The sequence below is a fragment of the Nicotiana tomentosiformis genome, chromosome 1, assembly GCF_000390325.3.
Source record: "Nicotiana tomentosiformis chromosome 1, ASM39032v3, whole genome shotgun sequence".
In the NCBI taxonomy this organism is placed as follows: domain Eukaryota; kingdom Viridiplantae; phylum Streptophyta; class Magnoliopsida; order Solanales; family Solanaceae; genus Nicotiana; species Nicotiana tomentosiformis.
In genome coordinates this window covers 74288027-74432205 of record NC_090812.1, presented here as the reverse complement: position 1 = coordinate 74432205, position 144179 = coordinate 74288027, and the positions used below count along the sequence as shown (strand labels likewise).

Here is a 144179-nt window from a genome sequence, read left to right as displayed (position 1 = left end):
GAAGAAGAACACTGTAGATTGAAGGTTTCGTAAAACTAAAAGCACATGAGGTATTTATAAGAAAAAGCAATCGTCATGTAAAGTAAGTCATGATAGAAACGTCATAATGAAACAGTCACTTCGTGACTGACGCGGCCGCAAGAAAGCCCTAAAAATCGCTGAAGAGTCACAGACCCAATCGGCGAAGGCCACGTGGCACATACATTAAATGGAAGTGACATGCGATGCGTTGGTTCTGAAGAAGACGCAATGATACATGGGAAACGGCGGCAAAACATTCCCGCCATAAATACGTACCACTTCTCAAATATTCAATTGCAGAATTTGGCAAGTGGGGGGACTATCTCTATTGGTAAAAAATAAATAATATACGTAGAATTATATGTGGCTGACAGGGCATGATACGTGGATCACTAAGAAGATGACAACTGGAGTGTAATAATTAAAAGATGCACGAGTTACAAGAGGTACGAACAAATCACTCACGAGATGAAAGGACGCAGTTGCTCGAGCCTAAATTGTTCAATGAAGAGACACGAATGAAATGAATCAAGACAATAAAAAAGGGAAGATTCACGAACATCCAATTAATGAGGAAGAAGAATCGGAACTGTTACAGAATCTTCATGGACAGTTACGATCGCCAATTATAACAGTTCATTTAATATCATTAATGCTCATAATGACTCAGACATAAAAGGAATGAAATGTTATATTTGTAAACTCCTATATAAGGGAAGAGAATTTCACTTGTAAAGGCACGTTCTGAATCTTACTGGAATACAATTACTTTCTTTTGTTTTCAATCAATTATTTTCATATTTCTTGTCACGTTTATTTCCTTTCATATAATTGAGAAAGTACGGAATTTCTTGGTTATCAGTAACCCGAGTTCTTCTAAAAATAGGTTTTGACCGAGAAACTTATTTTTTGGTTAAACAGTCGGAGTAGGTGATTTTGGAATGTATGAGTTGTGTTCGAAACAACGTTGATGATGTATATGTAAAGTTTAATTTAATATACTTGAAGAATCTATGCGTCAATTTACATCAAAAATTAAGTGTTTTGACTCTCATACTCCGAACTCCTTTACATAAATTAGGTCAGACGGAGTACAACTTCTAAAGAGACTATCAAGTATATATTTCAAAAAAATAAAAGCTAGCTCGTCGAAGATAGTTGCAGTAATGCAATTGAATTGTGTTTATTTTAGTATAATACCGTTCCAATAATTGATTCATTTATTCACTTCTTAAAATATCGATATCTATAGCTTATTAAAAATTTTGTGTACTCCATCGGTAATATATAAATGTAAAAGGACACTAAAAGCATGAGTTTTCACTATAGATTTGATCTCATATGTATCCTCTTAGTCACGAAAATATTCATGCATGATGTAGAATTATATCTGGGATATGATTAACACTAATCTGCACTTTACACCACTGGATCAGATCAGTGGTTGATCCACCGTCTTTCAGATAGATAAATTTTACTCTCACTGATAGAAAACATGAAAATATGAATAGAAGAGACTAGCTAGCTTTTGGTTCAAAATTTATACAAAAACTGTCAAACCGAAAATTATTTCAAAAATAATAAACAAATTCCCTGCACCTAAATGCCGACTCCTAATGTCGTTGTTAAATATTTGGGTATTTAGGGTGATAATATCATAAAAATCGAAGGGAATGAATTAAAATACATACCCCTTTCTCACATAACTAGAATAGCAAATTAGGAGATAAAACTAGGAGCAAGATAAAAAGGAAAGGAAGATCATTAATGTCATTCATATACATTTTCTACATAAGGATGAAAATTAAAGTGGATAAAGTCATGTTATGACCATGTATCACATTTTCAAGGAATAATCTTCAAATCTAGAAAATCCTAAAATATTTCAACCATTAATTAGTCCACACCCAAATCTTAGTATAAAAAGTTGAATATAATTTCTTTCCCTTAACCACGTTCAAGCAAAACATATTTACATAGTATATATCTTGCTTCAACAAGATACACAATCAACATACACTACTAGTACTTGCGTTTTCACAAGGTTTCTACCTCTTATATGGTATTCAATAATAGATATATTAATTCTCTTTTTATGTGAAATCTATTGTTTATTTACTTTGATGCCGTAAATATGTACTGTCCTACTATATATGTCATTTTATCATGATCATAGTATTCTCTTCATTTATGCAAGAAAAATTATACTACTAATAATTATTATGCTTCACTTATTTGAAGTGGCCTCATGAACATTGACAGATAAATAGAAATCGTGGGTTCGACAGCAACCATTGTTTCTTGTTCAAAAATAAATAAATAAATATACATATATATAGATATATATATTAAAAATAAATATAAATATAGTTAATTAGATTTAACTATAATATTTTAATCTAACATCTATATTTTGCATTTTTTTACATATGTAGAAGCATGAACTCCTTCATCAATGACGGGTTGAACAAGAAGAAAGTGGTGTTCATAATGGGAGCTACTGGAACTGGAAAATCTCGTCTCTCAGTTGACCTCGCCACTCATTTTCCAGCAGAAATCATCAATTCTGACAAAATGCAAGTGTATAAGGGACTTGACATTGTTACAAACAAAATCACAGACCCTGAGAAACAAGGTGTACCGCACCATTTGCTAGGTAAAAACTTATCTTCACCTCAATATTTATACCAAACGAATAAATAGTAATTTAACTTCAATTTTATAATTTATTAATCGCTAGGTGAATTTGATCCGGAAGCTGACTTCACGGCTGAGGATTTCTGTTATCAAGCTATTTTCAACATAGAATATGTGCTGAAATCTGGCCATATTCCAATAATTGTTGGAGGATCTAATACTTACATTGAGGCACTTGTGGAGAATCCTGTGTTCAAGTTTAAATCAAAGTACAATTGTTGCTTCATTTGGGTTGATGTTGCCTTGCCTGTTTTACACTCTTCTGTTTCCAAAAGGGTTGATCACATGGTCCATGCAGGTCAGTTTATAAATCTCTTTTGTATTAGGTTAACTATTTTTTTTTTAAAAAAAAAAGAATTAGCGACAGACAAATTTTGTAGCTTAATAGAAAAATATGTCGCTAATCCTATTTAATTAGAGACGAATTAGTGACTATTTAGCAACAGATTAGCGACGAAGTTCGTAGCTAATTCCAAATTATTTTTCGTAGTGGTTAATCGTAGTGTATAAATAGTTGTCTTTTAAGAGATTTGACATGACAAAGTGAAAAAATTGTTATTATCAAAACTCTAATAAAATTAGAGACGTTTTAAAAATTTTCCTTTTCGTCATCTGATCTCACCTGTAATTCTCTCATATATGACAAAGAATTGACTACACGTATGCATGGAGCGTGCATAACCACAGTTTAAACATGCTACCGTGTTAATTATGCATTAATTTAGTTTCTTTTAATTTTTCTGTTTTTAATCAAATGATTCTTGAATTAATTATGGCGCGGCTCAGGGTTAGTGGATGAGGTACGAGGAATATTTGTTCCTGAGTCAGATAACACCAAAGGAATCCGACGATCCATTGGTGTTCCAGAAATGGACAGGTATTTAAGAGAGGAAAACAAATCAAATATTAATGAAGCAGCTAAGCAGATACTCCTTGAATCAGCCATTGAAGAAATTAAGCTTAATACGTGCAAATTAGTGTGTTGCCAACTTGAGAAAATTCGACGTCTGAGGAACGAGAAAATGTGGCCAATTCACTAAATTGATGTGACCAACGTGCACAAAAAATCTGGAAATGAAGCTGATGATGTTTGGAATGAAATGGTGTTGAAACCTTGCTTGGAAATTGTGGAAGAATTTCTCAAAGATGATGAGAAGAATGCTGAGGCAGAAACTTATATGAGAACTATGGTTCCATTTAAGAAGCTGCAAGTTGCTATCTAAGATTTTCATTAAATGTGATGTTTATTTACTAGTGGCTAAGTAAAGGAAGGGGAAGGGAAAGGAGAAGTTGAGAGAGATTTTTACTTTTGTATCTCGTGAGACCTATATTGTTGAACCCCTACTCAATATTATTATATCTCTACTTATGAGAATATGTATTTGAAAAATTACCATCTTAAGGATTGGGCTATCAATATATAGATTTTTTACTAATAATTTCATCGTGAGTGCCAAATTTATGCTTGGTTTCAATTTTATGGGGAATTTTTATCCACCCTGAAAATCTTAACTATAACTCTGTGTTTGGTATGACCCTATGGAGGTTATTTTCACGGGAAAAAGTTTTGTTCAAAAAATGTGTTTTCACGAAAATTACTTTCGACAAAAATATGTTTCGATGTTTGATTGGTGAGTGTAACTATAATGAAGCAAGTAATATGAAATTAAAAGCTAATATAATTGTCAAGAAAAATATTTTCTAATAACCAAGCACCAAAATTAAATTAACTCCCAAAGTATTTTTTTTATATAGAAAATGACTTATATATGTGATACTTAAGTACACGAACGTAAACAAATATTGAACGGAATGGTTAGCTCATTGACTGAACAATAGTATTGCGGAAATACAACGACATCTACACAAGGTTGTATACTAAATAAGGCAAGTTTGTTGATGGGGACTTAGTTTACAAGGAAAAACTTGGACAAATATTACTAAACAAGGAACGTTCTACTCACGTTTTAAAGAAATCAAAGAGGCGATCATGAAAGGCAAGGAAGTAGCATTTCTTAATTAATCCAGCCACCAAATGATAAATAAAATAAATTAACAAAAGAAACAACGAAAGAACGCAATTAATTCTTTAGATCAAGTATTGAAAAATGAACCGCCATGAGAAGAAAATTGTCCTTTTCCTCGCCTAAAGAATGAACTCCGCATTAAATAAAGAGTCACGGATTTATTATACAATGACATAATAATTTTTGATATAATATACTTTAACTTATTATAACATAACCCTTGCTTTATCTAAATTCTAAGTAACTAGTTACACTTATTATGAACTTTCAGAGACTAGACGATAGTGTAAATGTCATATATTTTGCACTTAGTGTTCGAAGTTAATTAATTTTAATATTAAAATACACATGTTTATCATAAGGGATTAAATTACCTGCACTGATATAATTGTTCTATATTATCCGTGCAATTTAATTAGATATGGAAGGTCACATTACTTTATTTTGAATGTTAATTATCAGACTCCGATCCCTATTAGGAGCTATCTCCTATTATAGGTAAATTTAATCCGATACTATAAAACCTCTAATGTCAGTACACAAAACTTAAACCAAATCAAATGTCGTGACATAAAACAACAAACAAAACATCAAACTTTATTAACATAAGTCTCGAGTGATCAACACAACCATAACATGAAATCGATCTTAACCCCACTCCAAGTTATTTAAAAAAAATAAAAATAAAAAAGACTAAGACGAAAGACAGCAAGATGACACTAGGAACGTCTAATCTTCCAAGAAAAAAAAAAGAAACAACAAAGCCAATAGATATTGAAAAGAACCAATAACATTAAGTGAAAGGGGGGTGGGGGGGGGGGGGGGGTGAGTACGATCATTAATTAAGCGGCGCAGTTTGGAGAATTAAGATTGCATTTTGAGGGAAGATCCATGGCAAGAGTTGCATTAATCTTGAAAGTAGATATTATTGGACTGTTTTTGAAAGTGCAAAGGCAAGGCAAATCTGCTTTGCCTAAAGCAGTGCAGCATTTTTCAGATGGTGGCATTGGTTTAGGACCAGATACTGCTGGCTTACACGACATTAGATCAGCAATGCTTAAACCACACGATGAATCTCCTGCCGCCGCTATTTCAATTCCAACGGATGCAACCATCACAAGTGCCACAAAAATGACAAGTTTTTGCTTTGCTTCCATTATCTCTCAATTACTCCTAGTGCTATATATATATAATGACTTTTTTATTACTATCTTTGTTTTGTGGATGGATGTTTTTGAGGAATGTGGTTAAGGGCTTATATAGAGGATGAAAACTTGGCTTTAGGGTGCACTAGCTAGCTAGTTGATGACTATTTTCTTTTGGTTAATGACATTTCACATGCAGTTCCAAATGGAAACATGATATGTCCAATGAAAATATAATGATTTTATAAGTACATGAATTTATAAGAGCAAACTTTCGTCGGTTAACACATCCACCGTTACATTCTCGGATTAAGATGGTTGAAGATATAATTAAGCAAATAAAAATAAGTATTTAACAGTTTAAACTTTTAGATAAAATGATTATATATAGGGGTGTATCTATATGGGAGGGGTGGGTCACGTGAACCCATGCTCCTGCCCTAAACTATATATAACACTTATTTTCCCGATTTTGCTCTTAAACAAGCATTTGTGAACTCATTGCTCAAGTGAGCTCTTTGGCTTAACAGTCAATGAGTGCACCTTTGCCCCTAAGGTAAGGAGTTCGATCCCTGCTTACTTCCTTAGACTTTTTAATTAAAAATGCTTCTATTTCTTTATTGTTGCCTTTTCTTTCTTGGTTACTCGGCGTAAGATCACTGATAATAATAGTTTGTAAGTATTTGTTGAGAAAGAGAACTTCAAAATTAAAAGGCTAATCTCTCAAAAAATTTTACATTTGTCAACAAATGAAGTACCAAAAAAAGGTAATAAAATTCATCTGAAACTTTCACTATAACAAAAACTAATAAAATCATATATCTATAGGGAAGTAGAAGTACATAAAAAATCTATGTAATAGGATGGACGAAGACTTTTGGCTTGCTATATATACTACAACAACAACAACACAGACCTTACCCCTACCCTGAGGTAGAGAGGTTGTTTCCGATAGACTCTCGGCTCCCTCCCTCCAAGAACTCCTTCACATTGGATAAAATAATCATTTAATTATTTACCTAATATATTTAGGATCTTATAATCACCTAAAATTTTGTATATTGAATCCTTCCTTATTTAAAATAGTACTATATAAGAAGTCCAAATATTTAGGACTTTTAATGCAATTAAAATTAAAATAATAACTAATACAAATCCTTTCCAAACATGAATTGTGTAACATGTCGACATAAAAATGTAAAGTTTACATGGAAACTTTACGTCATTAATATGGTGGTAAAACTAGAGCATCTTTTATGAGCTATATTTTAAAATTCAAATTTATGTTACATCAATTAGATAATAATATGTATGATTGATTTTTTGTTTTGTTTGAGTATTTAATTAAATGATTGGTTCTTAGGTAAAATATGTCTTTTCATTCATATACTAACATTTATTTTACAAATTGAAACTAGATAAAAAGGGAAAGATCAGATTTATATAATTATAAAACAAATAAAAAGCACGATTAAGTTGAATTTAAAATAACACACCACAAAAATTATATAGTGTTGGATTTACGCTCAAAATACTTTTGAATCGTAATACCTTGAAAGTTACGGATACCAATCTCAAGCTACTTTAAGAAATAAAAAAACTAATGCAAACACATACATCTTATTGGAAATTTATTTAATATTTCAACTAAATCTTGCACATTAGATCCTTTCCTTATTTTAATTATGTGATATAATACCAAAAATGAAAATATTCACAGAGAATAAGTAAAACCATAACTATTACTTGCTGTAGGTTTGAATTATTCGTTGTATAAAATTATAATCAATTAGTTTTATATAATTTAATTATCTAAATAAAAAATGTAAGTGAAATAAACTATTAGTAGGAAGCTATAACTAAATTAGATAGTGTCAATCGGCTTTCCTTCAATTTTTTTATTCTTCATTACAGATATATAATCGGTCATAAAATTAAAACCAATTAGTTTATAAATTTAATTATCTTAGTAAAAATAAAAAATAGAGAAATTGTTTTGTGAAAATTTATGTTTAATTGTCCGGGTATAAAATAGTATGTCATTAGCCTTTAATCAAATATTCAAACTATAAAATTAAGTAACAAAATATAAAACATTATAATAAATTCTATAATTAGATATATTTATAATCATTATACTCTTTAATCAACATCCAATGCTAAAAATACTTTCTAAATGACACTTAACAATTGCAGTTAGGTATACAAAATTTAATAATATTTATATAATTCTTTTTAAAGTTCTAAATTTCTTAATATGTGGTACACGCGCAAAGCGCGTAGGAATGAATTCTTTTAGTCTTTTAGATTGTTTTTGATCTGCCATGTATTTCAAAATTATTCTAAATTTTTTATTGGCATGATGACATAATCCTATTATTCTATGATCTACGCTTTAATTATTGATCTAAATTCCATGTTGCTTAGTATTTTTTATGTTCCTATGTAATTTTATTCATATATTTGATATTTTTTTTATATTGTTCTCATGCCAATTTGATTTTATAAACTTTTTTGAGATAAGAATAAGCAGACGAATCAAAAGAAGGGAACAAAATAAGATTGAAATGGTGAGAATAACCCTAAATATTTTTAGATGACTAGATTCATTTTTCTTATTCGAAAACTATAATTTTCCAAATTCTTTCTAAATATTTTCCCTTTGAAATTACAACAATAGAAAATGTAATACAAAATTAGTTTATATAAAAATTATCACAAATATATCAATGCTAAATTGATAAGAAAAAAAATACAAAATCGGGATGAAGTATTTATAGTCAAACACATTATTCTTGCACATATATTTACCTTACGCGGGGCACACGTGCAATGCACGTACACTAAACTAGTACTATTAAAATACTGGATACGCCTCTGATTATATATGTACTCCAACATGATATCAGAGCAAGTAGAAATCCTAAGTTCGAATCTTACCACCACCCATCTAAGTTATCGTCTAGAAATTATTAGAGCTTTCTTGTGTTGATTTTACGGCAAAGGGCTAAATATACCCATGTACTTTCGAAAATGGTCTAAGAATACCCTTCATTATACTATTGGGATATATATACCCTTCCCGTCATACTTTGGAATAAATATACCCTTATTTTGGATGCAGTGCCACGTGTCAGCACCAGATGAAAACGACCCAGTTCAGTTTTTTACCAGATTCGTTTTAAAAAACCCACCACCCGACCCGTTTTAAAATTCAATTTTTTTAAACCATATATTTTGTAAAAACTAGATTTTTTTTGTAAAAACTGGAAAAAAAAAATGCAAAATATATATTTTCAAGTCTTTTCAGTTTTTTTAAAGTATTTTTTTTGTAAAAACTGAAAAAAAATATTTTTTTTAAAAATGCTTTAAAAACTGAAAAATATATATTCCGTAAAAACTAGAAAAAAAAAAAGAAATTTTCAAAATATATATTTTTAAGTCTTTTCAGTTTTTTTAAAGTATTATTTTTGTAAAAACTGAGAATTTGTTTTAAAAAACTGAAAAAAAAAACTCTCCTAAAGCAGTGGACTAGATATGCATTAGTTTTTAAAAAATAAAAATATTTTGCAAAATCTTTTTTTTTTCAATTTTTACAAAAAAATACTTTAAAAAACTAAAAAAAACTGAAAAATATATATTTTACAAATTCTTTTTTTTCAGTTTTTACAGAATATATATTTTTCAGTTTTTAAAGCATTTTTTAAAAAAAAAATTCAGTTTTTAGAAAAAAAATACTTTAAAAAAACTGAAAAGACTTAAAAATATATATTTTGCAAATTCCTTTTTTTTCAGTTTTTACAAAATATATGCTTTAAAAAACTGAATTTTAAAGCGGGTCAGGTGGTGGGTTTTTTAAAATGGATCGGGTAAAAAAATGAAATGGATCGTTTTCATCTGGTGCTGACACGTATCACTCCATCCAAAATAAGGGTATATTTATTCCAAAGTATGACGGGAATGGTATATATAGCTCAATAGTATAATGAGGGGTATTCTTAGATCATTTTCGAAAGTACAAGGGTATATTTGGCCATTTGCCGTTGATTTTATCCGGTATCCTACCCCATTGAAGAATGTTATGCTGATTAAAGATAATAATTTGATTAAGGAATATTTTTAAAAGAATCTTGACACCGACTAACAACAAATATTAAGGTGTTGATTAGTGGCAACAAATCTCGTTACTCGTGAGGAAAGGTTGGCAAAGTTGGCTTCACATATCACGGACTTCCTTTCCTAATAATTGCAAGTACTAAACTCTTTTTAAGACAAAAGAAAAAACAAATAAATCCAGCTTTTATATTGCTTTTAGCCTGTCTTATCAAAATTTTAATGTCACGAGCAAAGATTTCTGATAAATACGTTGCTTGACCTTCCCCTTGTAGCATTGTAGTATATACTGTGGAACCAGGAAACATCAACTAGCAAAACAAGGGTATTGATTCGCCCATGGTGCTAAATAGTACTCTCTCCATTCCATTTTATTTGACATGATTTGGAGTACGAAGGTCAATATATTTAATTTTCGATATAAACTCATACATAGAATCTCTAATTCTTCTAGGAATATTTTTCTTTTTCATATGTGAAAACTAACTAAAAAGTACTATAAGTCACAATAATTAACAATTTAAAATATTTAAAAAGTATTTGAAAAATTAATGTCAGATAAAACGTATTCGACTTTCTAAAAAAATTGTATCACATAAAATAGAACAGAAGAAGTTATTTATTTTCTCTTTTCATTTGCCATTTGTTGATAAGTTGAGAGTCTTGTGAAATTAAACTGTTTGTGAATGGACTGAAACATGGTAGAGTTCAAAAAAAGAAAAAAGAAAAGAATTAATTCAAATAGTAGATTACCCAACCACTTAAACTACAAATAGCAGGTGGAGGTATAATTTTTATATATATATATATATATATATATATATATATATATATATATATATATATAATTATTTATAATCAATGTATAAACTATTTGTATGACTAGAAAAAGTAAATAATGAATATGACCGACTATTAGTATAAATATCCCAAAGAGTGAAGTAGAGCTATCAAGATGGGCTACCCAGCCCAATCCAGCCCCAGCCTTCATGGACTTAACAATTTAATAGCCCATCTCCACCCATCATTTGAATGACCTTAAAATGCTAACTCAGCCCTGCAGTCAAGTGGCCCATGAGCTAGCCCTTCTTTTATATATACTCTGTATGTTATACACAAAAATTATATAAAATTTATATATTTTTTCGACTACCGAATATAAATTGTTTCTAGCGCGAGCTAAAAGTGATAACGTCTAAACTTTCACATGTACATGATAGCCGGCAGAAGTACTTTTTTTGGGGGGGGGGGGAGGGAAAGGTGGGTATGAACCCACGAACACAAGAAACTAACGCATATCAGAGACTCCTATAAAGTCGTGAAGCAGCCAGGAGCCTAAGCCATCAGGAGGTTCAACAAGGAAGTTGGACATCAGGGCAAAAGGAGTAAGGCGAAGTGAGAAAGAAAATCTGCTGAGAAGTTTATTTCTCGATGAGAAGTACTTTGAATGCGCGTTTAGTCTTCATTACAATTTACAACTTTCCACTGAGTCCGACTTTCTCGACTGTCAAAAGCACAAGGAAGTTACACCCATTTAATTTCATCTATGCTCAACAATTCTATAATGCAATTAAAACCATTCACTCCATATTAATAATTGTTTTGGAACAATTAAGCTGTAAAATTCATTATCACATTGTTCAAATGCACATTTGGAAATTGGACAAAGGATTACTATTAATTCAAGTATTATAGCATGATTCAAATTTTGTATATAATCAAACATCGCCACGTAAAATGGGAATGATAAATTTTTAGACATTCCTCATGTTTGACCCAAAAACGTAAATCTTGGTTCAAATAATTAATTTCAGTTAAACATACTTGTAAATCGAAAAAGGTGGTTGAATGGCGTTTATGAGGACAATAATGATTCTGTGTAATAAATGCCTTTTACTATCAAGAACAACATCAGTGTGTGTGTTATTCAATAAATGATAATATAATGTCACTCATGTAATTAAGAGGAATAATTTAATCATTAAAAGGTGGAACAAAAGAACTTTCCACCTGACAATGATTGAACGATAGATCCTCAGATGATTGAGGATTCCTCGGATCTGACAAGAATCTTAGTGAAAAGTGAAACCTTGTAGTGAATAATGAATCTTTTTCAAAGTGTTGTTCTCACAATTGAGTCTCACGTATCTCTATTCTCACTCTTTTTCCTATTTATATGAGACATATTCCTAGTAAACCCTAATAGTACATGCATAGGGAATATTCACAGAATATTTTCTTTAATACCCTATTTCGAAAACTAGCTGTTACATCTTCATTGACGGTGCTCGACCTCGACCGTGATTGACACATCGACCACGACTCGTGTTGATTCTTCGGCTATGAGCTTTACTACTTCCTGATCCACCTCGACTAACGGCGACTCGAAAACCCTTTCCTTAGTATTACCTTATTTCAAATATTCTAGAGCGGATTTTGACCCATACAGTTAGTCCCTCTGCTTATTGAGGCCGGCCTCGGGCGGGCTTGATGAGCGAATTATGTTCGTTGCGGTTGGAACATTTGCACGAACTAATCGAGTCGCGAGGATTGGGGCGAATTGGCAATGTGGCCCTTCTTGAGCCGCAAATTTTGGGGTTGTGCTGTCCATGAATCCACATGACGTCACGACCTTACGCGTCATCATGGCGCGCATTCCCGATGCGTCGCTTCGTTTTGTGTGGGACTCCTGGTTGGTCCTGCCGCTTTGATTCTGATGCCAGACAATGATGAGGCAATTTTTGTTTCTGATGCCCGAATTTCTATAAATAGGGATGTGAGGATTCAATCCCAAACTTTACAGATTTCCTTCATCGAAACCCCATATCTTCTTCTTCTTCTTCTTCTTCTTCTTCCATTGTTACGCATCTTTCCCCTTCACTCCAGCGATCCTTATCGTTTTTAATCCTCTATTGTTCACTACCCTTCCCTATCTCGTTGGAAATATGTCTAATGTACCATCTGAGTCCAACGAGGGGGGCGACGCGATCCCATTAGCAATGGTGTTTCCCCCTCATGCGGAGGACGTTTCTGCGATCACCAAGGACGGAGGCTTCCCAACGATGGAAGAAATAGTTTATCGTAACCTCGATATCAGGTCTGACTTCTCAAAACTGCCTGAAATCGACCCAGAAAATTTTAAACTAGCGACGATGAAGGTTGATTTGATGAAGCTTAATGCGAAATACGGTCTCCCCAACCATATCGAGCTGATCCATGTCGGGTGGGATGCAGTGCAGGTTTACCGCCCTGGGTACTGCGTCTTTTACGCTTACCCATTCCACGTCGGTTATACTTTTCCTCTTCTTCCGCTAGCGGAGGAGTTTTGTCGCTATTACGGTGTTTGCCCGGCTCAGCTTGCGTCGTACGTTTACAAACTCTTGAGGATGCTCACCAAGTTTGCGGAGCTGGCCGGGGTCGAACTCTCACATCGATATTTGACACACCTATTCGCTCCCAATTTTTACAAGGGGGCGTTGTTGAATCTCCGTCACCGAGGAGGCAAGTATTTGGTGGTGAAGATAGATAATAAGGCTAACCGCCAATTCTGGCTCAACTTCTTCTTTGTCAGAACTGAGAACGTGGTGGCCAATCCGGAGGGTTTTCCTGAGGTTTTGAATTGTACTCGTAAGTACACGACTTCCACGTTTATAAGTGTGAGCACCTAATTTTTGACTATATTTGAAGTTTTATCACCTTGTACTATGTAAATATTTTCATAATTTAATATATATATATATTTTTTAGCTTTGTTACACTTATACATACATATATATATATTTTCAGAATATATATATATATATATATATATAGAAAAAATTATTAATAATTTAAAAGGTCAATTATTACTATTAGTATTATTTTTATTATTATTTTTATATTTATTTTTTAAATAAAATAAATTAAAAACCGAAAATAAATAAAAATTAATTTTATTTTTTTTAAAAAAAAAAAAAAAATTCGGATGGGAATTAAAAATAGGAAAAGTAGAAATATAAAATTAAAAAATAAAAGTAAAAGTAGGTAGAAATTGTTTAATAAAAAAAGTAAAAGAAAGTGGAAAATTAAAAAAATAAAAGTAAAAGAATGTAGAAATATAAAAAATGAAAAGTAAAATAAAGTTGGAATTAAAAAATAAAAGTAAGGGTATCTGATTTTTGTTTTTTAAAAAAAGTAAAAGTAAGTGGAAAATAAAAAAATAAAAGTAAAATAAGTGGGAAATAAAAAAAAAAGTAAAAAATAGGATTTTAAATATATTAAAAGTAAAAAAAGTGAGAAATTAAAAAATAAAAGTAAAGGAAAGTGAGGAATTATTATTTTTTTAAAATAAGAAAAATGGGAAGTGAAAATTCTTTTTAATTAAAAATAAAAAAATAAATAAAAAATAAAAAATAAAAATCTGAAAATTTCGAAATTTTTTTCTATAAATAGAAGTGAAATATGATGAAAAAGAGAGAGAGAGAAAGGAAAAAATAGAGAGGAAGGAATTGAGAAAAAATTATTTTCTTCTTCTAGGATAAGGAAATTTCTACTCGTGTCATTCTTTCTTCGACTTTCTTTCAAAAAATCCAGCAATTCATCAACTAAACTCCAGCCCCGAACCAACTGGAAACCAAGCTAAAAAGCACCACAAAAACGAGCCGAAAACCCAGCGAAACAGTCCCCTTTTGTATAGAAAACAACAGCTCCAAAGTTGAGTCGTCGAGTTCGAGCTCTATTTGTCGATTTTGGTCGAGGCTCCATTTACATCATTGTCCATTGTCCAAGCTTCAAAACAGTCTTGTAAAGGTCCATTTATCTCATCATTATTTTATTAAGATATTATGCTTGAATATATAATTTGATCTTATTTAGATTCATGAAGATTGAAATATATTTTTTTTTTGTATTAATTGTTAGGTTTCATTAGCTTTGTTAAATTTTGCTACTTTCTTGATGATTAACATGAAGATTTATAAAAAATAATTTTTGGGCACGTAGTGAATGTTTGAACTTTGGGGATAAAATCTATGTCTACTAGTTGAAATTGAAAAATGAGGTTTGGACTTTAAAAAAAAAAATAATGATTGGGCCCGGTGGTTGGGCTGTGCTTAATGAAACATGTACTACTGCAATTGACTAATTAATAAGGGAGTAGCTTAATGAACTAGTATTTGGGCATACTCACTAATTGGCTTTAAAGGGCAAATTGTACAACGATCTAATTTAATTTATCTGGTCCAAAATAGTTTCTGTGAGGCCCAATTTAGTAAGAGCAAAAGCTGACCCATTTTCTACAATTGATTTCCATAGCTCTTGACCTTACACAGATCTCAAACCCATAAGGAAAAACAAATCATGAACACGTGCTAGTTGCTTTAGGCACGATTAATAAATCATCGTGACTATGGGTATGGTTCCTGTGGCATGGTCACGATACGTAAACCCCAACTCAAGTGCGCGTTTCACGCGACTTGACTTCAACTTCGAATAATAATAAAAATAAACATGTTGTAAATCGCGGGTGCATTTCACGTGACGCGATTCGTAATATGTACAAAAACAAATGAGTTTGCGATATCGCGACTTATTCAAATAAGTTCCATAAATATTAAAAAGCGGTAAAAGACAAAAATGCACAATAGGTTTAAAACATGTAATAAATCAGATAATTACGCCAAGTATTAATTGTTAAGCGACCGTGCTAAAACCACGGAACTCGGGAGTGCCTCACACCTTCTCCCAGGTTAACAGAATTCCTTACCCGGTCTTCTGTGTTCGCGGACCAAAAATAAGAGTCAAATTTCCTCGATTTGGGATTCTAAAATAAACCGTTGACTTGGGACACCATAAATTATTCCAAGTGACGACTCTGAATTAAATAAATAATCTCATTTCGACTAATGTCACTTTAATGGAAAAAACTCCCCTATCCCCTATCCCCTCGGGAAAAAGGAGGTGTGACAGTAAGTATCTAATTTCCCGTCATGCTTGGTCGTGGTTCTAACCCTCCATCCTTTTTGTGCAGCTACGCATTTGCCTCCTCCCTTGGTCGACGATATTTCTGACTGGGTAGGATGGCTTCTACCTCATATCGTGGGGATATGCGAGTGGCCGGGCTTAGTGAAAAGGTTTGGTTCCTATCCATCCCCGTCTGGTAAGTTATCTTTATTATGAGCTTCTTCGTTATTTTCCTTTTTGGGTTCTCTTTGGCTTATTTTCGCTATTTTCTGTATTTTCCTTAATTTCAGCGATGAGGTCTTCGACGAGATCGAGAGCTCCATCCCCCGCATTCAAAAAGAGTAAGAACGTCAACGACACCGCTTATGCTCTTTCCTCGACAGTGTCATCTTTGGCTCGTGCCCCGGTCCCTCCTTTGATTATTGTTGTCGTTGCTCGTGCCTCGGCTCCTCTATGTCTCGGTCTGATCCTTCTTCAACCTCTTCATTATACTGTCTTATAGACTTAGACAAGGAGGAGTCAGAACCTGGCGAGGAAGATTTGATGCCTCGCAAGAGGAGGCAAGTGGATATTAGTGATAGGGTCGCTTACGTCGTCGACATGGTGGGGGTGATTTTTCGCTGCACGAGATGGAGACTATCGTCATTGAAGACGAGGTTGAACCGGTATCGAAGATTTTGAGGTTGGTGGAGGCCGATGTCGTCCCCCCCCCGCATGATGATGGAGACAGAAAGGCCGGCCACTGGGGTCTCAGACACTTTGCGACAAGATAAGACATCGGCTTCGCAACCGATTGATGATACTTCTTTGTCGACCTCTCAAACGGGCAAAGGTGTTGCTGAGGAAGGCTAAGAGACCGGCTCGGATATTGATGCAGACGATCTACGAATGATGGAGGAAGGTTTCACCCAACTTAAGGTAAGGTTGGTAGGGTCTATGAGGACCATCGCGATCCCTATGGATCGGGACTTGTTAAAGAACACGGAGTACGTGGTCCCCAGCCTCGGCCCCCTTTGTTCTACGGAGGGCAAGACCCTTAAAGAGTTGGTCGACTTTACTCTGTTAAGGAGCATTGTAGGTCTAGCCCTTAGAGTGAGTTTCTGGCGTTCTGCTTTCTCTTCGTTTTACCCTTGCTTTGGTTTTTGACATATTTCTTTTCTTTTCTGGTCGCAGGCGATGATATTGGAGATCGAGAGCGCCCGAAGGGTGGCGAGGCGCAGGGCAATTTTTGTGAGATTGCAAAATAAATACTTTGAGTACCGACGCAAGCACCGGGAACTTCGTCGGCGACTTAATGAGGGGGCGACATGCAGGCCCATCGAGACAAGTTAAAGGAGAAAGATGATGAATTGGTAAAGTCCATCGAGAAGTTCAACGTCCTCGAGGGGACGTTGAGGAGTAATGAAGATGAGCTTGAAATAGGCAAGGGCGTGGAGGCCCAGTGTAGCGATCTTCAAGCGCAAGTGGTTGAGATGCATACGCAATTGGAAGAATGTCGTCTTTAGTCGCAGGGCCTTATGGGTGAAGTTGCTGAAAAGCAAAGCGAGCTTGAGAAGGCGGAATCTTTCCGTGTGGACGCTCAGAGGAGATTAGAGGTGCTTGAGCTAGCGAACAGCACCTTTCAGGATGAGCGGGAGAACGACCAATCTGCGGCAAAAGCTAAGGAGCAGCGACTACAGGGGAGGGTCGTAGAGCTAGAGAAAGATAACGCCTTCCTTCGTGGTAAAGTGGTCGCATTGGAAGCTGAGAAGGCTCAACTCCTTGCACAACCCTCTTCTTCCCGTACTTCGGAATTTCTCACGTTCCTCGAGCATCGTATGAGGAATGGATTCATGTCGAAGCTTAATTGGATGTATACCGAGATTTGTACAGGGCGGGATCCATTTCTGAGGCCGCTCTCTAGGATGTTTGTTTTAAAGCCCGTGAAGCTCGAGTCACTTACAAGTATGATCCCGCTACTCCCGAGGGCGATGAAGACGGAGGTGATGAAGTCGTGGACCGTCTTGAAGAGGATGCTTGATATGATACCGCTTATCCCGATGGTGTGGGCGGTGTAAGCGGTAGTGGCTAAGGTTGCGAGGATGTCGGTAGTCAGGGCGGTGAAGGTGTGGAAGACCCTGATGGTGGTGACCAGTAGATTTTCTTCTTCTTTTTTTTGTTAACTTTTATGTGTAGTTTGTGGCGTCTTCATGATCCTTTGTAAAAAAATGTTTCAAGTATGAAATGCCAACTTCGTTTTTTGCGTTGGCTTCTCTTCCTGTGGTTTGTTTTGTATTTGTATGTTTTTAAATTATGTTGCTTGGTTGTCTTGGTTTTTTATTGGTCTTGATCACTTAATAGCGAGTTGCGGCCGAAGGTTGATAGGAGTTTGTTCGAGCAAGGTCGAACATGATCTTTTGTCAACACTATGGTTGAGGGCCGGTATATGCTAGTTCGAACTAGGTCGGCTAAGCCTGAATTTAGTTATGGCCGAGGGCCGGTAGGTGTTAGTTCGAATAGGGTCAAACATAGCCTGCATTTAATTATGGCCAAGGGTCAGTAGGTGTTAGTTCGAACAAGGTCGAACATAACCTGCATTTAATTATGGTCGAGGGCCAGTAGGTGTGTAACGACCCGATAGGTCATTTTGAGTATAACAACCCTATTCCCCCATTTACTGCTCAATTTATGCCTCACGGTTGATTTATGACTTATCGGGTTAGTTGGTTCGGGTCCGGAAGGATTTCGGAGTGAAATGAGACACTTAGTCTCATAATTGAAAACTTAAGTTGAAAAAGTTGATTGGATATTCACTTATGTGTAAACGACCTCGGAATTTAATTCTGATGATTCCAATAGCTCCGTATGGTGATTTTGGACTTAGGAGCGTGTCCGGAAAATTATTTGGAGGTCCGTAGTGAAATTAGGCTTGAAATGCCGAAAGTTAAATTTTTGAAAAATTTGACCAGAGGGTTGGCTTTTTGATATCGAGCTCGGAATCCGATTATGGAAACTGGAATAGCTTCATTATGTCATTTATGACTTGTGTGCAAAATTTGAGGTCAATCGGACTTGATTCGATAGGTTTCGGCATCGAATGTAAAAGTTGGAAATTTCATAAGACTAAAGTTTCAAGTGAGTTCGCAGAAGATCTAACTTCAAATGAGTATAACTCTCATGATACAAAGTTTTATATGGTGTATTACCAATCAAATGAAATATCTTTGAGTCTAGTTTCTAACGCTTCAAACCGTTCGTCATTTGGACATTCCTACAAGAAGTTATGACCAAATTACCAAAGGCTGAAAAAATACAATTATGCGACCAATTATGCGATCGCAAAACAGTTATGCGATCGCAAAACTGTTTCTGCGATCGCAAAACTGGTTGCAGAATGGACCAGAAGAGCCCAATTTTGGGCGCCGATTTTGTGATCAATTTTGCGGCCTGCATACCCATTCTGCGGTCCATTATGAGACCGCATACCTGCTTTCGGGGGTTAATTTTTCTATTTTCATAACCCGACCCTATTTTGATAAATAGGCTTTGGGGCTTATTTGGGGGCAATTATCTGATGATTTTAGAGAGAAGTGAGAGTGTTCTAGAGAGAGGAAGTAGATGAAGTGTCTTGTTCATCAAATTCTTGTCCAAGCCTTAAAATTCAATAAGAAATCTCTCAAGTTCTTCATCAAAGAGGTAAGGTTCTAACCCCTAATCTTCAATTTTGAGTTTGGGTAATGATGGGTGATTAAGAGTATGATTCTTGGGTGTAATAGTATTATTTATATGTATCAATAAGGTTTATGGAAAGAGTGTTGAGATCAAATGGGTAAAGATTGGGTTGAAAATGGTAGAAATCTTCAAAGACTTCAATTGAAGATTTGAGGGTCGAGTTGATGTCGGAATTTGGTAAAATTTGTATGGTTGGACTCATGGTTGGATGGGCATTAATATTTTGTAACTTTTGTCGGGTTCCAAGACGTGGACCCCACGGGCGATTTTTGAGTGTAATTTTGAATTTTTGGAAAATATTAGTATTTTGATATGGAATTAATTCTTATAATTTTTGTGGGTTGAATCAAATTAATTGTAACTAGATTCGAGCCGTTTGGAAGTTTATACGCGCAGAATGGAATTTCTGGAGCATTGCTTAGCTTGCTCGACATTGGATTTGGCTTGTTCGAGATAAGTAACTCTTCTAATCTTGGAGTTGAGGGTATGAACCCTGAATATATGTATTTCGTGAATTGTTGGGAGGTGACGCACATGCTAGGCGACGGGTGTGTGGGCGAGCACTATAGAAATTGTGACATAATTATTTTTGTGGAATTTTGTAGTTAAATGATCTTGGCATTTTCCATGCGGTTTTATGAGTTAAAGAAATTGAGCTGAAAAGCATATTAAAAATTATGTTGAGGCTATGTGCCAGTATTATTGGGACCCACAGAGGTCATATTGTTGTGAATTATTTATTTTAAATTGAAAATTTATACTCAGTCATATTCATGTCATTACATATCATATCTCAGTCTCTGTTATTATTTATTGATACATCATATCATCATTTTGGGTTGTTCTCATGACATTGTGAGCCCATGAGAGAGACTGGAGAGATTGATGACTGAGGGAGGCCGAGGGCCTGATTGTGAGGATATTTTTGGGATCGGGCTGCACGCCGCAGTAGGCCATGTTGGCATTATATATATTATACTATTGCACGTGAGTTGGTCGTGCAGCACGTGAGGCGGTCGTGCGGATCCAGACATTTATATTATGGCAAGTGAGTTGTCCGTGCTTATAGCGCTTGGGCTGTAGGAGCCACTCATGAGTCTGTACATGCCCCCAGTGAGCGTTGTCGACTATAAACAAGGATCGGGCTGCACGCCGTAGCAGGTATTGTGTAGCGCTGAGTGATTTAGTGTGTTGAGCACAGTGAGAGAGAATGCGAGACAGTGAGATTGAGTACTCTGAGAGTGTAAGTACATGAGTACAATCTCTGAGATACATTGCATTGACATGCACACATGACATATATGCATAGAGATGTATTTTTCTCATGCTGTATTGTATCACATTATTCATGATTTTTTACACATGTTGATAGATGAGCATAGTGATGCATTTGTTTTACAATGGTTATCTGAAAAGAAAATGAGATATTTTATTTATTATTGAAAGGATTTTGGAAAAAATTCTATTTTCAAACTTATTCACATTTTTTGGAACTTTGGCAAAAGATTTAGGTTTTCACTCATGTACTTGAAAGGAAGAACTATTATTGCTAAAATCATGATGTGACTGAGCATTTTATCTCTGAGTTACTTCTGGTATTATTTGCTTTATGTCATTATTAACTCTTGTGGATTAGTGGATTTGGACCCGGCCTTGGTAGAAACTCGTCACTACTTTCAACCTAAGGCTAGGTTTGTTACTTACTCAGTACATGGGGTCGGTTGTACTAATACTACACTTCTACACATTACGTGCAGATGTTGACTGTTGTTGTTGTTGTGCTCGATGGTTGCGGAATTTGAAGATGTGCATGCGTTCCTGTTGTAGCTACCTCTTGTTCTTGGTAGCCTTAAATTTATAAAAGCTCTGTTTATGTACTATTCAAACAGACTATGTATTTATTTCATTTTCGCTTTGTATACTCTATTCTTAGAAGCTCATGATTTGTACTACCAGTTCTTAGGGAATGTATAAGGTTAAGATAATTATTTACTTAAATTTCTTTAATAATTATTATTGGAATTGGATAGTTGAAAGTTGGCTTACCTAGCGGGTTGGGTTAGGTGCCATCACGACTAGTTGGATTTTGGGTCGTGACAAGGTGGTATCAGAGCTCTAGGTTCATAGGTTCTACAAGTCATGAGCAAGTGTCTAGTAGAGTCTTGCGGATCAGTATGATGACGTTCATACTTATCTTTGAGAGGCTACAGGGCATTTAGGATATATACTTCACATCTTTGTTTCTTTATCGTACGGAATTGATTCAGCTTGAAATATAACTCTTTGAATTCCTTCCACGCATTCGTATGCGCACATAATTGCTCTGTATCAGCTGTGCATCACCGGCTTGTGATTCTATAAACGAGGTTCGAAATGTGTATTCTGTGTTTTGGTGATAGGCTAGTCTGGAGGACTTGAGGCCATGGTTAGACCACAGCTTAAGCTCGGTAGCTTCAGTTGTAAATTGTGCTTTTGGATTCATATGTTCGGTAATGTTCCTTATATGGGAGTAGAGAGTTTCTTTTCTGCCAGTAAGGCGTATGTGTGGAGATTTGAAATTGAATCTGGCTGAGAAACTTGACTTGAGTGAAAAGAGAATGATTGCGAGCTAAGAGGATGATCGAGGTATTTTATGGTTGGTGTCACATGAGCTTGAGAAGAATTTCCATTGAACTGACTGCAGCATTATGGCAGTAAGAGAGTATGGTTATTGTGAGTTATCGAATGTTTTGATTTATGGCTTTGAACCAAGTGGGGGAGTCTGCTATCGGCAAATTAATTCATGGCAATGTGTCAAAATTTTGTTTTGATCCGAGGTTTACTTGGGAATCAGTGATGACTTGCAGAGGTGGAGTTCGAGAATGACTCTAGTAAGAAAATTCCTGGATACGGGTTATATTGCACTTATGAGTATATGAAAATCATGGGATGAGTGAGTTGTTATTTGTGAATGATGTAGTTCGCACGGAGTATGAATTTGATAGGTGGTATTAAAGTAGAGTTACTTCTTTGAGAGTTGTTGTGCTAATGGGGCACGTGTCCTTTGGCCCATTTGAGCAGAGTAATGTGGATTTGAACAAAGAGGGTGATTCTCGAGAAAGTTCTAATGGATTCGAGATTTATATGTAACAATTGAAAATATTTGGCGGATTTGTTTGCGGCTAAAATCTGAGATTTAAGTTGGAAGGAGTCGAGACTTGTGGCATTTTTGTATATCATTATGGATTTTATATTTAGGTATCAGGAAGGTGAATGAAACGGCTTTAGACTCACATAAGGTATTTTCAGAGTGAGTGTTACAGTTGTGGTATTTATGGAGGTGCTTAAGAAGAACACGGTTTCTTAAGGGTCGTAGGGGGTTGTGGTTCTATGCTAAGGTTTGTGGGGTGAGTTGTGGTTAAATATCGTGGTGTTTATCAAGGAGAAGTATCAATTTGATGGCAAATTCGGAAGGGACTCGGAGAAATAGGACAACTGGGTAGTAGGCTAGACCGGTGTGGTAATGGTAGGATCGGTCTTTTAGGTAATTACGACATGGTAAGACTTTACAGATGTTTTGGTGGCAATATCCTTGGGTTTTTGTGACCTACGTGGTTTGGTCGAGTTTGGTCAAGTTAGAGGAATTTAATTTTAATAGCTTGGTTATGTGCAGATGGATTTCAAAGTGTTCATGATGGTTTCTACCATGGTTTGAATCGGATACTTTTCTACCGGTGTAGAGACGTGTTGTCTATTGTGATTTCCTTATTGAAAGGAGCAATAGAATGGTTTCAAACTAATAGAGTATGTAAATTGTTGGTGACTAAAAGTTGATAATAGGACTCTTGTGTTTTTCACATGATGGCATAATAGATGTGGTGTGTTGTGCGGGATTAGGATTTACATGTACAGGGTGACAGTTCAGTCTTGAAGAGAAGGTAATGAATATTGGACAGCGTAGTCAGTTTCAGATATTTCGATGGGTGTTATAACTGCTTGGTAATTCCTGAGAAGGGTTCGCATTTCAGAAGGCGCATTGTATTTTGACTTACGGATGTTCATCGGTATTGCAGTACTCACCTGGTTGATAGACTGCTGATATTCAAATTATTTCTATATGGAACGGAAGAATTATGAAAGTATTCCCCATGGGATTATCGTTAATGGAAGATGTGTTAGTCATTTTAGTGTTGGAGCTGGGATCAGTTACGGTGATTCATGTGTTCGATGAATTTGGAGACTGGGAGTTCTCAGAAGTATATTGTTTCGGGGTTGCGACCTATTTAAGGTGACTATTTTATTTAAAGCCCAGTGGAAGCACTAATTGCGTTAATTATTTGTGATAGATACACGCTATGAATGCACATATATGTGAGGTTGAGCCCATGTGTGGGTATCGGGGCAAGTATTCCTACTCGAAAGAATGCTTAGGCTATGATATGCCTAGAGTTGACTGTTAAGCGTACAGTTATAGAGTTTCTTATGTTCGTACCTTTGTTGAAAACTATATGGGCTACATTTGAGGTAACAAAAAGGCTAATTCCCCCGAATAAACGGGGTAGTTACTATTTCTGCATTAAATCGCCGATTTGAAGTGTGATAGAAGACTTTGCACATGCATACACTATGGCGTGTTATTATTTTTTTACCAGTCGAGGAGCATGAGAATCTTATTTCATTATCATATATACAAGTGTACTTGTTTAATTGTTCATGTATGATATGCTGGGATTGGAGGTCTGTGACTATGCCGGATGATTCATATTATTGGCACGTGAGTTGTCCGCGCCGTGTGTGGGAATTTTATTTCTATGATAATTTATCTGATTCATTAATTTCCTTCCTCTACAATTGTACACATGCACCTATGATGATCCTCTTCATGAAATTTGAGAAGTTGGTTGTAACATTGCGGTTGTGGTGGTGCTTGTTGAACTTGCAATACGGTTCTCTTCCTTGAGACATCTCCCATATTTGGGTACACAGATAGCGCAGTTGTGGCGTGAGTTATATTGATGTGGCGGTCTGTGGGATAGTTGTGTTTAATAATATAAGGTCATTGGACCTAGAATGGGTACTATCAGGCTTGATTATGGTATATTCGGGAGGATAATATTGGTGTCACACCCCTTTTTCTACCCGCAAAATAATATTATGTGGATTAAAAGGTTTTTCCAATTAAAGAGACAAAATTGAGTAGGGATTATTTTATTTACAGAGTCGCCACTTGGAATTGATTTTGTTGATGTTCCAAGTCACCTTTTATTTGAATCCCTAATCAAAGGAAGATTTGACTCTAATATTATTGGTCTGCAAAAACAAAGTCCGGGTAAGGAATTCTGTTAACCGGGGAGAAGGTGTAAGGCATTCCCCGAATCTCGTGGTTCTAGCACGGTCGCTTTTATTGACTAAAATTTGGCTTGAATTATTTTTGGATAAAGTGTATATTATTTGCCTTAAGTTACTATTGTCTAGCGCTGCTTAATAATTAATAATTTTGGCCTAGGAGCGTGCAAGCACACAAAGTCCTTACTTGATTATATGTATTAAAACAAAGAACGTGTCGGTACACATGGTTTAAATATAATTAATATTGAAAAGTCAAGGAGCGGGAATGCACACATGACTACTTTATTAAAAAAAAATATATCGACCAAGGACCGTGTATGAACACATGGTCTACATCTCAAACGTGCCTAAAATTGCCTATCGCTTAAATTAATTAAAAAGCGCTTCTTTTTTATTTATTACTTGTTCGACTGAAAATAAAATATTATTATTAAAAATAATTTTCACTAATGCAAGACATTAAACCCGGGTAAGCTTATGTTAAACTTTTATGGTATTGGGCCACTTATTTTATTTAACAAAAGATAATTTATTAGTTTTAAAGAAAATGCCTATCTTACTTTCTATTGTCATTGGGCCTACAAATTTTAGCTTATTTGGCCCATGTTGCTTAAGAGCCTCGATGACCAAGACAACACAAAATAACAAGTATTCTTCTAAGCCCAAATTGCTTCTTACATTGCTGTCCAAACTAAAAATTATTTTTTTTTATAAAAGAAACTTACATGCTAATTATTATCTTTTATCTTCTTAACCAACTATTTCTTAAGGACTAACATAATATTTCTACTCATCTACATCAATCATGGCACTAATCAAACTACACTCATTAACAACATAAAAAACCACGACTAAATATAAAAACTAAAAAAAATGGTAATACTTCAATGCTAAGGAGAAGAACTATATTAAGTATAACATTATGTTGACTATAATTCAAAGCATCAAAACATTTGAAGCTAGAACTCTTTCTTAGATAATTATACGTGAACCATGAAAGTAACTCACGAAAAAAAGCCCAAACTAAACAAACATGGTTAAAAGTGGGGTCTTTATCTTTTCCTTAAACTAAGTAATCTTAACAAAATGCAATTTCAATCACATATATAAAGAAGAAAACGATAATTTAACTAATTTTTAACAGATTTACATGATGATAACACTAATATAACATTCATCTTGAAATAAAATCAGATATAATATGTTCCATCAACCAAACCGGGATCAAATCCTTCTTATTATCATCAAGAATCTGCAATATAAGAATTTGAAAGTTACCTGGTTTGTCGAATAATAAAATAAAGCAGTGCAGCAACAAAAAACTCAGCAGCAAATACAGTAGAAACAATAGCAACTCAAGTGTTAAGACAACCCAGAAAACTCAACAGAGATGCTTGAAACTGGTAGCTATCAACTTCACAAATTGCTTAAGGGATCTTTCTATTTTTCTCGAGGTTTTTGCACTGAAATAATCCTCACAAAACTCTGAAATTTTAGCTTGTTATATGTATTAAGCTGCTGATTTTTCTCAAAGATATATGTCTTTAAGCAACTCTCCAAGATGTGTCTCAGTATAAGATAGAATGTGTAATAGAGTGTCCCCCCTTTTCAGAGAGTAAAGAGCCCTTTAAATAGGCAAATAAATCAGATTTTTTGGACAGATTTTGGTTCACCAAAAGTCTATCCAAAAGACTGACTTTGTGTGCTAAACACTGTTCAAAAGTTGTCAAAAAGTATTATACTTGTCACCACACAATGACTTTTGAGTTTTGTACTCCAAAGTCTTTACACAGTAAAAATAACCAAACTTGTACTATACCTTCTTTAATTTCAGCTTTTATCAACACAAAAATTCAAATACTCAAATCTAATAAAAATAAATTCACTAAGCATTTGAAACTTCTATCATAGACTATCATGATTAAGCAAATAGCTATTTCAAAACTAATGAATAACTAATTATCAGTGATTAATAAATATGAACGACTAAGCTAACATAGATTAAACATAACTAATAATAAAAATATAAATAATAATAATAATAATAAAAATAAATAAATAAATAAATTAGAAATTATGCTAGACATAAACTAAATACAATACAATTAGAAAAAATAGACAAAGGAAATGAGAATAGGGGTATACCAAACTAGGGTGTTCGGGGTGGTCGCCGGAATTTGGCCGGATTTTTAGTTGCCGGATTTTCGGAATGAAATTGACATCAATAGGTAGGTCTTGATTAGCTCTATCCGTTGATGTAGGTATTGTGGGATGGTAGTGGCCGGAACTTCAAGATTTTGGGCAAAAAAGTGGCGGCTAAAGTTTTCTAGATCTAAAATTCAAGGCGTTTGAGGGGATTTTGAAGGATTTGGTTTGGAGATATGGAAAGAGGGGGTTGTAGAGATTACATGGTGTGAATTTGGGGGTGTTTGAAGGTTGGCCACCGCCGGTGGGTGATTTCCGGCGGCGGCGGCGGCAGAGAGAAGAGAGAGAAGAGAGAGAGAGAGAAGAGAGAAAGAGTTATGGGGGAAATAAGGGAATTTTTCAGATATTTGAGGCTTTAAATACCGTTTGAGAGATCAAATATGGACCATTAGATCAAGAGGTGATCAATGGGTGAGATTTGATCTTGGGTCACTTAATAAAACGACGTAGTTTTGAGGCAAAACTACGTCGTTTCGGACCCTTTCAAGGGCAGCCCCTTATCTTGCACTTTTGGCCACTTTCTCTTTCAAATTTGGGCCAATTTCTTTATTAATCCTACTTATTAAACTAAATTTACACAAACAAATAAATTAATTAAGTAACTTATTCAAATGATCAATTAACTATATTAATTCACCAATTGAATAGTTAGTTAATTCCTAAAATACACAAATAAAGAAAGAACTATTTTTTGGTATTTTTATGATAGGAAATATGCAATCAAAGACACAAAAATTGGGAAATATAATTAAAGCAACAAAACACTAATTACTTTAGGAGGTGTTAAAACAGTACAAAAATTAGGTATTCACAGCTGCCCCTCTTTGCTAGAGAACATGAAGAGTTTTCGTGCAAAGAAAAGTGAATGCCATGGCTAATTTTTGCTCACATATCACTCCAATGAAAGCATTATTTTTTAAAAAAAAAAATGGTGACCGAACCCTGCTTCCGAGATAGCCTACATATCCTTGTTTAGAGGAATCAGGTCAGTGTAGTTCTGGGAAAATTTGGTAGCTGGGACTACCAGACAGTAGATTTAAGACTGTTGTTGCTGCTGTTGTTGTTGTTACTGTTACTTGCTGCTTGCATCAAAAGGAAAAGAGAAAGAACTGTTTATGTCTGGAAACTAAAAGTTACAAAATTCCTAATCTATGTGTCTTGTGGAATCAAATCTTGATTCTTGACTTGCTCGCTTATGTTGACCTTAGATTGGATCTTGATGCTCTTTGAGGAAAGGATCATGGCTCATTCTCTATTGCTTGCTTTCCGGATCAGAGTTCGGGAAAATGAAACTCGAGAAGCTGGGCTGCTGACACATTATCCAAGCTAACTCCAACTATCTTGTGACCGAAAAACTTCTTTATTCTGATGAGAAAGCTGAAACTGCAAGCTTTAATCGTCACTTGTGATATGCGGCGGGGCCTGCAAAGCCATCAAAGACGAACAAAACGAACAAAATTTTTCTGCCCCAGTTTGGCACTAGGAAAATTTTGTGAGTTAGAGAAAGCTAAAGTATCTAATTTGTTGAAATGAAGACAACGGGAGTAGTATAAACTAACTATGTGAGGATATGCAACCACGAGGGGAAGTAACTTATGTTACCAGAGGAAATGGAATTAGAGGATGGTACCCTGTATTACGGAAAAGGGAATGTAACTAGGGGTTGGTACCCTGTATTATCGAAAGGAAATGTAACTAGGGGTTGGTACCCTATATTATCGAAATGAGTGTAACCTAGGGTTGGTACCCTGTATTACCGAAAGAAATGTAACCATGGGTTGGCACCCTGTATTACTGAAAGGAGTGTAACCAGGGGTTGGTACCCTGTATTACTGAAAGGAGTGTAACAGAGGCTGGCACCCTGTATTACTGAAAGAAGTGTAACCAGGGGTTGGCACCCTGTATTACTGGGAAAGAATGTAACCAGGGGTTGATACCCTGTATTACTGAAAGAAGTGTAACTAGGGGTTGGCACCTTGTATTACTAAGAAGGAATGTAACCAGGGGTTGGTACCTTGTATTACCGAAAGGAGTGTAGCCAGGGGTTGGTACCCTGTATTACATAAAGGAGTGTAACCAGGGGTTGGCACCTTGTATTACTGAAAGGTGTGTAACCAGGGATTGGTACCCTGTATTACTGAAAGGAGTATAACCAGGGGATGGCACCCTGTATTACTAAAAGGAGCGTAAACATGGGTTGGTACCCTGTATTACATAAAATAGTGTAACCAGGGCTGGCACCCTGTATTACTGAAAGGATGCTGAATCCCCTGGACGAAAAGATTCTACCTAGGTTAAACTACGAAAAGCAAACTTAGGCGATGAGTACTTCTACCCGAAAATATGAGCTGGATTCCCCTAAGCGAAAAGGTTCTACCTGGGTTAAGCTATTGTAAAACATCTGAGCGAAAAGTACTTCTACCCAGAACTATGAGCTGGATCCCCCTAGGTGAAAAGGTTCTACCTGGGTTAAGCTATAAAAAATAGCCTGAGCAAAGAGTACTTCTACCTGGAACTATGTGTTGGATCCCCCTAGGCGAAAAAGTTCTACCTGGGTTAAGCGACGAAAAGTAAGCCTGGGCAAAGAGTACTTCTACCCGGAAATATAAGTTGGATCCCCTTAGACAAAAAGGTTCTACCTAGGTTAAGCTACAAAAAGTAACCTGAGCGAAAAGTACTTCTACCCGGAACTATGAGCTGGATCCCCCTAGGCGAAAAGGTTCTACCTGGGTTAAGCTACGTAAAACATCCTGAGCGAAGAGTACTTCTACCCGGACCTATGAGCTGGATCCCCCTAGGCAAAAAAGTTTTACCTAGGTTAAGCTATGTAAAACAACCTGAGCGAAGAGTACTTCTACTCGGAACTATGAGTTGGATCCCCCTAGGCGAAAATGTACTACCTGGGTTAAGCTACGAAAAACAAGCCTGGGCGAAGAGTACTTCTACCCGGAACTATGAGCTCGATCCCCCTAGGTGAAAAAGTTCTACCTGGGTTAAGCTACGAAAAGCAAACTTAGGCGAAGAGTACTTCTACCCGGAAATATGAGCTGGATCCCCCTAAGCGAAAAGGTTCTATCTGGGTTAAGCTATTGTAAAACATCTGAGCGAAGAGTACTTCTACCCGGAACTATGAGCTGGATCCCCCTAGGTGAAAAGGTTCTACCTGGGTTAAGCTACAAAAAACAGCCTGAGCGAAAAGTACTTCTACCCAGAACTATGTGCTGGATCCCTCTATGCGAAAAAGTTCTACCTGGGTTAAGCGACGAAAAGCAAGCCTGGGCAAAGAGTACTTCTACCCAAAAATATAAGCTGGAACCCCTTAGGCGAAAAGGTTCTACCTAGGTTAAGCTACGAAAAGCAACCTGAGCGAATAGTACTTCTACCCGGAACTATGAGCTGGATTCCCCTAGGCGAAAAGGTTCTACCTGGGTTAAGCTATGAAAAGCAAGCTTAGGCGAAGAGTACTTCTACCCGGAAATATGAGTTGGATCCCCCTAAGCGAAAAGGTTCTACCTGGGTTAAGCTACATAAAACATCCTGAGTGAAAAGTACTTCTACCCGGAACTATGAGCTGGATCTCCCTAGGCGAAAAGGTTCTACCTGGGTTAAGCTACGTAAAACATCCTGAGCAAAAAGTACTTCTACCCGGACCTATGAGCTGGATCCCCCTAGGAGAAAAAGTTCTACCTGGGTTAAGCTACGTAAAACAACCTGAGTGAAGAGTACTTCTACCCGGAACTATGAGTTGGATCCCCCTAGGCGAAAATGTTCTACCTGGGTTAAGCTACAAAAAACAAGCCTGGGCGAAGAGTACTTCTACCCGGAACTATGAGTTGGATCCCCCTAGGCGAAAAAGCTCTACCTGGGTTAAGCTACGAAAAACAACCTGGGCGAAGAGTACTTCTACCCGGAAATATGAGCTGGATCCCCCTAAGCGAAAAGGTTCTACCTGGGTTAAGCTACATAAAACATCCTGAGCAAAAAGTACTTTTACCCGGAACTATGAGCTGGATCCCCCTAGGCGAAAAGGTTCTACATGGGTTAAGCTACGTAAAACAACCTGAGCGAAGAGTACTTCTACCTGAAACCATGAGCTGGATCCCCCTATGCGAAAAAGTTCTACCTGGGTTAAGCTACGTAAAACACCCTGAGCGAAGAGTACTTCTACCCGGAACTATGAGCTGGATCCCCCCAGGCGAAAAGGTTCTACCTGGGTTAAGCTACGTAAAACAACCTGGGCGAAGAGTACTTCTACCCGGAACCATGAGCTGGACCCCTCTAGGCGAAAAGGTTCTACCTGGGTTAAGCTACGAAAAAACAACCTGGGCGAAGAGTACTTCTACCCGGAACTGTGAGCTGGACCCCCTAGGCGAAAAGGTTCTACCTGGATTAAGCTACGTAAAACAACTTGAGCGAAGAGTACTTCTACCCGGAAACTATGAGTTGGATCCCCCTAGGCGAAAAGGTTCTACCTGGGTTAAGCTACATAAAACATCCTGAGCGAAGAGTACTTCTACCTGGAACTGTGAGCTGGATCCCCCTAGGCAAAAAGGTTCTACCTGGGTTAAGCGACGTAAAACAACCTGAGCAAAGAGTACTTCTACCCGGAACCATGAGCTGGATCCCCCTAGGCGAAAAGGTTCTACCTGGGTTAAGTTACAAAAAAACAACCTAGGCGAAGAGTACTTCTACCCAGAATTATGAGCTGGATCCCCCTAGGCAAAAATGTTCTACCTGGGTTATGCTACGAAAAACAAGCCTGGGCGAAGAGTACCTCTACCCGGAACTATGAGCTGGATCCCCCTAGGCAAAAAAGCTCTACCTGGGTTAAGCTACGAAAAACAACCTGAGCGAAGAGTACTTCTACCCGGAACTGTGAGCTGGATCCCCCAAGGCGAAAAGGTTCTACCTGGGTTAAGCTACCAAAATGATCTGTATGAACAATAGTGATGCATGCTGAAAATAAAAGAAAATGGAGATTTTACGAAAACTTACCTTTGGTGACATTCGTCCTTTCGGAATCGACATTCTGCACTGCTTTGTTCCTGCTGCAAACAAAGAAAAAATGTGAGTTTTAAAAAGTGGTGGTCGATTTGTGGCCTTGATGTCTTTGGAAGCTTGGCTTTGTGCCCATATTTTTTATGATGACTTCCTGAATACCACAGTTGGCCGCGTGGGACTTAACCTTCTCAACTTTATTTTTACTTTGTGGCATTTCACTTTCGACTTCTTTCCTCAACACTTTCAATTTCAGAGCATTGGGGGAACCTTTGGCTTTTCAAACTTTGCCTAAACGGTTAGCCACTTGAGACTTAACCTTTTCAAATTCATTTTGCCCTTGTAGGCACTTTCAATTTGATTTCATCCTTACAAGAGTTTTTGATTTCGAAGCATCGGCCGCCTTGGCCAGTCGGGGTCAACTTGATCCCCATGCCGAGTCTGGGTGCTTTTTTGCATATTAGCTTGTATCAAACCGGAGTCCTGTAAATCAGTCTTGCTATCCCTTCTTTGCCTTAGTTTTAAAACAGAGTTAGACCAAAAGGGATTCAAGGAAAAACAAACAGTAGAATGTAGAATGAATTTAGACAAGAGGAATCCCTTTCGGGGAAAGGAAAGAAGGACTTATCTGGAGTACATGCAGATTTAAATGAACATGACATACTTTTTGGACTGGATGCATGATCTGCGTAAACTGTCTGACTCTCAGAAATTCATCAAAACTTTTGCCTCGAAACCGAGAAACAATGCCCAAGACTGTCAATACCAATGGCTGTGAAGATCCTCTTTTCGATCAGTATTTCCCTTTGCGGGTTTTCACCAGCTAATCTGTCTCATTTCTCTTCTCACCATCGCCTTATAGTGCCCTTTGCGGGTTTTCACTAACAAGACTCTCTCATTTTCATTTTCTCTGCTATGCGATGCCCTACGATGCCCGTGAGGATTTTCACCAATAAGACTCTCTTATTTTATTTCTCTCATTTGGTTGTATCAGATCCAAGTAACTGTATCCTCCAATTCTTGAACATTCTCGTTGATTAATCGGAAGGACTTGAAAAGGATTTGGGTAAAAAAAGATTTGGATTGAATTACAACTTTGGAACCTTTAAAGCGAAACCATCTTCGACCATCTGTAACAACTGCCCTAGTTTCATTTTCTTTTCTTTTTTTTTTCTTTTTTTTTGGAAATGTTGATTTTTATTTTGGTGTGACTGAACCCCAGAGAGAGGCTGCCTACGTATCCTTTCGGAATCAAGTCACTTTGTTTTGATTTTCTTTTGTTGTTGTTGTCTTTTTTTCTTTTTTTTTCTTTTTTTTTCTTTTTTCATTTTCTTTTCTCTTTTTTTTTTTCATAAAAACTTCTAGGATCCAAAGAGGGTAATCAAAGAAAAGTAACCGGCTCAAGAGGGTTTGCAAAGGGTTGATAGAGTTTGGGTAGCGAGAATGAAAGCCTTCGTCATCCCAATCAGAAAACATTAAAGATGCGTAAAAAGGGTAAAACATAATACCTTTTGGCAGTGTCTGTATAGACAGTTGTCTCGGAGACATTTCCTTCGATATCTCCCAAATATAACGCTCCCTTTTGGCAGTAATCTTGTTACAATGTATGAACCATTCCAATCTGGAGCCAATTTTTCTTTGGCTTCTTCATGATGCTAGAGGATACGTCTTAGGACTAGTTGCCCCACATCGAACTTTCCGGGCCGCACTTTCTTATTATAGGCACGGGTCATTCTTTGTTGGTACAACTGCCCGTGGAAAACTGCGGCCATACATTTTTCATCAATCATAGTCAATTGTTCCAAGTCGGTTCTTGATCCAATCTTTATCCTTAATCTCGGTTTCAACAATGATCCGAAGAGAGGGAATTTTAACTTCTTCCGATTTCATTTGGACTTGGCTTAGGCCTAGTGTTCCAATTCTTTATTTATTTTCTCACAAGCCTTATCTTTAACACATTTTGCATCTTGATTCATTATTTCGAGGTCTGATGAAGTCCACAAGTATGTCATGTTATTAAAATCTGCATTAACAGAACTTCAAAAAGAGAATAAGAAAGGTGACAAGATTAAGAAAAGAGAACATTCCTAGACAATGAAATATTAATTTCATTTAATTGATTTTTTTTTTGAATTTGATTTTTTTTCATTTAAAAGATAGAAGGGTTTTCATCGAAAAGTAAGACAATAATGTAAAATATCCGGATTACACCCTGAAATAATCTGGACGCAGAAAGGATAACAAGACTGGCTACCGAGTCTCCCGTCTGATGGGGACTTTCAGGTTTGGCAACCATTTTTTGCTTTTCTTCTGTCTCGGCAATGGATGCAATGGCTTTCAATGCCGGATCAAATTCCTCATCTTCACGGATCATTCCAACTACTGGCTCATTGGTGTGAACATGCAAAGGATTGTTCATCATATTAAGGGCATCTTCATCCCTAAGCATTATTGCCTTAACCTCGATGAGGTCTTCCACTGCTCTTTTAAGATTCCAACAGTCTTCTGTATCATGTCACACTGCTCTAGAGTGGTATTCACATCTAACATTAGCCCGGTGCAAGGGGGACTCTAGGCTTGGCCGGTTCGGGGCCACTGGCTGCAACAGACCTAGCCTGACTAGCTTTTGGAACAAGCTCGAGTATGATTCACCAATAGGGGTGAACTGATTCTTTCTGAAAGGCTCTCTTGGGCAAGGATTGTATTGGGGATCATTTGGTTGGGGGATTATATGGAACTTGATAAGAACGGGCATTTCTGAAAAGTGGATCTCGATTTTGTGTATAATGCAGTGACCGTATGTAAGGTTGCGCGTTCATCACTACATAGGGAGGCGGTGCAACGACCTGTGATGTGGCTTTAAAGGCAACATAACTCAAGATTCGACCCATTTTTTTTAAACCATTTTCGATCATCTCCCCAATTTTGATAGCCTCGGCGAACAGATTACCCATAACGGACATCGTGTTCTGGAAGTAGTCCGTCTCTTGGGCCTATTGGAAGACCGTAACCATTTCTGCTTCGTCCATATGAGTCTTTACGATGGCGGCTTGTTCGCTCCATTTGACAGCATATTCACGGAAACTTTTCGCCGTTTTCTTTGTCAAACTGGACACAGAGTTCTCTTTTTTTGGATTTTTACTCTTGTTTTCTTTCTTTTTTTCTTTTCTTTTCTTTTTTTTCTTTTTTTTTTTTGCTTTTTTTTTCTTTGTTATTTATGTCGCTCTTTTTTTTTTTTTTTTCTTCTCTCTTTTTTTCAGTTTATTTGATGCAATAATCGAATCTCATGGGGATTGCCTACGTATCATGACGCCGCATGAATCAGATCTTGCGTAATTCAGGAACATTGGGAATAGACTGGCCCATTTTTTATTTTCTTTTCTTCTTTTTTTTAATAAAGACTTTTAAATATATTTTTTGAATTTTTTTTTCTTTTTATGGAATTTTGAATTTTTTTTTTTAAAAAAAGGAATTCTAAAGAAGGAAGAAAATATTTTGGATTTTGATTTGAAGATTCTTTTTGTTCTTTTTTTTTTTTGGATGAAAGGCTTCGGAAAAGAAGGAAAATATTTTTGGATTTAATTATTTTTTGGATTTTCTAAGGAAAGAATTCTACAGAGGGAATGAAGGAAAGGGAAACTATTTTTGAAATTTTTTTTTTTTTTTTTTAAAGAATTGGGGCCAGAACCGATGAGGTTTGCCTACGTATCTCATATTCGGTGAGAATCAGACCCGCGTAGTTCGGTGGATGAGAAATAAAAAGGTAAACTAACTCTTTTTTTTCATATACAATTAATCTGACAAAATCTCCTAGCAAAGAAAATATTTTTAATTTTTTTTTTGATTTTTTTTTTTTTTGAATTGGTGAAAGAAAAACTTCTAAAGAAGAAAAAAAAAATATATATATATATATAATTTTAATTTTATTTTTTTTAAAATTTCAAAAGAAAGAAAAAATTTTTTTGGATTTTGGGAGAAAGACTTTTTTTTTTTTATAAAAAGAAGAAAATATTTTTGGATTTTTGGTCTCAAAAAAAAAAAAAGAAACTTCTAAAGAAGCAATTAAAGGAAGATATCTTTTTGGATTTTTGAAAATTAGGGGCCGGAACCGATGAGGTTTGCCTACGTATCTCACATCCGGTGAGAATCAGACCCGTGTAGTTCGGTCAAAACCGACTTTTTTTATTATTATTTTTCTTCTTATGAAAATTAATCTTTAAAAACCATATGCACTAGACCACATCATTTTTTTTTTGTTCATTCAAACTGATTTATGCTGAAGTCGGTCGACATGCAAGCCTCCCAAATAATGCAATAAGTAGCACATAACATGATATAATGGTCTTAAAAGGTACCTGTCCTAAAACAGAACTCGGCCCCTGCGTCGAGCGATGCTAAGTCAAATGCACATAATGTAAATAAAGCGTAGCCTACTAGAGATATTCATTGCTTGTGGCTTGTTCTTCTAAGTTTGTAAATCCTAAAGGAGATGGTATCTAGACCTGGCTTACCCGGGCAGACAACCCGAGCCGAGGAGCGTCAAGCATTACCAGTAGTAGAACAGCACTGGCTAGCTAACGGCTCTCCCGCCTAAACATATGTGACTAAATCCTTCACCAGAAGCTGGTAGGCTAACTGGCTTTATCTCAAGACAGAAATTTTGTGATGCTGGTAGGCAAACACAACATAACTAATTATCAGAAGACTCAGAGGGATGCGAGAGAAGATACAATTTATATGTACAGGTCAACAATATCAAAACGGTAAAAACTCGACAAGTAACACATTAGGCCAAAATAAATCACAATATATACAAAAATTAATAAAGCCAAATAAAGTCAATGTACAAGCTCGAATTCTTGAAGTCCCCAGCAGAGTCGCCAGAGCTGTCACACCCCTTTTTCTACCCACAAAATAATATTATGTGGATTAAAGGGTTTTTCCAATTAAAGAGACAAAATTAAGTAGGGATTATTTTATTTACAGAGTCGCCACTTGGAATTGATTTTGTTGGTGTTCCACGTCACCTTTTATTTGAATCCCTAATCAAAGGAAGATTTGACTCTATTATTATTGGTCTGCAAAAACAAAGTCCGGGTAAGGAATTCTGTTAACCGAGGAGAAGGTGTAAGACATTCCCCGAATCTCGTGGTTCTAGCACGGTCGCTTTTATTGACTAAAATTTGGCTTGAATTATTTTTGGATAAAGTGTATATTATTTGCCTTAAGTTACTATTGTCTAGTGCTGCTTAATAATTAATAATTTTGGCCTAGGAGCGTGCAAGCACACAAAGTCCTTACTTGATTATATGTATTAAAACAAAGAACGTGTCGGTACACATGGTTTAAATACAATTAATATTGAAAAGTCAAGGAGCGAGAATGCACACATGACTACTTTATTAAAAAAAATATATCGACCAAGGACCGTGTATGAACACATGATCTACATCTCAAACGTGCCTAAAATTGCCTATCGCTTAAATTAATTAAAAAGCGCTTCTTTTTTATTTATTACTTGTTCGACTGAAAATAAAATATTATTATTAAAAATAATTTTCACTAATGCAAGACATTAAACCCGGGTAAGCTTATGTTAAACTTTTATGGTATTGGGCCACTTATTTTATTTAACAAAAGATAATTTATTAGTTTTAAAGAAAATGCCTATCTTACTTTCTATTGTCATTGGGCATACAAACTTTAGCTTATTTGGCCCATGTTGCTTAAGAGCCTCGATGACCAAGACAACACAAAATAACAAGTATTCTTCTAAGCCCAAATTGCTTCTTACATTGCTGTCCAAACTAAAAATTATTTTTTTCATAAAAGAAACTTACATGCTAATTATTATCTTTTATCATCTTAACCAACTATTTCTTAAGGACTAACATAATATTTCTACTCATCTACATCAATCATGGCACTAATCAAACTACACTCATTAACAACATAAAAAACCATGACTAAATATAAAAACTACAAAAAATGATAATACTTCAATGCTAAAGAGAAGAACTATATTAAGTATAACATTATGTTGACTATAATTCAAAGCATCAAAACATTTGAAGCTAGAAGTCTTTCTTAGATAATTATACGTGAACCATGAAAGTAACTCACGAAAAAGAGCCCAAACTAAACAAACATGGTTAAAAGTGGGGTCTTTATCTTTTCCTTAAACTAAGTAATCTTAACAAAATACAATTTCAATCACATATATAAAGAAGAAAACGATAATTTAACTAATTTTTAACAGATTTACATGATGATAACACTAATATAACATTCATCTTGAAACAAAATCAGATATAATATGTTCCATCAACCAAACCGGGATCAAATCCTTCTTATTATCATCAAGAATCTGCAATATAAGAATTTGAAAGTTACCTGGTTTGTCGAATAATAAATTAAAGCATTGCAGCAACAAAAAACTCAGCAGCAAATACAGTAGAAACATCAGCAACTCAAGTGTTAAAACAACCCAGAAAACTCAACAGAGATGCTTGAAACTGGTAGCTATCAACTTCACAAATTGCTTAAGGGATCTTTCTATTTTTCTCGAGGTTTTTGCACTCAAATAATCCTCACAAAACTCTGAAATTTTAGCTTGTTATATGTATTAAGCTGCTGATTTTTCTCAAAGATATATGTCTTTAAGCAACTCTCCAAGATATGTCTCAGTGTAAAATAGAATGTGTAATAAAGTGTCCCCCCTTTTCAGAGAGTAAAGAGCCCTTTAAATAGGCAAATAAATCAGATTTTTTGGACAGATTTTGGTTCACCAAAAGTCTGTCCAAAAGACTGACTTTGTGTGCTAAACACTGTTCAAAAGTTGTCAAAAAGTATTATACTTGTCACCACACAATGACTTTTGAGTTTTGCACTCCAAAGTCTTTGCACAGTAAAAACAACCAAACTTGTACTATACCTTCTTTAATTTCAGCTTTTATCAACACAAAAATTCAAATACTCAAATCCAATAAAAATAAATTCACTAAGCACTTGAAACTTCTATCATAGACTATCATGATTAAGCAAATAGCTATTTCAAAACTAATGAATAACTAATTATCAGTGATTAATAACTATGAACGACTAAGCTAACATAGATTAATCACAACTAATAATAAAAATATAAATAATAATAATAAAATAAATAAATAAATAAAAAAATTAGAAATTATGCTAGACATAAACTAAATACAATACAATTAGAAAAAATAGACAAAGGAAATGAGAATAGGGGTATACCAAACGAGGGTGTTCGGGGTGATCGCCGGAATTTGGCCGGATTTTTAGTTGCCGGATTTTCGGAATGGAATTGACATCAATAGGTAGGTCTTGATGAGCTCTATCCGTTGATGTATGTATTGTGGGGTGGTAGTGGCCGGAACTTCAAGATTTTGGGCAAAAAAGTGGCGGCTAAAGTTTTCTAGATCTAAAATTCAAGGCGTTTGAGGAGATTTTAAAGGATTTGGTTTGGAGATATGGAAAGAGGAAGTTGTAGAGATTACATGGTGTGAATTTGGGAGTGTTTGGAGGTTGGCCGCCGCCGGTGGGTGATTTCCGGCGGCGGCGGCGGAGAGAAGAGAGAGAAGACAGAGAAAGAAGAGAGAAAGAGTTATGGGGGAAATGAGGGAATTTTTCAGATTTTTGAGGCCTTAAATACCTCTTTAGAGATCAAATATGGACCATTAGATCAAGGGGTGATCAATGGGTGAGATTTGATCTTGGGTCACTTAATGAAACGACGTAGTTTTGAGGCAAAACTACGTCGTTTCGGACCCTATCAAGGGCAGCCCCTTATCTTGCACTTTTGGCCACTTTCTCTTTCAAATTTGGGCCAATTTCTTTATTAATCCTACTTATTAAACTAAATTTACACAAACAAATAAATTAATTAAGTAACTTATTCAAATGATCAATTAACTATATTAATTCACCAATTGAATAGTTAGTTAATTCCTAAAATACACAAATAAAGAAAGAACTATTTTTTGGTATTTTTATGATAGGAAATATGCAATCAAAGACACAAAAATTGGGAAATATAATTAAAGCAACAAAACACTAATGACTTTAGGAGGTGTTAAAACAATACAAAAATTAGGTATTCACAATTGGAAGTCGGCTTAGGAGAGGATTATGGTTCTTTTTGGGACGAGAGAGCTCCATGGCTAGTTTATCTGATGAGTGGTTATGAGTTTTGATTGTTTCTTTCATCATTGGCTAGTACGAAGGTTTCGAAATGAGGTCATGTTGAATGCGGGGTTTTATACTAGTACTTGGTTGGTTTTGAGTAGTTACTGTGATCAAAAATGGTGCTACGAGTATGCGAGTTGTGTAGTATGTTATGTGATTATATCTGGGATTATGATTATGGCTGGATACAACTTGTTCAGGCTTATACAGTGTGTAGATGTGAGATTCGAGTCTTGAAAAGAATTATGGATGTTAGAAATTTGGCTCCATGGTTTTTGGGCTAAGGTTGAATTAATGATTTTCAGTTATATTGTGTGGTCATGCCTATATAAAATTGGGTGACGTGAGATCACCCCCGGGTATGTGCGTGGTAAGGTGGAATAGAGATTTGGAGGTTAAGAACAACTCTTGGCACATTCGAGGACGAACGTATGTTTAAGTGGGGGAGAATGTAACGACCCGACAGATCGTTTTGAGTATCACAACCTCGTTCCCCCATTTACTGCTCAATTTATGCCTCACAATTGATTTATGACTTATCGGGTTAGTTGGTTCGGGTCCGGAAGGATTTCGGAGTGAAATGAGACACTTAGTCTCATAATTGAAAACTTAAATTGGAAAAGTTGATCGGATATTTACTTATGTGTAAAAGACCTCGAAATTTAAATATTATGATTCCAATAGCTCCGTATGGTGATTTTGGACTTAGAAGAGTGTCCGGAAAATTGTTTGGAGGTCCGTAGTAGAATAAGGCTTGAAATGCCGAAAGTTGAAATTTTGGGAAGTTTGACCGGGGAGTTGACTTTTTGATATCGAGGTCGGAATCCGATTATGGAAATCGGAATAGCTTCATTATGTCATTTATGACTTGTGTGCAAAATTTGAGGTCAATCAGACTTGATTCGATAGGTTTCGGCATCGAATGTAAAAGTTGAAAATTTCATAAGACTAAAGTTTCAAGTGAGTTCGCACAAGACTTAACTTCAAATGAGTATAACTATCATGATACGAAGTGTTATATATTGTATTACCTATCAAATGAAATATCTTTGAGTCTAGTTTCTAACGCTTCAAACCGTTCGTCATTTGGACATTCCTACAAGAAGTTATGACCAAATTACCAAAGGCTGGAAAAATACAATTATGCGACCAATTATGCGATCGCAAAATAGTTATGCGATCGCAAAACTGCTTCTGCGACCGCAAAACTGGTCGCAGAATGGACCAGAAGAGCCCAATTTTGGCCGCCGATTTTGCGATCAATTTTTTGGCCCGCATGCCCATTCTGCGGTCCATTATGCGACCGCAGACCTGCTTACGGATGGTTAATTTTTTTATTTTCATAACCCGACCCCATTTTGATAAATAGGCTTTGGGGCTTATTTTGGGGCAATTATCTGATGATTTTAGAGAGAAGTGAGAGTGTTCTAGAGAGAGAAAGTAGATGAAGTGTCTTATTCATCAAATTCTTGTCCAAGCCTTAAAATCCAACAAGAAATCCCTCAAGTTCTTCAGTAAAGAGGTAAGGTTCTAACCCCTAATCTTCAATTTCGAGTTTGGGTAATGATGGGTGATTAAGAGTATGATTCTTGGGTATAATAGTATTATTTATACGTATCAATAAGGTTTATGGAAAGAGTGTTGAGATCAAATGGGTAAAGATTGGGTTGAAAATGGTAGAAATCTTCAAAGACTTCAATTGAAGATTTGAGGGTCGAGTTGATGTCGGAATTTGGTGAAATTTATATGGTTGGACTCATGGTTGGATGGGCGTTGTCGGGTTCCAAGACATGGGCCCCATGGGCGATTTTTGAGTGTAATTTTGGATTTTTGGAAAATATTAGTATTTTGATATGGAATTAATTCCTATAATTTTTGTGGGCTGAATCAAATTATTTGCTACTAGATTCGAGCCGTTTGGAAGTTGATACGCGCAGAATGAAATTTCTGGAGCATTGCTGAACTAGTTCGACATCGGATTTGGCTTGTTCGAGGTAAGTAACTCTTCTAATCTTGGAGTTGAGGGTTTGAACCCTGAATATATGTATTTCTTGAATTGTTGGGAGGTGACGCACATGCTAGGTGACGGGCGTGTGGGCGAGCACTATAAAAATTGTGACATAATTATTTTTGTGGAATTTGTAGTTAAATGATCTTGGCATTTTCCATGCGGTTTTATGAGTTAAAGAAATTGAGCTGAAAAGCATATTAAAAATCATATTGAGGCTATATGCCAGTATTATTGGGACCCACAGAGGTCATATTATTGTGAATTATTTGTTTTAAATTGAAAATTTATACTCAGTCATATTCATGTCATTACATATCATATCTCAATCTCTGTTATTATTTATTGATACATCATATCATCATTTTGGGCTGTTCTCATGACATTGTGAGCCCATGAGAGAGAGACTGGAGAGATTGATGACTGAGGGAGGCCGAGGGCTTGATTGTTAGGATATTTTGGGGATCGGGCTGCACGCCGCAGCTGGCCATGTTGGCTTTATATATATTATACTATTGCATGTGAGTTGGTCGTGTAGCACGTGAGTTGGCCGTGCGGATCCAGACATTTATATTATGGCACGTGACTTGTCTGTGCTTATAGTGCTTGGGCTGTAGGAGCCCCTCATGAGTCTGTACACACCCCCAGTGAGCGCAGTCGACTATTAACAGGGATCGGGCTGCACGCCGCAACAGGTATTGTATAGCACTGAGTGATTGAGTGTGCTGAGCACATTGAGAGAGAATGCGAGACAGTGAGATTGAGTACTCTAAGAGTGTGAGTACATGAGTACAATCTCTGAGATACATTACATTGACATGCACACATGACATATATGCATAGAGATGTATTTTTCTCATGCTGTACGGTATCACATTATTCATGATTTCTCACACATGTTGATAGATGGGCATAGTGATGCATTTATTTTACAATGGTTATCTGAAAAGAAAATGAGATATTTTATTTATTATTGAAAGGATTTTGGAAAAATTATTTTCAAACTTATTCACATTTTTGGTAACTTTGGCAAAAGATTTGGGTTTTCACTCATGTACTTGAAAGTAAGAACTATTATTGCTTAAATCATGATGTGACTGAGCATTTTATCTATGAGTTACTTCTGGTATTATTTGTTTTATGTCGTTATTAACTGTTGTGGATTAGTGGATTTGGACCTGGCCTTGGTAGAAGCTCGTCACTACTTTCAACCTAAGGCTAGGTTTGTTACTTACTCAGTACATGGGCTCGGTTGTACTAATACTACACTTCTACACATTGCGTGCAGATGTTGACTGTTGTTGTTGTTGTTGTGCTCGATGGTTGCGGGATTTGAAGATGTACCTGCGTTCCTATTGTAGCTGCCTCTTGTTCATGGTAGCCTTAAATTTATAAAAGCTCTATTTATGTACTATTCAAATAGACTATGTATTTATTTCATTTCCGCATGTATACTCTATTCTTAGAAGCTCAAGATTTGTACTACTAGTTCTTAGGAAATGTATAAGGTAAAGATAATTATTTACTTAAATTTCTTTCACATTTGTTATTGGAATTGGATAGTTGAAAGTTTGCTTACATAGCGGGTTGGGTTAGGTGCCATCACGACTAATTGGATTTTGGGTCATGACAGGGTGTTAGTTCGAACAAGGTCGAACAAAACGTGAATTTAATGATGGCCGAGGGCTAGAAGGTGTTAGTTCGAATAAGGTCGAACATAACCTGAATTTAGAAAGATGTGCTGATAACCGTAAATTTTATTGCCTCGGTATTGTTGCTTTGGTTACACACTTGGAGAAATTTAGAATTTTTTTGGGCCCTGGCTGGCGTTCCAGTCCCAGTCCCAGTCTATCTAGTCCCTTCATTGGTTGACTTGGAGAGTATTTGAGAGGTCGAGCAATGAATTAGTAGTCACGGCGTCGTCCTCGCCTACATTGACTTAAAGTGCTCCCTTCATCGCCTCGTTAAAAACCTCCTTGAGAAAACCCAACTAGGACAAAACTCAAGTGAGGGAAAAAAGAGTACGACCTGGGGGACGTTTTATCTTTTAAAAGTTGAAGTATTTGAGGTGGCTGATATTCCAGTTGTTTGGTAGTAACTTTCCTTCCATTGTTTAAAGCTCGCTTTGTGTTTTAGCTTTAAGCACGTAGTTTCTGACTTTGAGTGGTCTGACCTTTGCTTTCTTGTATAATAGCATTCTACTTGTTGTTTCTGGGCGATCATTCTTATATAGGCCAAATCTCTTAGTCCTTCGACTTCGTCGAGCTCCTACCTTCTGCTTTCGTCGTTGCCCGTACCTCTCTCATGGGAGTACCTTAGGCTAGGTTCTCCGACCTCGACTGGTATTACTACATTTGTCCCATAGACCAAAGAGTAGGGTGTCTCTCATGTGCTCATTTTCGGAGTTGTTCGATAAGCCCACAGTACTTCCGGTAATACCTCCGGCCACAGTCCCTTGGCGTCTTCAAGTTTTTTCTTCATGATATTCAGTATCGACTTATTGGAGGACTCTGCTTGCTCGTTTCCTGCCGGGTGGTATGGCGTCGAGTGTATCCTTTTGATATGCCATTTCTCAAAGAACTCGGTGGTTTTCTTTCCCGTGAATTGGGGTCCGTTGTTGCAACTGATCTCTTTGGGGAGGCCGAACCGACATATGATATTTCTCAATATAAAGGTGATTACTTTATGTTCTCGTATTTGGGCGAATGCTCCTGCTTCCACCCACTTAGAAAACTAGTCAGTTAAAACCAAAAGGAATCGTACGTTACCTCGTCTTGCCGGGAGAGGGCCCTCGATATCCATTCCTCATTTGATGAACGACCAGGGTGAGGTGACCGAGGGGAGGTGATCGCCTATCTGGTGAATCATTGGGGCGTACTTTTGGCATTGCTCGCATATTTTTACGAAGTATGCGGCCTCCTTTTTTATGGTGGGCCAGTAGTATCCTGCCCGTATGAGGCATCTGACTAGAGCCCGATTTCCGGAGTGAGCTCCATAATGGCCCTCATGGACCTATTCAAGGATGCGTCGAGTTTGATTTAGGCCCAAGCATTTTGCCAGAAGGCCACCGTAAGTTCTCTTATACAAGTCGTTGCGGATGATACTGTATCTGGCCGCTTGCATTCTCAGTTTCTTGGCCTCTTTTTTATCATCTAGGAGTATGTTGTCCTGCAAGTATGTAATAATACGATTGTACCAATCCCAAGTTAAGTTTATAGTTCTTACCTCGACTTGGTCTAGCGACGAGTTGAGGAGGTGGACCACCTTTCTATTTCTGGTTATAATGTTTTTGGTGGTTGCGGCTAGCTTAGCGAGGCCATCAACCTCAGGGTTTTGTGCTCGTGAAATTTGGTCGAGCTGACATTCGTCGAACTCGGGCAGCAACTTGCAACTTTCGGTCTGATATTTTTGCAATCTTTTTTCCTTGATTTGGAAAGTCCCTGTGACTTGGTTGACTACGAGTTGGGAATCACATCGTAGTTTTAACAGTTTAGCCTCATACTTGAGTGCTAGCCTCAAACCTGCAATTACAGCCTCATACTCGGCCTCGTTGTTAGTCATATCCGGGCACCTTATGGACTAGCGAATTACTTCGCCGTTTGGGACTTCGAGTATGTGTCCCAATCCAGACCTTGATGCGTTGGACGCGTCATCGGTGTACAGGACCCAGAGGTCTTGTGTTTGGGTAGAAGTTTGGACGGCTTCTCTTTCAACTTTGGGCATTACTCTTGCGCTGAAGTCGATGACGAAGTCAGCGAGCACTTGTGAATTTATTGTTGTCCGTGGATGGTACGTGATATCGGGCTCGCTCAGCTCGATGGCCCATTTGGCCAGCCTTCCCTATAGCTCGGGTTTATGTAAAATGCTTCTTAGGGGGGAAGTCGTGACGACCGAGATGGGGTGGCATTGGAAATACAGTCTAAGCTTTCGCGAAGCTACGACTAAGGCCAGGGCCAGTTTTTCAAGGTAAGTGTACCTTGTTTCGGCGTCGACTAATGTTTTGCTATATAATAGATGGGGGATTGCATACCTTTATTTTCTCGAACTAGGACTACGCTCACGGCCACTTCGAAAACAGCAAGGTAAATGAGGAGACGTTCCCCTGGCTCTGGGTTTGAAAGCAATGGTGGCGGCGACAAGTATGATTTTAATTCCTTCAGGGACTGGACACACTCAGAAGTTCATTGGAGGTCGTTATCCTTCTTAAGTACACCAAATAATCTGTGACACATATCCGACAATCATGAAATGGACCTTGATAGGGCGGCGATACGGCCATTCAACCTTTGAACCTGCTTTTTGGTGGTCAAGTGTTCCGGTATCCCCTCGATGGCTTTGATTTGGTCAGGATTGACCTCGATCCCTCGCTGTGATACTAGGAAACCTAGAAACTTTCCTGAGGCCACGCCGAACGCACACTTTTCGGGGTTCAGTTTCATTCTGTATCGTCTTAGTATGTCGAATGTTTCTCTAAGATGGTCGATGTGATCTTCTTTCCTTTTGGACTTGACCAATATGTCGTCTATATAGACTTCCATCGTTTTGCTGAGCTGGTCCTTGAACATCCTCGTCACCAACCTTTGGTAAGTTTCCCCTGCGTTCTTTAGCCCGAAGGGCATGATCCTGTAGCAGTATGTCCCCTTATAGGTGATGAATGTGGTTTTTTCCTGATCCTCTTCTTCCGTGAGGATTTGATTATAACATGAATAAACGTCCAAGAAGCTCAGTAGTTCACGCCGGGCCGTTGCATCGATGAGTTGGTCGATATGGGGTAATGAAAACGAATCCTTGGGACATGCTTTGTTCAAATCTGTGAAATCCACGCACATCCGCCATTTCTCATTCTTCTTTTTCACCATGATTATATTGGCGACCTACTCGGGATACTTTAACTCCCTGATGGAGCCATTTTGCAATAGTTTTTCCACCTCTTCACATACCGCATCATTAATTATGGAGTTGAACTTACGTCTGACCTATCTTACTGGGGTGGAATGGGTCGACATTCAGGTTGTGCGTGGAGATTTCCTTTGGGATACCTGGCATATCTGCATGGCTCAAAGCAAACAAATCTGCGTTAGCTGCTAAGAATTGACGGAATTTACCTGGTTCCTGAAGTTTGCAGCCGATGTAAGCCTTTTTGCTATGATCGTTGAGGTCTAATTGAACGGGGTCGAGGTCTTCTATGGTCGATCCTGCAACCTCGACCAAATCTGGGTCTCTGATGTCATCCCCTTTGTCATCATGTGTCGACCTCGACCCTGCTGATTGCTATGCCTTTTTTTCTTTATCCCTCTTTTGTTGGGTGGTCAATCTGTCTAGGGCGATGAAGTAGCATTCTCGGGATGTGTGTTGTTCCCCTCGTATACTGAATATTCCCCACAGAGTTGGGTACTTGATGACCTGGTATAAGCTGGAAAGGACGGCTCTCATGGTGTGTATCCATGGTCACCCTACTATGGCGTTGTACGATGTGTCTTGGTCCTTGATGTGGAATGTGGTTTCCAGAGTGATGCCACCGGCCAGAACGGGGAGTGTGATTTCTCCAAATGTTCGCTCAACTGCATTGTCAAAACCAGTTAGCGTGATGAAACACGACACTATCTAATCTTCGAGTTTTATTTGTGCAAGTACTAGAGGATGGATAATGCATGCGCCGCTCCCGTCATCTACCATAATGCATCCCATATCGGTATCTAAAATTCGTAAAGTAATAACGAGGGCATCATTGTGAGGAACGGTCAAACCGTTGGTGTCTGACTTATCAAAGATAATACTTTCTTCGAGTCTGTCATACCTTTCGCGGGTGATTGATCGCTTGAGATTATGGGTTGTGGTGAATTTCACGATGTTGATGGATGAGTCGTCACTGTTGCTGATGATCATGTGGATGGTATGGGCTGGCGAGGGTGGATTTGGCGGTCCTTGGTGTTGTATCCTCTGGCGAAGTTGGTCCTACCCCGGTCACTTAGCAACTCTTTGATGTGTCCCTGTCGCAACATGTTTATGACCTCCTGCCTTAGGGCAATGCAATCCTCGATTTTGTGCCCTCGTTCTTGATGGAACTCGCAGAGGACGTCGTATTTTCTGGTACTCAGATTTGACCTCATCTTCTGCGGCCTCTTTACCTTCGGTTCGAGTTTCTCCAAAGCATAGACTATCTCTGTAGGTGACACACAAAAATTATGAGCGGATAGTAATGGGGGCATACCTCTTTTATTCCGGTGAATCCCTGTCCTTGGTCTGGACGGGCCCTCTTCATAGCGGGGGGAGGCCGCAACGGCCGTCCTGACATATGGCTAATGTTGTTCCCTGTTAGGTCACGGAGCTGCGAGATCTCTTCTAGCATCGTTCCTTCAATCTTTTCTCGATTCGTCCTTTACCGAGGTCAGTCGATGAGTGGGTCCATTGAGGTCATCCTCATCTGCCCGAACCTCGGCATAATAAGCGTTGTGTGTTTCATCCCAAGTGGTTGGGGATACTTCATCAGCCGACTCAATAATTTCCTAGCTTCTCTCGAACCATCCCTGCTCAACCCGTTCCGAAAGGTTTCAACCGCCATTCCTTCGGATACGTTCGGCAAAGTCATCCTCACTCGATTGAACCGGGTGAGGAAGTCCCTCAGCCCTTCCCCTACGGCCTGTTTAATGGCAAATATGTCGTTCACTCTCGCTGCAGCCTTCTTGGCCCTAGCACGGGCTGCTACGAACTTGTCGGCCATCTCTTCAAAAGTTTCTATGGAGCGTGCTAGTAGCTATGAATACCATGTTAATGCTCCTCCCGTGAGGGTTTCGCCGAATGTTTTCATCAAAATGGAGGACACTTGCTCTTTGGAGAGGCCGTTACCTTTCACGGCGGTGACATAATGGGTCACATGATCTTCCGGGCCAGTCGTGTCATCGTATATCCTGAGGTAGAGTGGCATTTTTGAAGGTTTTTGGTATGGCATAAGGAGTTGCATCATCACCATACGACTTCTCTATGAAACGGTCGGCGTCTCTTTTCGGTAGCAATTTATGGGCGTCTGGTATTTTATCGACCCGCTCTTGATGTTCTTTCATTTGATCTCGCAGCGCCTTATTTTCATTCTCCATTTCTTCCATCCTTTTTAGGATGGTTGTAAGGGCGTTATCACCTGCATTATCAATGACATTGTGAGTTGTACCTGTCATTAGACGGGGTGGCTGATTGCCCTGCTCGTCCGTTCGTTGGATCGTAGTAGCCCCTGCGGTTCCTGTAGTTGAGCCTGGGTGGGTTTCTTGAGGATGCTCGTCAGCGTGTCGGTCAACCACACCTCGAGAAGCTTTTTGACAGCTAGTGGTGCCCCTTCCTCCGCAGACGTAGAGACTCCTTTGCCATGAGGTTTTGTTATGCTGCAGTGCGGGGGTGGTGACCCATCTCGCCTAGGGGACGCACTCGGCGTCGTATCCTCACCATCTGTTTCGCAGCTCTCGTTGAGGACGATTATAAGGTTGGTAGGTAAGTCATTTGTTATCCTCACCCTTTCTTCTCGGTTACCTGCCATGTTAGATTTTGCACTAGGAAAGAGAAAAGATCTTGGGCTTTGTGACGTTAGTGAACAATGTTAGTTATAGATCTAGAGGATACTAAAAGTTTAGCTAAGAAATGCCCACAGACGGCGCCAAATTGTTTGACCCAAAAACGTAAATCTTGGTTCGAATAATTAATTTAAGTTAAACATAGGTCAATCTTAGTTAAGAATAATATCCTCGGATCTTGTAAATCAGAAAAGGTGGTTGAATGTCGTTTATGAGGACAATAATTATTCTATGTAATAAATGTCTTTTACTATCAAGAACAGCAGCAATGTGTGTGATATTCAATAAATGACAATATAATGACACTCATGTAATTAAGAGGAATAATTTAATCAATAAGAGGTGGAACAAAAGAACCTTCCACTGACAATGATTGAACGATAGATCCTCAAACGATTGAGGATTCCTTGGATCTTACAAGAATCGTAGTGAAAAATGATGAGATATATTCTTAGTAAACCCTAATAGTACATGCCCAGAGAATATTCTCTTTAAAACCCTATTTCGAAAACTAGCCGTTACAGCTTCATTATTGGTGCTCGACCTCGACCATAATTGGCACCTCAATCACGACTCATGTTGACTTTTCGGCTATGAGCTTTATTGCTTCCTGATCCACCTCGATTAACGGCGGCTCGAAAACTCTTTTCTTATGTATTACCTTATTTCAAATATTTTAGAGCGAATTTTGACTCATACCCCTCACTCTTCAACGTAACGTCGACAATTTAACCTTAGTCTAGTAATACATGCAATCCAGTTGGATGTCTACTGTTCCCTACTCACTATTTGGAAGATTGATTTAATTAGTTGGAAAAATAACGAGAAAAATGGGCAGCCAAGAACCGTAACGAAGCACGTGAGGGATAAGAAATAATCCAAAAGATTGGTTTTGTGTATTTGACGTAGCGTGGAATCCTTTTGAATCCTCGTAGTGGCGGCAACCACTGAATTGGTGACACGCGTCAATCCAGATGACGTGTCCTCCTGAAAGCCGGTTTAATAACTCCGAAAATAACGCAGGAGTATGTTAAAGCACGCGGAGCTGCTTTGTAAGATAACGTACTTGCTTCTCGTTTATCCACTTTTTTAGCTCCTATTACCCACTCTCCTCCATTCAAATACCCCTCCACTTTACTCCAAATGACGGATATACCATTCTTGACCTTTTATGCAAACAAAATTTCCCATAAGTGTAAATAAATTAAAAGAGGGGTAAATAACTCAATATATAGTCGATATAAGGTATTAATGAAGTAATGATTCTTTAATTGTGTTAAATAATTTTAAAATTTTGTATTATAATTAGTAAGCTTATTGGGGCAAGTCGTTTAATATCTAGATGTTTCATCTGTTTCAGTCCTTTCTTGTTTTACATTGATTATTTTTATTTTTAAAGAACTTATACAATATCATCGTATATAACTTAAATCTTTTTTATAATAGAACTTCTTATCTTGTGACACCAAATTTTCATTTTGCATAATTGAGGCAATTATGATGCAATATATTAAACCCTTTCTACCTAAATTATTAAAGCCCTTGCATTGTAACTTCAGTTCAGAACAGGAAGCATAGGTTGAGATTAGTGTGAGTGTGTGACCGCTAGCTACACATAAAGAAGAGTTACTTTGACACATTCAACACACTTTGTAACAAATGACAACTGTTATCTAAACAGAAAGACCAAAAAGAGAAGAAAGAAGGCAACAACCAATTACTTTCATGGCAAGTCACTGTCTTGGTCCAAATTTGCCTATAAATATTACTGCTACCATCACAATTTACCCAAAGCTATAATCTAACTGAAACTACAGCTAGCAAATTAAAGCTCTCCTACTAAGCTACTTCTCAAGTACGATTGCAAGTTTGTGAACAACACTTTGAAATCACCGGTAAGTTAACTTCTCCATTCTTTGTGAAATGTAGGTTTATAATTTAACTTCTCTATTCTTTAGTAAGTTATGAATTAATGAATGATATCTCCCATTAGCAAAATGCATTAATACAGCATTAGTATTACTATTCAGTTGCTTAGTGGACGAAAGTTAATTATCAAAGTTGAAGAATAGGGAGAACCAACAATTCAAAGGATTTCGTCTCATCTTCTTTCTCACCTTTTGCTCCTTGGTAATATCATACTAATAAAGATGCCGAGACCTAACAAAAGATATTTATCCAAGTTTTACCAACTAGAGAATACTAAGCTGAAAGGATTAACCAAGAAACTAGTTTGAATTAAGCAGCAAGCAATGAAGCATTCAATTAATTAATCACATCAATTTTACTAGTGGAAACGAGGCCTTTCGAAAAAATGATTGTGACAGAAAATGTAGTTTTCTTCGATGACTATAAAAGCTTCTCATTAAGGGTAACGTGGGTAGAATGAAAATTTTAAAGTTAATTTGTCTCTAAATATAGAAATGTATCATTCTTTTTTGAATGGACTAATAAAGAAAGTGTGTCATCTAAATTGAAACGAAATAACTACATTTTTAAATAGAATAATCGAATCATCTATACGTGCTAACACGCCTTTATTGCTTATTCTATGTAACTGGAGTGCTTGTGTTAATTAAATGAGGGATGAGTGATGAGTCATCCCTATCTCAATAAATAGTATTTTGATTAGGCCTTGTCTAATTGAGAAGAGGTACACATAGGGGATACTGCATTTTTAATCTTGCTTCAACTTCTGAGGATCGTTCCATTTTATCTGATTTATATGCTATACTTGTATGTTATAACCAGCTGTATTAATTAGGCACTCATTTGCATCTATTAAGGGGCCGTATGGCCATAAAAAAAATTTATTTTTTTCGATTTTTTTTTATTTTTTTTCGAAATTAGTGTTTGACCATAAAATTTTTAATTTTCACTTGAAGATGAATTTTAGAATTTTTCGTAAATTTGAAAAATTCCAAAAAATTATTTTTTAAAATTTTCACTTCAGGTCCCCATCATAATTCAAAAACAACCCAAAATTGTATTCATGTCAAACACAACTCTAATTTTCAAATACAATTTTCACTTTTTTTAAAAATTAAAGAGCGACTTACCAACTTCTCCCAAGGAAATTTTATAATTTGTTTTCTTCATTTCCATTCTACTATTTTAAAGAACTTTTTACTCTTCCCTCGCACTTGAATAAAGACTTGATGATATTATTAAAAAGCTATGGCCCAAATTATACTTTTCAATCCTCGGCCAAGAAGTCCATCGTGATTGAGTCTATCAATCATTTTCTAACTTAAACCCTGTCCACGTATAAGTTTGTTCTGGTTTTCTACCTTAATTCCATATATAATCTGTCAAAATAAGAGTATTTATTAATAGAAAAAGTAAACGCATAACGGTTAGCTGTCGTTTGGTTGTTTGTATTAACTTAATTAATCCAAGCTAAATCTTGCTTAGGTGTTTGGTTGGTCCATAAAAAAATCACCACATAAGTAATGCATTATTTGATTGGTGATATTAAATACTACTTTCATTATGTTATGCAAAAACTACATCTATTATTTTATGAGAGGCAAAATGTAGAATAATAATTCACGTATTAGCAATACAAGGATTAACATATTTAAAGATAAAAATATATTTTAAAAAATAAGTAATTCATGTATAACAATCTTTTCAATATTACTAATCTCATAAATATTTCTGAATTATAATCCTCAAATAAGTGTAGCTATGTAAACTAAAGGACCCCGCAACAAAATTACTGTACTTCCTATGTCCTGGTACGTTTTCCTTTTTAATCAATGGCGATAAGAATGCCAAATTTTTATTTAAAAATAATTTAACTTAAATTTTTTATTTAATCTTATCTTTAGTAATAATTTTTATAGTCAAATAAATATTAAACGAAGTAATTGTAACTAGGGTGTTTATGGTCATTTCAGAAGAAAAAAAAGACGGCATCTTTGTGCAGGTTTTGGTGATTTCCTTAATCTTTACCGTTATATAGAAAAATATTATCGAAACACAATGGAAAAGACCCATGTTTTCCTCTGCGCTCTGACTTGTATCATTTCTTTTCTTTAAGCTGAAGTTTCACAGTTTCTTTCCTTGCTTTTCGCGTTAAACTGTTTAGCATTTACACCTCCCTTTTATATATCCAGAAAATTTTCTTTATATCTACAGAACAATATTAGCTCTGAATCAGAAGAAGATATATTCCAAAAAACTCATAATTAAGCTCAAACCAGAAGAACATTGCTTCCCGTGTTTTCCATCTGCAAAAAAAATCTCAATTAACTAATGCGTGCAAGGTATTTGTTGTAATGTGTCAATACCAACGCCACCGAAACAATTTTCTTGGTTCTTAACGGTTTCATTTCTCTCTAAGCTTCTTCCTTTATCCTCAGCCTCAATCTTTATCTTAATTTATCATCATCACCTCCCCTACCTTTTTATATACCCACTGCTTACCCCACTTTGATTTTCTCCTAACTCCATTCTTGATCAGAGCGTAACAGTTTTAAAGCTTGTTTATTTAGCTGAAAATTACATTTTATCAGTTGCCTATTTGCAATCTTTGATCCATTTCTTGCTTCAAAGTTGAGGTATTTATGAAGTACGATTTCCTTGGATAAAGCTTGGATCTTCTCTATTTCTGGGTACTGCTTATTTTCAGCTAATTTGTTCGGTTGTTGAAGTTAAACTTATGTTTTTAGCTGAAAATTACTTTTATAAGTTGCCCATTTGCAATATTTGATCAATCTTTTGGTGCATCGTTGGGGAATCTATGAAGTAGGATTCTGTTAGATAAAGCTTGGATTTTCTCTTCTTTTGGGTACTGCATATTTTGAGCTTTTTTGTTTAGTTGTTGCAGTTTCTTGCTGGTTTTGTTTTTATGTTAAATGTATGAAAGTGATATTTTGGTTGGACCTTGTTGTTTGGACATTCATTATTTTGTTCCTATCTCACTAAATTTAAAAGCTTCTTTTTTTCTAAAGCTGAAATTGCAATTTTTTACATGTATCTGTTGTCCATTTGCAACATTGACTAATCTCTTGCTACAAAGATGGGGAATTTATGAAGTACTATTTTGCTGGATTAAAATTGTATTTTTTTCTATTTTTGGGCGCTGCATATGGCTATTTTGTTAAGTTGTTGCAGTTTCTTGTTTGTTTTGCTTGATGTTATGTGTATGAAAGTGATATTTTTGTAGGAACTTTGTTGTTGGGCATTCATTATTTTGTTCCCATCTCATCAAATATCAATTATCCCTTCTAGTTGACTAACCTTAAGAACTGAATCAATCCTCTTTGCATCAGAGGATTATTTGTTTTGGGATTTCTTTGCAAAGCATCATAGTTAAGTTCTGGAAATATTTCTAAAGCTGTATTTTTTATGCTTGTGTAGAGATTTATAAGTGAATTGAGTTTCATATTGAGAACAATATGGGAGGACATTTGAGCAAAAAGCCTGGTGAGACTTCAGCTGCAATCGACAATCTGCAGTACAAAATCGAGCTGAATTCATATGAAGCCGCGTGCAGGGCTGACACGGATTTACAGTCGTTTGATACAACTCTACAAGCTAGAACCAGTCATGTTATCAATACCCTTGCTGATGGGGTTGAAGTTAGAGCACTTTCTTTTGATTCTTTGAAGGAAGTCACTGGTTGCCTTTTGGAGATGAATCAGGAAGTTGTGAAGGTGATATTGGATTGCAAGAAAGACATATGGAAGAATCAAGAATTGTTTGAGCTGGTTGAGGAGTATTTTGACAATAGCCTCAAAACTCTTGATTTCTTGGCTGCTTTAGAGAAATGCCTAAAACGAGCTCGGGATAGCCAATTGCTGATTCTTGTAGCACTTCAACAATTCGAAGAGGAGAGTGGGGTTGAAGGGAATAGATACACTAAAACTTTAGAGGAACTGAAGAATTTCAAAGCTGCAGGGGATCCTTTCACAGAAGAGTTTTTCCAAATATTCCAGTCTGTTTATACACAGCAAATGCTGATGCTCGAAAAGCTGCAGCTGAAAAAGAACAAGCTTGATAAGAGGCTTAAGTACATTCATGCTTGGAGGAAAGTGTCAAACATTATATTTGTGGCTACATTTGCAGCTGTTTTGATTTGCTCAGTAGTGGCTGCTGCTATAGCTGCTCCTCCAGTTGCATCTGCTCTGGCTGCTGCAACATCGATTCCATTGGGCTCAATGGGCAAATGGATAGATTCCCTTCTCAAGAACTATGAAAATGCTGTCAAAGGGCAGAAAGAATTGATCAACACAATGCATGTTGGTACTTTTATAACAATTAAGGATTTGGACAGTATCAGGGTGCTGATTGATCGACTGGAAATCGAGATCGAGTCCCTCTTGAAGAAAGTTGAGTTTGCTATTGATGAAAATGAAGTTAAGATTGGTATAGAAGAGATCAGGAAAAAACTTGATGTTTTTATGAAGAATGTTGAAGATCTTGGAGTGCAGGCTGATGTTTGTAGCAGGGATATTCGTAGGGCGAGGACTGTTATCTTACAAAGGATCATCAAACCCCCAAACCACTAAAGTGCTGAAATTTGCCTTAGCAGCACTGAACATTTATCTGCTTTTCATAGTTTGTGATGTTAAATATGTGAAACTTAATCTGAAACATATATCATGGTTAAAGGACTCTTTAACCTTTACACCATGAAGAATAAATTTATTGGATTCTTTTATAAGGTATATCAATTAAGTACTTCTTTTATTTGTTATTCGTTTATTCTTTTACGTGAATAAAAATATATTAAATTACTTTCCCAATTCTACGTGTAAGTTTATCTTCTGGTACATGCCGAGGCTGATTTTGTCAATGTTTTTCTTTCTTTTCTGAATTTCATTATGGCATCAAGGTTATAATAGGAGAGTAGAAATTTTTACTTTTCAGTTGCTATATGCCTATATTTGCTTCCCTTCAGTAATGTTGGCCAAGTCCAGGGGTGACTAAAGCCACACCTCAGTTGGAACAACAAAATCTGGTCTTTCATGAGAATAAAGAACCTTTAATTGGCTTACCCTGTAAGTATTCAGATTGGTCGGACCAATGAGCTTCTAATACCAAATGATTAAACTAAAGAGTATCTAGTCTCTACTTTCCTTTCTTGCCCTCTTATCTCTCTTCATTTGGCTGAAAATAATAATCTCTTGAATGACTTCTCCAGTTGTACCTTTCAGACCATTTCAGAATCAACCTCCTAGGACCCTTGTTAACGCGTATGAGTCTGGTGTTGGTCCTAAACTCTTGGAAATTTCATGACCCAACACGATTATAAAAGTTGCTAGCAGGAAGAGGTCCAGAAATGAGAGAAAATGTCAAAGTTAACGTCAAAAGACAAGTGGAATAATCAAAGGTTCGGTCACAAAAAGGAAAAAAAGAAAATTCCACGTTAAGCTTTACAATATCAAAATTTTGCTTGAGAAATGAGGGGGGGTCTTTTTTTTTTTTTTTTTTTTTGTGTGTGCGCGCGCGGGGAGATATCTACCATTACCAAATGTGAATAATTCCTTGGCAAATTCTATGAGAACCATTAAACTGAACATTAAGACATAATCACAAAAATAGTAGAGCCAGATGTATGATATAGAAAAGGAATTAAAGGGATCGCTACAGAAAATAAATTTAAAGAACAGGGAAAGTTGTGCCAAATTAAGGCTCGCTTATAACAAATCTTGAAAGGCAACTACATTCATAAAGATACAATGGGCGAAGGCCGAAAATTGAAATATGTAGCTGTTGCCAAGAATGCACAGACAGAGGAAACATATATCTTGAACCAAATTGAAGAAAATAGAGTCAGATAAGTACAAATCGCAGTCAATGTCATCACAAAGATGAAGTTTGCTAAACACTTGGCCATAGACAGCTCTCTTTCTATTCCTTCGCGAGGGAAATGACCTTGTGAATGAAAATCAGACAACAATTTATCCTTGTCACAGAATGTATCCATCAACCATGAAGCAGCCTCATTTTCAGATTCTGGTATCTCGGCAACAGAAATACAGCGGACGTGCATATGAACTTCAGCCGGATCAACCCCAAAGGCATTGTCCAAAAAAGAAGGGCAATGATGCTTGTAGCCAATTGTGATGTCATAAACTGAAAGAGCACGAAATGGACAGTCAAAAGAAGCCTAATTGAAAAATTACGAAACTGTGACATCTTTTAAGCATCTAACTAAACTTAATAAGTCCTGATAATCTTTGCCATTACTCTGTTATTTTCTTTCTAGGATGTTATAACTTGAGGTACACCAAGGTAGCTTCATTGAATGGCCATTCATGGACTAGCAACCAAATGAAAGTATAATTGAGAAAGAACTGTATGAAGAACCTCTATTTAATTTGAATTTTAATGATGATAATAAAATCAATAATGCATGACCATAATGAACAAAGCATATATCGGTGAAGCTCTCACTCTAATGTTTCTGCAACTATAAGAATGGTATATTGGTATAGATAATAAGACAGGCATCTGTGCTTGACAGTACTCTGCTCCCACTCAATTGGACAGCGACTATCCATATCTAAAAGGAAAAGAACTTCTATTTTTATATGTGAGGCAATAATGCCACATACATCAGGAGGAAAAGGAAACAGCAAAGACTAGATCTATCCACATCAGACATCCTTGTCCACTGCGGTCAGCTTTGACATGACAACTAACAGGCCTCTAATACACGAGTCCACCAGCGAGTCCCAAGAATATCCATGTATTAAGATGAGCACATTCTAACTTCACAAGGGGAAAACATGACTCATATTCTACCTCTAAATTTATACCTGTAGCAGATGCAATCTGGCTTGCTAAAAGAATATCAGATGTCTTGGAAACCACAACAATCAAGAACAACCCCCCCCCCCCCCTTCTTTTTTCCTTTTCCTCCTCATAATACTACTGATAACCAAATGCAACAAAACACAGCCATATCTTAAGGCAATTAATTACTGTACTGCCATCAAATTTAGTCCACAACCAGACTCCATCTAAATGCATCTCATTGTTTAGGCAAGACAAATGAGGAAGTAATAGCAAATACTTGCAAGTTGCATCATCTGGGTGAGAACATGGAGGAACGATATTGGATCTTGAAGATATGGAATCCATACTCAGAGTAAATAAAGAACATAGGCCACTAAAGTAATCCAATTTAGCATCAGAAAATATTATTCCTACATTATGGAAGTCAAAAATAGGAAAACTAATTACTAACATCGTCCAAATAATTACACAAGGAAGAAGGTAAAAGAAGTGCTACCTGCATCCAGGGAACCTCTCAGTTCCTCCAAACAAGCACAAAAACCTTTTGTCTTTGGAAGAAGTACGTTCTTCAGAATTGGCAATCTGTTTTCAGAAGCATATTTTTGACTACGGATGCACTTCTGTTCTCTGTATTAAAGCAATGAAGCCACTAATTCAATTAATTAATGCTAGTAATAAAGAGGAAATCACTAATTATCATGCCACAAGGACACACCCACAATACATATACATAGAATTCGAAAGTAAAAACATACGTGAAATCAGTGCCTTCCGGGAAAACAACGAGCCACAGTGGATCTTGAGGATCTTGATAGGTCCCGAGCATCTGACGCAGCTTCAATGCATCAGCATCCCATTTCCTCTCAACAGGTATGAACTCCATGACATGAAAAACCCATCCAAACACTGGCAATCTCATCAAACTGCTCTTAAGTATATACCTTAGCGAACCTACACATCCGTTGCGCAAAGCAAGATCCCACAAGTACATCCAATCAACCTCAGTTCGATGGTTTGCAATAACCAAGACTCGCTTCGCTGATGGAACAGAATCTCCAGAGATCACCACCTTGGTTTTGTTAATTTTTTCAAACCAAAAGGGCCACAAAGCTAACCAACATCCGAAAACAAAGGATATTCCCACTCTGCTATAATGGACACTGATAGTTCGCATGCCAATAGCAGGCCAAAAGCCAAAGAACACTAACAGCACAAATGCAGAGAGTACTAACACAATTAGACAGAAAATACCCCTCACTATCCTCAACAGGGTTAGATTTCGGTGCCTTGGTTGCTTTCCAGAATCATCAGCCATTTGAACATTAATGAGGTTGCAGGCAACAGAGTACAATTACCAATCCAATAATTAATACAGAACTCCAATATTACTAGGCATCAAAATGGCAATCAACCCAAATGGGATTAAAGACCTAATTGCCTCTATTATCCTGTAAAACATGAACAAAAAGTTGTTGTGTTAGCTAAAACCAAAAGGGACAGCTCAACACTTGCAATAAACTCATCAGAAATTAAACCTTGATGTAAAATACTGCTAGAACTTAAACAAAAAGTTCAAGCTTTTTAGATCAATGTGGCTTTAAGAAACAAATACGGTACATTATTCAGTTCAAGCAACACACAGTTACTATGAGAAACAAGCTACTTCTTTTTCCTAATTTAAACACACAATTCAGCAACCTTAAACTTAAGGGTAAAATCTTGAACAAACAGTCCACTTGTATATTAAAAGAAAAGACCCATTGACCTCGAATTCAAGAACACAAACACAAATTCGTGAACTGAACAAGTACTCAGAAATGTAAATCGGGAGGATACCTAAGGAAGTGAAGCAACAAGAGCTAAGAAATTTAGCTGAAAACTTTCATTAGAGTTGAAGGATCCAATGTGGCTCAAGTCTCAATTGTCAGAAACGTACACTTTTATTTAGCTAAGACAGGGAGAGACTTCTAAAATGGTCGTGCAAGCACAGTGTATACGGGGTTCGGGGTTCGGGTTTCGGGCCGGGTCAGCCCGTAAATGGGGAAATTATGTCCCTATTTACTAGCAGCTTTTCATAGGTCTCATAATTGCGCTCTTATTTAGTCCTTGTGTGGTCATCAATGATGTTGATGGGTGGGTACCTTCTCTTTTCAACCGAATTCTCTTGACGAGTCCGGAACCTAAATGTGGTCTTTTTGAACTCAAATGACCAAAATGAGTGAAAAAAATATTGTGACCAAACTATATTTAGCGCCCTTTAACCTTAACGTCCGTTTTGGACATTAAGGTATAGCGCCCTTTAAAATGGCGCTATATGTATAACGCCTTTTATAAAGGCGCTATGATCTGACTTTAACAAGACTGTCAGGTATAGCGCCTTTATAAACGGCGCTATACATATTTTTTAGGCCCACCAATAACTCTTCTACGCTTAACTCACATAACAATAATTCAAATGAGTATAGCGCCCTTTAAAAAGGCGTTATACCTCCTCAAAAAATTCGACCCCCGAGATTGGGCATTGACTTATTTAAAGGCGTTAAGGATTTTGCAAAAATCCATTCAGAAATATTCTCAACTCCTGTTAAATTTTTCTTCTTGTTAAATTCTCAAGCATTTTGTCATAATGTTTGAAGAGCGAAAAGTAAGGGTTTCATTATATTGGGGGGTGAGGTTGTGATGGCGAATAACTCAGTGAGCTATATTTTATCTCCACAGTGTCATGTTAAGTTGCCACTTACAATAGAGTACGATAGACTGGTATCATTGTTGTGTAACAAAATGAGTGTGAGAAAACGTTCGGTGAACCTTAAAGTAACCGGAAGATATCTGTATTTTGTCACTCCGCAGGGGGTTGCTTGTTATACTGAGTTTAACATCGAGGATGATGAAACTTTGAGTTGTTTTTTGAGGACTCCGAATGAATATCGGGAATTTCTTTTGATAAAAAATGTTGGAAATGTACGTGAAGATTGAAGACGTTCGCAATAATGAGGTTGTGCAAAGCAGGGATAACCCTCAGTCATCGGGTGGTTATTCTGGAGCAGTTTTTGCCGAACAAGTTCCGGCTGAAAGAGTTTGGCCTGATTTAAACTTATCTCCATGGGCGAATGAGGAGCGAGGAAATTTCTCTCCTTCTTTACATAATCCACAAGACGAGTGATAAACTTCAATTTTCCTTTGTGTTACGATGTTTATTTTTATTATATCGAATTTGTATTAACACTCATATATTCCACAGGGGGTACCAGCCAGATATGAATTTTACAAGTTATGAACCCACACCCAGTTGAAATATGCGTAGTTCTGATGTGTTGGATCATGGTGGTCCATCCGGGAGTCATCACCGATAGGATAATGTCCATCATGGGATGTCAACACATTACGACTTATAAGTGAAGTGATATAGCTATATATAAAGTATTTATCAATTTGAGTAGCTCATTATTTTGTTGTTTGTGCAGTGAAAACGAGCAAGTTGAACCTCTTGTCCTGACTCAATTTTCCGAAGACGACATATTTAATCGGGATCTGGCAGATGCACAGAGTCAGGAAGAGAACAGTGATTATGACAACAATGTCGAAGAGTCCGGAGATGACACACCCTTCCCTGATGAGGGTGGTGATGAGGAGGAAGAGAATGTTGGACCTTATTTGACGAGGGAGCATGCTCCACCCCCCGTTAAACCAAGAGTGTACGAGTCCCAAGTGTCGTTTCATTCAAGGGAGATTCCCTACCTTGATCATTTGCCAAGTATGCCGGATGTGGATGCCCTCACAAGGGATACTAACGAAATTCGGACATCAATGTGGGATGAGTCTAGACCAACGGTGCTAGCAAAGGGCATGTTTTTTCCTGATAAAACGCGCCTAAGCAGGGCGGCGAAAATATACAGCGTAAAAGAGTATCGTGAGATGACGGTATGAGAGTCAACTCCGGATGTATACAAGGTTGTTTGTCGTAGATGGTTTGTGGGTTATCATTGGATGGTGCATGCGAGCAAGAAGAAAACATGTATGTGGAAAATGGGTAAATACATTGGCGCCCACACTTGTAAAATGGACATATTCAGTGGGAATCACTTCAACTTGGATGTTGACTTGATTTCTCTTGTCCTGATTCCACACATTGAAGCGTCTATAAGGTACAAGATCAAAGAGTGCATTACATCCGTCCACCAGGAATATGGTTGTTCCATTACCAAAAGAAAGGCATTTTTCGGGCGCAAAAGTGCGTTTGAAATTGTTTATGGTAACTGGGATAAGTCATTTTCATCTCTACCCAAGTACATGGTTGTATTGCAATACTTTACCCCCGGGACCATTGTTGAATGGAAACTTGAGCGGAGTCCGGAAATACCAGAATATATATTCAAATACGTGTGATGGGCGTTTAAACCATCAATTGATGGTTTTCTGCATTGCCGGCCGGTAACATCCATAAACGACACTCATATCTATGGAAAGTATGATATTAAGTTGTTGATCGCCGTTGCAGTAGATGCTAATGGAAGTATATTTCCTTTAGCTTTTGCTATTTGTGCCAATGAAATCCAAGAGACGTGGACACTATTTTTGAACCACTTAAAAGAGCACGTTGTCAAACAGCGTTCACGTATTTGTCTAATATCTTATTGGCATGGTGGTATTATAAGTTCTGTAGAGAATTTGCCTGCATGGCAAGAACCGTATGCCTACCACCGTTACTGTGTGAGGAACCTGAAGGCCAATTGCCAGAAGACACATCCCGACAAGGATTTGCATGATTTAATGTGGATGACTACAACAAATCACCAAGAGCATAAATTCCGGAGGCACATGAAATCTATCAGGCAGGAAGACGAGGCAGCCTATCGTTGATTGATACGACATAAGCCTGAAAAATGGACTTTGCATGCAGATGGTGGCAGAAGATGGGGAATTCTAACTACAAATGTGTGTGAGTCTTTCAACGGGTTATTGAAGTCTGCACAGGGATTGCCTGTCACTGCCATGGTCCGAATGTCATTCAAGCAAATGGCAGAGAGGTTTGTTGAAAGGGCTACAACTGCAACGTCATTGATGGAAATGGGTGTTGAATTTATGCCACTACCAATGAAAAGATTTGAGAAATACAGGTAGCGAGCACATTGGCGTTCATTTTTACAGTATGATCACGATCGAAATAATTTTGAAGTTCGCGCCGCTATCCATCAAAATCGGGGGAATAGTGTACATACCATAAATGAATCTAGAAGGTTATGCTCTTATGGGAAATGGTCCATCTACCACATGTCGTGCTCACATGCCATCAAGTACTTTCAATATACAGGTTTAGGGCCAACCAACTACGTTGATAAACAATATAGTGTTATTGTATAATTAAACACCTATAGTGGGCAGTTGCAGCCAGTGGGTGTTGAGCATTATTGGCCGCCGGAACCATTTAAAATGGTGTGTAACAAGGAGTTTTTGCGTCAGTGATAGGTGCAAAAAAGAACGCGTATATGGAACTAAATGAATGTTGGTGATACCGTTTATGCGCGCAAATGTGGTATATGCTCGCAAACAGGACACGACCGTCAAAAATTTCCTTCAGTTGGTTTGGGTGGCGGTGGTAATCCAGCTCCTGGTGGAAGTTCATCTAATGTGCCCAACTATCAAGGATACACGTAGTGTTTTATTTCCGTAATGTGGTTGTAATAAGTGTATGTATTTGTTTATGTTGTAAAATGTATCAAATAAAATTATGTTTTCATTGTTGTTAAATCTTATTGATATTTAACTTTATCAGTGGAGTAAATTAATGAATTTCTCCCTCCCGTTCATGTTATCAAAAATAATATTGGATTAAAAAACCAAACTTATTAAGTTGACTTTCGAATTTCAATCTAAAATTATTAGAAAACTACACTGTCGGAGGAGGAAGATGTTTGATAATTATGTGAATACATATATATAAAACAATTAGTCCTAGTCCCGTATGTAATAAATATTACGTTATGTGTGTTGTCTTGTCGACCTGAAAAGTTGCTCGCCTGCGAAAGGTGTATTGTACCCGAAAGAATCTTTAACGCGCGAAACATAGCGCGGTTAAATACTACGTTATGTGTGTTGTCTTGTCTACCTGAAAAGCTGCCCACCTGCAAAAGCTTTATTGTACCGAAAAAAATATTTAACACGTGAAGCATAGCGCGGTTAAATACATTATATGTGTTGCCTTGTCTATAAATAACTAGCGCAATTTAGTTATTATATGCACTTAACCAAAACAAATAGCAAAACTTTCCATAAAAGCAGGGTTTTGTTTTTGCATTAACAAATGTTTGGACGCAATTATGTACCAATGTGCTATTGTGGCAAACGTTGTATGGTGAAGGATTGTTGGTCCGATGGTCATGTTGGGCGAAGATACTAGATGTGTGTAAACAAGTTTGGAGGCAATGACGGAAATTATTGCATTTTTAGGTATGGCTTGATTAACCCATTAAGCAGGAATGCTACAAACGATCTTTGCAGTATATTTGGGATATGAACTGTGAATACCAACGCCGTGAGTCTGAAATGAAACGAGAAATTGCGGCATTGCAGGAGAAACTAAAAGTGGCGAAAAAAGAAAAAAATAGGCTGGAAGAGAAATTAAAGTGGTTGGAGCAGAGAATACTAGGCGGTAATGACTAAACAATGACATGTATGTATTGAGTATAGTATTTTATCTTTATGTTTTTCGTGTCATGTATTTTCATTAGTTGTACTGAATTTAAATTATGTTAAGTTATTATGTTTGTGTTTGTGTTGTAGTATTAAAATAACGAAGAACCGAAAAAATAAAAATATAATGCGCATATAATGTAAATAATAAAAATTGTTGCTATTATTTACATAAAATACAAAAACAAAACTCAATGCATCCCACAACCTGTGTGCTTTAATGCAACCGCTGGCCTGAGGCGCATCCCATCCCGCCCGGCTACGCTATCAAGATCATCCTCATCACGTTGCCTCTTTATCGCAGGATGCGCTGCAGCATGATCGTCAGTAGTGCTAGCAGGCTCGGTAGAAGGGGCAGTCGGTCCAACAGTAACCTACAGAAGAATAAGTCAGCTCAGTATATGAAAATATATATTAATAATGTACGTGTTAAGTCAAAAAAATTTAAATTGTCTAACCATGGTCTCGTCGAGCTCCTGAATATAATCATCCGTCACCGTCAGGTCAGCATCGCACAGAGTGACCTCCGTGACGGGCGAGGATGAAGCCTTAGTAAGAAAAACATAAAGATATTTATGGCTAATTAATGAGATAAAAATAAATTTAAATTTAATAGTAATAAAAGCATACCTGCGCCTGTGAAAGATCCCCAGCACCCCTCGATGAGGAGCCACAACTCAGTCGGCGCACACTATCCACATCTCGGGTCGGCCGATCATCAGCAGCGGTCGATGGGCCTGGAAAGTACTGATCCCAATCCTCTCATGTAATGCTCGTACCCGTGATCAACAATGGATCTGACGGGGTCACCTGCGAAGTCCCTGGAGTGAGCTTAAGCTGAAGGTTGTATGACGGCATGCTGCTGTGATAGTAGTCTGGCTCAAGGAGGTCACCCGGCTGATCAGGTCCAACATCCTCAATAGGTGCCTCAATGCCCCCTTGCTGGGGACGACCTCCTCGTCGGCCCCCACGACCCCGTGGGACAGCCCTGCCTCATGGGACAACCCTACCTCGATGGTACTGCTCTGGCGCCACATAAGCAGGGTCGTGTCCTAAGCGCTCATCCTCTCGGGCTCGCCGCAGTGTTCGGGCAGCCAACTCTGTAACCTGCCGACCATACTCGTGCAAAGTGGCCGCTCCCTCGCCGGCATGCTGTTGCATCTGAAGTCCCAACTGGTGGAACAAATGTAGGCCAATAGCCTGCACAACATGTAAAATATAAATTACGGAACGCTAGGTTATAGTTATAAGTAAGAATACCAAATAACATACCAGTGCCTCGTGCCTCCCGGTGTATGGAACATACCGACCGCCAGCGCGATGAATGGGATTCCCGACAAAAAGTCGGGTAACGCCGTGGTACCAGCCCATATAATCATGTTTAGTATCCATCCGGCGCGGTGAGGGGGGGAGGAATCAGGTCAAGTCGTCGGTCCCAAGTATCGATCTGCGCCTCTAGCCATGCCACATATGCCTGGTCCACCCTGGAACGATCATCTAGCTAGAAATGTGTGGTCTGCTAGTGAAGTACCCGCTCGGTGGCATGATGCTCCACAATATCAAGGCACATCAACGGGACGGAAGAGCTCCAAATAAGTCGGCCGGCCGAGCAATAATCGGGCAAGCCAGCTATCAGCGCATCGCTGTATGACGTCCAGATGAACTATTAAGTAAACAACAAAAAACGTGAGTATATGCAACACATGTGAAGCCAGGCTAAGTACACTTAGGTATACATTTACCTGTGCGCCCTCCAGCAAATCTAACAAATCCCTGCACAAGGGGAGATTATGTCGAGCCTCGTACTCTCGTCCATATCCCCGCCGGAGAACCCACCTCCTAGCTAGAGGGAGAAACGGAGGTGGTACACCCGGAGCTAATGGTGGTAGAGGTGGCTACAACTGCATGAACCGCTCCCAGGCCCAAACCTAACATACAAAGTGGACGTAAAATTTAAGATATATTTTTACGGGTATGTTATAATGAATAGAGTATTCGAATATGTTTTCACGTGTAGCAGCGGCAAAAATCCAGCAACGTCACGCTGGTGCCCATGGTCGCCCGGCACATCTGCCTATACAAGTAGGCAAGAACAGCAGCACCCCAGCTGTATTGGGGTAAATCATCTAGCCGCTCAAGATGATGAAGAAATCTCAAGCTGACTAGGTTCCCCGAAGTGTTCGGGAACAAGACCCCTCCAAACATACGGAGCAGCAACAACCTCATGTACCGGTGAATATGCAGCTCTGGTGTATCGCCTCTGATGTCAGGGTGCAATACCTCCAAATGGTCTCGGATAGTCGTCAGCTGCAGACAACTGGCCCTAGCCAGTGCAGTCTCCTCCTTTGGCCGGAAACCAGTGAGCTGCTGCAGCATGTCTAGGTACTGCCCACCTATCAGCTCTCTCATGGCCTGCGGCAGAGCAACGAGTGTCCATCAATGGGCAGCTCATATATAACCTCCACGTCCTGCAGTATGATGGTGGCCTCGCCAATGGGCAAGTGGAATATGTGCGTCTTCGGTCGCCACCACTCTATTAGGGCCGTGATCAAAGACCAATCGAGTTGCAGCCGCCCGATCTCCAAAATCCTATAGAAGCATGTATCCTGCAGGTATCTGACTACATGAGGATGGAGAAATTTGCCCTTCAGAAAGTCCCACATGTCATCTACTCTCCTGACGCGGAGAGTCTGGGCCAGTAACTCTCCCTCCCATATGTGGGAGGACCTATGATCGCCCTGTAACGACAGTACCTCATCGCTGGAAGGTCCGGGATGCATAGGCGGAACCTCCATGTCGTCTACTGTAAATTAAACAACATTAATTACATTTTAGTTTTATAATTTTATATGTTTGTTTGTAAGTTAAATAATTAATTTTTATAATTATACAAGATTTAATTATTAAATATTCACATATGGGTTCCACGCTCGATATTTGAGGCCCAGTAGCACCAAGATATCCTGAATTCTTGTATGTATTAGTTTTATTATTTTACATGTTAGTTTTATTATTTTATATATTTGTTTGTAAATAAAATACTTAATTTTTATAATTATACAATATTTAATTATTAAGTATTCACATATGGGTTCCATGCTCGATATTTGAGGCCCAGTAGCACCAAGATATCCTGAATTCTTATATGTGTTAGTTTTATTATTTTACATGTTTGTTTTATTATTTATATGTTTGTTTGCAAATAAAATACTTAATTTTTATAATTATACTATATTTAATATTAAGTATTCACATATGGGTTCCAGGCTCGATATTTGAGGCCCAATAGTATCAAGATATCCTGAATTTTTGTATGTGTTAGTTTTATTAATTTATATATAGTTTTATTATTTTGCATGTTTTATTTTATACGTTTGTTTGTTACTCACTTATTTTTGACTATAATAAAATTAAATAATTAATTTTTATAATTATACAAGATTTAATTATTAAATATTCACAAATAGGTTCCAGGCTCGATATTTGAGGCCCAGTAGCACCAAGATATCTGGAAAATATTGTTATTTTCTCTTGTTATTTTCTTACGATCGTTGACTAGAATTGGACAGAGTTTGTGTTTGATCTATCAGCTATTTTGACGTATTTTTGGGTATAATAGATACTTAAATGATTAATTTCAATAACTACAGGGATACTACGCTAAAATGCACTACATTTTACTACGCTAAAATAACACTATATTACTAGTCTTTAATCAAATAAATAATTTAAACCAGATAAAAATAACAAATACATTTAATCACAAAACATTTACGAAAATACATATACAACAGTAAAAAGTAACTTATTAACATTTTTTTTAACAAATAATAATAATTTCTCAATTTTTATATATTTTTTTAGCACACTAATATCTTAGTCCGGATAAAAATAACATACCAGTTTAATCGCAAAAAAAAATACAAAACAACATAGAACACATTTAAAACAACTAATATGCATTTTTTATACGAGTTTCGACAAAAACTAAATCGGAATACCTCGATTTATGTTTTTTGGAAAGTTGAAGATTTGAATCTGAAACGAGCAACCCACAATGAGAGAAGGCTTAGTTAGGATGTTGGACCAATAATCTTTACTTTTTGTGGGACGGGTGGGGGTCCACTCGAGTGTTTTTCCGTCGTTAATGGGGGGACCGCTGGTTTGATTTAAAAATGTGTGTGGGAGGGGGAGGGGAGGGAGGGGGGTTGTTTTGCTTCTGTAACGGGGGAAAGGGAAGGGACGGATATTTGAAGGGGTATAGCGTCGTTTATTAAGGCGATAGACATATAGCGCCTTAATAAACGACGCTATACCTAGACGTCTAATCAACTTCATATATAACGCCTTTTAAAAGGGCGCTATATATAGTTTGGTCATAATATTTTTTTTCCACTCATTTCGGTCATTTGAGTCTAAAAAGACCACATTTAGGTTCCGGACGGTGACTCCATGTGTCCTGAAGTTCTTTTTTTTCATTAGTTATTGGTATTGGGATCCATACGCGGATTCAGGATTTAAATTTTACGGGTTCAACCTTTAAGATTTTTAGCAATTAATCTAGTATATTTTTAAAGTTGTGAGTTCACATCTACTATTTGTTACAATTGTAATAAATTTTACACATAAATTTATATTCTGCGACTAAAGTACCGAAGGCTAGATGGGATGTCTAGTTAAGAATAAAGAAATCTTATTCATTTCAGCATAACGTTAATAGTCGAAAAGTTACTTTCAGCGTGACCTAGAGCATTGAATACAGGTTGTCGGGAACCCAGTAACTCTTGCGTAGATTCTGCATTTATATTAAGAAATTACTAAACATTTGTAAATATCTAACAGTGAACCCGGTTATTATTGCATATTACATTGAAATTACGGTAGAAACTCATAAGCCTCAGATCCATCCGCCTCAGCTTTCAGCGTGAACCAAATGCTATTGTTTTCAACTTCCACTCAACTTATTTCCCAATGTGTACTAAAGGCTTGTGAAATTCATTATTTGCATATACTACTTCGATTATGAGTATTTACAATTATTGTACTTCAATATTTGAACTTGAAGTTACTTCTGAATATCTCGGATGAAATATTACTTGTTTTCACTCACTCACAAATTGCTAGTCCTTTTGTTTCGAAAACAAGATGATTTTGTTTTTCGAAATTGTGTTTATTTGATAGTTTTTTTTTAAAAAAAAAAAAAAAAAAAAAAAAGATTAACTGCTGCCGCTGATGATGTTAATTTCAGAATTTCCGTAGATCATATTTAACTAGAAAAAGTTAATCAATAATTAGACAAAAAATTAAGGATAAACTCAATATTGGCCTCTCGAAGCTTTCCAGCAAGAACCAACATGTCACATTCTCTTCTGAATGCAAATTGCAAAGCAACTTACATCCTTTTCTGCCACTTCTAGTTTATTTTTATTTTTAATCATTTAATGTAAATGAGCCTACTCCAGAGAGGTGCACACATAAATTAATTAGCGCACAATTGGCAGAGATAGGCAAGGCAATTGATAAAGGCATTACTTCCTATATGGAAATTACCATGTTGCTAAATTCTAACAAATGTATCAGAGGCAATTCCTCTGTGAAATCACGGTTTACAAAATCTAGTCTTATGATTCGGACATTTCAATAACACAAGAATAAGAAGTATTCGATCAAAATGGTGGATGTCTATGACGTTAACGTCTCTTGGAAAACCAAGGTAGTAAAGTTTTGAAACAGGAGAAAAATGGGATGGAACTTCCAGACAGCCATCACCATCTCCTAATCCACGTCACTTCATTCAGCTAGACCTCACCTCGTTACTTTGAAACTCTGCACAACAGAAGACAGCAAAACTGAGATCAGAAAGTTGCCATAACACTAGTTTTGAACACTTGCCCCTTGAATATGGTCAAGACGAGCAACAAAATGAATATGCTAATGATATTGTTCCGACTTCTGAATGTCCAATTTTCAAATAATCCTTTAAGCTTGCTAACAGAATATCTACACTAGACTAAAATGTTTGAGTGGATTTGACTATGTGGAACAGTGTTGATGTGAATTGTACGCTTTATCATTCATTTTTTCATTAGAAATAGTATGTTTTGCACTGGAAGAAATGCAACCCCAATAGTCTAGGAGATACGATATATTCAATTGGAGCCATATGATTAGACAATCAATCATCCCTCTTGGAAAAGGGGTAAAGCCTGACTCCAACTCAGCCCATAATTCAGATTTCTCTTTTCTTGTATCAAGAAGCCTCACTAATTCAGTAAGCAAAGCAATCAAGTGGAAAGGCAAAAGGTGAAAAAGATAGAGATGAAGGTACTTCTTGTTTGAGGATGGAGAAAACTGAGATAAGAGGCAAGAGCACCATAATTTCAGCTCTGGTTTAACTCCATCAACAAACACAAAAAACATTTCTGGCTTAGTACAGGTTAAGGTGGGTTTAAGCATTGAAAGAATGATACAAGGGGATCATTGTAACCCGAACCGCAACTTCAAGATGGTCTAAGTAGAATTACTTTTCTCAAAAATCATGAAAAACTTTGAGAATCTATTCTTCAATCACAATAACTACTTTGACAATCTTCATTTTGATAAATAGAGCAACTTAAACAAACTAACAGTAGTTGACCTTTCTAGAATCAGGAAAATATATTCCCCTTTGTAATTCTTTTGATAAGTAAATGATTGTACCCTGAGCTCAAGTGACAAAGTCTAGCTAATACGATGAGACATTTTATCCAACACATAACATTTGGGCAATTCAAGAATACATACCTTCACCCTTTTCATAAGGTCTTTGGCTTTCTGATCATTCTTAAAATGATCACGCACTGGCTGCATCACATTGAAAACTAAGTCAGGAGGACAACTAAAAAAGGTGGAATCACAAATATATTGAACTATAAAAAAATAAAAACAATTTGTGATGTCCTGATCTTGAGTGACAGTAGTCTATTCGATATTAACTATACAACCTGAAGTGCATCAGATACTAGCCATCAAGTGTGCAATAACTTAATTTACTATTTGTTGATATTAAATTGCATATATGATTGATTACACTGAGTCTTTAAAATAAGAACCTTGAAATGTAAAAGATACTCTAAAGAGATGAGAATACGCTACAAACAAAGAAGTTATTCTATAGGGTGTTGGGGCTAATTAGTTGTATATATCAAAGAACTACAGGTAATAAGACCAACAATCAAAAGACTACTTCTCACATTAAAGCTACTAAAGTAATAGTAGAATATCAAAATGCAGAGTCAATGCAAAACAAAATGGCAAATTTGCAAATGCATCAATGTAATACTAAAAACAAGGACTACATAAGAGATTAGCACAAACACCAATTACCAGCAGCTTAGTAAGATGTTGTCATCTACCTGTAATATCTTATTGATTGCTTTTGACAATGCAGGTTTCAGATCTGCAGGATGCAAGTTCCCACTTTCATAGTCAGCCGCTAATTCTTCAAAATTCTTATAGGTCCTAGTGTGGAAAAAGAACAAACCAAAAGATGAGCTAAAAAATTGTGCTGTGTTAACAAACCAGCTGAATGGATATGAGAAATGCATGAAATGACTCACTTGTCCGCACCATTCTCAGCACTTCGCTCAATTTTGAACTCATTAAACCAAGGGAGGACGATATACTTGATGTACTCCAGACATGGATTCTTTTCTACGACCTTTGGTGGACAAAAAGCCTTCTTTATCTTGAGATTTACATCTGCCTTTGATGTTCAAGCATGGCACAGGAAAAAAAAAATACTGTCACTACACTAGAACCTCATAGGCAAGAAAACCACCTGTTAAGAAATCTACTATGAACACTGACCATCAACCTAAAAACAAATGTAGCACTATGTTACAGGTGATTAATATATATAGCTATATACCTCTTCATCCTCCATGTAGATGGAAGAAGAGGGGTCACTCTTGGACATCTTCTCTTGACCTTCCTGCAAACCAGGGAGCATATCTGCACGCCAAAATCATAAGGGAACAAACATATCAAACAAAAGAGTTAGCTGAGTAACAAGAGAATTTGAATTCTAGAATACAAAAAAGATTATCGTACGATGGGACAATATGATAGGCTTGTTTTTCCTCCTGATGTCATCACAGTACTCTCTTGCAAGTACATTAACCTTTCGCTGGTCCATACCTAGTTGACATATGTCAGCCTAATAACAAGAAAATTCTTATTTAGCTGGTAGAATCATAATTTAAACAAATAATTACCACTCCCGGCACAGACCATGGAAGATTGAAGACAAGCACACATAAAAATACAGGCTACAAATGAAACAAAATGTATGCAGCTCTCATATCTGTCCATATCAAGAAGCATATGCCACTGAAACTAGAAACTCAAGGCAATCCAGCTATATGCCTAGTAGCAACTGAAATGCGTGTTTTACTCATTTGGTAAACTAGACAAGCAAGAACTAGGTTGTCAAGTGACATTGCAATGTTGACCCAGACAAGCAAGAAGTAAATTGTTCAGTGACATTATAGGGGTAACTTGCATGCCTAAAACAAGAATAACTGTGAAGGTACCAACAACAACAAACCCAGTGTAATCCCACAATTGGGGTTCGGGGAGGGTAGTGTGTACGCAGACCTTACCTCTATCTTGTGAAGGTAGAGAGGTTGTTTCCAATAGACCCTCGGCTCAAGGAACAGTGACAAGGAAGCAACCAACCATAACAATAACAAAAAAAGAAGAAAAAAGAAAACAAGGACTCACGTATACTAACAAATATCTAGAGATAAGAAAATATTACTAATACTATCAGTAAGAAAGAAACAACATATAATAAAAAGGTCTAGGAACAGAAAATAAGAATATTATTAATAGTTTAATACTATTGGTAACACTAAGAGACACCCTCGGCTCCCTATCAACCTTCAACCCTAATTCTCGACCTCCACACTTTCCTATCTAGGGTCATGTCCTCGGTGAGCTGAAGCAACGTCATTACCTGCCTAATCACCTCTCCCTAGTACTTCTTACAACGCCATGTGAAGGTGCCTCTATTATTCCTAATAAAGTCTCACAAAAGATGCTTATATTTAAGTTATCCAGCTAACTGAACAACAAATTATTTACAAATAGTTAGTTATAAAACAGCTTACCTTAAGGAAGAATATGTCAGCACATTGCATGCATGGGTAAAAAATCTGGGCCGCTGTCAACTCATCTTGCTCAGACCGACCCATAATTTGGCAGCACCTTATAATGAAGAAAAAAAACATGTAAGCAATAACTGACTGTCCTTTTCAGGAGAAGCAAGAGAGTTTTACTTGCTTTATCCTTTACCTTAAAATCCGGGGAAGCTTGTTCCTTCGAGCTACGTCCATAACAAGTGGCCAGTACTCATGAGCTCTAGAGTTAATCTCTTTTGAAGACCATAGAAATTCCACATGACCCCCTTCAAGATTCATTCCCACAGCCTTCCATATCTCAATCAAATACTGACCAACAACCTCAATTTTCTTCAGATCACCACCCATCTTGTTATTTAGCTGCGCAAACCAATCTGCAATCCAGATCTTCACCTTGCAGCCAGCCGAAGTCAGTTTGTTGACGTTTAGTGCCTTCAAAACTCCCTGTTTAGCAAAGAAATTGTAAAAGAGAACGAACCAGTCATGAGATGCTAAAAAGAACATATAACTGCACAGAAGCCCCCCCACTATATCTGACCTGTACAAATGTAAGATGAAAGAATGGCATAAAATATAAATTTTCCTGACAAGTTATTCAACAATGTTTCACTTAGGTAATTTAATTCAAGTCTATTTCAGCAAATAATAAATAATTTATGAAAGCAATTGGGGGTTATCTAAAACTAGAGGTTCTCCTGATCTCACACATATACCTGCAAGGACATACAAATGGGGAAATTATTCCCCTTCTTTTCACTTTTTCTTAACCAGAAAAAGATCCAACTCCGTTGTTTTCCCTAATGGTCTACATTACAACTGGTCAGCATCCAGATATAATTATTTTGAACATACCTGGAATCTAGTCATGGATATGCCTAAATTTGATTTATTTAAGTCTCAAAGGTGAACATACCCCTTTAACGCATATACTTTTATTTCCAAAGTATTAGCTTATATCAGAAACTTTCATGCAGAATGATGCATCTCTCGACATTATTCCATGGTAAAACAAAGAGAAATGGTTCCCAAACAATTGTCAAATATTTACCAGATTTTCCTCTGTATACCTTTCCATTATTATATTTTCTTCCATATGCAGGCCAAAGTTTATTGCCAAAACAGTTAGTTAATAAATTTGATCGTCCAGTTATCAGAATTTTGGTTATTCTTTTGGTAATGGCATCATAGAATTTCAAGAACAAACCCTCTATATATTGTACCTTCCCTTTCCTCAAGCCCCCATTTTTCCTCATTTGTCAATCACAGATCCCAGACGTGCGAGACTTTGGTGTCCAGAAAAGTTTAAAGCTACTACTGTCCACTTTCCACCGTCTCTTATTGACTAGTGCTTTCAGCTAATAATGGGCTGGAAGCAACCAATTTAAGTCAACCCATGGTTTTTTATTTGGGATGGGGTGGGGTGGGGTGGGGTGGGGGGGTGCTGTTGGCGGTTATTTTTTATTTACAAGTGTACAAAGATGCATCTGAACAAAGTACATTACCAATCACGACAAAATGGAAAAACAATCATGTTCAATTAGAATTCAAAGGCAAATAAGCACATCCATTGTGCAAACCAGACACTTGGCAAGTGGCAAATTTTTATCATGTTCGTTCCTGTAAGTTAGAATGTGGGTGGAATTCAGGTTTATGTACCTGAGCAATGTGCATTCGACCAGAAGGCTCAAAACCATCATAGCAAACCGGTTGTGGCTTCTTTGCCAAAAGATTCATCAACTCATCCTCCTGTATGCATTCCTCGCCAATACTCCTAACAATCTTGAACTTCTCCTCCAAGCTCATCCTAAAATCAGAATATGCAACAAATTTAATCTTACATTCGAACAAAACAAAAAAAAAAAAAAAAAAAAATGCTTTCATAAATGAAAAAAAAAAAAAAATTCAGAGATCTCGCTATATTAATCAACTAATCCCCTATCCCAAACTAATTGAGTAAATTGGGGCAGCTATATGAATCTTCCATGTCTGTTTATTCGGTGTCATTCATTCCAATACTCAATAATTCGTCATGAGTTACCATCTCAAAAAATAAATACATGTTTTAACAGATTTAACATGCTCATCGGAAATTAAATTAGACAAAAGTACTCCAAATAGAAACTACATCATCCCTGAGAGCATGTTGAGAGAGAGACTTACTGCGAAGTTGAAATGGAAGGGTTGGATGAGGAAGCTGCCAATGAGAGTGCATCAATGGCTTCTGAAGTCTCTTGATTATCCATATTCCTGCGCCAACGATATATAATTAGGCTTTTATCTGATCTTTATTTAGCTGGTGATAAGTATAAAGAGAGAGAGAGACTTACTGAGATGTGGAAATAGGAGTGTCAGCTGAAGAAGGCGGTGAGGAGAGTGCATTAATGGCTTCTGAAGCTTCTTTGTTATCCATCTTTCAAAACTGAGATTTTTCTGCGGAGAGGAAGAATTAGGGTTTAGGAGTGGCACAACTGTTCTGAAGAAGAAGAAGATGGATAGAACAAATAGCATTTTGCCACGTTCATGCGCAGCAACGATGGCGGATCGGTCAACAACTAAAATTTGTCTAATTATATTTTTTCATTTTTTTGTCTAAAAGTATTTTATTTTACCAATTTTAACTCTACCTTATGATACAATCTTTTGAGTTGAATATTAATTTTGTCTAATTTATATATATATTTATATATCTTAGAGAAATGTCGTTCGCCTTTTTTTATACTTTAAAAATAGAGTTCACAACGCAGGAAGGGACTTATCGAAATATCATTAATTATCTAATATTTAAGAATAATTATTTAATTATTTTTCTAATATTTAGGACTTTGATTTCAACGAAATTTTTTGTTAATAATTTTTTCCTTATTTGAACTAGATAGAAAATCTTAATATTTAGGAATTCAAAATCAATGTATTTCTACTTATAAATATGGTACTATATTTTGCATCCGATAAAATTTAAATATGCACAAACTAGACATGTACTTTCAAAGTCGTATTTTTTATATTGAAAGTTTTTATTAAACTAAGACAAAAAAATAGGTAATTAATTTGTCAATTTCTAATCCAAACAAGGATATAATAGATAACAAAATTATCCATTTGTTTGATATTAGACGTCTAATTATTTTTATCACTACATAAGACTTTTTCTCGAGAATGAGTAAAAAGTATAGTTATTATTTGTTGTAGGTTTAAATTACTCCTTGTCATAGAATTATTAGCAATTAATTCTATCTTAATAAAAATGAAAAAGAAAAATACTTTTTTGTGAAAAAAAATATGTTTGATTTTTCGGAGTATATAATGGTATGTCCATTACCCTTTAATCTAATACCCCTTTTATAAATCTTGTGTACTAAAATGTTAAATACTCATTTTATTAAATACTCTACTATAATTTGATATAATATTACTAATATACATAATTATGATACTCGATAGCTCAACATCAAATTAAAGAAATACTTTCAAAATGACACATAAGAATTGAATTTCAAATCATACTATTTTATAAGTATGAAGCCCCAATATAGAGATTGAATTACAGAAAAATCCTTCAAAAGTTAATTGACTATTATAACCTCTTATTAGATGTTAAATTTTAGATGCATTGCTACCGTGAGATGATCTCAATGTAAGCATTTTTACCTCTTAGCTAAGGACCTTTGGTTTACTTTGTCATCATGCTGTTTTCATCGGCTAAGAAACCAATCAGCAACTTATATAAATCGACTTTTAAAAGAAGAAATAGCCGAGGAAAGAAGTAAATTTGCAAGTTTAACGTGTAAGTTCATTGTCTCTTCTATGAGTGTTTAGGAAATTGTATATTAGTATTATTTATGTAATTTTTGATTAACCAACATCGTCTACTGATATTTAGTACGAAATAGTATTTATTTTATATTTTTTCCGAAAATCATATAGACTCTTGTGCCATAAATGAAATATTACGCAGTAGAGTTTTTCTCCCTTCAACTTTCATTTCCTATTTAAATTTTCTTTTCATTTTCCTTTTCAGAATTTTTTATTTTCTGTTATGATAATTTGAGAATTAAGTAGGTTAATTTAATATGACAATTTTATAAAAAAATAATTAAAATATTAGTGTGATTTATTGAATTACTTTATTTATAAGGCACATACTGGCATCGAAGAGATAAGAAAACGAAGCAACTACATTGCAGGATATATGTATCCATTGAGGAATACTTTATACACTAGACTTATATATGTGAATTTTCAAAAAATTTATCATAATTCATATATCTATTGTCACGTCCAATGAGAGCGTGAGCATCCCACTATTCTTTCTTCTCGTAGGGGCATATTTTATTCCATTTTGTTGAAAATTTTGTTAGGTATTGTTCAATTAAACAAACGTTCTTTTATTGGAGGACAGTGTGTGGTAGATAAAATACATATAAATGTTAATATTATGATTTCTCGTTCCTTTTAAATATTAATAAATTATTATTGTTATATGTAAAATTATAAAAAATTTAGATACAAGTTATCTTGCTCGAATAGAATGGTATTTTGAAATTATAACAAGATATCTATATATATCTATATTCGTATCTACACATATTACCTTACCAACATTATATATATGCCAAATTCAATTATCTTAACAACGTCACGTCAAATTCAACAAATATGAGTCTAGAGGATATTAATGAACTATTATTCCAACCTTACTATTTAGTAAATATTTTTATGTTTAGTATATTATGCTTGCTAATCACAAAAGAAAGTAGGCAATCAAATAAACGTTTATTTGATTCAAACACATTGTTTGAATCAAAATAAGATACTTTTTTTAAACGTTTATTTTATAATTCAAACACATTGTTTACAAATATATGCGATTTTTTAAAAAAATGTAGACTAAATTATATGGGATACACGCGCAAAGCGCGTGCCCATAAACTAGTATGGGTATACATGCAAAGTACGCACTCTAAAAGGACGCCCTTCGAAAAGTATTGATCGACATTTTTACCCTTCAAAAATAAAGTTCACATCAAACAATCTAGCTAATTGGGAACAATATTCTATCATTTTTAAAAATTATATTTTATAATATAATTTTATTTTATAACTCAAATACATTATTCAAAAATATTGTTGTAAAATTTTAAATTAATATTCATTAATATAAATATACGAGCAAAGCGCATACCCTAAGGTTAGTGTTACTAATACAAGGTAAATTTTCATGTATAACTTGTCTAAAACTTAAGATATAATCATCATCATTATATCATCATACTATATTATAAGTACGAAGCTTTACGGTAAAGGTTGAATTACTAAAATATCCATCAAATGCTGAATGACCATTTTGCCATTCATTTAAACATTACTTCTATAATAATTTTGTCATAACATAAACTGATCGTTCAGTAAATGTTAATATCCATAAAAATAAATTAAAATAATTGCCTTGGAATTTTAGTGCTTTGCTTTGAAACTCTTAATGTACTTATTAAGTTATTATGATGCATTTAAAATAAATTAATCATGGTGCAATGAAGTCTTTACGTTTTTCAAAACAAGCCTTTTAAAATTTATGTAAATGTAACAAACATTTCAAAACTTTTACTAATATTCTTGGCTTCTAAACTATTTCAGGATCATTTTGATAAATATATGGAAATTTTCACAACTTGAAAGTACTTCGGTATAGGTATTTCACTCGTTCTGTTTCATTGTCTTGATTGAACAAACTGGAGAATTTGTGGGAGTTAACAATTTTTTTAGTTCCCCATCCGGTACCCGCATTGGAGCCCAACTATATTCAGATTCGCGCTGCGTAGGGCCCCATTCAGGAGAAAGCGCTCTCTACCAAGTATTTTTCCATATACAGGATATCTCTAATTAAGGGAAAGAACAAACCCATCCACTCCACCACATCTTTTGGTGGTGTGGGAGTTAACATTAGCACAAGCAAAGAATAACATATAAGACAAGTTATTCTCTTTTCTCTAGATTCAATTTTTTTCCTTATTTTAAATTGTTGGTCGTCTGTTTCTTTTTAGTATATTAATACGATTGGAATAGGGGACCGAGGATTGCTTTGGATGCAGAAAGAGAGGAAAAACTGGGTAGAAGTGTGAGAGAGCTGATATGTATTCATATATTTACTGTTGCAAATATGGTCCTCTTTGCTGCATAGTATATGCATCTGGCAGGAGTGGTACAAGGACACTATTAGCGTCCATACAGACTAACCTTTTCCTCTAGTTTTACTAGCAAGACACTAAAATAGTTCAACACATTGAATCGAAAACTAATACTATATAATTGGTCCAAGTTACGCCAAAAAGTTTAGTAGTTCACTTATTAACATAACTACATTCAACTAAAAAAAGATATAGCTACATTGCCATGATAGTTTATACACAAAAAAGTGTATAGTTGAAAGATAACAGAATGTTTTTAGTTCATCACTCGTACAAAAGGATAAACTATCCAGAGCAGCAGTTGTACAAAGTTACTATTTTCCTTCCACTACAAAGGTTTAAGTTTGAATAATATTTGCCTCCTTTCCACTACAGAGTGTAATTGTGCAGTCAAAGCCTCAATAGGAAGCAGGGTATTGCACTGCCCTTTTCCCTTCTCCATCCCAATAAAGGGATACTGCTCACAGCTCACTATTGTGATGTGAAAGTAATTTCTCAAAGAAGATAACGTCACATTTTCAAGCAAAAAAAAAACTGGAAGTATCATAAAAATAAACTTATCTCTTAAGCTAATCCAATAGAATAAATAATAACAAAAATGATGGATGGAATATTTGAGCACATCAGCAAGTTCATAACAAATATGAAGTAAAAAAAGGCAACTGACAAACACATTCAAATGCCAAAAAATATACTTCTCATCAATGTTTTCAAACATCATATTGAAAGTAACTTCACTTGGTTTTGCCTTAGGAACAATTCATTTGATGAAAAAGAGTAAATTCACCTTTTCCACTCTACGAAAGGATATAGTCAAGCCATTGAACGATTAAGTCATTCTGTTTTGCAATGTCTCAAGAATTTCTTAGTGTCTTTTGTATCCAGTCTCAAGATATATATAGACATAACTACTTCAGTGTAAATCAAAAAGGATGAAAATAAAACTTAAATTGTGTTAGCATATATATTTAAAAAATTACATTAGCTCGAAAATTTGAACCCAAGAAGGCTAAGATTTGACGATGTTCACAGTCTAAAGTTAGAGGTCTTGAAGGAAAGTCTTAAAAGTGAACAATAGGCTATAAGCTACCCCGAGAAAAATTATACTCCTATATATTATGAGCTTAATATATAGATTTTCTTTAAAAAGAAGTACCAATACCTTAGATGAACGCTTGAATTACCATTTCCACACTCCTTTGTCTATTTCTACTGGCTATGGATTGAGAAATGTGTTCCAGTTGATACATGCTACATTGCCATGAGAATGGTCTCTACCAAGGAAATATCATTGTTGCGATAAGGAAAAAGATAATTTCTGTTTACAGCATGTTTTGTGTTAAAAGAACAAAACAAAAAAAGTACTAAAAGAAATATCTTCCATTTTCTTTCAAAAGAACTATTTTCTAAATTAATTTTGAGCGTTCAGAAACATTTGCTTACGTTTTGGCAGTGTAATAGAATTCCATAAACATGCTGAAGCACCTGCTAATTCATGATTGTCATGAATCCTCTATACAAATTAGTTGTCATGCATGGGAAATGTAAGCAACCTGAAAGCTCAATCTTTTAAACTTAAAAGGTATACAACAAATGGATAACCTTACTGGAAGAGGAAGAGTAAAAGCCACGAAAAAGGTAAACAAAAATATCGATGCAATGACCCTGAAAAAAACAAATCGATAGGAAATAAAAACAAACCTGGTTGCGGAACTGCTTTTCTTCAATATTTTCTCTAAAACACTCCGAAAGTATTTCACTTCAATCTTGCTAAATGGAAAACTGCAATGAGCACAAGTACTACATAAAAAATATAGAAGAAGAATAATCATGTCAAGAGAGCAAATGGTAAAGTCCAATAACACTGCTCCAAGAACGGAACTTTGGCTCCAGTTCAAAGTACCATCTCACTCAACTAAAATTAGAAACAATTATGTATCTCAAGCATGCACCTACATATCTATTTCCAAACATACATGTGGAAATAGAAATAACAATGGCATGCATGTATAAAATCCAGCAAGAGCCTATCCAAGAGAATAGAAAAAATAACAAATATCCATCAAATTCTCATTACCAAGACACAAATGCAAAAATCAAAGAAAGAATCGAGAATCACTAAACCTATCAGAAATAAAGTACACCCATACCGTGTTCCTGTTAAGATGCAAAAATTATTAATTATTAGATGTTAGTGTGTTAAGTCAGTTAGTTGTCAGCTGGCAGTTAGTTATACTAGCCGGAGGTTAGTTAGTGGTTGTTATTTTCTTGTTAAAACTTCTTGTATATAAGTTCTCATTTTACAGAATGAAATTTGAGATTCTTGCTTCAATATTTCTCTTTTTCCTCTCAATATCATTGCTTCTGAGTTTCGAGAACATTCTATGGAATCTCCATTGAAGCTTAGTTCAAGCTCATTCACAGCAGAACACTCGAAATTGTTATGGTATCAGAGCCGGTGGGAATCTTTTCTCCGGTAAGTGTAATTCTGTATTTGATCGATCAATTCACTGATCCTATTTGTTTTTTTGTCACATGCAAACCTAAATTCGAGTCATTTTGGAATTCATTCGAACGATTCACTATTTTTCTTCGACTACAAATCTCAATTGCAGAATTGATAGTTTTGTTTTTCAATACTTAGCTCAATCGAGTCAGTTATGGCGATTTTAGATGAAAACGAACGATCTAATGATTTAGAGGCTGATTTACCAACTGGGAATGGTCAATCCAGTGTGGATCTGAGTAGTCCTTTGTACATGCACCCCTCAGACAATCCCGGTGCAATGTTAGTATCAGTTCCTTTTAATGGTGTTGGATACAGATCATGGAGGAGAAGTGTGGTGTGTGCACTTTCTGTGAAGAACAAGGTAGGTTTTATCAATGGAGAATGTAAGAAGCCAGATCCAGATTCTCAAAAACTTCGATTGTGGGAGAGATGTGATTATATGGTAACATCGTGGATTCTGAATTCATTATCTAAGGAAAATGCAGATAGCGTGGAATATGTGAATGATGCAACATAATTGTGGAAAGAATTGGAAGATCGATATGATCAGACCAATGGTACAAAGCTGTATCAAATTCAGAAGGATATTAATGATCTTTCCCAAGGATCTCTTGACATCACAGGGTACTATACTAAGATGAAGAAATTATGGGAAGAACCGAGTAACCTAAGTGCTAAGAATCAATGCACTTGTCATTGCACGTGTGGAGCAAAAGAGAGTATGCACAAGGCAGAACAAGATAGGCGATTAATACACTCTCATGGGACTTAATGAGGTCTACATTGTGGTGCGAGGCAGCATCTTGATGATATTCAATGGCACAAGCTTTTTCACTGTTGGTTCAAGAAGACAAACAGAGGGAAATTAGACCTAATAATCAGTTTGCCTTAGAATCAACTTCTCTGAATGCGAACACTTTCAAGCAGAACAATTATAGAACAAATTACTCTCTTAGCAATAACTACAATGGTACAAACAAGTCAAGACCAATGTGTGAGTATTGTAAGAGGTCGGGACACACTAAGGATAAGTACTACAAACTGCATGGATACCCTCAAAGTTATGGACAAAACTTCAAGAGTAACAATAGCTATAGTCAGCACACTTCAAATCAGAATTTCAAACCTAGTAGTGTAGTGGTTTCAATAGAACAAACAGGATAGTTGCTAATGTACATGGACCTCAATTAGATATGCCATCACATGATGAGTTTGATGCACAAAAGGACAATCAAAATGTCAACCTGATTCAAGAACAGTATGGGCAGATCATGAGCCTACTACAACATTTTCAGATAGGAAATGGAGGAGAAAGTACCAGCAATGTGAATTCAGCCTGTGTAACTGCCAACTTTGCAGGTATTGTTGCATGTACATCCTCAATTGATTTTAGTAAACTGTCATGTAATTGTTTCAAAAATAGAGCTGACTCATGGATATTGGATTCTGGAGCCTCAAATCACATGACCTTCAACAAATCCTTATTGACCAAAATTATAACCTTGCCATATCCTCTCCTTGTCATTCTTCCAAATGGATATAAAGTAAGGGTAACACAAATTGGTAGTGTGACACTCATACCTGATATCATCCTGGAAAAAGTGTTGTTTATACCCTCTTTCAAGTACAATTTAATCTCTGTTCATTCTCTAACAAAACATGAACGTCTAGTTGCCTTCTCTAACAATTCATGTCTGCTGCAGGCCCCTTCAATGAAGAGGCCTCTGGTGATTGGTAAAGCCATGGATGGCTTATACTTCCTATGTCAAAGATGTCTGCAGAACAAACAGTATGGTCCTACAGTCAAAGTTCCCTTTTTGTCAGCTTGTTGTTGTGCTTGCAACACACAGTGTCACCTTCACAGCAATGTAAATAAGCCATCACTCACAAATAAGTGTGTTCCTCTTTCACTTGTAAATAACTCATCTGCAAGCAATAAATGACAGTCTTTTTCTCTGAACTCTCTTGAACTTGTTAGAAATGATGTGAATGTCCTGTGGTATAATAGACTTGAGCATGTGCCTTTTGTTAAGATGAAAAACATTGTTTCAATACCTGCAAGCTTCTCATCCAAACAGCCCTTCCTTTGCTCCATTTGTCCCATGGCCAGACAAGAAAGACTTCCCTTTCCTCAAAAGACCAGTATTACCACCAAAGTGTTTGAATTGTTATATATTGACTTGTGGGGACCTTACCATGTTACCACACACGACAACTATAGGTACTTCATTACCATAGTAGATGACTACAGTAGATCAACCTGGACTCAACTTCTGTCATGCAAGAGTAATGCCCTTCAAACTATTAAGGCTTTTGTAATCTTAATAGAAAACCAATTCAACATTAGAATCAAAATCATTAGATCAGACAATGGGCTGGAGTTCACCAATACAAAAGCCAATCTCTTTTTCCAATCCAAGGGCATAGTACACCAAAGGACTTGTCCCTACACACCCCAGCAAAATGGTATAGTAGAAAGAAAGCACAAATACCTACTAGAAACTGCTAGAGCTCTTTTGTTCCAGTCAAAATTACCAACCAGATACTGGGGCGAGTGTATTATTTGTGCAACTTACATTATAAACAGACTACCTTCTAGCAGCCTAAACAATAGATGCCCTTATGAACTTCTATACAAAAGGAAGCCTAAGTACTCACAGATGAGAAGTTTTGGATGTTTGTGCTATCCTACAGTTCCTAAACCTCACAGAGACAAGTTTGAGCCAAGAACTACCCCTCATGTTTTTGTTGGTTACCCCTTTAACACAAAAGGATACAAGGTCTTGAATTTAGCCACCAAAAAGATACATATCTCCAGAGATGTCACTTTCAATGAATATATTTTCCCTTTTGCTATGCATGATAGCACCACTTCCTTCCCATCAGTCCTCAATTTCATTCCCTTTATTGACCATTTAGAAGTTGAGCCAAAACAACACACTAGTCAGCACAGTCTCCTGCCACTACTTCACATGACCAGCTCCCTACACACAGTAGCTCCCCACCAATGGACTCCTATTTTCACACACAAAACAACTCTACTACCAACAATCCTACACCACCAATGGACCTGTATTTTCACACACAGAATGATTCTGTTCCTAACAGTTCTGTACCACTTACATCACATGTTGGCCCTAGAAAATCACTTAGAGAACCTAAGACACCAGTACATTTGAAGGACTACATTCATTATATTCCTAATCTCAAACCTATAGACACTGCACCCATATGCCATGCTAACTCTTTCTCACTCAATGCATTATTCTCAAATCACAATTCTATATCTGCTGAGGCATTAACCCATGACAGTCAAGCTCTTGTGAGAAACATTTGTCATGACAGGTAACCAATTTCATATGAGGAAGTTGTCATCAATCCTGCCTGGCAGGAAGCAATGACTCAAGAATTTGATGCTTTGCACAGCAATCACACATGGGATCTAGTATCTTTGCCTCATGGCAAGAAAGCTATAGGGTGTAAGTGGGTATATAAGATTAAGCACAAGGCAGATGGAAGTGTTGAAAGGTTTAGAGCAAGGCTAGTTGTGAAGGGATACACACAAGAAGCTGGAATTGATTACACCGACATTCTCCCCTGTGGTAAAAATGACCACAGTGAGAGCTTTGATTGCAACTGCAGTAAAGAAGGGATGGTTCATATCCCAGCTTGATGTCAACAACGCATTCCTCCATTGTGATCTTCATGAGGAAGTGCATATGGAGGTCCCACCAGGATTAGAGGTCACTAAGGAAGGACTGGTTTACAAGTTAAACAAGTCCTTATATGGCCTCAAAAAGGCAAGCAGGCAGTGGTATGCCAAGCTGAGTGAGGCATTGTGCTCCAGAGGTTATACACATTCTATGCTTGACTATTCATTATTCCATAAGAAAGAAGGCACTAATGCAGTTTATGTGGCTGTTTATGTAGATGATATAGTTGTGACAGGGACTGATGTAGTAGAATTAGAAAGACTGAAGAGTTTTCTTCATGACAGTTTCAGAATCAAGGACCTTGGCAAATTGCATTATTTCCTGGGAATGGAAGTACTGTATAAGGCAGATGGTGTAGTAATATCACAAAGAAAATTTGCATTAGACTTATTAAAGGAATATGATTGTTTATCTCAGAGTGGCTTCTTTTCTCCCTTAGATCATTCTGTCAAGTTGAAGGCCAAGGAAGGCACTCCATTACAAAATCCTACTTACTATAGAAAGCTGGTGGGAAAGCTCAGTTTCCTAACCAATAACAGATTAGACATTGCCTATGGAGTTCAACACCTAAGTCAGTTTATGCAAGACCCCAGAGAACCTCATCTTAAGGCAGCCTTTCACTTGCTCAGATATCTGAGAACTGATCCAACATTGGGGATTTTCTTTTCCAAAGATGAAGACTATACTGTAAGAGCCTATTGTGACTCTGATTGGGCATCATGTCCAGATTCTAGAAAATATGTCAGTGGCTATATGGTCTTGCTAGGTCACAGTCCTGTTAGCTGGAAATCCAAAAAGCAAGAAGTTGTCTCACTATCATCTGCAGAGGCAGAGTACATGTCATTGAGGAAAGTTGTAGGAGAACTAGTTTGGCTGAGCAGGTTATTTGAAGAGTTAACTGTTCCATTCCCTCATCTTATTGACGTCTACTGTGACAGCCAATCTGCATTTCATATAGCCAGGAATCCAGTTTTTCATGAACGAACTAAACACATCGAAGTTGATTGTCACTTTGTACAGGATAAACTTCAGGAAGGTCTCATTTCCTTGCACCATATCACCACCAGTGCTCAACTAGCAGACATACTGACCAAGGCCTTAACAGGCATCAAACATTCTGCTATATTGCACAAGTTGTCTGTGCTTCACTCACTTCCAACTTGAGGGGGGTGTTAAGATGCAAAAATTATTAGTTATTAGATGTTAGTGTGTTAAGTCAGTTAGTTGCCAGCTGGCAGTTAGTTATACTAGCTGGAGGTTAGTTAGTGGTTGTTATTTTCTTGTTAAAACGTCTTGTATATAAGTCCTCATTTTAAAGAATGAAATTTGAGATTATTGCTTCAATATTTCTCTTCTTCCTCTCAATATCATTGCTTCTGAATTTCGAGAACATTCTATGGAATCTCCATTGAAGCTTGGTTCAAGCTCACTCACAGCAGAACACTCGAAATTGTTACAAATCGCACAAGTCTCTTTTCAATCGAATGCCCTCCACCCCCTTTCCCCTTCCCCCGCCGAAAGGACCCAAATTGCGCATATTTTCATTAAAATTTAAGGAGGAATTTAGGGCTCAAAATAGAGACTCCTGAAATTTCTAAAATCTAGCAACAAACAAAGAAAAGAAAAGAAAATGTAATAATTCTTACCAGAAACCATAGATTCAGTAGAGGCCGTATATAAACAGTAATCACTATAGAGCAATTCAAATAAAAACTAAGAAGTGAGGCATGGAAGAAGTAGGGGTTATTAAGAAAAGAAAAAAAGGTAAAAAACTCACACAAATTGAGAAACAAAGAAATGAAAACTTGGAACCAAATTGAAAAATGTGTAAGAAAACGAATTCAAGGTCTCACAAATAGCGATGATCAGTGATCATAGTAAGTGTTTTTAGATTGTACTATTGGAGAGTGGGAATAGAAAAATAGGCACTGAAAAGTGGAATACACGTGTTCAATGATAAATAGGATAAAGAAACTCAATTACCAATTTTACCCTAAATATAAAATTAATTAATGCTATTGGTCAAGGGTATAATAGACAAATAACCCATGTATTCATTTGATGAAATGGCCCGAGTCAGTGGCGGACCCAGGATTTTGTGCAAGCGGATTCAATCTTATAAGTACATAACTTTAGTCGTAAAATAGTAGTTGTCAAGTGGGTTCAATAAAATATTTATACAAAATTTACGCAGCTTTAATCCTAATTTATACATATACACAGTATTATTTTTTGACGAAACGGGTTCAACCCGCTTGCCATCACGTGCGTCAGCCACTGGCCCAAGTACATGGTACTATTCACATTGAATTTAGTACAATGACATATAGCAGTGTTCGTCCTACCCCAACTCCCATTTCTATATAGTAGACTAGTAAGGGAAACTCGTGCTATGCACGGGCCCAACATGACTAATATATGCAAATAAGTTATTTTAGCAGCATATGCAAAAGGTATCTGAAACTATTTTCTCCAATACATGTGATGGAGATCTTGATGGAGATCTTTGAGGATAAGAAGAGTTCGAATTTTTTCTCCTGTGGTAGAGTAACCTGCAAATATAAGGTTTCGAATGCCAAAGGATATAAAATTTGCTTGTTTGGATAAATGTAAAAGATAAAGTAGCAACACGAAAAGAATTCCCAGTTGAAACATCACTTAGACTGAAAAACTAAGTCAACATATATAACTGAGATTGTTTTCATCATCTTCTCAAACCAACGCAATCTTTATGAATTATGCAGCACTTCCTAGTATTTGTCTATTATCTCCTTGTCCTATTCTTTCTTTCAATATGGCTCCACCTTCTCCGTGCTTTTGTTTTGCAGCAGCACATCTCTTTACTACAACATTCCTATGCAGTCTATTACTATGTTGCTCTTCAAACTTGTAATGCATTGTCTAAAATTTCCAAATACCTGGTGCAACAAAAATATCCTATTAAACTCATGTGTAGCTTTGTCTAACTTCCTCTTTTTTCAAATAACTTTCTAACTACAGCAATAACATGAGGATTGAGATAAGTTGCCATCTCAACTAAAGCAGTCCATATAATATCACTATTGGGGCATTCACACGTCATTTTAGTCATGATTCCGTCAATTCTTCTTCTTTGCCATACTAAGCACTTCCTGAATTGTACTAATTGCATTCATCTTTTCTCTAGATTATAAAGCGACACCTACAGTGTAAGACAATGCTTTAAGACAGTTCAATATATATTTCCCATGCCTTCTCAAAATTACCAAGAACAACAACTTCTAAGATTACAGCCACCCAGTTATGATTTTCCTAGAAATAGTACAATAAGATCATTATGTTTTCTCCTAGGCAATGACAAATAAGACAACATATCGTCAAAATGAGTCTTGCAAGTTCTCTTTCTGATAAAGGCATATCAAATATACAAGAGCATCATGTCCCTCAAAATTAAGCACCTTTTTACTAATTACATTCCCACACTTGTCAAAAAATTATATTAAAATTTTTTCGGGAAGGTTCAGTGACAGGGACTATAGATTCCAGCAGGAGCAGCTTAGATGTAAGTATCGTTATTCTACATGATAACACAAAACTGTTAGTTTGGGTAAACAAAATACCAAGCCATTTTTTTAAGAATTTAAATTTATTAATAGATTCGAGTGTACCAGTCATTCACACCCTTGACACAGACATCAATTTTCAAACACAATATATGCCACATTGCAGGTAAAACTATTGCAGTTCACATTGCAAGTAAACTTTTGCGGTAGAGATGTTTGTTTTTTTTTAAGATTTAAAACTGTGAGAACTATGTTACTTTAAGAAATAGTACATATTTGAAGAGGTTGTCAAGAAGTTGGTGTTATATTCGTAAAAATGCATTCCCCAAGTTCAAAACAGACTTGGAGTTGTTGATCTCTGTAGCACTTCAAAAGGAAATTATCTAGTCATTAATCTTAGTTATTGTATAATCTTAGAATAGTATCTGATTAATATTATGATATGCATATTCTGAAATACAAAAAGAAAGAAATCTGGTAAGATACTTCAAATAAAGTAACGCATTGCTATTTTCGTGCAATTGTGAATGTGAAGTGAGTTCAGACAATGCTCAACATATAGCAAGAGATATATCGCTACCTATACATACGCCCACTTATCATTTATAGATGTAGGTTGCTCAATTTCTGGAGTATGTGCCTGCTTCATCTGCAATCTAGAATAATGAACACTTGACGACACCTCAGTCAACTATTTAATTGCATGTGGATCAATTATAAATTTTAAACTATGCATTTAAATTACCAGCAATCAGGAGACATACTAATTTTTTTTAAAAAGATAAATAAGAATATCATAAGATTATCATCTAAGAGGTCAATGATATAGATTAAAATCTCATTTCAAATTTAACACATAATTGAAAAGGTTCGCAAGCTTGAGCAGTGCACCTAGACTGTTACCTGTACTATGTACAATGATACAAAAAGTTAAATGTGATAGTTTAATACACATCACATCTTTTTTATGCCATCTCATTACAGTCGGTGGCGGATCCAGGATTTTAAAGTCGTGGGTGCTCACTGATAAAAAATATGAAAGAAGAGGATAAAGGAGTTTAGTTATGGGTGCTCACTCAATATTTTTATAAATACCTATACAAATTTACTAAATCTTGTTAAAGATAATGGGTGCTTGAGCACCCAAAAATAACATGTAGATACGCCACTGATTACAGAAGTATTTATCCTATCAAATACCTTATCCTTTTATATATGTTAGAATTATATGTACATGTAAAGTAGAGGGAAAAATAAGCCTCAAGGAGAGAACTTTTTGGGCTTTCTAAATGACATTGAGTTTCCCATTAAAAGAGTATAATCCTTAATAAGATTTCTACACCTATGACACATATATTAACAGTAGTAAAACTAATTAGTGGAATCATGCACTCCTTTCCTAAACAAAACACACCAAATTCTTTACAGGCATCTAGGATAAACAAAAGTAACAATATCAAGGCTCAGACAGTCCTCCGTATGGATGTAGATTAACCTAGTTACCTCTTTACAAGCCCTTTTCAGAATATCCATGTATAATTGACATCAATGAGCCAAGATCCTCGGAAAGCATCTTATCAAACATCAACAGAGCGATCTCCATTATCCTTGTTGTGCAATAACCTGAGTTCATTAAAACTTTAACCTTAAAAGCACAATGATTTAATCTATAATTAGATTCATTAAATAAGCTACAATATTGGCACAAGAAATGAATCCAATAGGTAATAATAAATATATTTTTCTTATTATGTAGAAGAAATTATTTTTTATCCTCGCATAAATCATAATATTATTATACTTCTTGGATCTTTTTCAAAGACCATATGATATTGAGGGGGTTAACACATCGAGCAACAACTTAAGTTGGATACATGTCCCTATGTAATATTTTGACGCTCAATAAAGGTAGAACAACGAAGTAGAAACACACAATGTCATTTATTTGTATAGTCTTAAGCTATCAACTTTCATGACTACCCTATCCGAGGAAAGCTCAAATCTTCTAATGCATTTGCAACTAAGCTAGCACCCTCATCTTTCAATTCAGTCTCAGCAAAGTTTGAAACAATAAAGTTAGAGCAGTAAAAGAAAGGGGAGAAGGAACTGGACTGATAATATCTATGAAATCTTAGACATATGCAAATCAGTGATAAACCAGAACATGCATGTATAAAATGGGTAAGAAAACAGGAAATATATAAAAAATAAAAATCATAAGTACACAAGAAGAAGACACGAACAGAACATGACAAAAGTAGAAATCAAATTGACACTCAATTTCAGCCCCCAAAAAAGTTGAATAAAGCATGTTTATGAGGTTGTCATCTTGGAACCGTTTTCTTATAAATTAAATAGCAATGTGTTTGAAATTCGTAAGTACAATCCATTTTTTCATATATAAGTATGAAATAGCAATTAACGAAAATCATGACAATCGATATGAAAATGAAAATAAACAAAAAAAAGGTTCTTAATAGTTTTCTCAGGAAGAAAGAAGTTCATTTATTACCTCTCAATATGAGCCGCTCAAAGATCACTATAAAAGCAGCTTCTTTGCATCCTTCACCCGTTTATTCCTCTTGCGCTCCAAAAAATCCTATTTGCTATTTAGTTGCTTGGTTACATTGAATTTTTAAAACCCCAACTTCAAATCTTAGGTTAAAATCTAAATTTTTTATTAAGGTAAAAGAAATTACTCACATGCAACACTTCGAAAATCAAAAAGAAAATAACAGCAAAATGAGAAGAGGGAAAACCCAGAGAAGAAGCACATAGCATTTTTTGTAGAAGAAGAAGGAGGAGGAGGAATAACGAAATGGCAGCTAGTGAAGTGGAAAATGGAAAATGAAAGTGGAAGACAAAAATACAAAGAGCAACACGTGTCATGAAAATGAGGAGAATGAAATGGTTGATATTGAAAAGTAAAATACAAAAGTGCCCATGACAAACAATTGTAATTACCGTTTTGCCAGTGTTCGGCCCTTTTTAACTCTCACTTCTATATAATGGTAAACAAGAAAAAGGATATGATCAGAACAAAAGCTGCCTTAATGCTAAATAATAATTAAAAATATACCGGAGAAAAAATGTTAGAAACGTACCAGCAAGCAGGTGATTGAGAAGGACAAACCGGACAGAACAATGAAGAGAGTTTTTGTGATTTCAAACCAAAGAAAAATAAAGAATTTGTGAAGGAGTAGAGAAATAATAATGGAAAGTATGGGTAGGCATAGTTTGGGCAAACCCGAAACCCAAATCGAAGTTCGAATTTTTTGGATTTTTAGTTTGGATTTTCAGACTACGAATTGGATTTTAGATTTAATTTTTAAAATTTTTGAATTTCGGATTGGATATTGGATTTGGTACTTCGGATTTTTAGATATCCGAAAATTCAAAAATTTTGTACTTTATATTTAATCTATTATCCATATGCCAATAGTAATAAGTTCAATACCCTGCCCGTTGGATATTATCTCATATATTCAATATTAATTACTTGGTTACTGTTAGAATACTTTTTATTTGGACATGATTTTACTATTGTTACTTCTTATCGGCCGTATTAATATCTTTATTGCATTTCCTTGATAATAATTTCACTATTTGAATACTTTATTTGGATGATTGAGGTGAGAATGAAGAACTTTTCAGGCAATTTAATATGAGTAAGTCATTTGTATATTTATTTTTATAAAAAGAAGAAACATCTCAAGTTATAAGCTAAAAACTGAAAATCCAACATATCCTAACTGATTAATCTGAAATCGAACTTAAAAAATTCTATCCAAACCGAGTTTATTTGGATTGGATTTGAATTGTCATTTTTTTCAATTCGAAAATTAAAAAGCCAAATCGAAATTTTCAAATCCAATCTGAACCGCTCGAACACCCACCTCTAGTGGAAAACACATGTCGCACAAAAATACAAAAACCTGCCATGTTTGTGAAATTGAAGAGTAAAACTGAAAATACCCACGACAAACAATTTTTACCCATGTTCGTCCCTTACAGTCATTCCTATATAATAGTAACTAGCAAGTAAAGCCAGTGCAACGGGCCCAACATTGTCAACATGATTATCGAGAATTAGGTAAAGTCTTTTGGTATAAGGTTGTGTAGAATGCCTCAGAATGTTATTCACTGTCCTATGGATTATATTAAATAAAAACATTTTCAGTGCCATCACTTTAGTTATTATTATTACATAAAGTTGAGCATGGAATAATACAATTTACTAAAAATAATTCCATACAAATACCAAATTTATATTAAGAAGAAACGTGTATATATATCTTTTGGTTAGCTCAGTTTTCTTGATTCTTTGCGCCTTTTAAACCTCCAATCACATTGGACTTTGAGAAAATACTAAGCATATATTTATTTTACACTCAATAAAATAGACTCTAAGTAAAAGTCTTTTAATGTCTTAAGCTTTTAGGTTCTACGCGAAGTTTTCTTGGCTCTTTTGATTTATACAAGAATTTTTCTTGGCTCTTTTAATTTGATCGTAGCTAGGTGAAGTTCAAACTGTTTGATCACGTACTCATGGCTTCTCTAAGCAGTACTAATTACAGTGACGGGTCCACACATTAAGTTTTATGGGTTTAATTTCTTAGATTTTTGCATTGAATCTATTATATTTTTAAGTCAGGAGTTCATATCTACTATTTTATTATAATTTTAGTACATTTTCATACATAAATTTATGTTCCACGTCGAAAGTATTAGGTTCAGATGAACCCGATACTGCTTAGTTGCATCCGCCCGTGACTAAATATCAAAAAAAAAAATCATGTAAAATTGATTGAACATCTATCAAACTAGATGAACCCGATACTGCTTAGTTGCATCCGCCAGTGACTAAATATCCACCCAAAAAAATAAAATCATTTAAAGTTAATTGAACATCTATCAAACTATTATTAAACTCATTATTTAATATATTTATGTGATGTCTTAAACAATATGGAATATACGCACGAAACGCGTACCCAAAAACTAGTAAAAATAAGTATACCAATTACTTTATATTGTAGTATTTACTAAGCAGATTCGACATAATCGTTCGACACAAAAAAGAAAGAATATCAAAAAATTGTTTCAGCATGGTCTGTAATCCAAAGGGGCACCAAAAAACTCTTAGAATTAAAATTGGAATACTTTTGACATAGTTTTAAAATTGATAAATATGTCTCTAAGATTGAAATTTCTTCGTCGAAAATCACTTCAAAGCTTTCTTGACTGCATTTTTATTATTATTCTTTATCTTTATATATACGTGAGTATTGCTTGTTCTTTGCTTTATACATCTTTTTTCATGATGTCATTAAATTCATGTTGAAATTTTCATTATATTATTTTTATTAATTACTTTATTATTTATTATTTTACTTGCATTTACCTAGATCACATCAATAGTAGTTTCTGAAATAAAAATAAAAATATACAACATTATTACAATTTTTATACTTTATTATAAAAATATACTACTCCAGTATTAAAGTTAAGCATCTCATTCATTAACTTGGAATAAATGCCACGGTCTCCCAATTTCATATGTTTTTCGCTAGTACATACTAGTTACTAGATAAAAAAAGTTAAAACAAGAGCATCTTTACTGCATAATCTCACAATTTATATCTTTTAAAACTTTTTTAAGATATAGTTTGCTTGTTATTATTGCGAGACAATATACTATATTTGATCATTAAAACTTTTTAAACCGATTTTTACAATCTGATACTAAATTTCTATTATTATCTGTTAGGATTTAAGAAAAATAATTTTTGTATCATTAAAAATCTAACTATTTGTAACAGATCAATTACCCTTCTCAATGGTTAATTGTTGAATAATTTATGATTATGAAAGTTTTATCACCCGCAAATATAAAAAGTATGCACATCCTTTAAATATCATGACTTATATGTTCTTTAAATTTTTAGGTGTGTTTGGTATAACGGAAAATATTTTTTTAAAAAACAAAAAGTAATTTTACTCATTTTTCGGTGTTTTGTACGTAAATTAAGGAAAATAATTTCTCTAGAGTATTCATAAATGATTTAGATACAATAAACATGAAACCATAAACTTTCGAACCAACAACCTTCTAAACTCACAAATTCCATAAACTTAGGAACCATTAAACTTTCGAACCCGTAAACTCTATAATTTATAAACTAGCAAACTTCCAAACATATAAACCTCCGAACTCATAACTTTGGAACTCGTAAAATTTTGAATCTGTAAATTGAAAAATAAAAAAATCACTTTTTTTTTTTGCCACAGGAAGGATGTGTGTGCAGAAAAAGGGGGTGGGGCGGGCGAGGCGAGAGGGTGGCAATGGGGATGGGGATGGGGTGAGGTGGTGCAGAAAAATAAAAAAATAAAAAATTAAAAATACAAAAAAAATATATTGGGGATTAGCAGGGTGGGTTGGTGACGGAAGAAAAAAAACTAAAATTTGAAAAAAAATCTTTCTGGAGCGAGGGGCGGGAGAGGTGGGGTATGGGAGAGAAAGGGGAGGGGTTAGGGTTAGATGTGATCCTAGGTTAAGTTTTTGAAAAATATTTTTCTACCTTTTTCTAGAGAAGTTATTTTATTCAATTTTCAGTAAAATATAATATCTAAAAAAATATTTTTCAAAATTATTTTGTGCAACCAAACAACGAAAAATGAAAAAACATTCCACCAAACACACCCTTTATCCTTTAAAAATAAAATTTGATTTCAATTCAACTAACTCAAGTAAAGGAGATGAAAGTAGTTGACTGCTTATAGAGGATAAAGAAAAAGATCTTAAAGAGTAAATAATTAAGGTATCGCAATGGACGCTAGTGGAATTTTCGGCTAATTATTAGTCCGAGTCCAACAAGGTATTGGAAAAAGAGAGATAATAATAATAGTAATAAAATTGAAGTTAAGGAAAAGAAAGTTTTGTAAAATTGTTGAATTGCCAAGAAGGCGGAAAGACACTCAAAAGAACTCAGTAATCAGCAGCAGACTTGGAGAGCAAGAGATTCCGTTCCGATCACACAAAGCGTATAAGAATTGCTTCTTCATAGACTCATCTCCGTCTCACCTTTTTTCTCTATTTAATTCTAGATTCTTCTATTCGGAAACCCTAGTTTCCTCCGTCCAAACCAGTTTTCCTCAGTCTAGATTACAATGGAGATCGACTCTGCCGAGTATCAGTTAAGGTGTCAGCTTACAGGTCACGAAGACGACGTATAATTCTTCACTCTGTTTATATACTTGCATTACTAGCACTCAAACTTTACAATTGTTTTTTTTTTTTTTTTGTGTGGATAAATTGCAATTTTACATGTGAATTTCAGCAAAACGTAATGTTTCTCCTTAAGACAGAGGAACTTATTCAGTTTTTTGTTGCTCAATTGATTGGATTCATGAATGCTAATACTACTGATAATGAAACTTCCATAATTAGTCACTTAAAATCTTCATTGAAGAAATTTGTTGATACTTGATACACATGCGGAGAGAAAATTACCGGTCACGTCTCATTATATACTTGCATTACTAGCACTCAAACTTTACAATTGTTGTTTTTCTTGTTTGTGGATAAATTGCAATTTTACATGTGAATTTCAGCAAAACTTAATGTTTCTCCTTAAGACAGAGTAACGTATCAGCTTTTTGTTGCTCATTTGATTGGATTCATGATTGCTAATGCTACTGATAATGAAAACTTCCGTAATGATTCACTTAAAATATGTTCTTATTGAAGAAATTTGTTGATATATGTTATTGCATATGCGGAGACTTATGTGAAATTTCATCTTGGAATGTGGAAACAATTTTGTGTCTATTACATGAATGATTGCTTTAGTGTCAACTAATTTGTGTTTGAATTCGATAAAAAAGAAGAATCTGTATCAGCTTTTAAGTATTTTTCTTTTTATTTGTACTGATTATACACAACTAGGTTCGGGGGATATGCATATGTGACAATGTTGGTTTTGCGACATCATCTAGAGACAGAACCATTAGGTTTTGGTCTCCAGATGAATCAAACCACCGCAATTATACTACGTCAAAGATATTGCTAGGGCATACAAGTTTCGTTGGGCCACTGGCTTGGGTTTCTCCCGGGGAGGAGTTTCCTGAGGGCGGACTTGTTTCTGGTGGCATGGACACTCTTATCTTGATGTGGAATTTGGCTACTGGAGAGAAAATTCAGACACTTAAGGGTCATAAGTTGCAAGTTACAGGTGTTGCTTTGGATGGCTCAGACGTTGTATCAACATCTGTTGATTGGTATGTGAGATTTATTACTTTTTACCGAACATGATACACATCATTCTTTTTGCAGCAGAATTCCTCATCCTTATTCCTGATTAAAAAAAAAAATTCCTCATGCTTGTCAATCTAATCCGATTGACCTTTGTTACTCTAGTTGTACAATTGAAGAAAGAGAATTTGCTCGTCAATTTTTTGAACTGAATTAGCCATTGTTTTACTCTCAGTATATACTAGGTTTCTAATTTGAGTGACAGTGGGCACTAAGTCAATAGTTGAGTATCATGGCAAGTAAATGGAGATAGATCTTAAAGTGGAGGTAGTGTGAGCTTTAGAATGAATTCGAACTTTTGTTAGTGTAAAAGTTATCCGATGTTGTCTATATTACCTCATTTTGGTAATACAAAAAATGTATCATAGAGTGGTAAAAAGATTCTATTTTAGAAACTACTTACTAAAAAAAGATTCTCTTTTGACAATTGGGAACTATGTGTTTTAACAATGGATCAACTAGAATTTGGAACCAGGATGTTTCTAGAGTAAGAGAGTCTTAAGTAATTTGGGATGAATTCTAGAGTAAGGGAGATAGAGTGAGCTTTAGAATGAATTACAATTTTTATTAGTGTCAACGTTATCCAATATTGCCTATATTACCATGTAATCGTGGATCGAAAACAACCTCTCTACCTCACACAAGGTAGGGGTAAGGTTGCGTACACCCTACCCTCCTCAGACCCCACTTGTGGGATCACGCTGAGTATGTTGTTGTTAAAAAATCTATCATAGAGTGTGGTTAAAAGATTCTCTTTTAGAAACATTAAAAAAAGATTCTCTTTTGACCATTGCGAACTGTGTGTTTTGACAACGAATCAACTAGAATTTGGAACTACGGTGTTTGTAGAGTAAGGGAGTCTCAGTAATTTGGAACTTCTATGTACTAGCATGGTTGACATATCTTTTTGCTCATGCTTGTTGGAGCGTCCTGGGTATTTCCAATTTTGGCATTATGCCAGTTAACTTCTTTACATATGTCAAGGTCTTGTCCTGATAGCATCCTTTCTCGCGATGTGTCAAGGTCGACAGTCGTTAGTTGTTCGCATTTGCATGCCTGTCTAGTATTCCCCTCTTCAAATACCTTACTGGGTGCATGCCTTTCTGATGTTCCCCTTGTTAAATGGTTTGCCTACTGTTCTTTTGCGTCAAGTTCTGGCTGGTTACTGTCCTTTGCATGTTATAGGAGACATGCTTATACTTACATCCACATGTCAGTGAACTTCTTCCACCAACTTACAGGACCATTTTATTATTATCTGATTTTTTTTTTTGTTTACATGTTCCCTGACACAGTACATTAAGAAGATGGAGGAAAGGCGAAGAGGTTGAAGTTTTGGAAGCTCATAAAGCAGCTATCCAAGCAATTATTAAACTGCCCTCAGGCGAGCTTGTTACAGGTATGTATTGAAGTTTTGCATTTTTACCCATTTCTACTTTTTCTGTTCATCTCCGGACACCCTCTCTGAATTTTTAAGATCTTAAAACTTTGTTACAATCGATTCACCCATATTACGAGTTATCTGCGTTTCTACTGCAACTTTTTCAGCTTTTAGCATCGTCAAGATAATGTAGGTTGATACTAAAAAGATCAGTTTTTATATTGATTAGCCTGTGACTGATGCTAATTACGTTGGTATAAGGCTCAAGTGACACAACGCTGAAGCTTTGGAAGGGAGCAGCATGTATACACACTTTTTCTGGGCATACAGGTTTGATGCGTGATTTATTCATGTGAATGTGGCTCTGGGATATTTTTGTGTCTTTTATGTTTTTGTTTGTCTTTGTGATCTCTTTTGAAAGCACGTCTGCTACTTTCTCTCTTCATCTATTTAATTTTGGTTAATGTCTCTCTTCAAGTATGGATGTTAAGCAAGTATGCATTAAAAGGAAACAAATATGGGTGGTGTTTGATGACTTATGGATAAAAACATTGTGATGGGTCTTTGATCATTCTAACTCTTTGAGGTCATTATCGTTCTATCTTCTTAGCCCCTTTTTGATTATATCTTTCTGTGTAAAAGCATGTTTTTTCCCATTGCTACGGTTGTTTGCAATGCACTCTCATGCAACTCCTTATGCTTGTTTGTCAGCCTTATCCTTTTCAAAGGTTTCATGCTGTGCTTATGATATGTGCCTTATGGATCGTTGCATCGTGCAGATACTGTTCGAGGCCTTGCTGCAGTTCCTGGTCTAGGAATTCTTTCTGCATCCCATGATGGGTAAGGTTTTGCTTTCTATTGTCATTCCTTCTCTTTACAGTTGTTTTTGATCTTTACTGTGCTATGCTTAGTGACCTTTGGTGCAACATACAAGAACTTCTGACTTGGGATCTCAGAGGAATTTCATCTGCTTAGTTTAGTAAATAGTCGGGCAAGAGTTGAGAATCAAAGAAATACTCTATCTCTGAACTCGTCAAATGATTTACTTCTGATGTGACCCTATGAGTGCAAATTGTGGAAGAATATCTTGAAGGGGTCAGAAGAGTTCGATGGCAACATTAAGTTCAAATTAGGGAAGAGAAGTAGAATTCATTTCTGGAAGCACAAATGGTGTGGTGACAACTGACAACAGCCTGAGCATTGGCTTTTCCAACCATTTTTAGTGTCTCAAGTCAGTGGAACTTGATAATCTAGTCAAATTCACATATTTGATGACAAAACCTCATGAGGTTTGAGATTCCTGAGGGATTTACAAGATTGAGAGATAGAAAACTACAAAGAACTTTATGGAATTACTCTGTTCAAGAGTATCGTATAGTTAGAATAGGACAATTGGAAATGAAAAGAAAAGGTGAGCAATTTATTCTTGATGGAATCCTTTTGTCACATGCTATTAAAGAGAGAGGATGCAGGGTTCCTGTCCTATCAGTTTGGATTCCTAGGATGGCGAGGAAGGTATAATCTTCACATGGTTGACAACAAGGGGTCCTAACTGCAGAATATTTTGGAAAAAAGGATCTTAAATTTGTCAGCTGGTATTTTATTTGGATAAACTTCCAGATGAAGATGTGGGGCATTTTTTTGAGATGGGCGAAGATGTGGTCCATTTTGTCGGTGCATTGCAGTTGCAAGCAAGTTCCATTGGTCTTCGCTGAATGTTTTGGAGTCCGGTGGTCAATTCCAGCAACTGTAAAGCTTGTTATGTTTAGTTGGGCCTTGAAAAGGAGGATCAGGAGATGAAGGGCATGTGATGTAGGTTTGTTGGCTGTTATGCCGAGAGACCGCTTGAAGAGGTTGAAAGTGAGTTTGTACACCTGAGAACATGCTGTTGTTTTCTATTAGCTTTTGCTGCACTCATGAGCAGTGGCGAAGCCAGGAACTTCATCTAGGGTGTTCAAACTTGAAAGAAGTAAAAAAAAATTCCTGATAAAGGGTGTTCAATATATGTTATATACCTCTAAATTCTAATATTTTACCTATATATACAGTGTAATTTTTTGACGATGTAGCTTCGCCCCTGCTCATGAGATCCCTGTTAGCACAGATGTCTGGGTGTCATCGTGAAGAAACAGATCTTTGTGTAGGTTCTCTACTTTTTGTCAAAAAATGAACCTCTAGGGTTCACTCCACCTGCTTATTAGGTGCATGGTTAAAATTCTAAAGTTACTCTGTTTATCTCACAAAGCCTCTAGTTTAATCTTTTTCCTTTTTGTGCTTTTTCATCTTTAACAATGTGTAATTTCTAATCTGTACATATCTCATTTTACAGTTCCATCAGGCTGTGGGAACTTAGTGGTCAAGTTCTGCTAGAGATGGTTGGTCACACTTCTATTGTCTATTCTGTTGATGCTCATGCCTCCGGGCTTATTGTCAGTGGTAGTGAGGATCGTTTTGCAAAGATCTGGAAAGGTGAGAATCCTTTTTTCCTTTTTGGGATTGCTTGTAATTCATCCATTGTAGTTGTGCACATTGTTTTCTTATGAAGTCTCTATATATGCAGCTCTCGCCATTTAACTAGATAAAGTTTTGTTTCAGAAATGAGGATACTGTTGTTGATGAAATGATTTGAACCACTTTTTATAAATTGTGAAGACGGGAGTAGTGCATGCAACTGTTCTGGTAGTTTCCTATAGAAGTGAAGGCTCTTTGGATTTTAGCCTCTGAATCAATGTGTTTGTACTTCAGTGCTTACTCTCTTGGCGAGTGGTATTTGTTCTTTCTTCTTCTTTGCTCTGCTAAAACTGTCATTGGTCTCCTCGATTAGGCACTGATTATTATATAGTAATATCTCGAAGGTCAATTAAATAACTGATGGATAATTGAAAGTCCCTTCTCATTCCTACAGAAAGGGGAAAAATGTATCACGCCCACCTCATCCTTAATTGTGAAATTCCTGTATAAAGAAGAATACTAAGTTCTGAATGGTGAATGCTTGTTGGTGGATATTGAGACTCCACACTCCCTCACTTTTTATTTTGATGAGGTTTCTTTGACAAAGTACAGTTTCAGATAACTGGTCTCTGAAAAGGTTGATTCCTTTTAAACCCTCAAAAGTCTGTAATTTTGAATTCATTGATACCAAACTTGCACAAAACGCAACTCTTTCATTGTTTTACCATTGAGGATTCCATGTAGGCTGCCCTTAGTCATAGTAGCCACTGCTGTATCCTAACTGTAATTTGTTAATGTGCTTGACTACCTTGATTTTCTTACATTATGATATTTCTTATTTGATTGTCTCCCCCTGATCATGGACGTGACATCACTATGTGGCAGATGGAGTTTGTGTCCAAAGCCTAGAGCATCCTGGTTGTGTTTGGGATGCCAAATTCTTAGACAACGGAGACATTGTTACTGCATGCTCTGACGGTGTTGTGCGCATTTGGACAGCCCATCAGGATAAGATTGCTGACCAGCTTGAACTAGAGTCATATGCTGCCCAACTCTCACAGTACAAGCTCAGTAGGTTCGGCATCCAGATCCTTCTAATTACTCTTTCTCTGCCATAACTTTGTGGATTCTGATTAGTCCTTGCAATATCCCTTTTGTGTAGCATTAACTTTTCTGTGATTATTAGTGTAAGATAAAATACTTCGCCTTGCTGTGCTCGCTCATGATAATCATGTCGCATCAAGTCTACAGTTACAAAATCTGTTCGAGTGTCGTCTTTATGTTTTTGTTTTCTCCTTTGTTTTTTCCTGTGTTATAAAAGTGCTTGCTATCTTAGGAAATTCTAGAATTTCAGGTCTGGTGTGTACATGAAGTTTGCCGAAATTAAACCTCTTTCTAGCTGTTCTCTCTCTCTTACATGTTGTTCTTGATTTAAAAGATGCTCCGAGGAGCTTTGCTATTTATTTATCTAATTATATATAGGTTGGTCTGATTCAAGTTTTTATGTCATTTCATCTCAGGAAAAAAGTTGGAGGGTTGAAATTGGAAGAGCTTCCTGGGCTAGAGGCCTTACAGACCCCAGGTTTGATTATTATGATATAGCCTGATGCATATTGTTATTGTCCTAATTATTAATGGTTTGAGTTGGCTCATTGTTTTTCATAAGTTGTCTCCCCAATTTACTGTTGGATCAATCAAAGAAAAGTGTCTGTAATTTGAATAGTTGGATATGTGACTGATCATGCCTGACTATGCCTTATAAAAAGGACTAAGCGGTCGTTGCAAATATATTCCGGCTAATAAGTCCGGAGTCGAATCCCACAGGGAATTAACCTATCAAACACAGCTATTAGACTCGCACGAACTCACACAATCAATCTTCAGAAATAATTAAGTAACAATTTGGATGTTTACTAACTAAATATTATGTAATGAAAGAACAACAATTAATAACTAACTACTACGGTTTGTAGACAAGAATTGGAATGATCTAAGGTTGTGATTTCCCCTATTGTCGGAATCCTTTCCGCTACGGCTTCTATAAATTTGCCTAAGTCTTCTATACCGATCATGAGCACTCTGACTGTCGTAACTCTTTCCCGAGTAATTACCACAATTTACTAGACATATTCTCCCGAATTACACTAGCTGGCCTTAAGTACAACTCACTCAGATCGCACCAAGGTTTCGTTATCCCTAATCCCACCTTTAAACCCTCCGTATTGATCCCTCATATACGTTAGGAGTGATGTTGTTCAACAACTACCTAAATATGCACTCTCTCCCGAGTAATACACACTAAATAGGCACAGTCGATTGAGGGCCCTTCAATCGACAACAATAATAATATAGCTGAACAAATAGAGAAAATACTACGACAAATCTATATTAACGTAACATGAAAATCATCCTCCAATAGGTTCCATCAAAACCCTAGATTAGAAGTTTAGCTACTCATACTCATAGTCACAATATCCAAAGTATTTTGCATAATTAAATTACAAAGTAAGGATAAAGGGATGTAGAAATCGATGAGTCTAACTCCCAACGGTTGTTCCACGAGCTATTCTTGCCTCCGGTTGCAAAAGTCCTCAAAAGTGGCGTTTTTAGGCCTATTTATATGTGTAGGAAAAGACCTAAACGTGTAGGTCAAGTCCTAGTCAAACCATGAGACGAAATAAGTCTTTAAAATTCGGAATGTACACGCCCAGACCTGGCCTCGCGAGGTCTACCGCCAGCTTGAGCTCGCCCCAGGCCTGGCGTCGCCAGCTCCAAAGCCTGGTGGACCTCGCGTTACCCTTCGCCTGGCCTGCTCTAACGCTCACTTTAGGGCTGGCTTCGCCAGCTTCCTCATTTGTAGGCTGCTCACTTCTTTCTTTCTTCTTTTCAGCTGTTTTCGAGCACACTTTAGACTTTAAGTATTCCTTTTTCTCTCCTTTCATCTCCAATTCACCTACACATAAAATAGACTCCGTTACGCACAATTAAAGTGTAGTTTATCATTAAAGCATATAAAATGCAAGGCAAATAATGTACGAAATTATGAAATTATAGCCACACATCAGTGACATCAAAATTAGAAAAGAAGAAAAACAAGTAGTTACTTATTCATTTATATTCGCTTTTTCCGATATCGAAGTTCTCTCCTCTATCTAATGGTTTGTTTCTTGATGTGTTGAGCAGGTACTAGTGATGGCCAGACTAAAGTTGTCCGTGAAGGGGACAATGGAGTGGCATATGCATGGAATATGATGGAACAGAAGTGGGATAAGGTAATAATAAGATTTATGTTTATATTCTGTTTTCACTGCTATATTCTCCAATTTGATCATATATTCGTTCCTAGTTTTTTTGGGCTTTTTGAGTTTTTTTGTTTTTGTTTTGGGGGCACCTATGGAGGTGCTAGGAGGAGGGGGGGGGGGGAGGATCCTCTGCTGTGTTTATTTGATAGTTTCTTGTGCTCAATAGCTAAAACTTTTGTTATGAATAGGCATGCCCATCCTATAGCTAATGTGTATTAGCTTATGTTACTGCTCTTGCATTTTACACGGCATGCATTTGTTGAGGATGCATGTTCTTCTCTTTAGTCAAAATCGCGCTTGAGTAGCTTCTGTTACTAGACTGTTTACATACTTGACGCTTTTGTCATATGCGTGCTTTGTTTTCTCATTGATCTGAAATCATGTCATTAAGGTGTCTGTTTCTAATGCTGTTTGTTATCAATTTAGATTGGTGAAGTGGTCGATGGACCGGATGATGGCATGACACGTCCTCTTCATGATGGAATCCAATATGATTATGGTAGGCACTGCTTATTCTGCTCTACCTTTTCTCGCTGGTCTTTTCGAGCTTTTACTTCCAGTCACCATTTAATTTATTTTTTGCATCCAGTGTTTGATGTTGATATTGGAGACGGTGAACCTGTTCGCAAATTGCCCTACAATCGCTCAGGTATTTTTGTTTTTGCTTACTGTTCCAGGTTATTGAAGGAGAATGCATCTGTAGTATCTGGAATTATGCTCTGCTTTTTATCAGCATGGTGTTGGGAACTCTTAATGCTTGGCCACTCCTGACTCTGACTTTTCTAAGATTAAGCATCCATGGTCATGCTGGACTATCTTCTGTATCTCTCATGCAGAAAAATGTTCCAAGAGACGGACTTATGCTTTGTTTGCTGCTCCTTCATTTATTGAGTTTGCATATGTTTTAGAATGTTTCTATGGATACCTAAATTGTATTAACGGGTTTTTGAATAGATATGGGACTTTTATGTTTTTTTTGGTGTGTGTTTGTGTGTGTGTGTGTGGGGGGGGGGGGGGTAGTGGTTAATACCACTGGATTTTAGTCATGTATTTGTCAATACATTTGCTATCTGGATAGGTTTTGATAATATGTTATCCAGTTGGGGAATGTTTTTCTGATTTGTCATTATTGCCTTTACTTAAAAATGTTATCCATATTTATGTGAATTTTTCTAATTGAAATAATTTTGGCATGAAAACTTCAATGGCATGATTTAGGTATTTATTTTTATGTTGTTGAATTTAAAATTAGAAGGGGAGGCTTGGCGTAACTAGTAAAGTTGTTGCCATGTGACCTAGGTCACGGGTTCAAGCTGTGGAAACAATCTCTTGCAGAAATGCAGGGTAAGACTGCGTACGATAGACCCTTGTGGTCCAGCCCTTCCCCGGACCCGGCGCATAGCGGGAGCTTAGTGCACCGGGTTGCCCTTTGAATTTAAAATTATCAGAACTCTTTAGTTACATTAATTGCTGGAGGAAAGATATGTAAGTAGTATTTTAAGGATGATTTATAAGTAGGTCCTATCACTTACATATAGGTTTAAGTTACATTTTAAAGTGAAGTTGGCACTAAGGAAGCAAACCGAGAGGAGATCAAGCTTGAAAGCTTGGGTAAATATTCCCTGGAAAGGACGTATATGTGTTTCTAATTCTGTTTTGTTTTTTTAGGGTTGTTGCACTTGTTCCTGCATGCCATTTACATGGATTTTTATGTTTTGAAGTTTATGATATGCACAATCTGGACTTATAAATGTTTTCTTTTTTCTGCTATCATTCTGTATCTAATTTCTTTTTTGGGCATCAATTCTCTATTTCTAAGGCAGTCCTTCCTGATCTGATATCCGAACATTTGTTTGACTAATTGACAGATAATCCATATGACGTTGCTGACAAGTGGCTAGTCAAAGAGAATCTGCCTCTTTCATTCCGTGAACAAATTGTAGAGTTCATTCTTCAAAATACTGGTCAGAGACAGTTTACTCCAGATCCATCATTCCGTGATCCCTACACTGGCAGTAAGAAATTTTTATTTGGTTATGGAATAATCTTCACTTTTGATTTCTCTGATGCTTCCACTTTGTTCCTCTGTTTTCATGGTGCAAAAACATGTCTCATAGTTGTTCCCATTTTCTTGCTTGCAGATAGCGCTTATACACCTGGTCAACCTTCGAAGTCAGTTGGTAAGTTTGGAGTATTTCTAAAATGCCTTGTTTCCCAATTGGCCCTTTTTGCTGTCATTATACTATCAACTTACATTTTGTCATTATTACTTGCATAACAGCTACTGCAGCAAAACCTGCTTTCAAGCATATTCCCAAGGTACTGGATTCGATTCTACAGCCAGTCAAATGGCCTCCTTGTTCTGCATATTAATGTATATCCAGTTATATAACTGCAGGCACAGCTGCAGCCAAGTATGTTAAAGATGATCATTTTAGAGTTTGTTCTGTGTCATCATTGGTTTTTAGTGCAGCACATATAAGTTGCTGAAATTTTAAATATTTATAGAGGATTTTTAGTTATGACTATTAGAATAGTGCCAATTTGTTTTTTGGCACTTCAAAAAAAAAAAAGAAGAGCTCTTTTGGCTTCTATTCATTAATAGCTTTACATTATTGTAGATGTTTTATGATAGGAAATAGCAAATAGATTTGTTTGACTCGCTTTAGCATTCAGTAATCACATAAGTATAATTCAGCATGGCTTGTGATCAGGATTGCATAGTCAGTCCAAGTATACAATAAAAGGTAATTATGGATTATGGTGAAGTAAACTTATTGTATACTTAATGAAACTTATGTACATATTACTCCATCTATCTGGATGAATTTGATGGTATGAGAATGGTTTTTCCCCCTATTCTGCTTGTCTGGTTTTCTGAAGCTTAGTGCGGAGAAATGAACTGTGTCCAAATATATGAAGCAACCATCATATTTGGCTATTTGATTGTATTACAATTCTGAAAGAAGACCAACCACCTCTATCCAAAAAAAATAAAATAAAAATAAACAAAGACAACCGCACAATTAAGTCCACTGTTATGCATGCAAAACTATGAAAAATAAAGCCAACTGCACAATTAACAGGCTTTCATTTTCTTTCCAGAAAGGAATGCTCGTCTTTGATGCAGCACAATTTGATGGTATCCTCAAGAAAATTTCAGAGTTCAATAGTACTTTACTGTCTGGCTCGGTAAGTTTTGTATTTGTATTCGATATAAATTTTTTTTGTCCTGCCATTCACAAGATGTATATAATTTTTTAATGACTCTTCCACCTTGGTATGTATATAACTAACACTATAAAAACGATAAAAAACTAACATTTTAAAATGGTTGCTCATCTTCTTGCAATTGAGTGATTAAGTAGTTAATTTGCTTTGTCCGCAAAATAAGTGTCTGAAGTCTTTATGATCACTGAAATGGAATGTACCTTTATGCTGTCATGTTCAAAATCTGAAATTTGATAAAGGTCTATTTTCCTTTGTGTGTCTTGTCTCATTACTAACACTTGTTCAATAAATTATCCTGAAGGAGCAAAAACATATGGCGTTGACTGAGGCTCATATGTCCAGACTGGCTTCTATCCTTAATGTTTTGAAGGACACATCACACTATCATAGCACTAAACTTTCAGATGATGATGTTGCAGTGGTGCTGAAGTTGCTAAAAACTTGGCCGTTGACGATGTTATTTCCAGGTGACTCTTCTGAGATATACTATTTGAATTAGAAGCAATGGAACGTTGGCATTGAGTAATGACAGTGAATGCTACGTGTTAGTAGGAATTGATTATCAATTTCAAGGCCTGTTTGGTTTGGATCTCTTAACATGTTTTAATTTGAATTCCCTGCTTTAATAATATTCAAAATGAGGATTAGTGTTTAATTTTTGTAAGTACGCCATGTGCTAGTGATATAGCCACAGTTTAATTATCCTTATTTGTATTCACTCAATTATTTAATAATCACTTATTCAACTAGTGAACATCATTTCCTCAATTTAGACGAAACAGGCTGTCAGTGCAGCTAAGTTTTGGGAAAAACTTTAGTTTTATTGTTGGTTCGTGTGTTTTAGGGTAATATATCCATTAAAGGAGTTGTAGAGCCAAAGCTAAGCAATTTCAGGTGGTTGTCAAATGACCTAATAAAAAGTGTATGTTTGCCCTGACTCTCTCTTCCTTATATTTCAGCTTCTCTATCTCTTTTTTTTATTGTTTGCTCCCCCCATCCTTTTTTAAACAGGACATGCTCAGATTTCATCTCTAACTGTGGAATAGATTAGCTTAGTTCATAAGCAAAGACCTTTTGGATTTGGATTACTTTTATTTGATTTTTCTTGTGTGCTCAAAGTTTCCCTAATTTACTAAAATTTGTGTTTATTCAAACTGTTTCAATTCTTCCACCTTTGATCATAGAAATGGAAGTTGTTGAGAAGAAGTAACTCAAAAGAGATTGCATAATTTTCCTGGGTAGCTATATATTGGATATTAGAGTTGTTCCTGTAAAGTGGTTGATGCCATGCTAGTCCTTTTGCTATGAAAGAACATAGACATGGCTGTGCTTATGCAAATCCAACTTGATTATTCTTAAAGGTTGTCTTATTCTCTTATTGTTCTGATGTTTGTTCATCTTCCTTGGCAGTAATTGATATTTTGAGGATGATTATGCTGCACGCTGATGGTGCTGCTGTACTTTTCAAGCATGTCAAAAATCCCAATGGTATTGAATTTGCAATCTCTTTATGACTACATTGCTTGTTCTTTATGTGGAAGTGTAGTTATGAACCACTTCAACAAAAGGTTCTGTGCAATTGTTTCATAGTTGTAATTGGAAATTGTTCCCTTCCTTTACAATATGAGTGCACTCAAAATCTAGTTACTGTAGCTGTGAGTGAGTTAGGTGGTGAATGCCATCGTCCGCTGCTTGCCTAACATGCAAAAGGGGGTGGGGGTGAATCTTGAATTTACCAGATCTTCTAAATAATTTTTGAATGGCGATGATTACCAATTTTTCTACCATGTGGGTTTCACAGTGACTCTTGTTTTCTAATTCTACCTAGTGACTCTTGTTTTCTGATTCTACCTAGATGTACTTATGGAGTTGATCAAGAAGGTCACTACCAGTCCTCCATTTCCTGCAAATCTTCTGACAAGTGTTCGGGCTTCGACTAACCTCTTCAAGAATGGATCCTATCATGATTGGTTGTTAAAGCATCGTGGGGAGGTTAGTGATTGTTCCATGTTGAATGCTGTGGTGGCCATACTTGCTAGGAGGTCTCTTTTTAGAAGTTAAATTTGCTCAGTATTTTTTTTTTTTTTTTTTTTTTTTGAGAATGTTTCCCCTTGATCCTTGTGTTTTTGAGTTGTGGTTGTTGGTTAACGCTTGGAGTTATTGGATTGATGAATACCTGCTTAGATGTCTTTTATTGCTTCCTACCAATCGAAAAGACAAAAAATTTGTTGCTTCCTGTTTGATGTAAATCCTCCAGAATTTCATGCGTCCATGCTGAATAGATCTCTGCTGCTCAACTTGAAAACTTGATTGTTATTTGTTAGCATCCTTATTTTCTTCTGGTGAAATTGGATATTAGTGCTATAAACATTCTCTGAAGATGTGCATACACTTGTTTATTTCCATTACTGTTTTTGTTTTTTATGCATTTTTAGGGGCCTTTGTGTGACTTGTACAGATTAACAGTGATTTGTGTTGTTTTTCCTTTTCCTGTCCTTGTAGGTTCTGGATGCCTTTTCCACTTGTTACTTATCTTCCAATAAGAATGTGCAGTTAGCTTATTCGACATTGATACTCAAGTAAGTAGTTGGATAAACATCTGTCTGGATGACTGTCCATTGCATAGTTAATCTGTCTGCTTCATAACATTCACGTTATCTGTTGCATCAATTCATATTTATTGTGGTCGTGTAGTTTTACACTTAAAGCATCCAAAGTCTAGCCCTTTAAGTTGAACTAATGGAAATCTTGTTCTTTTGACTTTTTTGTGCATTTAACTCATCAGAACTGCTTCTTTATTTTTGTTTGCTCTCTTGTAGCTATATCATAAGCCATTTCGCCTCTTCTGGTAGACCCCATAGAAGTGTGATGATTTAATTAGGTAGTAATTTCGGCGAAAAAATGGAGTATAATCAGTGAATTCATCCTTCTAAACGGTAGAACATGCACATAAATTTTGTATCGTGTTTAGGCTTCGGGGGATGAACTGATTATAATCTAATCGATTTGCTTTTTTTCTTTTCTGGCTAATTCACTCATGTACTAGCTGATGTTGTGTGATGTTTTTAGTTTCATATGCATTGAAGTAGAAGCTTTGGCAGACAACATCTCTCTCCAATAGAATCGGGATATTGAAAATTCTTTGTATAAAACTAAAAGCCCCTTTTGGCCTCTCCCTTTGCCTCTCTACTTTCAACATCTCTATTTTAGCCTTTTCTGTTCCAAATATTCAATTGCCTTAACTCCAACGGACTACGTGCAGTTGACTTGATTGATTTCCAGAAGATTGACGTTTCACTCCCTACTTTTAAAACAGTTTGACAACCTAATTTTTTTGTTCATTCAAGAATATTGTTCCTACTTCTAGAAGGATAAATTTTCATATGATATTCAACAAATTATTTTTACATAAGACCCTCATCTCCTGTTTTCCTGTTATCAACATAACCTTTATCCTTACAATATGTTTAAGAAAGCAAAAAAATTAACATGTGATCGATATTTGTTCTATCCTATATGGAACTCATTCCTTTTTAATTTGTTTTGGAAAGTATCACAACTTTCTATATTTGGAAACTTTTTAACCGTAAACTTCCCATTTTACCCTTAATGACATACTCATATAGCCATAGAAATTCCATAGCATGTCTATGACTACAAGTTCTAAAGGTACTTTTGGTATGTGCCGAAAGTCTTTTTTCTTCAACTTCGTACCCAATCAAACGCTGCCATATAAAATGAACCGGAGCGGGTACATATCTATTGGGACAAAGCAAACAAAACCATTTAGTAGAAATGAACTGAGTGGGCACCCAAGGGTGGGCCTAGTGGTCAATGAAGTCGGGGAGAGCATGAGGTCTTTGGTTCAAATTTTGTGCTTGTGGGAGGTAGCAGGTACCCTGTGGAATTTGTCGAGGTAGCGAAGACCACCGTCATATATTAAAAAAATAAAAGTGCACTGAGTGCTGTCCAAAGGTTTCTGAAATAGAAATATGTGTGTACTACCTTTTCGAGCAAGTTAATTATCTAGGCCTTCATGTCAATCCTGACTAAATTCTTCGACTTGAATTTTCAATTAGAAGCCTTCTTGGGAAAATCCCAATTTAAAACATTTGTGGAGCCATTTTCATCATTAGAGAGAAAGCCATGCCATTAGAGGTATGTAGGAACTGAACACGCTATCTTCCTAAAGGGTGGAGGATAAAACTTCTATTTTTAATGAACAAAAAATGAAATAGGAGGCATGGTGAATGAATTAATGGCCTAGTTAAAGTATTTATGACATTCTGAGTATTAGTGGAAGTAAATGAATACAGACAAATGCAGGCCATGATCGTGAATATGTATTAGTTGCAATAGTTCCCGATCTCTTTTCTGATCACTTAGTTTCAACTTAATCAAGCTAAGACAAGTGGTTACACATTTGCTCGTTGCATTTTGGTTAACCTATTTGCAAAATATTTTACCGCTTTTATTGCTAGGTAAATCAGATGACGATGATGAAAGTAAAAATTATTTTTGTGCATGGTTACATGAATCTATTTCTGCACTGCCCTTATTTCTGATATTATCCAGTTTCAACTATTTTCTTTCACGTTATAATTCTCACCCAGTGATTGATTGAGTTTACAGCTATGCTGTTCTATTGATTGAAAATAAGGATGAGGAGGGGCAGTCTCAAGTTCTTTCGGCTGCGCTTGAGGTATTTACCATTTAGTGATACTTCTTTGACTCTGGAACTATGACCTTCCCTTCCCAATTGTCTCTACCTTCCCCTTCCTGTGTCTTTCACTTCTACTTCTGCGCAACAAAGTATTAATGGTGTTTTGGTGGGAATACCTTTTCTACCTGAAGATTGCAGAAGAGGAAAGTGTTGAAGCCGATGCAAAATTTCGGGCTTTAGTTGCCATAGGATCACTGGTATGTTCTGTACTCTCATAGCTCTGTTCTTGAATTTTAAGTAGGAAGTATGCCTCAAACCTATACATTTCTAAGCTCTCAAGTAAGGGGCACCTAAAATTTGTTTGTTTTACTTCTGTTTTTAATTCATAATATCTGAACTGTTGGCTGTTGAGATTTTGTTCTTGCATGTTTGGAACTCCATTACTTAAAAAAAAGTTTTGAAGGGTTCAGGCATGAACCAGTAACTCCAAAATAATGAACAGCGACAGTTGCTATGCTGTGCCCATGATGATTTCACTTTAAAGTTGGCATTTTCTTGTCGATTTCGTCTCTCATCTCTGTTAAATTGATTGCACGAAACATGGAAAGTAGATCCTGTAAATGATTCCAATCTCAGTGCTGCCTTGCTAATCTCAAATCCCAGAACTGATAAACATGTTAGTCCCTACTGGACTCATCAATCTTACTCTAGGAGTTTCATCATTTCTTATATAGCTTTATTGCATCACAGAGAATCTTTTTAGCGATGTCTCTTCCTTTATAATGGTATCCTGCTCCTTATTTTCTCAGTTAAGTGTTGTTGTAAGTTGGAAATCCTAGTAAATTTTTGTTTTTGTTTCATTAATAGATGCTTGAGGGTGTCGTAAAAAGAATTGCAATGGACTTTGACGTTGCAAATATTGCAAAAGCAGCAAAGGCATCTAAAGACACAAAGATTGCTGAAGTTGGAGCAGACATTGAGCTCATAACAAAGCAGAGTTGAGCTTAAGGTAACGCCTAGAACTATGAATCGGACGTCAAAATGCATGAAATTTTCAAAGAAACTTAAGAACTTTCAAATTTGCAATCGGACGTCCGAATCACGTCAAATCAACTTCGTAGCCTCGATTGTGGTTTATGACATTTTTTCCATAGTGAAGTTGGACGAAAGAGAATCATGCTGTAGTTGTTTACAGCTTTGGTCAACAAGAAGGATGCAGATAGTCTCTTCGGCAGCTAGTATGTTTGTAGCTGTAGGAGAGTTCCTTTATCTTTTATATACATGAGAGCGGCTCAATATTGTTGGTGGCCTAAAGCCAAATATTAATGAGATGCCTTAATTTTTATTAAAAAAACTTTCATATATTTTACTTGACTTGAAGTTTATTGGTTTGTTCAATTTTTGAGATGCAAAGTTATTAATATTCTTTTATAATTGAGTTATTCTAATAATTTTTCTCAGTCGATAATATCATTTATATACTTAATCTCTAATGAGATATTATACTAGGTAAGGTTTTATCAATTTTAATTTAGAAAAAAACATGTTCTATAAGGAATATACGCATTTGAAAAACAATCAAGTCTTGTTATGTGATTGAGTATATCGATTAGAGTATTCTACTTGTACTATGTTCTCTAATGTTTTTAATATGAAATATATGTGTGACTTATGTTTTAATTGAGGTTAAGTAAATGTTTCTTTTAGATTCTTATCATCTAGTGATCTTAATTTTTCTCACAAAATAGAAAATTAAAGATATTTTCATATGATTCTAATTATTCAAATCTCAACGGCTAGCATCAACAAATAATCAATTTTTTCCCTTTTTCTATTAAAACCATATTTTTTAAAAACTTTAATATACTCCAAAATTTGTACAGATTGCTATCATGTAAATCGAGTTAACTTCCCCATCTAATTACACATTAGCAATGAAATAGTTACCTTTCTTCGTACAGACTTTAGAAGGTCAAAGAAAAAAAGAAGGTTCTTCCCACTAATTACGGTATATCACTTTAAATGATAGATAATCGCTGGCTACCAAACAATCTTTGAATTTTTTCTCGATAGAATCAATATTTATTTAACTAATAAATTGAGCAACAATTTTAATGAGTATTGAAAAACAAATTATCGGGCTAAGTTCCATATTCAAAAAAAGAAAAAGAAAAAGAAAAAGGAAAGGTTGTTGGTCGGGTTAGTTATAGTGTGAGAGTGACTTGACGGCAGTTTTCCACGTGGCTATACGTGTACATTATTCAATTGTTTATTATTATAAAATAAATATTTAATAGTTAAGCCAAAACAAAAATTACCTCAAGAAATTATTCTGGTCTCTAGATGAGAAGCATCCGGATAGAAATTTCAAGTTAAACAGAGCGAGCTGCTTTATTAAATTATTAATCATAGTAATCCAATTAAACTCCCTAGTTTAAAATTGACTGTTTCATACTTCCAAAATAGCGCGTTGGATGACTGTTGGTTCGAGGTAGTCTACTTTTTTCTTAGGATCGTTTTGTCATATAATAAATGTTATTAATAATATGTAATGCGATATTATAAAAATAATAATTTTGTATCAAATTTATTTATGTTTAGAACTATAATTTGCGATAATATAATAAATGTTATTAATAATGGTATTGTTAGGTATTTGTGATAGTTTTTAGAACTTGTGGGTATAAGTCATGTTTTATATTTTTTCAAACCAAATTTCACCCAAAACAGATGTCCAAATACACTTTCATTTTCAAATCAAACTTCACCAAAACTAAATTTTTTAGAATAAATTTGAAAATCTATCATCAAACGCTAGTTTAAACACACATACTAAATAACATTGACAAATATGCATATACTAGTAGACTGAGTGACTGACCAGTAGTTGTAAATAATTAGGTACCTACCGACACTACAGCTGTGACTAAGAGAGAAAAAAACCTTTTGGGTATACAAGTGTAAAGTTTTAACCAAACCCATTCTTGATTTCCCCTTTTTTCGTTTGGTGTCATCCATTTGCCTTTCTCAGCTCCTTTCAAGATTCCTCGTCTTCTAATTCCAGGTGGGTACTCTCCTTTTTTTTTTTTTTAAGCTTACTCTGTTATATATTTTTAATTTGCTATGTGATTTTCTGTGATTGGATCTGTTTTGCTTCTTCTTATGAAAAACTTGCAACTTTAAATAATTTTTGATAAGATAATTTGAGGGAAAATGAATTAAATGAAGTGGGTATATGTTTGTATTGAGATCCTAGGATTAAATTTTGGTGGGTTTAAGTTCCACTGTGCTAGGATCTTGTTCTAGAATATTGCTTGAAATAAAGGTGACTAATTTTATCTTGTGGGTAGATTTCGTTTGTGAATATTTGATTTTATCATATTTTGGGTTGCTATGGATATATCATTGCTTTCTATTGGTATAAGTATCAGATGCATTTGTTGATAATGAGTGCTCAAGTTCAACAAAATTAGGTAGTCAACATTATGGTCTAAGTTGATTATGAATCATTTGGTACTTTAAAGGGCATTGCACCTAAGATAAGGGAAAATCATGTGAGTTTGCACTTCATGGAAAAAAATCTCTCTTTTTTGGATAAGCAATGTTTCATGACAAAAATAGCTTATAAAGGACAAACCGGTGCACTAAGCTTAGGCAGGTTTGGAGAAGGGCTAGGCTACATTGGATCTATTGTACGCATTCTTACCTTTCATTTCTGCAAGAGGATAAGGGAAACCATGTGAGTTTGCAGTTCATGGAAAAAATCTGTCTTTTTTTGATAAGCAATGTTTCATGACAAAAATAGCTTATAAAGGGCAGGCCGGTGCACTAAGCTTAGGCGGGTTCGTGGATGGGCGAGGCTATATTGGATCTATTATACGCAATCTTATCTTTCATTTCCGCAAGAGGTTATTTCCATTGTTTGAACTTGTGACCTCATCCTCACACGGCGACAACTCTTACCATGGTGCCAAAGACTACCCCAGCTTATACTGAACTAAAATACCACTGTGCCTTTCCCTAACAAACTAACATCAAGAAAACACCTTCACTTATATGCAGGAACGAGTGTCCTTGGAAGTTGGTTTTTACTTAAATTTATGCAAGAAACATTTTCATTTCCTTCCAACTCGGTTCCTAGTCTATGAAACGTGAAAGTTCAGGAGGAAGATTGACGAAGCTGAGGGTAATAAGTTATTTACATTATTTGATGTTCAGGTCTTGGAAAGTAATAATACAGTATGGAAATTTGTCCATATTAGCTTCTTCAATACCCCAAGCTGAATCATCTAATAACTTCTGATAAAAAACATTTAGGCCTTTGGCGAGTAGCATTACGTACTATTATTATTTGATTTTCATTTCTCTTTTTCTCCAGAAGGCCATTTAAGTTATTTTTCATGGTTCCCTGTGTAAATGGACACAAAAATTGTTATCTTTATTTGCTCTATGTTTGGTTCACATTTTCTGATCCCATTGTATACTCTTTCTTTCTTGTTATTCCATTCCATGATGTCACTACATTAATAGAAGTCGGGCCTCCTGTTATCATTTGCTTGCAGGTTTTCAATTCTGGACAGGTGAATCAATGGATGCTTTGCGTTCAGCAGATATGAATTCTGACCCTGGTGATTTTGAATGCAATATCTGCTTTGAGTTAGCTCAAGATCCTATAGTCACTCTTTGTGGTCACCTTTATTGTTGGCCATGTCTTTACGAATGGTTGCAAGTTCATTCACATTCCCACGAGTGCCCAGTATGTAAGGCTCTCGTAGAAGAGCACAAGTTGGTTCCGATATATGGACGAGGCAAATCAAGTTCTGACCCAAGATCTCGGTTAGTACCTGGGATCAATATACCTAAGCGTCCAATGGGACAGAGACCTCAAACCGCTCCATCTGTAGATATGGACTATCTCCGACATGATGAATTGGATCCCATAGGGGGGTTCATGCCCATGCCCATGCCCATGCCCATGCCAAGTGCAAGGTTTGGAAACTCGATGTTATCTGATCTTTTTGGAGCTATTCCAGCTTTTTTTAACCTTCATGTACATGGATTTCATGATGCCACTGTTTATGGGGCGACTACAGGAGTCCCTTACCTCTTTTCCGGTTCATTTCACGGGGGTTATGCTCATGGTTTCCATTACTCTAACCACCTAGACGGAACAAAATTCTTTATGAAGATGCTTTTCTTGATCATCGGTTTCCTCCTAATCATTTCCCTAATTTCATAAGGCCTGAAGTGTTATAGATTAACGATGTGTAATCGTTAATCATACAAGTGTATGTATCCTAGTGTGCTAGACCTACATATGTGTAGTAAACCAGGTGCAACTCTCCAGCACATTGTTATTAGTTAGAATTAGGTATGTACTTAGCACCAGAATCTGCACCAAGTTTTTCTCTTAATAAAAAGCTGGTGGAGCTTCTTCTTCTTCAAATTGTTCTGTAACTATTTAACAAGAGGGTGATGTTTGGGACTGATATTTGAGTGAATTCTTGATTCATATCCATGGTAGTTTCTCTTCTGTCCGTCTGTGAAGAATTAATCCAAATACCCACCCACCCAACATCTTAACCTAAAAATAGCTGGTGGAGGTATGATATATGCATAATTTATATATATTATATGTGTACAATTATGTATAATGAATGTATAATCTATGTATATGGCTAGAAAAGTAAACAATGAATATGGCTGGCTATTTGTGTAAAGATCCCAAATGCAGATCGTTTGCATCGTCTGGCCATTTTAAGGCTGCTCTTTGGATTCTGTCCCGGTCGGCCAAATGTTGGCTAGTTTTGCCGTTAAAACAGCTAGATGAATATCTTTTTTGTTTTTGTGTTTGTGTAGACAAAATTAACGCACTGGATTAGCTAGGGACATAATTAAATAGTGATCTGATAAGGGCCATTTGTGTAAATGCCCCAGTAAATGCTAAGGCGTGACAAGCGGATGGGTCGGGTTGGATATGGGCGGGTTGAATACTGGTAATGCATCCGACGCAACCCATATTTAGTACATATAGAAATTGGGTTAACCGGCGGATAATATAGATATTCATATTATCCATGGCTTCTTGAATATGATCACTTTGGAGAGAGTTTCTAATCTCCCAAAGTTGAGGAACTCCCAATTTGAGTCTTTGTAAATATGAAAGTTAAACCCATTGGTTATTCATTTTTTAAGAGGATAATATGGATCTTATCCATATTTGACCCATTTTTAAAATGTTTATTATCCAGCCTATTTTTTAAAGAATAATATGGATGGATAACTTTTTTTTTTAATCCATTTTGCCACTACTAAGCCTTCTGGTTTTGATTAATTGTTTATTCTTGGTACTACTCCCTTATAATCTCTTGTTTAATAAGAGGAATGATTTGTGTCGAAGCAACTTTCTTATCTAAGAGATGATAATTTTTTTTTAATAATTATTATTACTTACGAATACTAAATGAAAGATAATTAGGATATACCCCACACGCAAAGCAATACTTGAGAATTGTTGGAGTGTATGGGATATATTCCTTGTACGTAAAGTTAAAGGAGGTCCTTATTCTTGCTGTTTTCATGGTTCACTTTCTAAGGTTAGAATCTCCATTTTTCTACACTTTGCATAATAGGGGAAATTGAAATTTCAGCATTAAAGCAAGCAATGCAACAATTGATGTTTGAAGCAGACGCGTGTTGTTTTTTTTGGTCCTAAAGTAAGTAGTTAAGATGGGGGCAAATGTAAACTAAAATATGAAGTTTCCCCCTTATTGGGAAGTAGGGAAAGTGGTTGAAAATGTTTAGATTCCGCAAGAAATGAAACTTTAGATGAAAGGAGTGTAGAAATTAGTTAAGTGTGTAGTCCAATGAAGTCTTACGAAGTCGAAAGCACATGTCATAGGAGATAGTGTGTAGTATAATGCAAGTTGTTGGCTTACGAAAGCACGTCATGCATATATGGTTGTCAATGCCTTGCGCCATTCTTGTACAACAGTATAATACATTACATTGTATAGGATTGGACGACAAACAACAAGTATTTTTCAATAACTATTGATACATCGGTGTATATTGACCCGACTAATTAAGATTTGCTCCGTGCAAGATCTATATTAAAGGAGGAGTAGTCCCCTATCAATGGCTTTTCCATTATCAAGTACGAACTAAAAACATTTAATTAAGAATGAAGGGATCTCACCTGATACACCGGTGTACATTGACCCGACTAATTAGGATTTACTCGTGCAGGATACATTAAAGGGGGAGTGGTCCCAATCAAAGATTTTTCCATTCTTAGGGCACGAATCAAAGACATTTAATTAAGGGTGGAGGGATATCATCCATACCTTTAATATTGTCCAGCAAGGACAAACAAGAAGTATAATTGGGGTATTATAGTTCCTTTTTTCTTTTTCTTTTTGGTTTGCTTTATTGAAAAAGAAAGAAAAAAAGAATTGGTTGAAAGGACGAGTTATTTAATTTGTGTTAAGTTTTTATGTCTAGGACTAACTTGTCATATATGTATGTAGTTAACTTAGCTAAGAAAAAACAAGATGGAAGCAAAGGACGGCCAATATTAACTATGTTAAAGCTTATTGTTGCACTAACGCCTGTTCTGTTCTCCAACTCCAAGAGTAAAAATAAATAAATATATAGTGTGAACAGAAACTTTAATATAAATGCGTAATTTAATTAGAGAACATTTAGTTATTATACCATTGTCTTTCTAGTATTATTCGAATGCAGTGGAATATATACATGTTACAGTTAATTTAAACTAATCCAGGATTGAAATATAATTCATACTATAATTAGTATTATACGCAATTGGCATGCTTGTGAAAGCACGAGTGAGATCTAGAAATCAAGCAATGCCTATTTGATGAAAACTGAAAATTGAGGGTGCTCAAAAGTACGTGTACTACTCACACCTAATGATACGACCTTTTTTTTTTTTTTTTTTTTTGCTTTGGGTAAGTTATCAATATGTCATATTTGCATTAATTGAATTAAAAGGGAAGTTGGGTACATAAAATATTTTATATTCGTGCGGATCGAGGAAGAACTGCATTTCAAGGGTGATGTAGGCAACCCGATGTATGATACAATAACAATAACATCATCACTAGTATAATTCTACAAGTGGGGTATGAGAAGATTAATGTGTATGCAGACCTTACTCCTACCCTATTAAGATAGAGAAGTTGTTTCGGAAGACCTCAACATTAATCGGAATTTCGAAACATAACTCTTCATCTTGCTAAGAACTCTAGTCATGCTACCAATTATCAGTTTAAAATACTACTTATTACTACTTAATAGTAGCATCAGCTAAATGCCAAATTTGTTCAAAAGCTAGAATGATATTTAATTTCTTTTTTTAGATTACGGAGATGGTCAAAAACTAAGTCATCTATCCTAAAAAGAATGATACTTATTTTGAGTATTGAGTATCCAAATATTTAATTTTTTGTGTGAACAAAAATATCGATTGTTCAACGTTTGAAGAATTATTTTACATATTTAAAAACTATATAAACGATACTATAACTCCCAAGTTTTAAGGATGAAAACTATTAAAAATTATTATAAAATATGTATTACGAATAAAAACTTCATGACCTCAAATATGAGATAGACGTAGTAGTATTGTTGAGTTTAAAGAAGTGAAGAGGAAGATTGTACATGCAATTTACTCTAATCCATATTATGTTTGCTTAAAATTTTGCTCAAGTATTATAATCTGTATAAATTTGTTGTAGTAAGTACTACGCAATATGTCGGAAGTACTAAGTACACAAGTATAAATAGTTGTAGTACACTGCCTCACCCCTTAAGTTTAGAAAAACTAACAAAACGATCGTTATAACTCCATATAGCTAAATACCTGAACTAAACGAAATTAATTAACCTCTCATCTCTCTGTTTATATTCTTAGTTTATTTTAGAGTCCCACATCGATGGAAATGCTAAAATTTTCAACTAAACCTTTAAGAACACCCCATTTTCAAAATCATTTCTGGGTTCCTCAAAATTCAAGAATTCTTGGTGTTTATAACAAAAAAGACCGCACTTTTTCATTTCCTCTTACTTGTAAGCTCAAGAATTCAAAAGGGAAGAAAAAGATTGTTCCTGGCAATATTTCTTTGCCGGACTCCGGCGGAGCGCCGCCGCTTTTTGAGCGGAAGAAGGCGGCGGAAGGAACCACTAGGAATAATAATGCGGATGGTAAAGTGGTGTTTAAGAAAGTGCCCAAAAGGGTATTGGGAGTTCTCTCTAATTTGCCTTTGGTAATTGGTGAGATGTTTGCTGCTGCTGGCTTAATGGCCTTAGGTAATATTTTCAGTGCATGTATTTATGATTTAACTACAAAGCTAATGCAAGCATTGGTTGCTTCCACGGCTCGAACCCGTGCCCTGTAAGTTACTCATAGACAACTTTATCGTTGCTACAAGTTTCTCCTTCCTTTACTTTAGCCCGTTGCTTTTACTAATTTTTTGTCTTGCTATTGTCTTTGGCTTTTCCTTTCCATAATTTATTTGACAGCAGCAATTTTAACTGCAGTTCTAGGCTGCATAACATGCCTGGTAGGCACATTTGAATTTTTTAGCTATTAGTTGACCTTTGATATCCTTTTTTAGTCCTTCATTATTTGGCTATTTTTAGTTCTAATTACATTCCTAGACTGCAGAACATGCGCAATAGGCATAATTATGTGGTTGTGTTGGAGTTGTCATATTATTTTCCCCTGTGATATCAGTGAAGAGAACGGAAATAGAGCCTGCATTGTTTCAATGGTGGCAGGGCTTGAGTATATTAGATGTTGCCTCTGTAGTGAACATTGTTGTTCATTTAATCTTCTTACCAAAATTCACCTTGATTATTTGATTTCCTGTCTGCTTAAACTGACGGAAATCATCTATTTATACTTTCTTTTTTATAGTTAACCCTCAAGTATTTCAATGCTTCTAAAAAAAGGGCAGCCCGATGCACTAAGCTCCCGCTATGCGTGGGGTCTGGGGAAGGGCCGGACCACAATGGTCTATCGTACGCAGCCTTACCCTGTATTTCTGCAAGGCTGTTTCCACGGCTCGAATCCGTGACTTTGTATTTCAATGCTTTTCTCTTTTTTATTTTATTTTTTATTTTTTATTTTTATAAATTAGCTATTATGTGTGCCTCTCTCTGTTTGAAGATTTTCTGATAACTGGATTTCTTTCTTTTTTTTCCATTTTTTCGCTTGCAGGAACTATCATTGACAAAGGCGAGGTTCCAGAATTTTACTTTCAGAATTTTTCTGAATTTACCCTTGGCCTTGATCACATGTGCTCATCGCCTATTTTCCTGGGGTCGCTGGCGATACTAGGTGCATCGTTGATGGCTTGCACAAACACAACACAAATTCCCCTTCTGAAGGTAGCAAGAAGGTCTGCTTTTAATTTCGACATTGACTGAATTTTAATTCGGAGGTCTCTAAAGCAGATTAGAATTAAAATTTATTGATCAAATCTGCAGGCGGTCTTTCTTAAATTCAGCCGAGCCAATTCAAATGCAAGAAGATGCAGACACTCTGCCTAGAGCATCGGTTAAAGACTTGGATGTCACACCGATGGGAGCTGGATATGAGGTATAAAAATAACAATGTCTTCTACTTGATCTATCTATGGTTTATTTTAGTTCGGTGTAGTATTTGAAATATTGCCGAGGAGACCTGTCCTATAACGGAATGAATGAATCAAGATATTTTTAAAAATGCTGAGTACATGAATGGAGAATTATCAACAACGCTGCTAAAGCACTTCCGTTTCTTTTTGGAAAAAATTCTGGAAAAAAAGTTAGTTTTATGCATTACAGCATGCCACACTATATGGAGGTAAAGATGAAGAGTAATTTGGAATTAAGTCATCCCGTGTTTCCTGTTACTATTTTAGAAAAATATTTCTTCTCATGTTTGCCAGTAAATGAGAAACATAGATGGATGAACAATATAGAGTTTTTGGTTTGTCGTAATACAGAACAGTAGTGTTATTCTAAATTTAAAATCAGATTGGTTCAATTGTGGATCCATGCATTACTAGTTGGACAAAACATCTTTCAGTTTCTTAATTTCTTCAACAATAACTTCACATTAACATTTTGGCAAACTTTGCATCTCTAGGTATTCTTTAAAGGGCCATCTCTTCATGCATTTAAGGGATTGGCAAGCCGATTTGCTTCAACTGTAGTACATTTCGCGCTGCTGCTAGCAGTGTCTGGAGGAGGAACTCTCAGTGCAGCAGACAGTTTTGGAGGGGATGTTATTGCACCGCCTGGGGTTCTATCGACTCCTTCTGATGCTTTTAGTACTGAAGTTCATGTCAACCGATCCTACATGGACTATGACGAAAGTGGAGAGGTATGCACATTCATTTTATGTGAGTTAACTTTGCTTTCCCTTTCCACAAACTGCTGAATAACTCTCTCTTTTTTTCTGTTGTATTTAATATGTAATGTAGACCTCACAGTTTCATACTGATATTTCCCTGACTGAACTTAATGGAAAGGAAGTACCGAAGAAAACCACAAGTGTCAATGATCCCTTAAGGTACAGTAGCATTACCATAAATTTTTGCGGAAAATGGAATTCTTTAACTTAACGAGAAGCCTACGTTTTTAGAGCTCTCTTATTATTTCTACTATTCTGATTTTTCCTCCTTTTTTGATTCTAAAATGCAGATCAATACAAGCTGGTGATCTGCAATCAACTATTCTTAACGATAAAGAAGGGAAATTTGCTGGAGTTAAACAACCGAACTCAAAGCTTCAAATTGAGATTGATGGAACAAAAATTGTCATTGTAGACGCAATTGGTAGTACTAGCCTGGACCTAAAGGTACCAAAACAAATCCTCATATGAAGTAGCAGCATCCAAAGAAATTGTTTTATTTTACGGAAAAGGGCCTGATTTGCCCCTCTACTATTGTTTATTGTTCAATCTTGTTGCTCGTTATACTTTCCGTTCAGATATACCCTTGTCGTCCATCAAAGTTGTATATTTGCCCCTATTTTAATGACCAAGACACGTGGCGCCTTCTGAGAGATTGAACCATATGAATAAATAGAGGCAAATATAGAACTTTGATGGACGGCAACGATATATTTGAATGGAAAGTATAACAAGGGAGAAGATTAAACAATAAACAATACTACTAGAGACGCTTATTTTATGTTTGCAATGGTTGTTGAGTGTGTGCTATGTTTTTCTACAGACTGATCCAGGAGTACCAATAGTCTACGCTGGTTTTGGTTCTCTAATGCTTACAACTTGCATTAGTTATTTGTCACATGCACGGGTGAAATTCTGTCCCATAGTCAACAACTGTGTCCTAGTAAATTCAAGAAATTATGATTATCTTAACATTTATTCTGACTTATATGAATCTTTTCAATAGCTCTCAGACTTACAAGATGGAAAAACTGAGGTGGCTGGTGGTAAGAATAATCGAGCCAAAGGCGAGTTTCCTGACACTGAGGATCGCTTCCTCGATCAAGTCCCTGAGTTAGATGAATCATATTCTTCTACAGAGGAATCTGATAGTTTCATTGGCTTCAGAATTCAAGTTGGAATTTGGAACAAGAAAGATTTTGATATGTAAGTAGCTGATGTTAGCTGGAAAACCAGAATGAGAATGCAGAAGTCAAAAGAATTGATCACAAGATCTTGAGTTGACAAAGACACTGATTTTGGATTTAATTCATTTTCATGATAGGACAAGTTATAGATCAAATTCTTGACCATTGTAAAGTTAGTAGTACTAGTCATTCTCATTAGTTTTGGGGGTTGGTATTTGTAGTTAGGGGTATTACTGGTGTATAAACTATATCAGTATGTATAGGATTAGGACCCTTTTGCATGTCTAAAAGTGTTTTGTTGCCTTATATATACTCCCTCCATTCCAATTTATGTGAACTTATTTGACTGAACACGAAATTTAAGAAAAAATAAGACTTTTGGAATTTGTGGTCCTAAATAATTCAAAAAGGGGCCCAGAGTATTTGTGTGGTTATAAAAACTTCTCATTAAGAGTAGAATTGTAAGTTTAAGCAAAATTATTTCCAAATTTAGAAAGGGATCATTCTTTTTGAAACGAATCAAAAAGGAAATAGATTCACATAAACTGGAACGGAGGTAGTAGAAAGAATTGTATATGTACACGTAAATGGTAGTAATAGTTGTTTGTACAGGACACCACTAATGTATTTAATTTTGGCACCTATCTCACTTTGTAAGTTACTAATGACCTTTAATTATTTTTTAAGTGATCTGATACTGAAAAAGTTTGTTTACTCATTAGCGTATAATAATTAAATTCTACTTGTATCAATTTATATGGCATAATTTGATTGAGCACGACATTTAAGAGAGAAAAACTTCTAGAACTTGTGGTCTTAACCATGATGTGAGATTTTTATGGTTATAAAAGTGCCTTATGGATAAAAAAAAAAGTTTAATGCTAAATTATTTTCAAAATATAGAAATATATCATTTTAAAAATGGACTAATAAGTTAATAGTGCCACTAAAATGAAACGAATTGAGTATTTAATTATCTATTGATTGTCATATGCATAGAAAAGTAATTTTCCTCTCTTATAATGTTCTTTAAAGGTAGTGTTTCCAAGTAATGATATAACTGTATAGGTCGAAATTTACCACGGAACATTTATGACAAGGAAGTATTGAAGGAAGAATGAGTCGAGGTCGATCAGGAAATTGTGAAGCTCTTAGCTCAGGGTCGGGACGCTTACAATGGTCGAGTACGAGATCTGCGAAAAGAGTTGTAACGGTTAGTTTTCAGAATAGAATAATAGAGGGAATATTCTGAAGAATATTCTCTGCACATGTACTATTAAGGTTTACTAGGAATATGTCTCATATAAGGATGACAAAAGATAAGGAAAAGGGATATGTAATATTCAAGTGATAAGAACATATTTTGGAAAGAGATTCTCTCTCTAGCAAAGATTCAAACATTACATTTTCGTCAAGATTCTTATTGGTATTATTCCATACTTTTCCATCAGATCCGAGAATAGTTCGAACATTCTAGGATTTATCTGTCACTCATCATTGTGAGGAGGAACAATCATCTAGTTCATTCTTCATTAGGTGAATCACTCTTCTTATTTACTTAAATGTCATTTATTGTTATTTATTGCTAGTTACTCCTCCATTATTGCTCATACTTTTTGGAATATTTAATGCTTGTTATTGTCAATCTATCACAAAATATGTCCCACATTATCCACACTTTCAAGATCCGCATTTAGAGATATTATCATTAACTAGGTTTAACCCTTCATTATATAAATACAATAGTTTAACTGAAAGTTATGCTTTTTGGTCAAACAATTTGGCGTCGTCTGTGGGGATATCCTAGTTAAATTTTTAGCTTCCTCTAGATCTATAGCTAATATGGATTGCTAACGTAAAAAAAGAAGAAGGGAGAAAGCAAGAATAATATCCCCTTTCTTTGTATGCACAAATCTAATATGGCAGGTAACAGAGAAGAAAGAATGAAAATAATGAATGACCTCCCAACCAACCTCATGAATATCATCAATGAGAGCTCTGAAGCAGTGGACGAGGACGCAACACCCAATGCCTCCCCAGGCGAGGTGGGTCACCCCATCCTCACTGTAGCATCACAAAATCTCTTGATAAGGGAGCCTCTGCATCCGTGGCGGAGGAGACACCACCAGCAGTACAAAAGCTCTTTGAGGCTTGGATAACTGATATGCTAACCAGCGTCCTCCATAAGTCCGTTCGGGACACAACTACAGAAAATGCGAGGACTTGCGTTATACCACCAGCGGATGAACAGTATGATCAAATTCATCATCCTCCAATGACAAGTATTACTCACAATGTCGCTAATAGTGCTTGGTGACGACACTCTCGCAGCCATCCTGAAAAGGATGGAAGAAATGGAGAATGAGAACAAAGCACTTCGGGACCAAATGAGAGAACACCAAGAAAGGGTTGATAAGATACCGGGCGCCCCTAAGCTCTTGCCAAAGAGAGATACCGGTCGGTTCGTTGAGCAGCCGTATAGTGATGATGCCGCCCCACATACCATACCAAAGACCTTTAAAATGCCGCCCTATTTGAAAATATACAATGGCACAACCGACCCCGAAGACCATGTGACTCATTACGTCACCGCTGTAAAAGGCAATGATCTCGCCAAGGAACAAATATCCTTCATTTTGTTAAAAAAATTCGGCGAGACCCTCACGAGAGGAGCGTTAACATGGTATTCACAACTGCCTACACGTTCTATTGAAACCTTCGAATAAATGGCCAACAAGTTCGTAACGGCCTATGTTGGGGCCAAGAAGGACGAGGCGAGAGTAAACGATATATTTGTTATTAAACAGTCTCTGGGAGAGGGATTGAGGGACTTCCTCGCTCGGTTCAACAAAGTAAGAATGACCTTGCCGAATGTATCAGAAGGGATGACGGTCGCAACTTTTCAGATCGGGCTGAGCAGAAATGGTTCAAGGGCAACAAGAAAGTTATTAAATCGGCTTATGAAGTACCCCCAACTACTTGGGATGAAATACACAACGCGTATTGTGCCGAGGTCCGAGCAGACGAGGACGACCTCAACGGGCCGAATCATCGACTGACCTCGGTACAAGCCTAATCCAAAAAAAAGATCGAAGAAATGATATCAGAAGGGACCTCGCAGCTCTGCGACCCAACAGGGAGCGTCATCTTCCATATGTCAGAACTGCCATTGCATCCTCTTCCCGCCACGAAGAGGGCCCACCCCGATCAAGAACAGGGTCTCACCAGAATGAGAGAGGTATGCCCCATTTATTATCCGCTCACACATTTTGTGTGCCACCTACAGAAATAGTCTACGCCTTGGATAAGCTCGGACCAAAGATGAAGTAGTCACAAAATATGAGGCCGGACCCAAGTACCAGAAAGTCGAACGCCCTATGCGAGTTCCACCAAGAGCGCGGGCACAAAACCGAGGATTATATCGCTTTAAGATAGGAGGTCGTAAACATGATACGGCAGGGACACCTCAAAGAGTTGTTGAGCGACCAGGGAAGGGTCAACTTTGCCAGAGGTAGTGAACAACATCAAGGACCGCCGAAACTACCATCGCCGACCCGCACCATCCACATGATCAACGGTGGCGGTGACAATGCCTCCATCAACAGTGTGAAGTTCATCACAACCCACAAGCTTAAACTATCAATCACCCACAAACGGTATGATGAACTCGAAGAAAGTATCATCTTCGATAAGTCAGATACCAACAGTTTGGTTTTCCCTCACTATGATGCCCTTGTTATCACTTTATGAATTTTAGATACCGATGTGAGACACATTGTGGTAGACGATGGGAGCGGTGCGTGCATCACGCTAACAGGTTATAACAATGCAGTTGAGCGAACATCCGGCGAGATTACACTCCCCATCCTAGCTGTTGGAGTCACTCTAGAAACCACATTCCATATCATGGACCAAGACACAACATACAACGCCATAATAGGGCGACCATGGATACACACCATGAGAGCCATCCTCCCCAGCTTGTACCAAGTCATCCAATTCCCAACTCCATGAGGTATATTCAGTATACGATGGGAACAACGCACATCCCGGGAATGCTACCGCATTGCTCTAGACTGCACAGTCACTTAACAAATGAATGACAAAGAAAAAGAGTCATAGCAATCAACAGGGTCGAGGTCGATGCGCGATGATAGCGAAAACGCCATCAGATACCTCGATACGGTCGAAGCTGCGGAATCAACCGTTGAAGACCTCGACCCCGTTCAATTAGACAACAACGACCACATCAAGAAAGCTTACATCGGCTGCAAGCTTCAGGAACCGGGTAAATTTCGTCAATTCTTAACTGCTAACGAGGACTTGTTTGCTTTTAGCCATGCAAATATGCCAATTATCCCGAACGAAATCGCCACACACAAGCTGAACGTCGATTCATTCCATACCCCGGTGAGACAGGTTAGGCGTAAGTTCAACTCTGCAATTAATGACGTGGTACGTGAAGAGGTGGAAAAGCTATTAGAAAACGGCTCCGTCAGGGAGTCGAAGTACCCCTAATGGGTTGCCAACGTGGTCATGGTAAAAAAGAAGAATGGGAAATGGAGGATATGCGTAGACTTTACAGATTTGAACAAAGCATGCCCCAAAGATTCATTTCCATTACCTCATATAAACCAACTCATCGACGTAACGGACGGGCATGAACTACTGACCTTCGTGGACGCCTACTCGGGCTATAGTCAAATCCTCATGGAAGTAGAGGATCAATAGAAAACCACTTTCATCACCCACTAGGGGACGCACTGCTATAGAGTCATGCCCTTCGTATTGAAAAATGCAAGGGCAACTTACCAAAGGTTAGTGACGAGGATGTTCAAAGACCAACTCGGCCAAACGATGGAAGTTTATATAGACGACATGCTGGTCAAGACCAAAAGGAAAGAGGATCACATCGACCACCTAAGAGAAACCTTCAACATACTCAAATGGTACAGAATGAAACTGAATCCCGAAAAGTGTGTATTCGGCGTGGCCTCGGTAAAATTTCTAGGTTTCCTGGTGTCACAACGAGGGATCGAGGTCAACCCTGATCAAATTAGATCCATCGAAGGAATACCAGAACACCTAACCACCAAAAAATAGGTTCAGAGGTTAACTGACCGTATCGCCACCCTTTCAAGATTCATTTCGTGATCATCAGATAGGTGTCATAGATTCTTCGGCGTACTCAAGAAGGATAACGACCTCCAATGGACTTCTGAGTGTGTCAAAGCCCTGAAGGAATTAAAATCATATTTGTCATCACCGCCATTACTTTCAAAAGTAGAGGCGAGGGAACGTCTCCTCGTTTACCTTGCCGTATCCGTAGTAGCTGTGAGTGCAGTCCTGGTCCGAGAAAATAAAGGTATGCAGTCTCCCATCTATTACATTAGCAAAACACTAGTCGATGTCGAGACGAGATACCCTCACCTCAAAAAACTAGCTTTTGCCTTAGTCGTAGCTTCACGAAAGCTTATACCATATTTCTAATGCCACCCCATCTCAGTTATCTCGACTCCGTCATGACATTCCCCCTAAGAAGCATTTTGCATAAACCCGAGCTATCGGGCAGGTTGGCCAAATGGGCCATCGAACTGAGCGAGCACGATATCACATATCAGCCACGAACAACGATAAAGTCACAAGTCCTTTCAGACTTAGTCGCCGACTTCAGTGCAAAAATAATGCCCAAAGTCGAAAAAGAATATGTCCACGCTTCTTCGCAAACACAAAACCTCTAGGTCCTGAACTCTCGGCACGTCCAACGCGTTAGGGTCTGGACCGGTACTCGTACTCGAAGTCCCAACCGACGAAGTGATTCGCCAGTCCATAGGTGCCCGGATATGACTAACAATGAGGCTGAGTATGAGGTTGTAATTGCAGCGTTGAGACTAGCACTCAAATACGGGACGAAATGGCTAAGACTACGCTGTGATTCTCCACTCGTTGTCAACCAAGTCACAGGAACTTTCCAAATCAAGGAACAAAGGTTGCAAAAGTACCAGACCAAAATTTGCAAGCTGTTGCCTGAGTTCGATGAATTCCAACTCGACCAAATCCCCTGAGCACAGAATACTGAGGAGGACGGCCTCGCTAAATTAGCTGCAGCCACCAAAAATATTGCAACCGGAGAAAGAAATGTAGTCCACCTTCTTAACTCATCGATATACCTAATCGAGTTAAGAACTATAAACCTGACATGGGACAGGCGCAACCGTATTGTCACATATTTGCAGGACAGCGTACTCCCAAGTGATAAAAAAGAGGCCAAGAAACTAGGAATGTAAGTAGCCAGGTATAGCACCATCCATAATGACCTATATAAAAGAGCGTACAACGACCCTCCTAAATCAGACGCGACGTGTTCTTGAAGAGATCCACGAAGGTCATTGCAGAGCTCATTCCGACAATCGGGATTTGGTGAGATGCCCCATATGGGCAGGTGATAAGTGGGGATTTTGAGCACTTTTTAGCTTTCGTTTTAGTCCAAATGTATTTAATTGTATTCCCAAAAACTGATGAAATATGCTTAATTGCAGGAGTATTGAAAAATAATCCACTAAGAAGAAACCCAATTCAAAAAGGAGTGATATGAACTCAAGGACACAAAAGCTCAAGTGTGGATCGCAGATTTTCATCTGCAGCCGCAGAAGGTGAAGAAAATTTAACAGAGTCCAAGTGCAATGTGCAGCCGCAGAAGCTATGCAATAGCTAAAGTTCAGAGAGTCTCATTTCAAGCTCAAAAAGAAATGTAGACCGCACAATAATTGTGCGGCCGCACTCAGAAATTTGCGGTCCGCAGAAGAGCCCTGTGCGGCCGCACCAAGAATTGTGCGGACCGCAGAATATGAGAGATGCGGCCGCAATCTAGAATTGTGCGGCCGCAAAGTCAACTCCTGTCAAGACTGAAGAGAAGTGCGGACCGCACATGGAATTGTGCGGCCGCAAAACCTCCGAAAGGGCATTGTTATCCGAAAATTTTAGCTTTATATAAATAGACTAGTTTCACAAAATTAGGTTAAGTTTTGAATATTGAAAGTCCTGTAGCCGTTTTTCCTTGCCTCTTTAAGCAACTTTAGCTTACTTTAGTGATTTAACATTGGATTTTTATCTTTTAATCTTGCAATATGAGTTTTATCATCTTTTCTTCTTTATTTTCTTCTATAACCATTATGAGTAGCTAGATTTCTAGCTAGGGCTGTGACCCAACCCTAGTATGTAAACCTAATGGGTGTTTGATTTATGACTTGTTTATGGTTGGGAGTTTATTATTTAGCCTTGTTCTTGCTTTTGATTAAATAATTAATGGTTGCAAACTTTAGTTCATGCCTATTTGACTTGGTCTCTTCTTGAGAAAGAGAGACTCAGTCTAGGAAAAATTGGCTAACAAGAAGTTGGGATAAAATCAAGAGATTGATAGTCCCAATTAAAGGGTTGAACCTAGAGATAGTAAAATCCGACTTGAGCATTTTATCAACTGTTTTGTTCAATACCCATTTGGACTTGAGAAAGCCAAATTGGGCAAAATCATTCTCTTACCGAGAGGTATTGAGTGGGTACTTGAGTGCTTATAGCTATAATATACCCCGACCAACAAAACAAGTTTTAAAGTTTATAACCCGTTAGGCAAACACCTACATGAAGGTCATAGCCCTAGGTCTTTTACTTCATTTGAAAACAACAACAAAAATAATTTCTTAGTTTTAATTATTTATCTTGCAATCTTAGTTTAAAACTAGATCTAGAATCAACCAAATTTCGTGGAAGTGTAATTTAAGAAAGTTCAAGCTCATTTCCCACAATATATACCTCTAAATACGATTCATATAGCTCCTTGTGGAATTCGACCCCGACTCTCTGTTGGGTATTACTATTGCATCGACCGTTTTATAACCTCAAATAGAGGTGTGACTTGGATGAGACCAGCAGGGTATTACTAGCCCACCATGAAAAAAGAGGTCGTAGACTTCGTAAAAAAATGCGAGCAATGCGAAAAGTATGCCCTAATGATTCACCAACCAGGCGAACACCTCCACTCAGTCACTTTCCCTTGGCCGTTCATCAAATGGGGAATGGACATCGCAGGCCCCCTCCCGGCAGGACGAGGTAACATACTATTCCTTTTGGTTTTGACTACTATTTCTCTAAATGGGTAGAAGTAGGAGCATTCGCCCAAATACGTGAACAAGAAGTGATCGCCTTCATATGGAAAAACATCGTATGCCGATTCGGCCTCCCCAAAGAGATCAGCTGCAACAATGAACCCCAATTTACAGGAAAGAAGGTTGCTGGAATTTTTACAAAATGGCATATCAAAAGAATACTCTCAACGCCATATCATCCCGCGGGCAACGGACAAGCGGAGTTCTCCAAAAAATCGACACTAAACATTATGAAGAAACAACTTGAAGACGCCAAAGGGGCCCAGAGTATTTGTGTGGTTATAAAAACTTCTCATTAAGAGTAGAATTGTAAGTTTAAGCAAAATTATTTTCAAATTTAGAAAGGGGTCATTCTTTTGGGAACGAATCAAAAAGGAAATAGATTCACATAAACTGAAACGGAGGTAGTAGAAAGAATTGTATATGTACACGTAAATGGTAGTAATAGTTATTTGTACAGGACACCACTAATGTATTTAATTTTGGCACCTATCTCACTTTGTAAGTTACTAATGACCTTTAATTATTTTTTAAGTGATCTGATACTGAAAAAGTTTGTTTACTCATTAGCGTATAATAATTAAATTCTACCTGTATCAATTTATATGGCATAATTTGATTGAGCACGACATTTAAGAGAGAGAAAAACTTCTAGAACTTGTGGTCTTAACCATGATGTGAGATTTTTATGGCTATAAAAGTGCCTTATGGATAAAAAAAAAAAGTTTAACGCTAAATTATTTTCAAAATATAGAAATATATCATTTTAAAAATGGACTAATAAGTTAATAGTGCCACTAAAATGAAATGAATTGAGTATTTAATTATCTATTGATTGTCATATGCATAGAAAAGTAATTTTCCTCTCTTATAATATTCTTTAAAGGTAGTGTTTCCAAGTAACGATATAACTGTATAGGTCAAAATCTACCACAGAACATTTATGACAAGGAAGTATTGAAGGAAGAATCAGTCGAGGTCGATCAGGAAATGGTGAAGCTCTTAGCTCAGGGTCGGGACGCTTACAATGGTCGAGTACGAGATCTGCGGAAAGAGTTGTAACGGTTAATTTTCAGAATAGAATAATAGAGAGAATATTTTTCAGAATATTCTCTGCACATGTACTATTAAGGTTTACTAGGGATATGTCTCATATAAGGAGGACAAAAGATAAGGAAAAGGGATATGTAATATTGATAAGAACATATTTTGGAAAGAGATTCTCTCTCTAGCAAAGATACAAACATTACATTTTCATCAAGATTCTTATTGGTATTATTCCATATTTTTCCATCAGATCCGAGAATAGTTCGAACATTCTAGGATTTATCTGTCACTCATCATTGTCAGGAGGAACAATCATCTACTTCATTCTTCATTGGGTGAATCGCTCCTCCTATTTATTTAAATGTCATTTATTGATATTTATTGCTAGTTACTCCTCCATTGTTGCTCATACTTTTTGGAATATTAATGCTTGTTATTGTCAATCTCCCACTAAATTTGTCCCACATTATCCACACTTTCAAGATCCGTATTTAGAGATATTATCATTAACTAGGTTTAACCATTCATTATATATATACAATAGTTTAATCGGAAGTTATATTTTTGGTCAAATAATAATAATGACCATTGTGTTGGTAGGGTTTGATCTATTATTCGTAACAGAGTTTGGTGTGACTTGTTGTTCACAAGAATTGAAGAAACTGAACACGAATTTGTCTCTTTCTACTTTCGTGGAGCTTTGACAACCAGATTTAACTTGCTATTTAAATACCAAACCTGCATCCTTTTGTCTTGGCTTAGCTTTGACCATTTAATAATAAGCATTTCTTTTTCTTTCTTTTGTACATTTAACAATGGAAGATTACTCCGTCTATATGAATTTTGCATAATTAGAAAGGAGGAAAGAATCAGAGTAATTAAGTTGTCGATCAATCTAAAAAAAACGGTTATGAGCAGGGGATGTGCATAATTTGGTAAATACCGAATTACCGTACCAAAATCGAAAATTTTGGTATTTGATATTCGATATTTTGGTATTCGGTATAGTATTTAGTTTAAGTTTAAAAAATATTTGTATTAGGTATGGTATTTGATATTTTAAAATAAAATATCGAAATACCGATACTGTACCAAAATATATATTATATTACACAATACACATATTATTAGTTATAACATAAAGATAAGAAATCTAAAATTTTACTTTCTTTATTATCTAAGTTCATTAATTAATTCTAAGCAAGTAACAAGACATTTCTAATGATCAAATTTATTCTTTTATGTACAGTTTTCTCTCTATGTTGGTATTTGCTGGTTTTGGACAAAACTTTTATCCACAAACGTTTTTAGTTTTGTACTTTCGAATACTTTAATTAAGAATATTACCATCTATGACTCTATGTACTAGTTAGTATTCAAATCGAATAAATCGAAGTTACCGAACCGAATAAACCGAAACCGAAAGCAGAAAAATCGAACCATACCGAATTTAATTAGGTACGTTATTGGTATAGTATTTTAAGAACCGAATACCAAAACTATCGAACCAAAATATCTAAATACCGTATCGTACCGACCGATGAACACCCCTAGTTATGAGGTAAAGGATGAATAAAAGCTGGATAAATTGGTCATGAGTAACATTATTCAAACCCATAACAAGATCAATACTTGGTACACCAAATAATATCAACTTATCATCGTTAAGTGATTTAATAATATTAAAATATATATTAATTATAATACGTAAAATACGTTTATGGTGAAATACATATCATGTATTTATTATTTTACTGTGAATATCTGGTGCCAATAAAATTTTTACTTCCACCGTGCTCTGAATATTATTGAATTATCCCGAGGGACATTTGAGGGCACAACCGACCTCGCTCCCGTTTGAATATAGATTTTTTTTTGTTTTTCTTCCATTTTTTTATTTTTTTTTGAAAACATTATTTTTAATGAAATTTGATCAGTTTTTGAAAAAAATTGAAGACAAATTTTTTAATTTCAAAACTGGTTTGGGCCATTTTTTGGGTGAAAATTTTTCTTTCACTCATAAAACTTCAACTTTTTTTTTTAAGTAAAATGCATGTTCAAGTATAACTTCAACTTTCAAAAACTATTTTTTATCACAACTTCAAAAAGAAATTCAATCAAATTTATGTTCAGACGCTCTAGCTTCTTCTAATGGTTTCTTTTTGTCCTATTTACTTCATTTCCTGGGAAAAAGAGGAAAGTGAAAAATCGCCGACAATATTTCGTCAAATTATACTTCCTCAAAGTCTGCAAAGTAGTGCGAACCACAAAAGTAGTTGTTACAATTGACTTGTTTTTTGGTGGAAAAATCTACTAATTGCTCACTTAATTAGTTCGGTACTATGACTACACGTATGAAAGCAATAATAATAGTTTTAAGACGAATTTGACCCAGGAATTTTACACAAATAGCCGGCCGTATTAATTATTTACTTTTTCTAGCCATATACATAAATTATATATTGATTATATATAATTATATACATATAATACATAAATTATACATATATTATATATTCACCGGCTATTTTTAATTTAAGTAGTAGGGAGGACGGCTATTTGAGTTAATTGTGTATAATCCATAATAAATGTATAATCTATTTATATGTCTAAAATAAAATAAAAAGTAAATAATGAATCTATTTAGGTAAATATCTCTAATATTTTCAATAAGGGTTGGTAAGACGAACATGTGTGTAGTTTTGCTGTCAAATTACGAGATGGATATCATATGATGAGTCAAAACATTTTAATTTAGGGTTTGGTAAAAGTTGGGGACTTGTACAAAGATTTACTTCAAGTACAACTTGCATGACGCGAACTATTTGTACTTTTACATCATGCACGAGCTTTTTATTTCTTTATTTTCACTGTTTAGCTGACTTAATTTGAATATAATTAGGAATTTTTTGGGTAAGAAAAGTTGGGAATAGAAATTAGAAATTCTTCGACATATATGATAATTCTACTCTAACTGTTAGGTAAGCTATTCTTGAAAAAGGGGATAACTTTGAATTTATAGCTTAAATTTTGGAGTGAAAATAACATGGGCTAACCAATTTTTGGACGGGTAATCGAAAAATAGATAGCGTTTGTAAAGTCATTGAAAAATTACAATTATTTTTTGGGGAGATAAAATCTAGACAAAAGTACACCTAGTTGAAACACGAAAAGTTCCAGCATAATATGTTGGATTATGGAGCTTCTGCGTATAAAATTTTAGCATATTATGTTGGAACTCCAACATATTATGCTAGAATTTTTCTTCATTTTAAGGTTGTTTTTCTTCAAATTTTATTTTTACATGAAAAAAATGGTTAAATTTTGATTACTTTTGAAACGGTGACTATTTCAATTATCAATTATAAATCAGGCTATTTCTGATTATTTTTTTCCCCCTATATTGGACTGTCACATTCTTTTATTCTTTAGTCACTATTTTCTTTAGAAATTCATAATCTAATCCACAAGTTTTCCATCATATATATGGTTTCTTTTAGTCTAACATTTTCTTTATAAATACAAGAGAAGGAAAGTCTCATATTCAATATTCGTTCATTATTTCCAAAAAACTCTTATAATAGTCAAAATACTGATAAATCAATACACCAACCGAACGAATATTACAATATAAACAAGAATATTAGCTGTGCCTTTTAATAATTAGTATATCCAGTTGTATGGTGCGAATTCTATATCCGATTAGTTGAAGATTATATCCTGAAATTCGCGTGCAAAGTACAATTATATCTATATAAATTTAATTGCTTTTACTTATATTTTCTGCTTGATATATATGGAAATAGAACGATAGAGAAATGATAACAGAATACGAACAAAGTGGTTGAGTTGGATTGAAAGTCAACTATGGCTTTCACCAAATATTTACATAAATTTGTAGTCACGTCATGCATGATCTAAAAAATAAAGTCGATTCTTGCTCATATTCTGTCATTTTTCAACCAATCAGTTGTCTAATTCATGAATAACTAACATCCCACCTTATCAATAATAATAACAATAATAATAATTAAAAAAAATTAAAGAAAACCGTGCTTCATTCACACGTATAGTTTGAAAAGGTTGCCACTACAAAAGAAAAGCCAAAAAAAGAAAAAGAAAAATGGCTCATAAAACACTGTACCGATTGAAAATTTGTCGACTTCCCCTACAATTTCGCCCGAGTTTCCTTCTACATAACTCGTTACTCGTGTCCCTAAATACTTAGGTTTAATTTTGTTAATGATGGTCAAATTATCAATTGTTTAAGCATTAATCTCTTCTTTCCTATATAAAGTTTATTAATTTATAATTTAAAGAACATTACTAGCCGAAATAACTGTTAGTTGAGTCCTTTCAAGAAACGTTCATACTACTAGTACTTGTTATCATATTGTGAATCGGTTTTCCACACCACAAAGTGAAAGAAAAGGTCAGTTTGTAATTATTTGCATTCTACTATGACACCCCTCTATAATAAAATCCCTATATAACAACTATTTACTATAAAAATCAAGTTTTTCGGAACCGATTTTAAAATTACGTTATAATATATATTCTCTATAACAACACTTCACTATAGCAACAAAAAAACATCGGAACATACGAGACTGTTATAGAGAGGTTTGATAAATATCGGAACAAACGAGACTGTTATAGAGAGGTTTGACTGTATTAGTATTAGTATTATTACTGACTTTTTATTTGTATGCATGTAGCTATCGAGCTATATATATATAGTAGTTGAATTTAACTTACAAATAAGCAAGTAAATGTAACAACAGCCAACAGAAGAAGATCAAGAAAGCCGAGAAAAAACAGGGGATTTTGTACACAGGTTAATTTACAATGGCAGTAGAACCAGTGGGAGCTCTTGAAATGGAAAGAAAATTTCAAGCTGATGATTGTGATGATGCAAAGAAAATGAGCAAAAAGAGCTTTAATGAATCCAAGAAGTTGTGGGAAATAGCTGCTCCTGCTATTATCACAGCAGTTTCTCAGTTTTCCATTGGCTTTGTCAGCGTTGCATTCGTCGGACATCTTGGTTCTCTAGAGTTAGCTGCTATCTCTGTTGTTCAGAATGTTATTGAAGGTTTTGTCTATGGAGTTATGGTACGTAAAATTTTATGATTGTCGACCAAAACTATGACTTTAGGACTATGTCGCTTAAGTTGTTAGAGAGAATATACTTATAGTTACTTATTAGTGATGTCTTTGACATGTGTTTGAATATGGACTAAATCTTCTTCTTTTTTTCTCTTGTGTGTCAAAAATTTTTGTTATATTAGCTAGGGATGGGAAGTGCACTTGAGACACTTTGTGGACAAGCTGTTGGAGCAGAACGATTCGATATGCTTGGAATTTATTTGCAAAGATCATGTGTGATTACTCTAGTGACATCCTTATTTTTGACACCATTTTATGTATTCACATCACCAATATTGAAGCTCCTACACCAAGATAAGCGTATCGCAGAAATTGCAGGAAAATATGCAATTTGGGTGATTCCTCAACTCTATGCTTATGCATTGAACTTTCCTGTTCAGAAATTCCTTCAAGCACAAAGCAAAATATGGGTTATGACAATAATCAACGTTGTCGTATTGGTATTTCATATTGTATTGAATTGGGTGCTGGTGACAAAGCTCGGGCATGGACTTCTTGGTGCTGCAATGGCAGGGAATATATCGTGGTGGCTCGTGGTTTTAGCTCAGAACATCTATGTTATTTCTGGCTTTTTTCCTGAATCATGGACTGGATTTTCCATATTAGCTTTTAAATCTCTTTGGAATTTTGTCAAATTGTCACTTGCATCAGCTGTCATGTTATGGTAAGATATATTGATTTTACGTGATGCAAGTATTTTCTTATGCAATTGTTATATATTTGATTTGTTTAACTTTGGCAGCCTGGAGCTATGGTATTTTACTGTGGTAATTCTTATGGTTGGCTGGTTAAAAAATCCGGAAATTAAAGTAGATGCTGTATCAACCAGGTTGGTATCTTAATCAAACCCTCTAGTAGTAAACTTTCAATTCTTTTGAAAAATATAATTTGGTTTTGTTTTTGCTAGGTTCTCAACTTTTGTAATTCTTACTATTTTCTAATGTTTCCTCTGTGTCACAGCTTGGACTTGCAACTTTGGGTACTGATGATCACTCTAGGTTTCAATGCTGCAATCAGGTCTGTAAAATTTCCATTTTTTTGCGATCTATTTTTATGAAGAAGGGATTGCCTTAATATTGAATAGATTTAATTCGAGTATACCTCTAATTAATACTTCAAATTACATGATGCAGTGTACGTGTTTCGAATGAACTGGGAGCTGGTCGTCCAAAAGCTGCAAAATTCTCGGTAGTGATTGCTGTAATTACATCAACTATTGTTGGAGTTGTATTTACAGTTGCAGTAATTGCTACTAAAAATTATTACCCGAGAATGTTTTCTGATAAACCCGAAGTCCTACATGAGACATCCAAATTGTCATATTTCTTGGCTGCTACTATTTTCCTAATGAGTATCCAACCAATACTTCATGGTAATCAAAGTCTTCCCAAAAAATTGTAAATTCAAAAAAAAAAAGGTGACACTAAAATTGTCATGCTGCTAAGTTATTTGAACGAACGTTGAGTATTTTTGTTGTGGAAATGCAGGTGTAGCAGTTGGAGCTGGATGGCAATATTCAGTTGCGATTATAAACGTTGTTTGTTACTATATAATTGGCCTTCCTTTGGGTGCTTGCCTTGGTTACATTGCAAACATTGGTGTTAATGGAATATGGACAGGAATGCTCGTCGGTACCTTGCTTCAAACATTAGTTTTGATGTATAAAATGTGGAAAGTTAATTGGCGAAAAGAGGTTAGTGTGATTTCTTGTTCTTGAAAAGTTTGATATTGTGACTTTACAATTGTGAACATGTAAAGTAACTTGTTTAGAGTTTAACTTCTATATACTGACACAGTTCACCTAAAAATGTATAAACTTTACGTGGCACAGGCAATATATGCTGAAGAGCGCATCAGAACATATGGTGACCAGCCTTCTCAAGATGGTATTGAACAAACTGGATCGCGTGGTACCTCGCCTCTGCCAGTAGTAACATGAGAGAAGAGGAAATGAGATAAAACACAGACCATCAAAATAGAGTATACAAGAATTGTATAGGTATAGTATAGTAAAACTGGTTCACCTCGCGGAAAAATTGTGTTAGATTTGGTCAGGAGTCAGGACTGCAATAAAAGGTCAAAATGGACCTGATTGCAAGCCTTATATGTTCATATCCATTACTGGTGTTTAGTGGCGAAGTCAGAAAATTCTATAAGGGTGTTCAAATTTTAAATATCTTTTGCAAGGGTGTTCAAAGTCTATTTTTTTAATCAATAGCAAGTAATATTTTATCCTATATACAGTATAACTTTTCGGCGAAGGGTGTTAAGTTGATCATTCTTGGTCATACGTAGCTTTGTCCCTGCTAGTGTTTACCAACGCGACGAATGCTGCATTGTCTGGAGATTCTAACCATGAAAAAAAATGCAAAGAAATGTTTTGTTGCTGTTGCCACTCGAGAGAAAATGTTCACACTGTAGATTTAGACAGTCAAATTGTATTGCTCTTTCTAAATAAACTGTGCTACTGCTGCCAATTTTACACATTTTGTTTGTACACTGAGCTTACTAAGAAGCATTTAGTAAACTTCTTTATAAGTATGGTTACCAAATGGTGATCTGATGCATTTTGTTTTCATCTGAATCTTAGTATAGGTCTCCTCTCTCCCTTGACCTTAGTTTTTAGTCTCTTCAACATAATTTAAGCACTAAATTTTCTAGTTTTCAAATATTTCTTATGGACGCAATCATATGATAGTCAGAGGAGGATGTAGCATGTTTTCTTCGGGTTCATCTGAATGCAGCATTTTAGACACAAAGTATATTTCGGTATGTTGGACACAAAGAGTGTGTGTGTGTGTGTATTTCAGCATAAGTTCAAAGGTAAGATTTTAAAGGTAGAAACCGTTGAGTTTAAATCTTTGATCGACCTCCTATGGTAGTTTTCGATCGACTATGAAACTCGAACTGAAAGCTGATCAACTTTTTTTTTCTCATTTCATTCCTCGAACTAAAGTTTTGCAATGGATTAGTTTGAGAAAAAACTGCATTTAAATGTAGTCAGCACGCTGGCCTTAGAAAAGAATCTTGAATTATTAAAAGTGATTTTGTAATTATTTAGCATATATCAAATGCCATGTTTTTTTCGTAACGGGAATTAATACAGATTAGATTGTAATCCAGCCAAGATTATATCAATTATTGTCTATTAATTCTTTACCGTTTATGTTTGTGTGTTGGAATTCTATATAACAGCACATAAGAAATAAAATGCCAGTAATGCAAATTTTATCATGAACAGAGTTAGTGGTCCTCTCAACAGATTATAAGGTCAGAAACCTGTTATTTAAAAGCTTTTTTTGGCTCTTTGTTGAG

At 36.1% G+C, this 144179-nt stretch overlaps 9 protein-coding genes and 3 long non-coding RNA genes across 22 annotated transcripts; 6 read left to right on the top strand and 6 right to left on the bottom strand.

Moving 5' to 3' along the window:
- Positions 1-2511: 2511 nt before the first annotated feature.
- Positions 2512-4024, top strand: LOC104096517 (adenylate isopentenyltransferase 3, chloroplastic-like). Its single transcript, XM_070200533.1, has 3 exons — positions 2512-2677; positions 2762-3016; positions 3505-4024. The coding sequence occupies exons 1-3, from the start codon at positions 2512-2514 to the stop codon at positions 3756-3758; spliced, it is 675 nt and encodes a 224-aa protein (XP_070056634.1). The 3' UTR covers positions 3759-4024.
- Positions 4025-5587: 1563 nt separating this feature from the next.
- LOC104096516 (putative lipid-transfer protein DIR1) lies at positions 5588-5902 on the bottom strand. Its single transcript, XM_009602899.2, has one exon. It carries the CDS (start codon positions 5900-5902, stop codon positions 5588-5590), a length of 315 nt encoding a protein of 104 aa, XP_009601194.1.
- Positions 5903-26016: 20114 nt separating this feature from the next.
- LOC138909300 (uncharacterized) lies at positions 26017-27501 on the bottom strand. Its single transcript, XR_011415708.1, has 2 exons — positions 27128-27501; positions 26017-26234 (listed from the first exon to the last, which is right to left on the bottom strand). It is a non-coding gene; the product is annotated as an uncharacterized lncRNA (long non-coding RNA).
- A 10679-nt stretch (positions 27502-38180) lies between these two features.
- On the bottom strand, positions 38181-39690 carry LOC138909263 (uncharacterized). The gene is made up of 2 exons (XR_011415707.1): positions 39443-39690; positions 38181-38552 (listed from the first exon to the last, which is right to left on the bottom strand). It is a non-coding gene; the product is annotated as an uncharacterized lncRNA (long non-coding RNA).
- Positions 39691-51725: 12035 nt separating this feature from the next.
- LOC104099666 (UPF0496 protein At4g34320-like) lies at positions 51726-56666 on the top strand. Of its 3 annotated transcripts, none has more exons than XM_009606722.4 (2): positions 51726-51855; positions 55328-56666. In XM_009606722.4, the coding sequence occupies exon 2, from the start codon at positions 55366-55368 to the stop codon at positions 56476-56478; it is 1113 nt and encodes a 370-aa protein (XP_009605017.1). In that variant the 5' UTR covers positions 51726-51855; positions 55328-55365; the 3' UTR covers positions 56479-56666. The 3 variants fall into 3 exon arrangements, with proteins under 3 accessions (XP_009605017.1, XP_009605018.1, XP_009605015.1); XM_009606723.4 differs by lacking the exon at positions 51726-51855 and adding an exon at positions 53950-54231; XM_009606720.4 differs by lacking the exon at positions 51726-51855 and adding an exon at positions 53952-54579.
- A 922-nt stretch (positions 56667-57588) lies between these two features.
- LOC104099668 (probable 1-acyl-sn-glycerol-3-phosphate acyltransferase 5) lies at positions 57589-60770 on the bottom strand. The gene is made up of 4 exons (XM_009606724.4): positions 60551-60770; positions 59470-60162; positions 59211-59341; positions 57589-58048 (listed from the first exon to the last, which is right to left on the bottom strand). The coding sequence occupies exons 2-4, from the start codon at positions 60027-60029 to the stop codon at positions 57639-57641; spliced, it is 1101 nt and encodes a 366-aa protein (XP_009605019.1). The 5' UTR covers positions 60030-60162; positions 60551-60770; the 3' UTR covers positions 57589-57638.
- A 10150-nt stretch (positions 60771-70920) lies between these two features.
- LOC104099669 (tyrosine--tRNA ligase 1, cytoplasmic-like) lies at positions 70921-77076 on the bottom strand. Of its 2 annotated transcripts, XM_009606725.4 has the most exons (11): positions 76914-77074; positions 76747-76833; positions 76243-76390; positions 74741-75030; positions 74557-74653; positions 73496-73601; positions 73314-73396; positions 73003-73148; positions 72799-72904; positions 72188-72247; positions 70921-71230 (listed from the first exon to the last, which is right to left on the bottom strand). In XM_009606725.4, the coding sequence occupies exons 1-11, from the start codon at positions 76994-76996 to the stop codon at positions 71210-71212; spliced, it is 1227 nt and encodes a 408-aa protein (XP_009605020.1). In that variant the 5' UTR covers positions 76997-77074; the 3' UTR covers positions 70921-71209. The 2 variants fall into 2 exon arrangements, with proteins under 2 accessions (XP_009605020.1, XP_070041600.1); XM_070185499.1 differs by lacking the exon at positions 76747-76833 and having other exon boundaries at positions 76914-77076.
- A 3839-nt stretch (positions 77077-80915) lies between these two features.
- LOC104099670 (uncharacterized) lies at positions 80916-93511 on the bottom strand. Of its 7 annotated transcripts, none has more exons than XR_004507885.2 (4): positions 93048-93511; positions 91631-92158; positions 84599-91558; positions 80916-82553 (listed from the first exon to the last, which is right to left on the bottom strand). It is a non-coding gene; the product is annotated as an uncharacterized lncRNA (long non-coding RNA). The 7 variants fall into 7 exon arrangements; XR_001969956.3 differs by having other exon boundaries at positions 91116-91558; positions 93048-93508; XR_004507888.2 differs by having other exon boundaries at positions 80916-91558; positions 93048-93141; positions 93239-93403.
- Positions 93512-97358: 3847 nt separating this feature from the next.
- Positions 97359-115251, top strand: LOC104099671 (uncharacterized). The gene is made up of 22 exons (XM_009606727.4): positions 97359-97765; positions 98484-98815; positions 100145-100248; positions 100492-100560; positions 101010-101070; positions 102560-102699; positions 103567-103756; positions 104202-104263; positions 105865-105953; positions 106410-106482; positions 106573-106632; positions 107852-107998; positions 108125-108163; positions 108265-108302; positions 109089-109175; positions 109516-109681; positions 110625-110702; positions 111070-111206; positions 111717-111793; positions 113847-113916; positions 114069-114134; positions 114745-115251. The coding sequence occupies exons 1-22, from the start codon at positions 97706-97708 to the stop codon at positions 114877-114879; spliced, it is 2280 nt and encodes a 759-aa protein (XP_009605022.1). The 5' UTR covers positions 97359-97705; the 3' UTR covers positions 114880-115251.
- A 1515-nt stretch (positions 115252-116766) lies between these two features.
- Positions 116767-119410, top strand: LOC104099672 (uncharacterized). The gene is made up of 2 exons (XM_009606728.4): positions 116767-116941; positions 118440-119410. Exon 2 carries the CDS (start codon positions 118466-118468, stop codon positions 119114-119116), a length of 651 nt encoding a protein of 216 aa, XP_009605023.1. The 5' UTR covers positions 116767-116941; positions 118440-118465; the 3' UTR covers positions 119117-119410.
- Positions 119411-122711: 3301 nt separating this feature from the next.
- LOC104099673 (cytochrome c biogenesis protein CCS1, chloroplastic-like) lies at positions 122712-126818 on the top strand. The gene is made up of 8 exons (XM_009606730.4): positions 122712-123210; positions 124124-124304; positions 124393-124504; positions 125036-125272; positions 125373-125461; positions 125593-125749; positions 126126-126209; positions 126309-126818. Exons 1-8 carry the CDS (start codon positions 122838-122840, stop codon positions 126510-126512), a joined length of 1437 nt encoding a protein of 478 aa, XP_009605025.1. The 5' UTR covers positions 122712-122837; the 3' UTR covers positions 126513-126818.
- A 13503-nt stretch (positions 126819-140321) lies between these two features.
- Positions 140322-143350, top strand: LOC104099674 (protein DETOXIFICATION 33-like). 2 transcript variants are annotated; one of them, XM_009606731.4, is made up of 7 exons: positions 140322-140810; positions 140987-141528; positions 141607-141693; positions 141825-141881; positions 141998-142236; positions 142352-142557; positions 142696-143350. In XM_009606731.4, exons 1-7 carry the CDS (start codon positions 140547-140549, stop codon positions 142801-142803), a joined length of 1503 nt encoding a protein of 500 aa, XP_009605026.1. In that variant the 5' UTR covers positions 140322-140546; the 3' UTR covers positions 142804-143350. The 2 variants fall into 2 exon arrangements, with proteins under 2 accessions (XP_009605026.1, XP_033512884.1); XM_033656993.2 differs by having other exon boundaries at positions 140681-140810; positions 140991-141528.
- The last annotated feature ends 829 nt before the right edge of the window (positions 143351-144179 follow it).

What these genes read in the sequence shown, in the direction of transcription:
- LOC104099673 (XM_009606730.4), top strand. Translation starts at nt 122,838, where the DNA reads ATGGAAATGCTAAAATTTTCAACTAAACCTTTAAGAACACCCCATTTT. An exon ending in ACTATGACGAAAGTGGAGAG is followed by an intron (nt 125,273 to 125,372) that starts GTATGCACATTC and finishes TATGTAATGTAG; the next exon opens with ACCTCACAGTTTCATACTGA. An exon ending in AGTGTCAATGATCCCTTAAG is followed by an intron (nt 125,462 to 125,592) that starts GTACAGTAGCAT and finishes TCTAAAATGCAG; the next exon opens with ATCAATACAAGCTGGTGATC.
- LOC104099669 (XM_009606725.4), bottom strand. Translation starts at nt 76,996, where the DNA reads ATGGATAACAAAGAAGCTTCAGAAGCCATTAATGCACTCTCCTCACCG. An exon ending in GCTGAGAATGGTGCGGACAA is followed by an intron (nt 72,905 to 73,002) that starts GTGAGTCATTTC and finishes TTTCCACACTAG; the next exon opens with GACCTATAAGAATTTTGAAG. An exon ending in ACCTTATGAAAAGGGTGAAG is followed by an intron (nt 71,231 to 72,187) that starts GTATGTATTCTT and finishes TCTGTTGTGCAG; the next exon opens with AGTTTCAAAGTAACGAGGTG.
- LOC104099674 (XM_009606731.4), top strand. Translation starts at nt 140,547, where the DNA reads ATGGCAGTAGAACCAGTGGGAGCTCTTGAAATGGAAAGAAAATTTCAA. An exon ending in GTTTTGTCTATGGAGTTATG is followed by an intron (nt 140,811 to 140,986) that starts GTACGTAAAATT and finishes TTGTTATATTAG; the next exon opens with CTAGGGATGGGAAGTGCACT. An exon ending in GGTTTCAATGCTGCAATCAG is followed by an intron (nt 141,882 to 141,997) that starts GTCTGTAAAATT and finishes TACATGATGCAG; the next exon opens with TGTACGTGTTTCGAATGAAC.
- LOC104099666 (XM_009606722.4), top strand. Translation starts at nt 55,366, where the DNA reads ATGGGAGGACATTTGAGCAAAAAGCCTGGTGAGACTTCAGCTGCAATC.
- LOC104099671 (XM_009606727.4), top strand. Translation starts at nt 97,706, where the DNA reads ATGGAGATCGACTCTGCCGAGTATCAGTTAAGGTGTCAGCTTACAGGT. An exon ending in CTTTCTGCATCCCATGATGG is followed by an intron (nt 101,071 to 102,559) that starts GTAAGGTTTTGC and finishes CTCATTTTACAG; the next exon opens with TTCCATCAGGCTGTGGGAAC. An exon ending in TCAACCTTCGAAGTCAGTTG is followed by an intron (nt 108,164 to 108,264) that starts GTAAGTTTGGAG and finishes CTTGCATAACAG; the next exon opens with CTACTGCAGCAAAACCTGCT.
- LOC104099672 (XM_009606728.4), top strand. Translation starts at nt 118,466, where the DNA reads ATGGATGCTTTGCGTTCAGCAGATATGAATTCTGACCCTGGTGATTTT.
- LOC104096516 (XM_009602899.2), bottom strand. Translation starts at nt 5,902, where the DNA reads ATGGAAGCAAAGCAAAAACTTGTCATTTTTGTGGCACTTGTGATGGTT.
- LOC104096517 (XM_070200533.1), top strand. Translation starts at nt 2,512, where the DNA reads ATGGGAGCTACTGGAACTGGAAAATCTCGTCTCTCAGTTGACCTCGCC. An exon ending in TGTACCGCACCATTTGCTAG is followed by an intron (nt 2,678 to 2,761) that starts GTAAAAACTTAT and finishes ATTAATCGCTAG; the next exon opens with GTGAATTTGATCCGGAAGCT. An exon ending in TGATCACATGGTCCATGCAG is followed by an intron (nt 3,017 to 3,504) that starts GTCAGTTTATAA and finishes GGCGCGGCTCAG; the next exon opens with GGTTAGTGGATGAGGTACGA.
- LOC104099668 (XM_009606724.4), bottom strand. Translation starts at nt 60,029, where the DNA reads ATGGCTGATGATTCTGGAAAGCAACCAAGGCACCGAAATCTAACCCTG. An exon ending in CCGGAAGGCACTGATTTCAC is followed by an intron (nt 59,342 to 59,469) that starts GTATGTTTTTAC and finishes GCTTTAATACAG; the next exon opens with AGAACAGAAGTGCATCCGTA. An exon ending in GAGAGGTTCCCTGGATGCAG is followed by an intron (nt 58,049 to 59,210) that starts GTAGCACTTCTT and finishes GTGCTCTTTCAG; the next exon opens with TTTATGACATCACAATTGGC.